Source organism: Drosophila pseudoobscura, chromosome X (genome assembly GCF_009870125.1).
Source record: "Drosophila pseudoobscura strain MV-25-SWS-2005 chromosome X, UCI_Dpse_MV25, whole genome shotgun sequence".
Taxonomy (NCBI): domain Eukaryota; kingdom Metazoa; phylum Arthropoda; class Insecta; order Diptera; family Drosophilidae; genus Drosophila; species Drosophila pseudoobscura.
Window position 1 is genome coordinate 35,095,836 of NC_046683.1, and position 128,781 is coordinate 35,224,616.

The 128,781-nt window shown below is 46.9% G+C and overlaps 2 protein-coding genes and 1 long non-coding RNA gene across 3 annotated transcripts; all 3 read right to left on the bottom strand.

Annotated features, from left to right (window-relative positions):
• Positions 1-12,291: 12,291 nt before the first annotated feature.
• Positions 12,292-79,778, bottom strand: LOC6899672 (nucleic acid dioxygenase ALKBH1-like). The gene is made up of 3 exons (XM_033382139.1): positions 79,556-79,778; positions 12,834-13,372; positions 12,292-12,769 (listed from the first exon to the last, which is right to left on the bottom strand). Exons 1-3 carry the CDS (start codon positions 79,685-79,687, stop codon positions 12,409-12,411), a joined length of 1,032 nt encoding a protein of 343 aa, XP_033238030.1. The 5' UTR covers positions 79,688-79,778; the 3' UTR covers positions 12,292-12,408.
• Positions 79,779-80,861: 1,083 nt separating this feature from the next.
• LOC117184460 (uncharacterized) lies at positions 80,862-81,496 on the bottom strand. Its single transcript, XR_004469828.1, has 3 exons — positions 81,403-81,496; positions 81,203-81,331; positions 80,862-81,143 (listed from the first exon to the last, which is right to left on the bottom strand). It is a non-coding gene; the product is annotated as an uncharacterized lncRNA (long non-coding RNA).
• A 5,606-nt stretch (positions 81,497-87,102) lies between these two features.
• On the bottom strand, positions 87,103-87,717 carry LOC117184459 (uncharacterized). The gene has a single exon (XM_033382140.1). It carries the CDS (start codon positions 87,619-87,621, stop codon positions 87,223-87,225), a length of 399 nt encoding a protein of 132 aa, XP_033238031.1. The 5' UTR covers positions 87,622-87,717; the 3' UTR covers positions 87,103-87,222.
• Positions 87,718-128,781: the final 41,064 nt, after the last annotated feature.

The following is a 128,781-nucleotide window of genomic DNA, read 5'->3' on the forward strand; positions in this document are numbered from 1 at the left end:
TTATGCTCGGATTATTATTCCCTCTACCATATTATATCCCCCACTAATTCTTTTCCTCTTATTAAATTACTAATCTTTACACACTTTTCTAGTAAATAGTAGTTGTAGTGGTATTTGTAAGTATATTTTGAATGCATGCTGTACAGTTGCAGAAATATGCTTAATTAATAGTTTATAATACCCGTCGGCATAACACAGTGACACCGTCAAACGTTTTTCTGCTTAACATGTAATATAATACCTCACGACAACATACTAGCCATTGCAGTGAGTTCTGCTGACAATGCACTCTCTCCGCAGAGGGCGAAGACAGCGGTGCAATTGCTGACCATCACAATGTCGCAATTGCCCACCAGACATTGAAATTAACCATAATACACAAACATATATTTTTACAGACTCATCACTTTTGTACCTTTTGTTACCTATAAATAAGATTCAATTTCATCAATAAAGTCAGTATCAGAAACAGTACCATAGCTGCCTGTCACTCATCTTCCATCGCAATCATCAGAGGCTGTCGCCGTGTCTTCAGACCCACCCAGAGTAGGATACCCACTCCGTAGTCCAACTGGTTCAAGTTCTAGTTGCGACGACCAAACTGTAGACGGTTTATGTAACGTATGCAACAGAGTTTCCTACATACACACATATTAGCACATGCTCAGTTTCTTAGTAAGTGTAGTGCTAACTTCCTCGAATATTAGTCTAACAACCATCTTTCCTGCATGTTCGCATTTGGTTCGGCTACGCGCCGTGCGTCATACGGCAGCGCCCCTAGGTCGGTTGGGCGGGAGGAGGGCTGCGTTTTGCCTGGAATCCGCGCGTAACAGCCTTCTGCTGGTGTCACACGGGACACTGGACGGTGCAGTAATTGCATCGCCTCTTGTAAGATGTGTTAGAGTGTCCCTTGTATGGGGGAACATTTTTTTTCCGAATTCAATCACACATACCCTCTTATTTTTTTTCTTTTTGCCTTAAAGTATATGTGTTTAAAATATTATTTGAAAATGTTGTCGTTAACCCATGCCGAATCACACTCAAAGTTTTACATATGTGAAAGGCTTTTGAGAAATTTTACTTAGTCCCCGATTTTTACAATAATACAATTTTAATCACGCAGTTCTAATATTTTATTGAGAATATTTTCTTTTTAAAGTCTCCTTTTTACAATACGGGTACACTTTTCTATATTCTATGTTCCACATCCACTGTTCGACGGCCGTGAATGTCTTGCATCAATTTCACAGCTCTTTCTGCTGTATCATTTACTGCCTTAAGTAATGAAAGACTCTTCTTGCTTTTTAAGTAAGATGGCTTACTGTTCCATGATAAAGGTCACAGGCTCAGAAAACTGTCATCAATTTTAAGGCGATCAAATGATGTCCTGCTTTTTATACCCGATACTCAAAATGAGTATTGGGGTATATTAGATTTGTGGTGAAAATGGATGTGTGTAACGTCCAGAAGGAATCGTTTCCGACCCCATAAAGTACATATATTCTTGATCAGCATCAATAGCCGAGTCAATTGAGCCATGTCTGTCTGTGCGTCTGTCCGTCCGTCTGTCCGTCCCCTTCAGCGCCTAACACTCAAACACTATGAGAGCTAGAGCAACGATGTTTTGGATCCAGACTTCTGTGATATGTCACTGCTACAAAAATATTTCAAAACTTTGCCCCGCTCACTTCCGCCCCACAAAGTGCGAAAATCTGTGGCATCCACAATTTTAAAGATACGATAAAACCAAAAACGCAGAATCGTAGAAGATGACTATATCTTCTAGAGTGCAGAACCAGATCGTATAATTACTATAGCCAGAATCACGAAAACAATTTCACTCTTTCTCTCTCTGTCTCACTCTAACACACAGGTTTTATGGTCGGTTTTGCCAATTGCAAAATATGAGTTCAAGGATCTCAGAGCCTACAAGAGCCAGAGCAACCAAATTCGGTATCCACACTCCTGTGACATCGGACCTTGACCGTTTCGTGTAGAAATTTCGCCACACCCCCTACCGCAACCGCAAAGGACGAAAATCTGGGGCAACCACAAATCTCAGCGACTATTAAGGCTAGAGTAACCAAATTTGGTATCCGCACTTCTGTTAGATCTCACTATAAAACGTATATCTCAGAATTTCGCCCCACCCCCTTCCGCCACCACAAAGGACGAGAATCTGTTGCATCCACAATATTGCAGATTCGAGAAAACTAAAAACGCAGAATCAACCTAGCATCTAATGATGTAATTGCTTTTATTCAAAGCAAAATAAAAGCCTTGGGTTTAAAGGCCGAGAAATTTAACTTCTCTTATGCCAGGGAGATAGCCTCGTTTAAGATAAGCATCTCCCCAACTCAATTTGACACCATTTGCTTCGCCAAATTTTGGCCAGAGCATTTGGTGGTGAAGGAGTTTAAGGCTAAGAAAAATAGAATAGGCCCCCCATATCCCTTTCAAATCTTTCCAGTGTGCCACCCTCAACCTCAACGTCCTCTTCCTCAACTTCCCGTCTTGCTTCCACCTTTCCAAAAAACTAACTTCTCTTTTAGTAACCTATCAGAATGTAAGAGGCTTGCGTAGTAAGCTCAGCATTCTTTTCCAGGATAGTGTTGCATTTGCTTCCCACGCTATTGTGTTTACTGAAACCTGGTTAAAGCCGGACATTCTTAGTTCCGAGGTTTTGGCAGGTCGGTACACAACTTTTAGAAAGGACCGTTCGTCTCGACGTGCAGGGGGGTTCTAATTGCAGTGGACTCTTACTTCACGTCGGAACACTTCACAGTCCAAGTTCAACAGGAACTGGAATTCCTGTGTGTAAACCTGATTCTTCCCGCTTTCGCTATAATCATTACTTGCTAGTATATCCCACCTTCTTCGGATATTTCAATTTATGAGCAGCACTTGTCCGCTTTAACCGCTGTTTCTTCTTCGCTATCTGATAAAGATCGTATGATGGTTCTTGGTGACTTCAACTTGCCAGGAACTGTTTGGTCTTCGGTAAACGAGTCTAGTATCCGAGTGCCCATGTCACGATATGACTTTGTTGACGGCTTGCTTAACCTGTCCCTGTCTCAAGTCAATGATGTGAAAAATTCCTTGGGTCGATTGCTTGATCTGTGCTTTGTATCGGATCCGACCATAGTGTTGTTAACCCGAGACCTTCCGCTCACTATACCTGAAGACGCCTACCACCCTACTTTCGAGGTGTCGCTAGATATAGGACCAACTGTATTGGATCGGTCGAGTAGACTACCTGCTTTCGTAAAGCCGAGTTTGCGAAGCTTAATAACCTCATTAGGGATTTTGATTGGTCCGCTTTGTACGTGTGCACTGATGTCACAAAAGGCACAAACCTTTTTTAGAATGCTCTTGACACATTTTTTGATTCTTGTGTCCCGCTTTCTTGTCCGATTAGATCTGGAAAACCCCTTTGGTTTACCAAAGAGTTATCCAGTCTAAAAAACTTAAAATCAAGACTTTATAAAAAATTTCAAGAAGTGGGCTCTCTTACTTCTTACTCTCGTTCTGTAATAGCTCGGTCAAACTTTTCAGTTCTTAATTCTCAATGCTATAAGAACTACCTATCTCGATGCAGGATACGTTTTCCTCAGGACACTAAACAGTTTTACTGCTTCGTAAGCAGTGTGACGCCCAGCGCCAGGAAAACCAAGCGCCGGCGCCACAAACACCAAACCAACCTCAATAGAATCAAGCCATGAAAATTAGAAAATAAGTATTAGTAGGATAAGTAGAACATAAGCGACAATACATGAAGACCTGCCACAGAATAAAAGAAATATAAATAAACAAACAATACAAACAAACAAACCACAGCTGAGCCCCACCAAGTGTGGCCATAGCCCACGCGCCAACGGGCACACTATCAGCCGGCCCGTGCAAACGCGTTAGGGCCCCGCAGCACAACGCGCTAGGGACAGACCGTAAGATCAGCCGCGTTTTGGGAATAAAAGGAGCTCCGCCAGAGCGATCATCATCAGTTCGGCTCCGGCCAGTGGAGAGGTAAGCATCAGCAGCAGCCACCAGCAGCCCCAGCGATCCCCCCATCCTCCTCGGAGTGCATTAAACCTCCGCCTCCCTTCTTCTCCTCGGAGCGCATTCACCCTCCGCAACCTTTCTTCTCCTCGGAGCGCATTCACCCTCCGCAACATTAATTCTCCTCGGAGCGCATTCACCCTCCGCAACATTTACTTCTCCTCGGAGCGCATTAACCCTCCGCAACATTTCTTCTCCTCGGAGCGCATTCACCCTCCGCAACATTTACTTCTCCTCGGAGCGCATTAACCCTCCGCAACATTTCTTCTCCTCGGAGCGCATTCACCCTCCGCAACATTAATTCTCCTCGGAGCGCATTAACCCTCCGCAACATTTCTTCTCCTCGGAGCGCATTCACCCTCCGCAACATTAATTCTCCTCGGAGCGCAGTAACCCTCCGCAACACCCTTCCCCGCGAAGCACAGACGACCTCCGTCGATCCGGCCAGACGACTCCCCGGCCCCGCACGCAACCATCCGCCACGTGCGGCCCAACCGAAGGACGACCCCGAAGGACGAGCCCGCCGCAAAAACACCCGCGCAACTACTAAACTTTGTACCATTAAGCACAATAAATCTAACTCTATCTCTTTTATTACCGATCCCAGCCTGCCTTATTCTTGAACCACGAGACTCTCTTTCAGCTACCACACCCAAAGATCAAACAAATTTCTGTGGAACCCGGCGCGACGAGCATACCCCGGCCGAAGCGTCGTCACAACAGTAAGCGAAGAACGTCCGCACACCCATCCTCGCTATCATTTTGTAATACGTCGGCAAATAATGATCAGGCAATTGCCGATCTTTTTGCCCAATTTTTCGAAACCACCTATTCTGAGGAAAGCTACTCTGGTTATCCGTACACATACGGTTTACCGAGGTCGAACGGCATTTTCAGTCCCTTGTTAAATGAATGTTCTTTACTTCATGATCTTCGACTAGTTAAGCCGGTGTTTTCACCGCCGAGGCTTTGTGTGGACCCTTGCTAAAACTATTCACCCTGTCCATCGATTCTTCTTGCTTCCCCCCATCTGGAAGGAATCGTTTATAATTCCTCTCAATAAAAAAGGTAGCAAGTCTGATGCAAAAAATTATAGAGGTAAAGCAAAGTTATCCGCTATTCCTAAAATGCAACTTGCAACATCTCTGCAAGTCACTTATATCTCCAACTCAGCATGGATTTACAAGGCGCCGATCAACCACCACGAACTTGTTAGAGTTTACCTCTTTCATTATTAAAGGCTTTCAAGGTAACTAACAGACGGATGTTATTTACACCGACTTTAGTAAAGCATTCGACTCTGTAAACCATTCCCTTTTAGCACATAAACTTGACCTTTTAGGGTTTCCGCCCAACCTCCTGAGATGGATTTCTAGCTATCTTTGTTCTAGGTCTCAAAGAGTCCTCTTCAAAAACTCCCTCTCTTTACCAGTAAAGGTTTCTTCGGGAGTACCACAGGGCAGCCATCTAGGCCCCTTACTCTTCACACTCTTTATTAATGACTTGCCTTCAGTATTAACATACTCTCGTGTACTAATGTATGCGGATGATGTTAAACTCTGTGTCCAGTATAAGGACATTTCATTTCAAAGTTATGACATTTCATCGTTCTAGCCCTTTGTTGGCTCCCTACACCCTATTTGGGGGCTCTCTTGAAAGAATTACCCTGGTGGATGATCTGGGTGTTATGTTAGACCCCAAGTTAAAGTTTTCCAAACACATTTCTACCATAGTAAATAAGGCCATGGGCGTGCTTTGGTTTATAAAGAGGTGGTCAAAGGAATTTGACGACCCCTATATAACAAAGACTCTCTATACCTCGCTTGTTCGTCCGATCTTAGAATACGGCTCCTGTGTATGGTGCCCTCAGTACAAAGTACTGCCCTCAGTAAAAATGGGAATATCTGGGCTTCTTGCTATTTCCGTCACTTTTACTTCAAGTACACTTTTCAGTAAAAGCTCGTGGATGTGATGGCGACAGGCAAAATATAGAATATCTATGCTGTTAAACCGACCTGTGTTTGAAGCTGTTGTATCAAAACAAAGAATTTGTACGCAATCTTCATTCCATATGAGAACCGCATTCCAAACAGCTTATGCTTACTCTTTACCTGTCGAATTTTGCAGATGTGGCACTGCAAGGCAGCCACGAGCTTCGGAGTGATTGCTACCACGTATTTTTATGTTTTGAGGCTGAATACGTTTGGTTATCATGGAGCTATGAGAGCTTTCAGCTATATCTTCCAAGCTTGACAGTAAATCATCCTACAAAGTTAAATAGTAAAGTTCTAAAAATCATTAAGAATAGTTTTATATAAATTACCTGTGTGTGCAGATTGAAATTCGAAGAAGGCGCACCCAATGAAGAATCATGCTTTTTTGCCGGGTTTCTTCTTTAAAGCGCCTTGTTCTTCCTTATTTTCCAATTCTTTATCCACTCCACCCAAGCAGCCGGGTCACCCTGTTTTTTTTTTTGCCACTGCAGAAACTTTTTATCGTCTTCAATTTTTGATTATTTCCATTGCTTCGGAATGGGCAATATCAAACAAATCCAAAGTTTTAACAAAATTCTCTCTACGGGATCTATATTTTTCTGATACTTTTTTAGCATCTTTTTGAAGGTCTCTCCAAGCTTGATGTAAGCATAGTAGCTTCTTTACACAGTTAGGCAAAGATTTTGTGGGTATTCTTGCTTTTTCCCAAAAGATTAGCACTTTCATTTGTTGTCATTTTTATTTCACGCGTATTGTAAAACAGAACTGTAAGCACTTGGCGATTCGACGGAAGTTTTGCGCCAAATATTCGATGATTTATATTACCACCTATAAAAATGTGCGGCTTGGAGGTGCGTAACACTTGAGATATTGTTAAAATTGTTTTATTACTTGTTACGCTTTGCCGCCAAAAACACAAAAGTAACGGAGTCTGCCATATGTTCATGGAACAGTGAACAGAGATGCCACATCGCTTTATAAAAACCCAAGTATTCATTGTGATTTAAATTTAACCTTTTTGTTATATATTTTATAGATATTTAAAACATATACTTTTAAATGTTTATATATATGTAAGATATTATTTAGAGTATTGTTTATTCGTATTATTATCGCGGTGGCCTGGTATGTGTGCTTACAAAAGCTCTTAATGTTACGGCTTATTTCTGCTGATTTTCTGCTGCTGCTTGAGTCGCGTCCGTATGCTGCTGTTCTCTCCTTTTCACTGCTTCGCTCTGTTCCTCTTCTTCTCTGTCCGCTGTTGATCTGCTGCTGTTACTACTGCTGTTGCTGCCGCTGTTACTACTGCTGTTGCTGCTCATCAGCTGTTCCTCTGCTGCTGTTATTACTGCTGTTGCTTATCCCCGCTGCCCCCTCAATAGGCCAGCTGGCCCACTCCTTCTTACACTCGGTCATCCTGATTAGTCATCAGTCCCTGATGACAATGCGTCCTCGTTTTCTACATAAAAGCTCCATAGTTTCATGTTATCATTGCTTGTGGTCGTGTTGCTTGGTCCTTCGACGTCTGCTGCCTTCCGAACATTATAGCGTCCGTCTCGTTTCACGTTGGTTATTTCGTATGGCCCTAAGAATTCGCTGGCCATCTTTGTTCCGGTTACAAATTGTGTTCTACGTATGGCTACGAGATCTCCGACCTTGTATCCGTATTCGCATTTCCGCTTTTTATCGAACTGTTCCTTGTATCTGTCCTGGGCCTGCTGAATATTTTCTTTTGCCTCTTGTCGCATCTTTTGCCTCTCGTTTTCAAAATTATCAACCATCTCTTTTTCTATTAGCTGAAGTATGTCGCTATCCGATCCACAACGCATTTTTACCCCGATCATCAGCTCAAATGGACAACGCTTTGTAGACACGTGAACAGTGCTGTTAATAGCCCTTTGAACTCGCGGTACGAACTTATACCATCTTCCAGGTTCCTCCGACGACGATTTGGAAATGATGCTCAGAATAGATCGGTTTACGCGTTCAATTTGTCCGTTTCCTCTTGGTACCCCTGTGGTGCTCCATATGTGTTCGATGTTCTTTTCCTTGACAAACTCCTCAAAGCTTGAAGATGTAAATGCTGCTCCACGATCGCTTACTATGCGTGCCGGATTACCAAATACATCAGACCACTCCCTTAACTTCTTGAGAACTTCGTCTGCTCCTGTTGTTTTTGTGGGATACATCCATACGAACTTACTAAAGCTATCAACCATTGCGAAGATGTACATGTACTGCTTTGAAGTGGCATCCATAGGCCCAAGGTGATCCACGTGTATAGTATACAGCGGCTGTGATCCTTTGTCAATTTGATGAAGAAATCCATATTTTTTGCCAATCTTTTTGTTGTAGATTATACATTTCATACAGTTTCCTATGATCTGAATTACTTTTCCTTCCAGATGTGGAATCCAATAGCTCTGCTGTACGGTATGCATTGTTTTTTGAGCGGCAAAGTGTCCTGCGTTGTGAGCGTCGGTTATTATTTCTTTTTCTAATGACTTCGGTATTGCCAGCAAGTCCGTGCCTTGCACCACTTTGTATGCGAGACCAGCTTTCAACTTAAAGTTGTCATATGGTTTACTTTTCAAAATTTCGGAAACTGCTTTGATCATCGTATCCTCCTGCTGGGCTTTCTTAATTCATGCTGTGACTTCCGAAGATACCATCATGACATCAATTGGGTACCTACTCAGGCAATCCACATGCTTCAGCCGTTCTCCTGGTCTGTGTTCCACTTCAAAGTCGTAGTCCTGCAAGTAGAGGACCCATTGGGCTACCTCCCGCGGAACGTCCTTCTTGCTTAACGTTTGCTTGAAAGCAGCGCAATCCATTACGAGCTTAAAGTTGGTTCCAAGTATGTACTGACGAAATTTTTTGCACGCTAGGAAAATTGCTTTGGCTTCCTGTATATAGCTATGCTGTCGTGCTTCAGACTCCGAGGTTTTCTTACTCCAGAATAAGATCGGATGCAATTGTCCTTCGTGCCATTGTAACAACGCCGCTGCAAACCCGTCCTTTGACGCATCAGTGTGTATCTCGGTTTTTGCATTCCTGCGATAAAGTTTCAAGACCGGCTCTTTCACCAATGCTTCCTTTAATGTAGCGAACGCCTGCTGCTTCTCCAGACTCATTTTAAATGGGACATCTTTTCGCAGCAGATTGGTCAGTGGTTTGGCGATTAGCGAATAGTTTCTTATGAATTTACGGAAAAACCCAGTTAATCCTAAAAACGACTGCACAGCCTTTATGTTTTTCGGCATCGGGAACTTGCTGACGGCTTTGGTTTTCTCCAATCCAGGCTTGATTTCACCTCCTCCAACTTGGTGGCCCAAAAATGTAATGGCCGACTGCAGAAATCGGCACTTCTTCCACTTCATCTTCAGCCCGTATTCAGCTGCAGCATCAAAAACCTTCTTCAGCTTTCCCAGGCATTCGTCGGCGGTTTCAGCGTGTATAACGATATCGTCCATGTACAGGTCAAGAATGTTTTCATTTAAAAGGTTTTGAAATACAAAACTTATAAAACGGATGAAAACTGCTGGCGAATTGCAAAAACCGAAAGGCGCACGGTTGAACTCAAAGAGGCCTTCCTTCGTTATAAACGCTGTATATTTTTTGCTGCTTTCTTCCACAGGAACGTGGAAAAACCCATTTTCTAGGTCCATGATGGTGAACACTTTAGCATTTTCCAGTTTTTCCAGCACCTCTTCAACGATTGGAACGGGAAAGCAATCTTTCAAGACCATCTTGTTCAACTGACGATAGTCCACGCAGACCCGGCTGCTCCCATCCTTTTTCTTGACAATTACAGTCCGACTGGCGAAATTTGATGATGAGCGTCGTTGTATCCCAGCGTTGGCCCATTCATCGATCTGCTGCTTGACAACGTCGGCTTCGCTGATGGCCACTCGACTTGGCGAATGTCGAAACGGCGCTATTTTCTCGTCCGGTACGATCTTCAGCATGATCGGGCACACTGCAGTCTGTTTCTTTTCAGTAAAGTCCTGAATCATTGATTGGACGGCATCTCTGAACTGCGATGGAATGTTTATGTCAGTATTTTCTTCGACCACGTTGTAATTTGTGTGCCAGTCGCATTCCGTCGATCTCCACTTCTGCCGTAAACTGCCCAGCGGAGCGTGTGATGTTGTTTCCAAGTCCCCTCAAAGTTGACGAACTGGCTTGCAGATGGATACCACTCATTTTGCCGAACACTGACATCTTTAATAGGGAAACATCTGCACCGGTGTCTATGAGCCCCTTGACTTGCACGTCGTTAATTTTTAAAGACTTCAGGCGTTTTTCCTCGTATGAAACGTTTATGGCAGCACAACTCGGGCAATCCTTAGACATGTGTCCAGTCTGATTGCAGCGGAAACACTTTAATGCAGCTCGGCAATCCTTGCGTAGATGCTCCAGGGATCCACAATTATAGCAGTGTTGCTTCCTTTCATATTTGTGAAATTGGACTTCTTTCCGAACGGCTGTGGATCTTTTTGTTTCGGGGCAAAACCCCCATCAACCGCGAGCGTTCTTTCGTAGATTTCGTACTTCTCTCGCAGCTGCTTGTATGAGCTGCATCCATACAAGGTGTACTTATAATCCGTTTTTAAATTCAGTCCGTCGACAATGTATCGAATCACCGACTCCGTGTCTGTTATCCCACGTGCAGCAATGCGTTTCATCTGTAGTATATATTCGTGAAAACTTTCGCCGGCAATCTTCCGTCGCATAGACAATTGATTGTGAATTTGCGCACTGCATAAACGCTCACACTCAAACTCCTGTAAAAGTTGGTGACGCAATTGGCCGTACTCATACACTGCTGTGGACTCGAGAAAAAGAGCGGCTGTACCTGTCATTTTTGCTCGGGCTTGCACGTATTTTTGTTTGTCATTTAGTCCGTATGCTTCAGCGTTTAGCTCGAAGTTAATAAACCACTGCTGTACCGACATATTTTCTCCGTTGAATTCTGGAATAATTTTGGCAAAATTTTCCACTACCAGTTTTGCATCATTTTTCTTGTCTATTTCATCAGCATTTATTTTCATCGAGAGCAGTTGAACCAGCTGTTGGAGCGTCTGTGTGTTTTCTTCTAGGAGTGTTGACCTCATCGCTTCCTCGTTCGCGTTTTGCTGGCGATTGATCCTGTTTTCTTCTGATCCACTTGGGCCTTCGTTTTTCTGCATATTCCCGGCTGGTGGTCCACTTGTATTTTCCATTATAATTCTACTGCGCAATACTCTTGTGGGCAGCCGGCTTGAAACAAGCCTTTTTTCTCGGTTCTTCTTTTCACCCACTCGCTGTCTCGCTTCCTCTGCTTGCGGCTTCCGAGAGTCAAATGCGCAGTTTTTTTGCACCGAATTTTTGCTTTTTCGTCTCGCTTCGTCTGCTGCCGGGTTCTGAGACATGAGACACACAATTTTTTTCCCATTTACATTTACATTTGCCCCCAAATGTAAGATATTATTTAGAGTATTGTTTATTCGTATTATTATCGCGGTGACCTGGTATGTGTGCTTACAAAAGTTCTTAATGTTACGGCTTATTTCTGCTGATTTTCTGCTGCTGCTTGAGTCGCGTCCGTATGCTGCTGTTCTCTCCTTTTCACTGCTTCGCTCTGTTCCTCTTCTTCTCTGTCCGCTGTTGATCTGCTGCTGTTACTACTGCTGTTGCTGCCGCTGTTACTACTGCTGTTGCTGCTCATCAGCTGTTCCTCTGCTGCTGTTATTACTGCTGTTGCTTATCCCCGCTGCCCCCTCAATAGGCCAGCTGGCCCACTCCTTCTTACATATATTATATATATTATATTTAGTCAAATAAGGAATACAAATTAAATTTGACGCGAGTAACAAGCAAGCTGCCAGAAACCTAAATGTATACGTGGTTAAAATCACAACGTCTAACACGATTCGGCACGGTTTAATGAAATTTAAAAAAGCCAAAACAATTTTTTTACCTGTTTGGATACAAAAGTAAAAAAAAATAGACGGTATGCGTCCTCAAATTGTACTTTTGAAAAATAAGGGACACTCTAATACATATACATATATGTTTTGACCTTTAGCCATAAACACGGCTAGAATCGTGTCGAAATCGTCGAGAATAAAGTAAATTGTTTAATTCTAAACAAATTCTCGTGGGAAATGCCCAGCTAACAACAATTATTATTGACAGATGTTGGTCATGTGCATTTTGTGGTCTGAGATGATTGCTTGTTTGCGTTGCTAAGATATAGTAAGAAGCATATGCAAGCGTTTAAGTTTATTATATTCAATTTATATTACAAGGTAGTATAATTTTGTGACAGGGTACTATCGCCTGGTTTGAGCACTTGTTGTACATTAATATATTACAAGGTAGTATTATTTTGTGACAGTGTACTATCGCCTGGTTTGAGCACTTGTCGTACATTAATATTAATTCGTGAATCATCTAGATAACGAGAAAACGGTTTCCAGAAATTCCACTCGCCCACTTTCTGATACAAGATATTATCCAATAAGTTTTTTCCGATTATTTCAGTTTCGATGTTTTCAATTGGCAGTTCCGAAGTCCAAGATACCTTTGTTTTGATAATACGTGGCACTGCATGATGGCAGAGACGGGATTTGTCTGACATTATTAAAACGTCACCACTGTGGATGTACAATGCGGTTGGTATTTCATCGTTAGTTTTTCCACCGATGAGAAATATTGCTGTCTGTCCAAAGCTGTGTGGTAAATATACAAATTAATTATATGATTTTTAATATATTATCGAGTTTGACACTTTACCTAAAAGAAAACAGTGGAGCAGAATGATTAGGTTCAGAATGATCTGTGTGACCAGATAAACTTGTGCCAATTGGGTAGTAATTGACAATAGCAGCTTCGGGCTTAAAATTATTGAAGCCCAAAATAGATGAAAAAAAAATACACATGCTTTTCAGATCAGTTGGAAATGGTGAACGCATAGACTCGTCGTAAATCTTGGTGTCCCAATTATGATGATAACCAAATGTTGTCCAACGCATCGCAAATTTTAGTCGTTGCATCTCAATGATATTGGCACATTGATGAAGCTCTTTCCACCAGTCAGATCTAGCTGAATCCGGGAACAGCCTTTCATTTAAATTAACCTTGTTTGGTGTTCTCGGATAGTCTCGCAGACAGCGAGCAATCCAATAACGCTGACCTCGTTCTGTAAACGGGTTTCGTATTAACAATAACCCCGGATGATTATCAAGAGTATAAGAACGCCAATCATTTAGCGGTTTTAGCCCAGCAACCATCAGAATATTGTTTTTGTTGGAGATATTTGAATGTTGTTCGAACTATTTACATGTATGGAAAGACATCGGAAAATCGTCACATGTAAATAGAAAGGGAAAAGGTTTGTCATGTAGTAACTATTTACAGTTTTATTTTCTATTTTTAAGAAACATTTTTTACTGATAACACAAGAACAAACGAGGGGGAACGTTGTGAGCTGCTGCGGAGACCGCAACTCTACATTTATACCCGATCCATAGTCAGTATGGCTATATTCAGCGACAATGTGTGCGTGCGGGAGAGACATAACGTGTCTGAACATGTCGTCGGGCGCTGCGTAGCCACTGCAAATTAATTTGTTCCTTTTGGCTATAAAAATGATCAGATCCAGATCAGCAATCTCATAGATACGGTCATTCTCTATGATTGTGCGTTTTTAGTTTTCTCGTATCTTCAATATTGTGGATGCCACAGGTTTTCGCCCTTTGTGGGGGCGGAAGTGGGCGGGCGGGATATAAAATGTCGTTGCTCGAGCTCTAGTCTTTGAGCACTAGGGGCTGATAGGGACGGACAGACAGACAGGTCTCAATCGACTCGGCTATTGATGCTGATCAAGAATATATATACTTTATGGGGTCGGAAACGATTCCTTCTGGACGTTACACACATCCATTTTCACCACAAATCTAATATACCCCAATACTTATTTTGAGTATCGAGTAACTGATTATGAGTAACTGACTTTTTATTATAGATTTGGGGCTTCCAAAGTTTTGCAATGTTTTTTTTCTACCAATTTGTAGACGGTTTATGTACCGTATGCAACCCAGGTTCCTACACAAACACACACACATTTACATTTGGTGACCCCGACCTTGGTCATCCTTTCAAGCTGTCAAAAAAGGTACAGCGTAAAGATTCAATCTGGATATTAGACTGAAAAAGTCAAAAGGACATTGTCCATAAAAATTGGCACCAGGCCACACACATACGGTATCATCTTCTACCAATAAGGACCAACTTGGAAAATCTTAAGTAAATTGATTTTTGTGCGCCCCTCTGTGCCAGCGATACTAGCTGCATCGACAATAGCAGCAGCGACATAAGCAGAGGCAACACCAGCAGCAGCGACAGCGACTTCAGCGGCATCATTAACAACAACAACAGCAAAAGCGGAATTCATCAGGTAAGTCGCATATCTCAAATTGTCTTTAAGCCGAATTAAGTAACAAATTAAAGTAAGATTTTGTCGGAATAAATAATTAAGCTATTAGAGGCTCAACCCGCGATAGCAAGGGAGATTAAGAGGATTGAAGCTGGTCATTTGACCAGCGATGTAATCCAAAGGTTAGGAGACCTTAAGAACAAAGTTACAGGCAATAATTATGTACTAGTAGCCGGTGGAGTAGCCGATCATGACAACTATAAGAGACAGCAGTACGAAAAAATGATTAAAAATATAGAGGACATACATAAAAAGTATGCAGAGTCAAAAAATAATAAAACCCTAACGAAAAGGAAGGCAGAAATTTCACAGTTACAATCAGTGGAGACTGTAACTTTGCAGGAAGACATAGAGCTCAAAATAAGTAGAAAACCTGAAGATGATTTTATAACAAGCCATACAGAAGTTTAATCAGGCTAAACTGGGAGAGTATAGAATGAGAAAGGGAAAAATTTAGTTCCTCAGCAAAAAACTGAGCTCAAAAATGACAAACGACAGCTTTGACGACCAGATTGGCGATTTGGAATTTGATATTCAAAGCTTTTAAGCAACCTGGAAGTTAGGATGCAAACCGTAGCTCAGGAAAACAGCGTGGATAGTAAAGTGGCATAAAAAGTGGCGATAAAAAAAGAAGATATCGATTTGTCTGATCTTCCAAAATTTTATGTGGGATTTGTAAAGAACCTTATCATACGATGCTCCATATTCCCTACGATAAGAGGGAAAATGTTAGCACTTGATTAACATAAGAACAAGCGTTCTTAGCCACAGCACTTATAAAAGTAAGGGCAAGGAATGGTGGCTGTAAAAACTTTAGAGCTCTAGTTGATTGTGGGTCGCAATGTACCATAATTTCAGAGGAAGCTGCGCAAATAATAAACTTAGTACGAAAAAGTGCGAACACCGAGGTAAGTGGAGTGTGACCTTCAGAATCTTGCACTGCAAAGTACAAAGTTACATTATCGCTAAAAATTCGTGATTATAATAAAGGTCCTCTGAATATTGAAGAAATTATTCTTCCAAAACTGATGAAAAAGTCTGATGGGAAATATTATTTGTCCCATCAAGGAGTCATAAGAGATTCCAGTCTAACCACAAAGCTGAGGGTGGTTTTCGATGCTTCAGCAAAAACCTCACCAAAAACTTCACCACAAACCATAAAAGCTAAAATAATATCATGTGGGTTGGACCAAGAATCCAAAAAGATATTTTCGATATTATGGCGAAATGGCGTAAATGACCATTTGTAATATCTGCGGACATTTAAAAAATGTACCGGCAAATTAATGTTGATAAAGAAGATCAACAATATTTGCATATAATTTGGAGAGATAATCCAAACGAAAAGTTAAAAGAGTACTTATAAACTCACAACGGTTACGTACGGTACAGCTTCAGCGCCATACTTAGCAACCAGGGTGCTTGTTGCAATAGCAGATAGTTGCAAAAATCAAGCAATTAGGGAAATTATAAAGAATGATTTTTATATGGACGACCTGATGACAGGTGCCGACTCGATACTGGATGCTAAAAAACATGTAAAGTAATTTAACCGGGAGTTTAATAAGGTTGGGTTTAACTTAAGAAAGTGGATAACAAATATCCCAGAAATTATAGAAGGCGTCAGAGATGACCAAGAAAATTAAGTATTAACCATTGAGGAGAATGAATCCGTTACAACAGGACTCCAATGGGAACCGGTTAAAGACGATTTTATGTTTAATTTCCACTATGAACCAATTAGTAAATAATAAGAAGAGAATAGTATAATCTACCTTAGCCAAGATGTTTAAGTTAAGAAATGTTAACCAAATTGGCCACTGGGCGGAGCGATTTCTGCAAGATCACTGAGTAGGCAAATTCGCTGACCGTGGGAGCGCGGCCGCCGACACCGCCGGATGCCAGCCTGCATCGGATACCAGACACGAGGCGCAATGTCAGCGTTTCCGATGAACTGCGACGGGCCCGGCGGACGATGAGTGAGGGCTCGAGAGTGGGAGTTTGGGTACATTAAAATTACTTTTATATTGATCCGCCGAGTGGCAATTACATTTTTCGGTGTTAGCCTTGTGGTTTATAACAACTCATAATTACGAATAAAGTGTTCATCATATTATTTCAAATAACCCGAAAACTTATTATTTACTGGCGCCCAACGCTAACGTGTAGTGTAGTGCGGAGACAACGCCCGCTATAGTGTAAATCGGCAAAGTACTGAGTGCGGAGACAACGCCCGCTCAAAAAGTTAAAGAAAATATTCGGCCCACAAATAAAACCGGAAAGAAAAGAAGTTAGAACGCAAAATCTGAAATCTGAAATAAAAGAGTGCGGAGCCAACGCCCGCTCAACAAAGTTAAAGACAAAATTCGGTCAACATGTAAAAACAAAGAAACAAGAATTCAAAACGAATAAAATCTGAAATCTGAAACAAAGGAGTGCGGAGACAACGCCCGCTCAAAAAAGTTAAAGAAAGCATTCGGTTAAAGTTTAAAAAAAACAAGGGAAGTTAAAACAAAATATCTAAATTCTAAAAAATATGAGTGCGGAGACAACGCCCGCTCAAAAAGTAGCACAAGAAATTACAAGAAGTGCGTGCCAAAAGTGCACCAAACAACTCGTAGCCCCGAGTATAAATCCAAAATTTGTTACACCAGAGCGGACGGCTTTGGGCAGCGGCGACGATAGACAGGAAGAAGCATACGAGACGGCCAGCTGAAGAACCACTACAATTTAAGAAGATACAATTGGGGAAACACGAAATAGAAAACATGTAAGTGGAAATTTTATAAAAATCGCCCACAAAGTAATCAGTAAGGGAAAAGTAAAATTAAAAAAGAAAACGAAGAAACTGAACTAGCTAATAAAAACTGTTTACATCCAAAATCATTCGGGCGTCATTTATCTCGAAATTTTATTTTTATACTCGCCATATGATTACTTTGTAGAGGGCGGGCAACATATCAGATTTCTCATAAGGGAATCCGAATTTAACGCCGACCTAAGGGGAAAACTGACCTACCACAAAGACAGAGCACATTAAGAAGCGGTCGGAAAAAAAGAATCCGCACATGAGTATTTATCATAACAATAACGATTTATTAGAACTGTTAGACGATCTTAGCCTAGATTTTCAACACGGCCCGGGCGAACGATCAGGGATAGTGGACGCTGCACAACTCCAAGCCATTGTGTCCGCGGCGGTCGGCTCTGCACTGGAGGTGCAAAGGGCTGACATTGAACAGCGTTTACAGATAGTAACCAGCCAGCTGCAGGCAGCGATAATTACGGCACCCGAGGCCAAGGCCTTCGAGCCGATTACTTTAGATGGAGCGGTGATCTGGGAGGAAGCTCTGGATGCGGTGAAAACACTTCCAGAGTTCCATTGTACCCAGGAGCAGTACGTTTCCTGGCGCCAAGCGGCAAAGCCTGCTGTACAAGGGGTACAAAGGCAGTTCAAAGCACTACCAAGCGGTTCTCATAATCAGAAATAAGATTTAGAGGCCCCGCTGACTCGCTCTTAGCATCGTTCAACACGGTGTTGAACTTCTATGCAATTATCAATCGCCTCGATTTCACGTATTCGGATAAACGTCCACTGCACAGGAAGAGGTTGAGAAAAAACTCAGCCTTCTTACAAACAAAATAATTTTGTCACAAGAGGCCACACAGGCACAGCATGTTAACGAAAAACATAGGCCCTCCGTGTCAACGGCTCAAGAAATTGAACTCCAACTACGAAAGAGCTTTAGAGGACAGAGGCCAAAAACGAATGGCTTTCAGACAGGATGGACAGAATAAGCCCAACCACTATAAAAGACAAGGAAAGAACCCGTTTTATGTGCGCGAGTCAGAGATTCTCTGACCAGTGAAGGCAGAGGGTTAATCAACCCGCTCAGGAAGACCCAGATCAATACGAGCAACAGTATGAGCAGCTAGCACAGGAGGCAGTGGCTGAAATTGACGAGGTCAGTTTTTTAAAGGAGAGTCCCTGCTCCCGTTCATCAAACGAACAGTAGCGGGGAGAACATTAAATTTCCTGATAGACAGCGGGGCTGCGAAGAACTACATCAAACCGCTAAGCGAACTTCACCGAATTGTTCCGGTAGATGCCCCATTCATCGTGAAATCACTGCACGGCTTTAATAAAGTCGAGCAAAAGTGCTTCCTTACATTTTTCGGCATAAAAAGCCCGTTTTTCATCTTGCCAGAACTTTCAACCTTCGATGGCATCATAGGACTTGACACATTAACCGAAGCTGGCGCCAATTATAACCTGGAGACATAAGATTTCACTTCGGAAATGTATCTGAAAAGATCCTGTACCACAAGTGCCCCAGCGTCAACTTCACAAAAGTGGACGACATCGAGGTTCCGCCAGCTGTAAGAGATGAATTTCTCAAAATGATGGCCTGTCGCATAAAGGCTTTTGCAGATCCAAAGGAAATGCGGCCCTTAAACACGGCTGTAGTAGCTACTATCAGATCCGAAGATGAAGAGCCAATTTACTCAAAAATTGCCCTTTCCAGTATGATCCACTGATTTCGTAAATGACGAAAAGAAGGACTTATTGCGAAAAGAAATTATTCGGACATCCAGATCTCCGTACGATAACCCCATATGGGTTACTGGAAAGAAAGGAACCGACGACTCAGGTTCAAACAAAAAACGGCTAGTCATACACTTCTGCAAGCTAAACACCAAAACCATACCAGACAAATACCCGATTCCTAGTATCTCCATGATACTTTCGAATTTGGTAAAAGCAAGATATTTTACAACCCTTGATTTAAAATCAGGGTACCAACGAATCACGCTAGCTGAACGCGATCGTGACAAGACCTCATTTTCGGTAAACGGAGGTAAATATGAATTTTGCCGTCTGTCATTTGGCCTAAAGAATGCTTCAAACATTTTCCAGCGGGCCATCGATGATGTGTTGCGGGAGCATATCGGTAAGATATGCTACGTGTTCGTCGATGACGTCATCGTATTTTCGAGGAGCAAGGCAGAGGCATGTCAAGGACATTGACACTGTACTCAGCAGCCTCCATGACGCCAACATGAGGGTGTCAAAAGAGACATCCCAATTCACCAAAGAAAAAGTCGAATTTCTAGGATAGGTCGTGTCAACCGAAGGCAAGGGTAGGTGAATTGCTTCACACTGCAGGAAAATATTTTCTCACTGCGGTCGACAAGTTCTCAAAGTTTGCAATTACACAGCAAATTGCTTCGCGCACGATCACTGACGTAAAAATACCAATTCTACAATTGGTAAACATCTTCTCAAATGCCAGAATCATTTATTGCGACAGGCAGCCTTTAATTCAGAGACTATTCGGTCCTTGTTAAAGAACCAATTCGACATTGATTTGGCAAATGCACCGCCGCTACACAGCACATCAAACGGACAGGTGGAACGCTTCCACAGTACCCTACTAGAAATTGACAGATGCCTAAAACTCCAACGCCATGTGGATGATACATTTAATGTAGTCGTTCTAGCGACTATAAACAAACTACCATAAATTCGAAAACCCAGGCACATATTAATGCCCTTACTGCAACCGTTGTTGCAGCAACCTATCACAATCACCCTAGCTCAGAGCTTTTGGTCTCAACCGCCGCGCTCTTGTACTGCTCTCTGAACATGTTACTGGAGTTGGAGTTATCGCTATCTCTGGCTGAGACCAGTTGAATAAATACCGTGAAGTCGAGCACTTGTTTGTTTTTTTTTGGTCAGACATTACCTGACAATTTAACGTAAAAAATCGCTCTAGAGCCCGCTGGACCGGGGTCATCTTAAAGACTAAATTGGAAAAATTCCTCCAAATTTTCATTGGCGCTCGAGCAGCGACTTCGGCATCCAGCATTTTCGTTGGAAATTCGCACGACAAACCTACAGTACATCTTCGTTGTCTCGGCATAAGTCATTGGTTTTATGTTCTGTTGCGAATAGAGCTCTAGCTGGCTGGTTTTGTGCGACAAATTGGATTCATCTTCAATCAACAAAAAAAGGCAAGTGTTCGGCTAATCTATGCCGAATTCACAGGTATTTAGTGCGAAAAAACTGAGTGCTAGAACCAAGCCACCATTTTGTGCGTTGTGTTTCTCTATTTGGCCACTAGTCTCAATTTTTGGCACCTCGTTGAATTGGAATACCAATTAAATAATACACAAAGCAATAAAATAAAGCAAAGTGAAAAGCCAAAAACATAAAATATTTATTATATGCGGAATATTGGTGAATTGAAGAAAAGTGCAAATTAATGAGGGTTTACGGTACTTGCCAATCAGACGCACCGGTCATTGCCGCTGTTTTCAATTCTTTTTTGCGAAGTACCGCTTATTGGTGCTGCCTTTACTTCGGTAACGCTATCGTTGCGCCAAATTGTGCATAATTTGGCTGCGTTTGGTCGTGTGCATTGGCAGCATAATTTGTGTTTGTTTCGCTGCGTTAACCCTTTGATGCCGTTTTCTCTTTCGTAGTGATTAGACGCGTTTTTGTTTTGCGCTCCGCATTTTTTTCCTTTTGTTTTGAATAAACAGCCAGTGTTTTCCTAAATAAATTCTAATTAAACTTCCTAACCAGACAACAATCTGGAAACCTATTCTATTACGCGAGTGCATGCCTTTTGATTTGTGTTAAAACATTTTTTAACTTTTTATTTTTCGGCGTCGGCTTGTGCTTTGTGTTGTTGCAGTGAGTGAGTACGCATTACATTGCATTGCAGTCCGCTCTCGTCTGGTAGCTTTTGTTGTGTTATCACTCTCTCCCTATCACCTAAACTTAAATAACTGTTCTTTCTCTCTCGCTCTCGTAACTTTCTGTTCAGTAGCTCTCTCTCCCTCATTAGCTGCTGCTGCAACTGTTCTCCTATCCTCCTATTAGCGTTTGTCTGGCACACTGGTTTGACAGCCATTTGTTTCAAAATATTATTTGATTTTAATTTAAATTTTGTTCAAATTTTTTAATATAGAGTTTTCTGTTGTATGTGCCAAAAAATCATGCAATAAGCAGATCACCCACGACCAGCCGATTATCCCCTGCTGGCTCTGCGACAGCGTAGTGCACGCAAAATGCTCTGGATTTTCTGGCCTTGTGAGTGATGCCATTTCGAAGCGTAATGGTTTGCACTACAGTTGCGAGGCTTGCCGTGCGGTGGAGAAAGACATGGTAGCTTTTATGAGGCAGACGCGGAGTGGCTTTAAGGAGCTGACCGTTGGTTTTGAAAAACCAATACGATCGGCTCCTAGCCATGGAGGCTCAGTTTAGCGGTTTAAAACTGCTGAATGAGTCTCCGAGGCGCAAAAAGGTCACTCCGCGGGATCTGCAAGTGCCATCACTCAGCCGTGCGCCGCCCTAAAACTGACTCCGACCACTCCAACTGTGCAGCAGTTGATCTCGTTTGCCACTCCAAGGGCAACGACAGCTGCTGGCGATGCAGATTCGGTAGCCGAATTCATCGCCTCGGAGAATGTGCAGCCAAGTACGTCTGCAGCGTCCGTGTCCGTGGTGTCCGCAAGTTCGCTAGTTTTCCCGTCTATCCTGATCCCAACAGTAAATAGACGTTCCGGACCTCCGGATATTGCCACCACAGGTACTAGGCCTGTGGTGACTAAACCACTGGTGGGAGTCCCACCAAAACGACAAGTTTTTGTTTCACCGCTGGCCCCTGACCTGACATGTAATGACGTAATTGCTTTTATTCAAAGCAAAATAAAAGCCGTGGGATTAAAGGTATAGAAGTTCAATATCTCTTATGCCAGGGAGATAGCCTCGTTTAAGATAAGCATCTCCCCAACTCAATTTGACACCATTTGGTGGTGAAGGAGTTTAAGGCTAAGAAGAAGAATACGCCCCACATATCCCTTCCAAATCTTTCCAGTGTGCCACCCCCAACCTCAACTTCCTCTTCCTCAACTTCCCGTCTTGCTTCCACCTTTCCAAAAAACTAACTTCTCTTTTAGTAACCTATCAGAATGTAAGAGGCTTGCGTAGTAAGCTCAGCATTCTTTTCCAGGATATTGTTGCATTTGCTTCCCACGTTATTGTGTTTACTGAAACCTGGTTAAAGCCGGACATTCTTAGTTCCGAGGTTTTGGCAGGTCGGTACACAACTTTTAGAAAGGACCGTTCGTCTCGACGTGCAGGGGGGTTCTAATTGCAGTGGACTCTTACTTCACGTCAGAACACTTCACAGTACAAGTTCAACAGGAACTGGAAATCCCGCTTTCGCTATATTCATTACTTGCTCGTATATCCCACCTTCTTCGGATATTTCAATTTATGAGCAGCACTTGTCCGCTTTAACCGCTGTTTCTTCTTCGCTATCTGATAAAGATCGTATGATGGTTCTTGGTGACTTCAACTTGCCAGGAACTGTTTGGTCTTCGGTAAACGAGTCTAGTATCCGAGTGCCCATGTCACGACATGACTTTGTTGATGGCTTGCTTGACCTGTCCCCGTCTCAAGTCAATCATATGAAAAATTCCTTGGGTCGATTGCTTGATCTGTGCTTTGTATCGGATCCGACCATTGTTGTTAACCCGAGACCTTCCGCTCACTATACCTGAAGACGCCTACCACCCTACTTTCGAGGTGTCGCTAGATATAGGACCAACTGTATTGGATCGGTCGAGTAGACTACCTGAACGTGTCCACTGCTTTCGTAAAGCCGAGTTTGCGAAGCTTAATAACCTCATTAGGGATTTTGATTGGTCCGGTTTGTACTTGTGCACTGATGTCACAAAAGGCACAAACCTTTTTTAGAATGCTCTTGACACATTTTTTGATTCTTGTGTCCCGCTTTCTTGTCCGATTAGATCTGGAAAACCCCTTTGGTTTACCAAAGAGTTATCCAGTCTAAAAAACTTAAAATCAAGACTTTATAAAAAATTTCAAGAAGTGGGCTCTCCTACTTCTTACTCTCGTTCTGTAATAGCTCGGTCAAACTTTTCAGTTCTTAATTCTCAATGCTATACGTTTTCCTCAGGACACTAAACAGTTTTACTGCTTCGTAAACAGTAAGCGAAGAACGTCCGCACACCCATCCTCGCTATCAATTTGTAACACGTCGGCAAATAATGATCAGGCAATTGCCGATCTTTTTGCCCAATTTTTCGAAACCACCTATTCTGAGGAAAGCTACTCTGGTTATCCGTACACATACGGTTTACCGAGGTCGAACGGCATTTTCAGTCCCTTGTTAAATGAATGTTCTTTACTTCATGATCTTCGACTAGTTAAGCCGGTGTTTTCACCGCCGAGGCTTTGTGTGGACCCTTGCTAAAAATATTCACCCTGTCCATCGATTCTTCCTGCTTCCCCCCATCTGGAAGGAATCGTTTATAATTCCTCCCAATAAAAAAGGTAGCAAGTCTGATGCAAAAAATTATAGAGGTAAAGCAAAGTTATCCGCTATTCCTAAAATGCAACTTGCAACATCTCTGCAAGTCACTTATATCTCCAACTCAGCATGGATTTACAAGGCGCCGATCAACCACCACGAACTTGTTAGAGTTTACCTCTTTCATTATTAAAGGCTTTCAAGGTAACTTACAGACGGATGTTATTTACACCGACTTTAGTAAAGCATTCGACTCTGTAAACCATTCCCTTTTAGCACATAAACTTGACCTTTTAGGGTTTCCGCCCAACCTCCTGAGATGGATTTCTAGCTATCTTTGTTCTAGGTCTCAAAGAGTCCTCTTCAAAAACTCCCTCTCTTTACCAGTAAAGGTTTCTTCGGGAGTACCACAGTACAGCCATCTAGGCCCCCTACTCTTCACACTCTTTATTAATGACTTGCCTTCAGTATTAACATACTCTCGTGTACTAATGTATGCGGATGATGTTAAACTCTGTGTCCATTTCATTTCATTCTCGCTTGCAATCCAATCTCAATAGCTTTCAGTCATGGTGTTGTGCAAACTTGTTACACCTTAATGCCTCGAAATGCAAAGTTATGACATTTCATCGTTCTAGCCCTTTGTTGGCTCCCTACACCCTATTTGGGGGTTCTCTTGAAAGAATTACCCTGGTGGATGATCTGGGTGTTATGTTAGACCCCAAGTTAAAGTTTTCCAAACACATTTCTACCATAGTAAATAAGGCCATGGGCGTGCTTTGGTTTATAAAGAGGTGGTCAAAGGAATTTGACGACCCCTATATAACAAAGACTCTCTATACCTCGCTTGTTCGTCCGATCTTAGAATACGGCTCCTGTGTATGGTGCCCTCAGTACAAAGTACACCAGGATCGTATAGAATCAGTACAGAAAAACTTTTTACTCTTTGCTCTGCGGGGCCTTAACTGGGATGAAGGTGTGAGACTCCCATCTTACTATAGTGGACTACTATTAGTAAACCTTACATCTTTAGTTAACCGTAGAAAAATACTTGTTGTGATTTTTGTGCACAACTGGATCAGGGGTGACATAGACAGCCCTGATCTGTTGAGCCGCATAAACTTCACGATTGCTATTAGACCTACTAGAAAATTTACACCGTTGTTCCTTCCACTTTGTAGATCGAATTATTCCTTGCATGAACCGTTTAGGGTCTTATGCTCGGATTATAATTCCCTCTACCATATTATATCCACCACTAATTCTCTTGCTCTTATTAAATTACTAATCCTTACACACCTTTCTAGTAATTAGTAATTGTAGTGGTATTTGTATTTTGATTGCATGCTTAGTTTCTAAGTAAGTTTAGTGCTCGAATATTAGTCTAATTGCTATCCTTCTTACATGTTCGCGTTCGGTTCGGCTACGCACCGTGCGTCATGCGGCAGCGCCCCTCGGTCGGTTGGACGGGAGGAGGGCTGCGTTTTGCCTGGGATCCGCGCGTAACAGCCTTCTGCTGGTGTCACACGGGCCACTTGACGGTGCAGTAACTGCATCGCCTCTTGAAAGATGCAATCATTGCATGTCAACGTCCAATGCCGATACACAGTTTTTTGGAAAACATTTTGATGTGTACATTGGCATGATAATTGTCAACTTTTCCGTTGCTGCCGTTGACCATTTATCTATTGAAGCCGATACAGAGTTTTTGTTTAAACTTCGCGTTCTTTCATAGTTTTTTGCATACCCTACAGTATTTCGGTTAACCATTGTCTAAGCCCAGTGCATTACTTTCCGACCCTCTTGAATTAAGAGAAAGCGTCAGAAAGAGTGAAAAGGAAAGGGAAATTACTACCAAAAGTCCAAAAATCCTGCAAAAGTTAGCAACAGCACTGCAAAAACACGATAGGGTGATGGGCGATCTAAGACGTGTGAGAACGTCCTTTGAGGAAAAAACTATTTTGTTCGACTCTCTTCAAATTAAATGCAGACTCAAGCTGATCGAAAATTATTGTGAAAAGTTTATGGACATATAGGCAGACGTGGTTTGTTTAAATCCCAACAACGATCTACGAGCATCGGTCCAGGATATGTGTGTTAGCACAAAGGCTCTGTACATGTCTGCACTTAAAGAACCCGAAACTCAGCGAATACAGAGGAAGGATAGGAGTAGCCAGCATCATTCATCACATCGGCCTAAAATGAATCTCCCCAAGTTTAGTGGAAAACATGCTAAATTGAAAAACTTTATAAGCCTTTTCGAGAGTTTGGTGCATAACGACCCAATATTAACAAATGTGGAAAAATTCAACCACTTACTGTCGTGTCTCGTTGACGATGCATTGGTAACAGTGAAGGCGTTTCAAATCTCTGCAGAAAATGATGAGAAGGCTCTTGATAGCTTGAAGGAGGTTTACGACAAAAAATAAATGATCTTTTCTGATACTGTTTCGCAGTTGTTTGACATTCCCAGCACAACAAAAGCTTCTGCTTCATGCCTTAGGTCCCTCACTGACACGGTATCAGCCGTCTATTCCTCTCTGCAGTCGTTAGGAAGTGAAAAAGACATAAATAGCGCGATGATAATTCATGCGCTGTCTAAAGTAGATCCCACAACGAAGTCTTGGTTCGAAGAGCAACTGGATTACGATAAACTACCGTCTTGGTCCGAGTGCGCAGCCCAGCTGACTCGGCGCTATCAGTCAACACGGAATAAGGGAAAAACTTAACAAGTAAAGAAGCCACTAAATCGTCAGGCGAGCTGATTCGAAATGTAGCTATTGCCACGCGGGGAATCATACCATAAGCAATTGTCAATCGTTTAGTGCTCTTCCTGTTCTTCAACGGTTCGACATTACCAAGCAACTCCGACTTTGCATAAATTGTTTGAAGCCAGGTTATACAGTGACGAGGTGCAAGACAGCAAAATGTCGAGTGTGCTCTAAGCCCCATAACACTCTGCTTCATCGATACGGGGCTGAGCCACAGCAAAATGGGCCTAGTTCTGTGCCAGTAGAACATTCGTCATCGTCTGAGCCTCAGACAGCTTATTCTAGTCCCGTTGCTAGTTATGACCAGGTTATTCTTGCTACCGCTGTTGTAAAGGTGCAAGATCGGTCCGGACAATTTCAGTATGCACGGGCACTTCTAGATTCCGGCTCCCAAATTAATTTTATATCCGAGGATCTAGCCCAGCGCTTACGATTGCGCCGTGATGATTCGTGGCTTAATATCACAACTGTTGGAAAAAACTCTTCCGTCATAAAGCAGAAGATTCATACTTCTGTCCAATCTCGTAACAACGCTCACAACTTTTATTCCGATTTTTGGGTGTTAAGATCGATTTCCACATACCAACCCGATCATGTTGTCAATTTCGCCCAATGGAAGATACCAGCAAACCTGCAGCTGGCAGACCCGCATTTTTACAAGCCTGCTAAGGTTGACTTATCGATAGGGGCAGAAACCTTTTTTGAGTTAATGTACAGGATGCTGTATGCAATATCGCTGGTGGTAGCGATCATTGTTCTCTCGACTCTCTTTCTTGTTTCTTGTTTGAGACGGCAAAACGCCGCTTTCTATCCCTAGAACGCAGACTTGCACGAGATCAGTATTTGCATGATCTGTATATGGAGTTTATGAAAGAGTATCTCATCCTTGGCCACATGTCATTGCTTCCAAGCAAAAGTCCTCCAGGACGCCATTACTACATTCGACATCAATGTGTCCTGACACCGGATAGTAAAACCACCAAGCTACGCGTCGTTTTCGATGCATCGAGCAAAACATCGACTTCAATCTCATTAAAAGAGACTTTGATGGTGGGTGCAACTATTCAGCGGGAGCTTTACGCAACTCTTTTCCGATTTCGATTAAATCGTTTTGCGCTCACAGCTGACATCTCCAAAATGTATAGGCAAGTTCAGGTCGCCGAAGAAGACCGAAATTTCCATTTGATTCTGTGGAGGGATAAGGCAAATAAATGTAGATGTTCAAACGTATCGCCTGAATACGATTACTAATGGGACAGCCTCAGCTCCATTTCTGGCTATCCGCTGTCTCGTCGAATTGGCAGACGTTTATGCTGAGTCCCATCCTGGAAGTGTGTGAGGTCTTAGAAACCGGGGGTTTCAAGATGGCCAAGTGGGCGTCAAATCATCCCCAGCTGCTGTCCGTTAGTGGCCAGGAGAAATCGCTGCAGTTTGATCCTTCGTCGTCTGTTAAAACGATCGGAATTAGATGGAAGCCGCAATATGATTTGTTCCATTATCATTTAGATGACTCATTTGATTCATTGACCCCTACAAAGCGAAACATCTTGTCAGTGGCGTCCCGATTGTTCGACCCATTATTGTTATTATGTCCTTTAATAACTAGGGCAAAAATATTGCTGCATCAATTGTGGCGGCAAAAGTTGGATTGGGACAAGTCGGTTGCCATGAGTTTGCACATGAGTTGAAACCAATTCAAGCAAAATTTGTTTGAATTAGACAAGATAACCATACCCCGCTACATTGGTCTTGCCACGCATAAAAACGTTCAGATTCACGGATTCGCAGACGCATCAGGTGAAGCGTACGGATGCTGCATTTACAGTGATGGTAAAAATGACGTGTCTAAGCTTCGTATCACAAAGTCTCGAGTAGCTCCTCTCAAAACAAAATCGATTCCATGACTCGAATTGTGCGCAGCATTCTTGTTATCCACTTAATGGGCTCAAGTAAAACCGCTCGTGGACAAATTCATGATCGAAAGTGTAAACTTTTGATCGGACTCCCAAGTCACCTTGTACTGGCTGGAAAGGGATCAAGCCACGCTAGCAACGTTTGTGTCCAATAGGGTTGCTGAAATCCAGGAATCTTCAAGCGGTGTGACTTGGCGGCACGTTCCTACTGAGCAAAACCCAGCCGATTTATTGTCACGTGTAGACGGTGTAACGTGCTCGTTGTGGACTGATGGTCCCCAGTTTCTGCTCAGGAATTCATCAGGTTGAGTTGTCCCCAGAAATGGAACGGTCGGAAAACAAGAAGTGTTTGGCAACACATTCAGTGGCAAAGTGTCAGGCCAATGAGTTCATCGAGTTGATTGAAAGATGCTCTTCTTTTGAGAAATTGCTTCGGATTATGGCATATGTAAACCGGTTAATACAAGGAAGCATGCGTAGTCGAGAGGTCGTTCTGTCAGCTAAAGAACTTAAGATCTAATTTCTAAGGCTGGTAGAAGTGGTCCAAAAACACGTCCCCACAATTCCGCAAGCTAGCGAGGTCGGAAATCCTGTCACCGCATCTCCAACGACTAAACCCGTTCATACATACGAGCGAACTCGACGGAGTAACGCTTCGACTGATTCGAGTGGGACTGATTCCTCTGCTGCTGTCGCAAAAGTCGCAATTCGTGACGCTTTATCTTCGCAATTTGCATCAGACTCACTACCATGCCGGCGCCAAAGTCATGGTTTCGTTACTAAGGCAGCAGATCTGGCTAATCAATGCTCGAGAAGCATGCACACGGATCCTGAGAAATTGTGTGCACTGCTTCCGATACAAGCCAGTCCTACAGGGACAAATCATGGGAAGCTCGGCCCTTTTTGATTTGTGGGGTAGATTTCTGCGGCCCATTCTACGTGTCTCTCAAGATTCGCGGCAGGCCCCCTATTAAGACATATGTAGCCGTCTTCGTCTGTTTTGTATCAAAAGCTGTTCACCTGGAGCTTGTAGCAGATTTGTCTACTGATAGTTTTTTATCTGTTTATCTTATCTATAAAGGTCCATCGAGAGAAGAGGCCTTCCGGAGAAGGTGTACAGCGACAACGCCAACAACTTCCTGGGCGCGAGCAAGGTGCTGAACGAGCTTCATCAAGCATACCAGAGGGACCAGGACCTGCTCAAGGCGTACGCAGCGCGCCAAGGCGTCGAGTGGTATTTCATACCACCGAGAGAACCGCACTTCGGCGGATTGTGGGAGGCAGCCACTAAATCAGCCAAGCAGAGTTTGGTATGCGGAGTGGGCAACGCCAAGCTCACCGCGGACGAGCTGTGCACCCACCTGGTAGAGGTAGAGACTCTTCGCAACTCCCGTCCAATAGCGTCCCCACGCCAGGGTACCTGCTGATCGTGCAGCCTCTTCTTTCGCTAACGCCCGAATCAGATCAGGACGACAGATGCAGCAGGCGAATGCTGTCAGCGCTTAAGCAGCAGTTTTGGCATTGCTGGTCCAAGGACTACCTGGTCAGCCTGCAGAAGCGTCACCAGTAGGCTAGCAAAGGACCAGACTTGGACATTGGCGGTCTGGTGCTCGTCCACGAGGACAACACACCGCCACAGTAGTGGACCACAGGACGAGTGGTTTCCGAAATCAAGGGAGAAGATGGGAGAGTGCGCGTCGCCGAGGTGCGAACACCCACAGGCGTAATTAAGCGCCCCATACACATACTGGCAAAACTGCCAATAGACGGTTGAAGCACCGGAGGTCTTCAACGGGTGCGAAATGTTTCAGCAGACTATCTTAATTACCCTAGCTTAGCGTGTGCGATGTTGTGAGCAGAGCTTTTGCTCTCACACGCCGCGCTCTTGTACTTGCATGCTCTTGCATGTTATTGGAGTTGGAATTATCGCTATCTCTGGCTGAGACCAGTTGAATAAATACCTGGAAGTCGAGCACTTGTTTGTTTTATTTGGTCAAACATTACCTGAAAATTTAACGTAAAAAATCGCTCTAGAGCCCGTTGGACCGGGGTCATCTTAAAGATTAAATTGGAAAAATTCTTCCAAATTTTCAACCGTCAACGAATTGTTGAGAGTTAGCAGGAAGGAAGAAATCTCCCCGTGAGGGCGGCTGAAAGACCATCCCTCTACTACAGCAGCTGGGAAACCAGTGCCCAAAACGACGGTTAAGGAGACTAAAACGGTCCACCGTCTCGAGGCAGGGGCCCGGGACCCCTTGACAACCCCTCGAAGGATAGGCCCAAGTTTCACGACAAGAGACGTGCGGCCTTCATCCTGGGCAACGACGACCCGGTGTTCCTCACGTCGGCCCAGGGAATCGAATCGCGGCGATGAGCCAAGACGGTCCTGCCCGACTGCCAGCCAGCCAAAGCTGGCAAGGCCGCAGCCATAGCCCCAAGCAAGCGTCAACGCTCGGCGGTGGACACCACCACGCAAGTCCAACAGGCCAAGAGGACGCTTACTCCAGGAGCTGGAGGAAAATGGAGGACCACCGCCTAAGTGTGAGGACGCCGGGTGGCACCAAGGCAGAGTGAAAGCCATCGCCTGTCAAGATGCTCGCTCGGCGGCCCTCTACACGAAGGCGGCAGCATCGCTGAAGGAGGTCTACCCAGAAGACAAGCTGGAGGCCGTGAAGTGGGAGGACATCCCCAGCAAGCCGAGGGCCAGAGCGTGGGTCTCGGCGCAGCCTGCAGAGCCGGATAAGATTCTCCGGATTCTGCATTTCTGCAACCCCCACCTTCCCACATCCGATTGGAAGGTAGCCAAGGAGGAGAGGAGGAGAGCAACGGACAGAGGCGCCAAATCATCCTCGTCCTGAACGAGGAGTCGGTTAGACTTCTCCACGACACGGAGGGCACTGTGGACTACGGCTACAAGAAGGTAGTCATAGTACCGTACAAGTCCGACTCTAAGGGCTTGCAACCGACGGTCGAGCCAGACCTGGAGCCCCCGGAGATCCCTGGCATGGAGATCAAGCCTGTGTCGGTGTCGGACGGGGCATCAGTGGTGTTGGACGACATCTTAGATGGGTACGTGTCAAACGTGAGCGATCTGGCTAGATATCTAAAGCACGTCAGGGAGGAGCTGGACTCTTCGGAGAGCGACCACGACAAGACAATGGTGGAGGTGAACCTCGGGAATGCTGACCATTGTAAGGCAGCATGCGCTGCTAACATAGTCCTCATTCAGGAGCCCTGGATCCTCAGAGACAGGGTCTCTGGTCTGAGGGCTCCTGAATATAAGCTATACGTAGCTGACACCGCAGGTAAAACCCGCACCTACATTCTTGCAAAAAGAGAAGTGCACTTATTTTTTCTCCCAAATTTCAGCAATGAAGACCAAACAGCAGTGAGCCTCGAGGGCCAGGGGTGCTCACTGAGAATCTGCTCCACGTACATGGGTCAGGACAACCAGACCCCCCTCCACAGGCGCTCAGGGCGCTAATCTCAGACTGCGAGGCCAAGGACACCGGCCTAATCGCAGGGTGCGACGCCAAATGCACACCACTGCCAGTGGGGAAGCACTGACACTAACGAAAGGCGTGAGTACCTTTTCAACTATTTACTGACCACCCAGATGGTCCTATTAAATAGGGGGAGTGATCCCACCTTCATTATTAAAAACCGCAAGGAGGTCCTGGACCTTACACTCATGAGATACATGGGACCATCGTATCCTGGAGGGTCCTGGAAGAGCACTCCTTCTCGGACCACAGGTAAGTGGAAACCGTATTCTCTTTTTCATAACCGAGACCAGCTCAATTCCGGAACCTCAGGCGGACAAATTGGACTCGGTACTCAGACCACCTCTGTCATGTTCTCCCTGAGACTCCACCTGAGGAGGAGATTTCCAGGGAGGCCACGACTCATCTTGTTAATATATTCACCGACGCCTGCAATGAGGCGCTCGATAAATCTTGCCCCTCTGGCAAGAGCAGAGGCCGGAACAAAACTTGAATGGTAGACTCCTAAACTGGGAGAACTCCGGAAAGCCTCCCGGAGACTCTTTAACACAGCTAAGGCTGAGATCGTTGAGCGGAACTGGGCCGAATACAAGGGCAGTCTGTCAACTTATAATAAAGAACTGAGGAAAGCCAAACGCGCCTCATGGCGTAAATTCTGTAGCTACATTGAGAATAACTCAGAAGCCTCGCGCTTGCGCAAAGTTCTTTCAAAGACTCCACCCATTCTGGGTTAACTTAAGAATGCCGACTAATCGTGGACAACGTCCAGCAATGAGTCGCTAAATCTTCTCCTTAACACCCACTTTCCCGGCTGCGATGAAAACAGACCACACTACATCGCGGCTCCTTCCGTTGCCTGAACTGATATCATGAACCTGCTAAGCCAGGAGAACATTTCCTGGGCAATCAAAAGCTTTAAAACATACAAGTCTGCGGGGCCAGATGGCACGCTGTGTGAGTGCCTGACAAGCACACTCATGAAGATGTCAAAATAGGCAGACAAATGCGGTCTAGGCGTCAACCCGTCTAAAACGGAACTGGTGCCCTTTACAAGGAAGTACAAAGTTCCGGCACTGATTCCCCCAGGACTATGTGGGGAAGCGCTAGTCTTCAGCAACAACGACAAGTATCTTGGCCTAATCCTCGATAGAAAGCTCGACTGAATATTGAGTATAGAGGATAGAGTAAAGAAGGCCACAGTAGCCCTCTATACTTGCAGGAAAGCCATCGGACTAACATGGGGAATGAACCCCTATATAGTTCGGTGGCTTTACACCGCCATCATACGACCGATCATGCTCTGTGGAGTGATGGTATGGTGGCCAGCCCTAGACAAAGGACATGCCTCAATAAACTCAGCAGAGTTCAACGCATGGCAGAGCTATGCATAACTGGCTGGCTACGCACTACTCCAGGGGAAGCCCTGGATACTGTGCTGGACCTCCTCCCCATAGATCTCATGGGAAAGAAAGTGGCAACACTTTCCGCACTCAGAATGAGAGAAGCCAGACTGTGGAAAGCGTCCGCGGTTGGGCGCTCGGGAATCCTGACGAGACACCCGCAATTACCAGAGAGGACAGATTATTGTGTCCCTAGTGATCACCTGTCGACGCCTTTCCAGGTATCAATCCCACTTAGGGAGGACTGAGAGATGGGCGAACCAGGACCCGCAAATGCGGTTCACTTCTACACTGATGGCTCAAAGTTAGACGGCCGCGTGGGAGGCGGAGTCTACTGCAGCGAACTGAACATCAGTTATTGCTTCAGGTTCCCGGACCACTGCAGTGTGTTCCAAGCGGAGGTTGTAGCCATCAAGGAGGCCATTTCTATAGTCTCCAAACTACGTCTAGACACGCACTTAGTGTGCGTCTTCTCGGACAGCCAAGCAGCTATTAAAGCTTTGGGCTCAATATCGTCGAACTCAGCGACTGTAAATGACTACCGCAGGTCTCTGCACGAGATCGCCGAGCAGTTAGATCTCTTCCTTATACGGGTGCCAGGCCACAGGGACAGGAACGACGCCGCCGACGAGCTGGCCAGGCAGGGTACTACGACTCCGCTCCTATCGGAGAGGAAGCTGGTAGCGATGCCTCTGGCAAAGTGCAGGCTCCTCACACACGAATTGTTCGAGCAAAATGCCAATAGGAGATGGCAGCAAACCGTCTAATGTATAGTCTCAAGATTGATATGGCCATATCGATCGAAGAAGCTCTCAGCAGAGCACAGTGCTCTGAAGTTACTCGAGCCATTACGGGACACTGGCAGATCGGCACTCATGCCTCTAGACTGTCAATCCCTCACAACAACTTCTGCAGGAGTTGTCGCGACGAGGAAGAGGAGGAATCGGTCCCCCATTTCTTCTGCCACTGCCCGGCCCTTGGAAATCGTCGTCTTCGTACTCTCGGGGCCGCTTTCCTCACGGACATTTCGGACCTGTTCGAAATCAAACCAAGGACCTTGTCCAAATTCATCCAAGCCTCCGGATGGGACTGCCCTTAATGTTTGCAACAGCTTGTTCTACACGGTTTTAAGGCATTGTGAAGGGGCCCACCCCCATACGGCATCACAGCGGACCTTTCTACAGGTCCAAGTGAGCTTAGGGGTGTTTTATCACTGCTCCAAGCTACCTCCTGAACTTAACCTAACCTAACCCGGCTATCATTGATAGCGATGATTTTGAGGCGATTTTGAATAAAAGTTCTACCGATAAACGTAACCCAATTAATGGGCGCTGCCAATGTGAGGGCCTTAGTTAACAAAGAATTAATAATATTCGTAATCGAAATGCCTAGACCTAATTACATTTGTAAGAAAATAACTATGTTTCCTGTCGACCATAGCGGGGTAATAATCCGAGTGCCAGAGAACATCGTAGCGGAGTGCGACAGCAAGCTCATTGCAGTCACGTCATGGAAAGGGCTCCCAAATCTTGCCTTTTGCAAGGCGGCACCGACAAACAACTGTGACCAAGAGCTGCACTCCGTCGCAGTAGCCCACTGCGACACACAACCCAACGATCTGCCCCGATCGTCGAAGTAGATGAGGGCGTGGTAATAATCAACGCCGCACATGCCATCGTGACCATTGACAATGGCCCGGAACGCCGAATTACGGGAACGTACCTGGTAACTTTTGACCAGGTCGCCTGCATCAATGGTTCTACGCACACCAACTTCAATAGCGTGCCGAAAAGGCTCCCAGGTGTGACAGTGGCCACGACAATCAACGTCACCCGGCACCAAACTCTACTGAGCCTGCCATACCTCCACAAACTCAGCGAGGAACATTTAGAACGCATCGCTGAAGTTCAGACGGGCCTTGTCACCGGACCCGTGATAGCCGTAGCCGTAGGCGTACTCATATGCGCCATCATAGCTGGAATCTTCTGAAGTGGAATCTTCCAAGTGCTGAAGAACTTGGGCTTGACCGAGGACGGCCAAGTCTTGAAGGAGGGAGTAGTTAACAAACCTTAACCAAATTGGCCACTGGTCGGAGCGATTTCTGCAAGATCACTGAGTAGGCAGATTCGCTGACCGTGGGAGCGCGGCCGCCGACACCGCCGGATGCCAGCCTGCATCGGACACCAGACACGAGGCGCAATGTCAGCGTTTCTGATGAACTGCAACGGGCACGGCGGACGATGAGCGAGGGCTCGAGACCGGGAGTTTGGGTACATTAAGTTTACTTTTATATTGATCCGCCGAGTGGCAATTACATTTTTCGGTGTTAGCCTTGTGGTTTATAACAACTCATAATTACGAATAAAGTGTTCGTCATATTATTCCAAATAACCCGAAAACATATTATTTACTTGTATGTATCTTCCAAATCTGCACGTCCTTCATCACTCGGATTAAGGTCTTCAATATTATTTGGACATTAAAAACATTCTTAAAATACGTTCTAAGATGTTCAACCGATGGCGAAGCTCATCATTGCATATCGGGGTTTCCGATTTAGCATCAACCACAGATTTGATCCGAGTTATATTGCGTTTTATATTGCTCCGTTGCCGTTTTAAATCTTCGAGCGTCGTCATTTTGTTGTGTAGTGTAATAACGCTGACACAGAACTAAAGCTTCCAAAAATAACACAGGAAACAACAAAAAAAAAACGCAGCAAAGCAGCAGCAACTAGAGCACAAATCCAACGGTGAGAGCGAGGGCGGCAAAGATGAGCACAGTTCCAAAGCGGAAAGTCAGCGAAAGTTCCAGCAGCGGCAACGAAAGCAAAACGAAAATGAAGCGGTGGAAATCCAATAGAAGGAATGCGTTGATCGATGGACCCAAGCAGGTAGATGCAAAGCGAACGAACCGAGAATGCAAGCGCCGTTGAATCCGTTGTGGGTGACAAGTAAATGATGAAATTAAGCAAGAACGGCAAAAGCAAAGCGAGGAAAATGAACCCGCGCTTGAGATTAACAATTCTGATACGGTTTTCGGAACTTTCGTTTGCAGCTGTGAGACGAGCGAATGTTGTAACTGTTGCCTTTGCAGATTGCGATTAGTTTAATTGTTCACAGAAGAATTTACACACATGCCCCACGTTGGGCGCCAAAATGTTTAAGCACGGAGCGTTTTCCGCATTAATGTTTATTCACGGATAGGGGTGTTAGTTTTTAGTAAACGAATTAAATTTGGTATATACGTTAGCCGTGCAAGAAAAGTCGATGGATGCGTTTGAACGTTAGGCAATAACTATTTATTACAAATCTTAGCGCTTGATCATTGGGCATAAGAGAGACTCTGTGGTGCTTTTTTTTGCAATGATTGTGAGAGTAAGTTCACAAAGTGAGCGTGGGCTATCTATTTTACAGGGGTCATTCGAGTAGTTTATTTCGTTAAAACAGATTGACCGAACACTACCAATTGGAGAGATGTCTGAGGAAGCCCAGGAGACAAGAAACAAAGATTACAAAAAATACAGAAGTATGAATACGTGCAAGACATCACGAATCAAGCAAAACCAAGACCTTTTCAACATGTTGGCAGCCTCTTCAGATCCATAAATTTCAACCATTAGATATGTTAGATAACAAAATAAATCGGCAAGCAGTTATTCTTCAGAAATGATACGTTTATTGGATATTCCTCCCACAAAACAGGAATTAAAGGATTATTTTACAGTAACAAAAAAATTCACCAACTTTCAGATTAAAAAAATTTGTTTCTTTTAATTTAGGTTAAGTTCAAAATTTAATTACGAAAATATTTTATATGCACCAGCAACAAAGTTCAACTTTAACCCATTATTGTGAAGCATTAAGACATTTTAGCACGTAAGCACATTGATTTTTCTTTCAAATGCAGTTTGTTTCATGGAGATATCTTTATTTGTTCAGAAGTTATCAATTAAGCAAGTTAAAAAGCGGAATGTCACACTGTGCGACGCCTTTTGCTTATAATAAAAGATGGTTATCCACAGGCTAATTTCTTGGTCTGAATAAAAATGTTTCTCCCTAATTGGATTCGAACATCGAAGAAACATGGCTATCCACAGTCGAAAACAGAAAGAACAAAAATTTAAATAATTTTTTCTAGCATCTCTTATTCAAATTCCTTTAAATTATCTATTGTCTATTACGCTCTCAATGCATAGACGCAAGCCTTTTCTTACTTCTTGCTGCTTATATTGCAGTATTTCGCTCGTTTCTTGGTAAGTAAAAATATCATCAAAGTCAGGGTAGAACGGAATTTTTCACAAACTTGTACAGTTTCACAGTTTTGCAAAATCGAAGTTCACAGCCACGGCCTCTAGACTTTGTAAAAAGAACTAGCAAACAATAAACCATTATATAAACATCTATGGCCGACGAAAATCCTCTAGCTGAACCCTCCACTAGGGTGCCGGCTGAGCAATGGACACTGCATTACCCCGGACAAGGGTAATGCACTGTCGCTTGCTCTGTCCGGGGTAATGCAGTGTCTAGCTAAGGCTATGGTCTATGGTCCGGCGTCTTCCCGATTCAAAGTCGGGGGAACCGAACCAGGGCCATGGCTAGAGGTGCCTGGCGGTCAGGCCTAAAACGCTAGGGGGTGGTCCCCCCGAAAAATATTAACCAGTATGGACCCTCGGGCCAACTATGGAGTCGAAGAAGGAGCAAGCACGGGTTGGGATGTCAACCCAAACGTCGGTGGAAAGCGTGACTGCTACCACCGGCGGGCACGGGGAGGAGCAGTCCTCTCTGCGTGTCGCCAGAGGTCACACCTCAGACTTGGCGGGAGCAGGCCAGGTCAGTTGTAAAGCCACACTGCCACAACAACAACAACAAAAACAACTCACTCCGTAGCCTGCAAGTTGAGCCGCACAGATGCCGTAGTCGATACAGACACGGATCTGGAGAGCGTGCTCTCTCTAAGCAGGACGGATGAAGAGAGCCTTCTCCGCTCGCCGGAACCAGGCACCAGCTCCCTGCGTAGGGAAGGGCCGAAGCGTTCCAAGGAGTGGATGAAGGCCAAAGCGCAATACAAAGCGGCCCTCAACATAAAAAGCCGGCTGCAAGGTAAAGAAGACATCTCCCAGCTGGAGGTTGTGGACCGGGAGCTTATCACGTCCAAGCCTAAGGCGAAGGTACTCTTCCCCATCACAATCACAACCCTCCTTCAGCGGCAAAACGAGGACGTGCCATCGGCCGATTGAAGGATCCTACACATTGGTAGCCCACTACCCAACAAGGGGGGCCAATGTGTGATCCTCCAAATAAACAAGGAAGCAGAGGATCTGCTATACCCCAAGTTCGGGAAGATGGCGTGGTGCATGGGTAGCGTCTACCTGCGCCTCAAAAAGCGCCACCCTGAGAAGAAGGACGCGCATACCCTGCAGGCAGGCGAGGTGGAAAAGGACCTAGGTCTCGAGTCCATCGTGGAGGCCGCCCAGGGTCTCACGCTTGAAGACGAAGAAGAGGAGGACGGTGATCTGACGCTGGTAGTCAACCCGTCAGGTGCAAGTGAGCCAGCCACCCATGCTGAGTGTGCTGCAGCTCAAGTCCTCAAATCATAATCTGATCTACTCAACATCGGTAAGCAGGAACAGAACCGTCGTACTCGTACGAAAGGGAATCCATGCTTACCTTATGTCTCATTACAGCACGGATGACCTGACGGTGGTGATGCTGGAGAGCGAGGAAAAGCGCCTAATGGCAGCTTCCTGCTACATGGCACACGACAGGCCCGCCCCACCGGAAGAACTTAGGAGTCTGGTGACAGAAGCCGTCTCCAAAAATCTGCAACTTCTCATCGGTGCAGACGCCAACGCCCATCACAATGTGTGGGGAAGCCCTGACACCAACGATAGAGGTGAGTCACTCCTAGACTTTATCTTAGGATAAAGTGGTTCCCACCTCGTCAAACATGCTAGACCTAACTCTTGTCACGGGAAAGAGTACCTTGGTATCTGACTGGAGAATCCTCGAAAGACCATCCTTCTCAGACCATAAGTACATTCAGTTCAAGGGCGAATTTAAACACTCTTCGAAGATAACAGTCTATAGAAACCCCCGAAACACAAACTGGGTAAAGTTTAAAATGACTGTTACTTCGAAGCTCGTGAATCCGGGCTCAGTGAAATCCGCGGAGGATATAGAGAAGTCCCTAAAGACCCTATCCAACGAGTTACTGAACGCCTACCATGCATCGTGCAACCCTCGAGAACGAAGAGGAGGTCCAAGCCACTCTGGTGGAACCGAGATCTCTCTCTCCAAAGGAACAACCTCAAGGAATTCTTCAAGATCGCCAAACAAGCGAACGAGGAGATTGTCAGTGAGGAATATAAAATCCTAATTAGGAGCTACAAGAAGGAAATACGTAAGGCACAAAGGAACTCGTGGAGAAACTTCTGCTCCAACATTGCGAAAGTGCCCCAAACCGCTAGGCTCCGGAAGCTGCTCTCAAAGAAGCACACAGTACAGAGCCAACTAAAACTAGACAATGGACAGTGGACAGAGGGCAGTCAAGAAGCCCTAACAGCACTAATGGAGGCGCACTTCCCTGGATGCACCGAGGTCACTGACGCCAAGGAGCATCAGGACCTAGCAACTGAGGAACAGCACCCCCCCAATAGGTATGTTAACCACTAAGAGAATGCACTGGGCCATAGATTCCTTCGCGGGCATAAAAGCACCAGGACGGGACGGGATATTCCCAGCCATGATGCAGTTGACCAAAGAGGTTATTACCCCATGGCTCTTCGCAATATACTCAGCATGCCCCATCTATATCCCCATCCAATGGAGAACCTCGAGGGTTGTCTTCCTCCCTAAGGCAGGAAAGTGCAGCCACGTGAGTCCCAAGGATTGCAGACCGATAAGCCTTACCTCCTTTCTACTAAAAACACTAGAAAAGCTGTTGGATTTACACATCAGGAATGAGGTAGGGGGACTGATGTCAACAAACCAACACGCCTACACCAAGGGGAAATCAGTGGAGACGGCACTACACTCGCTAGTAGCCACCATCGAGAGCGCCCTTCACAACAAAAAGTATGCTTTGGGAGCATTTGTGGACATCTCAGGAGCATTCAACAACGTGGCAACAATAACAAGTCGCCTAGAAGCGAATAACATACACCCTGCAATCAACGTCTGGATCAAAAACCTCCCAAGTTGTAGACGGGTGCAATCGGAGTGGGGCACCGCTTCCATGGTAAAGGGGGCACACAGAGGCACACCTCAAGGTGGAGTCCTGTCGCCACTACTGTGGAATTTGGTGGTCGACGACCTCATTAAGAGATTTGAAAGGAAGGCCCCAAAAATAACAGCCTATGCAGATGACATAAGCATACTTATTACGGGTGTATGTCCATCGACCCTCAGCTCCTTAATGGAACGTACACTCAGGGAGATACGTGAGTGGGCGGAAGAGGTAGGACTCAGTATCAACGCGGACAAGACGGACCTCATCCTCTTTACCAAGAGGTACAAGGTACCGATATGGACCCCCCCGAAAATTGACCAAACTAGGCTGACCCCAAAATCACAGGTGAAATACCTAGGCACAGTACTGGACAGCAAGCTGGCATGGAGGCCCAATGTAGTGGAAAGGGTGAAGAAGGACACCATTGCGCTTTATGCATCCAAGAAGATGCTCAGCAGCACATGGGGCCTGTCACCTGCTTTAATGCACTGGATCTACATCTCGGTGGTGCGACCAACTCTGCTGTATGGAGCCTTAGTGTGGTGGCAGGCTACTGAAAAGAAGACATACCATAAGCTTATGGAGAAGACTCAGCGACAGGCTCTGCTCTGTATTACAGGGCCGCTGAGGTCAACCCCAACAAAAGCACTCGAAACCATACTCGGAATCGACCCCCTGGACATTCAAGCTCGCCTGATTGCGGGAAAGGCAGCACAACGCCTCATAGCATCAGGAAATCTATCGCCACAAGGATACGGGCATAGTTCAATCGGCAGGGAAATGACCAGATCAACTGACTACATGACCCCCCAAACTTGCCTTGACGTCAAAACAACCACATCTATGGGACCTGAAGACTGGAAGATTGGAAGGGACCAAACTGAGCACCTCAATATATACACAGACGGCTCCAAGATGGACGGAGGAGTAGGAGCGGGCCTATACTGTACAGACCCTGAGATAAGGCTGTCGTATAAGCTACCGGACCAATGCAGCATATTCCAGGCAGAAGTTTTTGCCATCGGGAAAGCAGCGGAGGTCGCTCTCCTCACAGAACGAGCACACGATGCGGTCAACCTATTCGTCGACAGCCAAGCGGCGATAAGATCCATGCAGTCGTCCGCGGTCAGTTCCAGAAGTGTCTTGGCGAGCAGACATCCTAAGCACGACAAAGACAGTGCGGATCTATTGGGAAGGAAACGAAGCGGCGGACGTACTAGCTAAGGAAGGCGTCGGGCTGGAGAATAGGAGAACCGAGAACGTGCCTGTCTCCCTCAGAACGCTGCAAGGCGATCTAGAGAAGCAGGCTAGAGCACAGACTGATAGCAGGTGGAGGAGTACCACCACCTGCAGAACCTCGAAGATAATGTGCAAGGAGCGCAACGAGAAACTTAGCCACTACCTACTGCACCTACTACGAAAGGACTGTAGATTGATAGTGGGAATACTAACAGGTCACTGTCTGGCTGCTGCACATGCAGCAAAGCTAGGCATCACCAACAGAGACAGTTGTAGGAAATGTGAGGAACCTGGGGCTATCGAAACCCTGGAACATCTCATCTGCAAATGTCCGGCTCTCTCAAGGGCAAGGAGGAGATACCTGGGCGCCCCAGTGTTGGCATCACTGGAAGATGCCTCCAAAAGGACGCCACAGGAACTGCTGGCCTATGCTAAAAACACCTCGATTCTCGGGGACTTTTAAAACCATATTAACACTCCCGCGACGGTTCATACACCCCCCCATCCGGATAACTAAGGGCCATATTGGCCTATGCGTGACCCGCTGAGGGCCGTCCGGGTTAACCTAACCTAACCTATAAACATCTAGCAACGGAGAAATTTTTGTCGTAAATGTAGTGAATGTTGCCAAAAAAGCTCGGCAGCTTCCAACCTTAAGGCTGAAGAGGGCTTACATAACTCTTTTTTAGCCATATTTTTCAATTATGCTATGAAACGTAAGCCTGTACAAACTATTTTTGTGCAAAGAAAGCTTTCTTTGTCAGTTCATTTTTAATTGTAAACAAGAGTTAAAATATGGAGTATTTTTTTTTTAACCAATCTAAATATGGATCTTTAATATGAAATCAAATTGTCTCTTTTAACTAATAGGCTCTGCACACTGAGCTCATTCCGGGGGGTATGGTGGGATTTTTAGACAGATGTGAAACTCCGATTCACATTGGTACCATCCACCAGCCGTCAAAATCATCTGATGCCACTAACAAGTACATTCAATTCGAGCGGAAGATTTATTAATTTTTATACCCGACACTCAAAATGAGTATTGGGGTATATTAGATTTGTGGTGAAAATGGATGTGTGTAACGTCCAGAAGGAATCGTTTCCAACCCCATAAAGTATATATATTCTTGATCAGCATCAATAACCGAGTCGATTGAGCCCTGTCTGCCCGTCCCTATTAGCGCCTAGTTCTCAAAGACTATAAGAGCTAGATCAAAGATCAATAGATTACAAGTACATTTCAAAACTTTGCCCCGCCCATTTCAGCCCCCACAAAAGGCGAAAATCTGTGCCATCCACAAATTTAAAGATACGAGAAAACTGAAAACGCAGAATCGAAGAGGATGACTATATGTTCTAGAGTGTAAAATCTGAACAAGATCGTATAATTATTATAGCCAGAATCAAGAAAACAATTTCATTTTTTAAAGCCCTGTCTCTCTCTAACACACACGTAGGATAGCCGGCTTTGCTTAGCGTAAAACATTAGCGCCTAGATTTCAGAGACTATACAAGTTAGAGCAACCAAATTTGGTATCCACACACCTGAGATATCGGACCTTGACGAGTTTGCTTCAAAATTTTGCCACACTCCCTTTCGCCCCCGCAAAGGACAAAAATCTGGGAAATCCACAAATCTCAGACTATTAGACCTGACTGTAGAGCTCTCACTGTTACAAAACTATTTGTAATTTTTTCGTTTATTTTCGTGTTTATTTCGTTTTGCTCACTGTAGAGAGCTCACTGCTACAAGTGTGATTCAAAATTTCGCCCCATCCCCTTCCGCCCACACAAAAGACAAAAATCTGTGGCGACCACAATTTTGAATATAGGAGAAAATTAAAAACGCACAATCATAGGGAATGGCCTTATCTACCAGATTGCCGAATCCGAATCAGATCGGATTATTATTATAGGCAAAAGTAACAAATCAATTTGCAGTGGCTACGCAGCGCCCGTCGACACGTTCTGACTGATTTTCTGTCTCTCTCGCACGCACGTTTAATGTAGCCTTACTGACTGTGTATCGGGTATAAATGTAGAGTTGCGGTCTCTGCAGCAACTCACAACGTTCCCCCTCGTGTTGTCTTATAATGGACGATGAAGATATAGCAATTATTTCGGCGTATAGAATTAATCGGAAAAGGTCTTGACAGCCACCACAAAAATAATAGCGCCATATTTTTTTTTGTATTTTACAGAATCAGCCAGGCTCCGTTTTTCACATGTACAAAAGTTTTCCGATTTACTTTTGAAATCACATAAATTGGGGCTCTCTTTTTCCCATTCCGCAAGATTTCTTCGTTTTCAAAACGAAAACATTTTCGTTGACGAAATGAAAAGTAAACGGCTTTTTATACAACAAAACGAACCTTAATTGCAATAGGAACAAAATAGATGACTTATTGATGCATTAACATAAACTTGATACCTATATCAGGGTAATTTAACTTGTGCTTTCTTTATAAATAATTTTATTTTAACCCAACCTAAAATTTGGCTCGGAAAAAATTGGCACAGCAACAACAAATTTCGTTTTGGTGTAAGCAGCTGACGCATTCCGATTTGGTTATCGGAACGTTGGCAATTAATAAATTTTTGCGTATAACAGCACAAATGTGCATGTAACAGCTCAGACTGTGCTTGTAACATGCGCTTAACAGAACATCTGGGTGAGCACAGCTGTTTCCCGCCCAATATAATTCGGACTTCAAAATGTAACATATCGATAAAAAAATATGTGAAAAATGGAACACCTTAAAACGAAAACGAAACGTTTTGGCTGAAAACGTAATCCGCAAAAGTAAATGAAAAACGGAGCCTGCCTGAATAGTATATAAAATATGCACAACAGGGCGAATAATGAAAACTGGGAGCTTGCAACAAATAAGCGCAAACAGCCCGATAGCAGCATGAGTTCTAACTCTAAACAGTTAGAAGAACAGATACGATCTGCAATCGCAAAATATTGTGTACGCAGCAATACAAATTAATAAATTTTATTTTTTTGTTTTTATGTGCTGATTAAGTACACCATCTTCTCCTGAGTCATGTCGTGCTCTTCCTTCTTTCTATGGTGGCCCTTCTGTTCTTCGAACAGTCTGTGGTGATCTCTGACAGACAAGAAATTTAATCCTTTTTGGTTTTCTTTGCCAACACCCCCCCCCCCACCCTTTTTTTTAAATTTTTTCGCAATAATTTCTTACGTTTTTGCAGTGAATACCATTTTTTCGTTGTGAATAACAATTATTCAGAGTTGCATTTGAAAACCATCGACTAACTATCGCGTAGAAACGTCCGGTTTAGGAGCATCCAAAATGGATGGGAAACTAACTGGGAAATTTTCGGAAAACGGCAAAACCATGCGGACCATCCCCGAAATGAATGGTGGATGATTAATGGTCGTAAGTGTGAATAGCCTATAACTGCACAAGTTAAAGGGGGTTATCGTTTACAGTGGAAAATATTGCGGCAATCGACAAATTTGAATTTTTACACACTCTTTGGCACGCATCCAGCTTTTTTCATTTCTGCCATGCTTTCGGAGAGACTACCATCCTTCTTTTACTTTCGTTTAACTAACGACTAATATCGCTTAATTGGCCGGAGCTCTGGACAATTTGGTGGGTTCTCCTCGATACGAAATTTATGTATTTTGAGTCAAGTAACGTTAAAGTTGAGCGGGCATAGTGCGCGGACGCTAGATCTGATCACCATAGGTGGAAATGGCCTGCCGTATCAGCATTTTCTATCCAAATCTATCGACTCGAATTGTAGACACCGACTCGTCAATAGTCCCAGTTTTAACTTTGGAATAAAACTGAGGGCCGGGTAATGTTTTAGAGTCCAATTTAACTGTCATCGTCCATAAGATTCGGACGCCGACATTACAGTGGTAAGAAACTCGGCAGATATTCCTGAGACGCCTCACTATAAAGCAGCATCTGCTGCTCCAATACTCCGCTTGGACGAGAGCGGAGCAGACGTTGTCCCAGTCCAGGAACCTTGAATAGTGGGAGACAAGATTTGTAGACTATCGAAGAAGGAGTACAAGCTGATTGTAGCTTAAAATTAAGGTAAAACCCGCACCTGCATTCTTGCAAGAAAGCACTTAAATTTCTTTCTGATCCATAACCTTAGCAAATGGCGACAACACGGCGACAAGCCTAGAGCTAAAATGGACACATCTAAGACTGATGTCGTCCTACAGGGTTCACTAGGAAGGTGATCCTTCAAGTGATCTCGTTCGCCAACTTGCCAGAGATAGCGCGAGGTCGGACATAGGCTTATTAATAGGCTACGACGCCAACGGTCACCACATTAAATGGGGCATCTCACACACACAAATAATGGACAAGTCCCTCTTCTGTTTCATTTGGGCGAACAACCCTACATGCCTGGAAACTCAGGACGACATAATCGTCTAGTGAACAGGTTCACTGAAGCAAGCAACAAGTCCTTCACGGCAGTGTGCCTCTCACACAAACCGTCCACTGAAATTGAGGAAACGTCAGAGGCCGCAAAAACTACCCCCTCGGTGGGGTACCTTAAAAGAATCGACAGTACGCAGACTAACTTCAGTGAGGAGTCACTGCACAGTCACTGCACCATCGAACCGGCACACCTCCTTAGTGAAGTCTTGGTAACTTCGATGGCGCACATCCTTACTGTTGAGGAACAGCAAAAACGATATTGTTGGAAGCTGCCGAGCTTTTTCGGCAACTCTGACTCCACATTTACAAATTTAAAATTGCTCCGTTGTTAAGGAGAACGTGGCCTGAACTTAGATTTAGGTGTTAGGCGCTTCGACGATGAAGAGGTCTGACCGGTTGTCTTTAAGAGGACTGACCGAAAGCTTAAGAGCTATTAACGGCTGCTGCTCCGAACAGACATTAAAGAAGACTCGACAAACATACGAAGAAGCCGTACACAAAAGAGAAGAGAAGCCAAATTTTGCAATGGCGTCATATACTCATTTTTGCGCTGTTTGCTTCTCTCCCGTCAGTCGCGTTCACTTTTTCTAAGCACCGAGTGCGTGCAGTGAAAAAGTTAAAATAAACAAGAATAATAATATATAAATTAACAAAGCCTTATTATTTGGAACATTAGTTTGCCTACTGCGATAATATAATAGGTTACGGGCCCAGGCATATAAATAATACATACAAATTGTTACGGCAGAAACCGCAGCGGCAGCTCTAAATATCACTCCGCCTAACAGTCCTGAATATCACTGCGCCTAACAGCTCTGAATATCACTGCGTTTAACAGCACAAACATTAACAGCGCCGAGCAAAGGGTTAATCAGGGCGAACGGCAGATATAGGCAAGGAAAAGGAAGAACGAAAACAAAGGCAGCGGAAAAAGTTCACGGAAGCGGTACAAGTTTTTTAGCTCTAGCCCCGTAGTTTAACACCCGCCCGATATTGTAAATGAATAAATGAATGAAACAAACAAATGAATAAAACCGATTTGAATAACAAAACCACGGGAAGCCTACTGAACACGGGAGCCTTATCAAACGTACGGCCCCAGATTTGGAGCCGTTGCCCGGCGCGGCAATATTCTAAAAAACTTTTCCTGCGCAACGGAGAGCAAATCGAATAATTACGACCGACAGAAAGAAGATCGGCGTGCGACGCAGTCAGCTGCGTCACGAGGGATTCGACTTTGCAGGTGAGATATCCTCATACAGTTGGACAGAAAGGCTAATCTCTTACATTCGAGCGACACGTGGTTCGTGTATAACCACAAACCAGGACTGTACAAAAAAGAAACCGGAATAAAATGGACGGCGTCAAAGGTCAGCAGTCGGAATCTGGCGGTGAGACCCCGTGTGGATTAGGAGAAATAAATGTGCCGGAAAAGATGCTTGGTGCGTGTTCTGAGACTGAGGGAGGTGCAAGGGAAACTCATCGCGTTAGGGATACATATATAGATGTGATCTCGGCGGCAAAAACGGCCACACCTAACGTGTCCACCACAGCCCCAACGAGCCATCAAGCACCAGAGCATACCAACCAAGGAGGAGGGGTGGATCAAGCCTTTTCACCAAGAACGAGCCTTTTAGATAGCTGGGAAACGTTCGCTCAGCAGAGAGCGGATGCATTAGGAAGGCCGACGTACGCCACGGCCTTCGAGGGAATGCGCTCCATCCCGACGCATTCCAGACTGCCTCAAGCAGGAGGCCTCATGAGCTCCACGGTAATCAACGGAGGCTGGGACAGAGCAGTTCCCAACTGGACCGGAGTCCACATGTCAGGACCCACGGAAGCAACGCGGATTGGAATGCCTACTGGGCTGAATCCGAACGAGACAATGCCAGTCGGCGCTATGTGGCATCCAATGGCCGCACCGGCGCTGGGCACCAACCTGCATGGGCAAAACCCCTTCATTCGCGCCCCGACTGCACAGTATTACCCAAGTACGAGTCGAAATATTTCGGACCCGTACGCGTGCGGGAGTAATCAAGCGGTCGCGCCAGCGGGGGCAGAGAGATGCTTGACAGCATCCCAGATAGCCGCAAGACAAGTCATCAACAAGGATCTACCATGCTTTTCTGGAAACCCCGAGGAATGGCCCATGTTCATAGTAAACTTCGAGCAATCTACAGAACGCTGCGGACTCAGCGATCAAGAGAATCTCATGAGGATGCAAAGGTGCCTGAAAGGTGCTGCTTTGGAAGCAGTACGAGGAAAATTAATGATGCCCGCAACAGTCCGACTAGTCATCGAGACTCTTCGAATGCTATACGGCCGACCAGAGGCCATATATCACACCCTGCAGACGAAGCTAAGAATGGAGCCGTCCGTGAAATCGAGCAGCATCGAAAGCCTAGTGCGCCTGGCGCTGTCGGTGCAAAATTATCGCGCTACTGTTGACGCGATAGGACTGTCCGCCTATCTGAATGACCCAATGTTACTTCGCGACCTTGTGGAGAAACTCCCATTCGACTTGAAACTGGATTGGGCCAGACAAAGCGCTGGACTTCCGAGGGTAAATATCGCTGTTTTCGACGATTGGCTATTCCGAGTCGCATCGTGCGCAAGCACCGTGATGCCAGTAGCACCCGAGAAAGAAGTCTGCACGAAGGAGAAGAACCCAAGAATCCGGCTTATGGTGCACAATGATAGCACCGCACAACCGCCCTGCCGTAGGTGCAATGGGGCCCACAAATTGGAGGACTGTAAGCAGTTCCTGGAGCTAGAAGGGCCAGGTAGATGAAACTTCGTCAGAGAAAATAAGCTATGCTGGAGGTGCCTTGGCAAACACTTTATAAGGCACTGTAAGTCAACAAGAGTATGTTCCGTCGACGGATGCTCGAGAAAGCACCATTTCCTCCTCCACAACAGTAACCAGCAAAGCTCTACGGTAGAGAATAGGCCGAAGGAAAGCACTACGGTACTGCACACGATGCAGAACGAAGCTGCGTTGTTTAGATATGTCCCCTTAACATTGTATGGACCGAACGGCCAAATGCAAGTGTTCGCACTGATAGACGAAGGATCCGCCTGTACCCTAATCGAGACGGAGAAAACGGAAAAACTAGGTATCGATGGCCCCTCGGACGAGTTATGCCTACGCTGGACTGGAGACATCACGCAGAGAGAATCTCAATCCAAATGGATAAGCCTAGCGATCTCTCCAAGGGACAACGTGGCTCGCAGATTCACGCTTCAAAACGTGAGAACAGTAAAAAAACCTGGATCTGCCGAAGCAGACGCTGGACGACTCAATCGTAAAATCCCATTCGCACCTTGAAAAGCTACCGATACTCAGCTACAAGGACGTGATAGCGTCATTGATCATCGGATTGGACAACGTGAAACTTGGAGTGCCACTGACTGTCAAAGAACGCGAGAATTCCGAATTTATCGCCGCCAAGTCCAGGTTGGGGTGGTCTGTTTATGGCCGCAGAAAGGACGACGGGCCAGCGAGTCCGCGGGTAATGCAGTCCATGCGAATGTAATAAACACCCACAGCTGGACACTCTTGTAAAAGAGAGTTTCTCATTAGACTCGGTTGGCATAAACATGGCGAAGAGCACACTCAGGTCCAAAGAGGACGAAAGAGCAAAAAAAATACTGGAAAATTTCACGAGGTTTAGCAGCGAAATGAAGAGATGGGAGACAGGACTCCTCTGGCGGTACGACAACGTGGAACTTCCTTCCTCCAGAGAGATGGCAATGCGACGACTTCGGTGCCTAGAATCTCGTATGACACGCGATAAGGTGCTACGAGAGTTCGTAATCGAACAGATTAAGAGGTACGAAGACATCGGCTACGTCCGAAAACTGGAAAAAGATGAAATGGTCGAAGGCAAACGCTCCTGGTATCTGCCCGTATTCGTGACTAAGAACCCGAACAAAGGCAAATTAAGACTCGTATGGGATGCAGCAGCCAAAGTGGAAGGCATCGCTCTTAATTTAATGCTTCTAAAGGGCCCCGACCAATTGCCATCGCTGGTAGGAGTAATATCGCGCTTTCGAGAGAAGTCTATTGGCATCTGCGGAGATATTAGAGAAATGTTTCACCAGGTTAGGATACGTTCGGAGGATCAAAGCTCACAGCAGTTTCTCTGGAGATATGGTGACACCGGTCGAGAACCGGATAGGTACGTAATGAGCGTAATGACCTTTGGTGCTTCTTGTTCCCCAGCAGCAGCGACCTACGTGAGAGATAGGAACGCAGAAAGGTTCATCGAGGAACAAAGATGACTGGCTCCAAAGCTGTGACTCAGAAGACGAAATGGTCCGTCTAGCGCTGGCAGTGAGGAACATACACAAAGAAGGAGGCTTCGAGATGACAGGATGGATATCTAACTCGAGCACCGTGATGAGAGCGCTCTCAGGAGATGGAGATCATCAAGAACGACCCATCGAGATGACGGACTCGACAAGACGAGAACGAGTGCTTGGTATGTGGTGGCATCCAAGGAATGATTACTTCACCTTCGTCAATAAGTTTCCGAATGACATATACGACGAAACGAAAACTGTGACGAAGCGGTCAATTCTACGTACAGTCATGACCATCTTCGATCCCTTAGGACTATTGGGGTTCTATATTATACAGGCAATGATAATACTGCAGGACGTGTGGAGGTCGGCCGTAGGCTGGGATGAACAGGTCGAAGAAAGCGAACGTCAACGTGGGATGATATGGGCACGGCAACTACAAAACATCGAAGAATTAAGGGTTCCACGATATCTCGGTCTAACGAAAGAAACATCTAATATCCAATTACACATCTTTACAGACGCGAGCACAAACGCCTTTGCAGCCGTCGCCTACATAAGGATCGAACAAAGAGGAGAAGTCAGATGCACACTACTCGCATCAAAGACAAGAGTGGCACCATTGAAACCAATTTCGATTCCCAGGATGGAGCTTATGGCAGCGATCCTCGGGCTACGACTAGCTAAACTCATAACACAGGAGCTCTCCGTCAAGGTCAAGCGACGTGTTTTTTGGACCGACTCCAAGAACGTGTTGTATTGGATATGTTCAGACGCCCGAAAGTACCATCAGTTCGTCGCGCTCCGAATTGGAGAGATCTTGGAAACCTCGGACATATCAGAATGGAAATGGGTTCCATCCGCTCTGAACGTAGCAGACGATGGAACGAAGTGGACCAAAGAGTCGAGTTTCCAACCGGAAGCGAGATGGTTCTCCGGTCCGCCGTTCCTATTTGACGAGGAAGAACACTGGCCAACTACACAGCTCAACTCGAGTAACCTGGAACGGATACACGTACACGAATGGACAGATACGCCGAAACCTCCATCAAAGCTGAGTAGCATAATCCCAAATGTATGTCGCTTTAGCAAATGGGAAAAGTTCACGGGAGCCCTGAGATGCGTGATGAGATTTCTGGACAAAATACGCAAAAGAGATTTCGCATCAGAGGAGGCAAATTTAGCCGCACGCTTTCGCAACATGGAAGATGTCAACATCGTTATATACCGGATGGTCCAAGAAGAGGCTTACTCCGAAGAAATGGCTCTTCTACGACAAGGAAGACTACCGAACGAACTGGAAACCAAGTACCCGCAAATAGAATGGTCCTTCATACCCCCAGGAGCACCCCACATGGGAGGTGCGTGGGAAAGAATGATCAGATCGGTGAAATCCATACTAGCCGAAATATTAGAGGAGACGCACGTACAAGAACCAGTGCTGAGAACAGCACTAGCAAGGATAGAAAATATGCTAAATTCCCGACCCCTGACTTACGTGCCGTTGGAGTGTCCGGAAGCCGACGTACTTACACCGAATCACTTTCTGAGAGCAGAGACCAGCTCGATGGCAGCAAAGAGCGACAACAGCGCAATAGGAGCTATGCTTGGTAAGAGTTTTCGCATTGCAGGGCAGATCGTGGACAGCTTTAGAAAACGATGGCTGAAGGAGTACCTACCGTGCCTGACGACACGAACCAAATGGCATGGACCCCCAACCAACCCTATCCAACTCGGAGACGTCGTGGTTCTAGCGGACGAAACAAGCCCCAAGGTGCAGTGGAGGAAAGGCGTCATCATGGACCTTCGAGTAGCCAAGGACGGGATCGCCCGAAGCGCGGTGATCCGCACTGCATCTGGACTGCTAACTCGGCCAATAGTTAAACTGGCCAAATTAGACGTGAGGACAACGAACGCACTAATGGATCAAGGCGTAACCAGAAGTTTGGCAAACATCACGACAAGCGACGAAGTTTGCGAAGGGGGGAATGTTACGGCAGAAACCGCAGCGGCAGCTCTAAATATCACTGCGCCTAACAGTCCTGAATATCACTGCGCCTAACAGCCCTGAATATCACTGCGTTTAACAGCACAAACATTAACAGCGCCGAGCAAAGGGTTAATCAGGGCGAACGGCAGATATAGGCAAGGAAAAGGAAGAACGAAAACAAAGGCAGCGGAAAAAGTTCACGAAAGCGGTACAAGTTTTTTAGCTCTAGCCCCGTAGTTTAACACCCGCCCGACATTGTAAATGAATAAATGAATGAAACAAACAAATGAATAAAACCGATTTGAATAACAAAACCACGGGAGGCCTACTGAACACGGGAGGCTTATCAAACGTACGGCGAGCAAATCGAATAATTACGATCGACAGAAAGAAGATCGGCGTGCGACGCAGTCAGATGCGTCACGAGGGATTCGACTTTGCAGGTGAGATATCCTCATACAGTTGGACAGAAAGGCTAATCTCTTACATTCGAGCGACACGTGGTTCGTGTATAACCACAAACCAGGACTGTACAAAAAAGACACCGGAATAAAATGGACGGCGTCAAAGGTCAGCAGTCGGAATCTGGCGGTGAGATAGATAGATAGATAGATAGATAGCCGCAAGACAAGTCATCAACAAGGATCTACCATGCTTTTCTGGAAACCCCGAGGAATGGCCCATGTTCATAGTAAACTTCGAGCAATCTACAGAACGCTGCGGACTCAGCGATCAAGAGAATCTCATGAGGATGCAAAGGTGCCTGAAAGGTGCTGCTTTGGAAGCAGTACGAGGAAAATTAATGATGCCCGCAACAGTCCGACTAGTCATCGAGACTCTTCGAATGCTATACGGCCGACCAGAGGCCATATATCACACCCTGCAGACGAAGCTAAGAATGGAGCCGTCCGTGAAATCGAGCAGCATCGAAAGCCTAGTGCGCCTGGCGCTGTCGGTGCAAAATTATCGCGCTACTGTTGACGCGATAGGACTGTCCGCCTATCTGAATGACCCAATGTTACTTCGCGACCTTGTGGAGAAACTCCCATTCGACTTGAAACTGGATTGGGCCAGACAAAGCGCTGGACTTCCGAGGGTAAATATCGCTGTTTTCGACGATTGGCTATTCCGAGTCGCATCGTGCGCAAGCACCGTGATGCCAGTAGCACCCGAGAAAGAAGTCTGCACGAAGGAGAAGAACCCAAGAATCCGGCTTATGGTGCACAATGATAGCAGCGCACAACCGCCCTGCCGTAGGTGCAATGGGGCCCACAAATTGGAGGACTGTAAGCAGTTCCTGGAGCTAGAAGGGCCAGGTAGATGAAACTTCGTCAGAGAAAATAAGCTATGCTGGAGGTGCCTTGGCAAACACTTTATAAGGCACTGTAAGTCAACAAGAGTATGTTCCGTCGACGGATGCTCGAGAAAGCACCATTTCCTCCTCCACAACAGTAACCAGCAAAGCTCTAGGGTAGAGAATAGGCCGAAGGAAAGCACTACGGTACTGCACACGATGCAGAACGAAGCTGCGTTGTTTAGATATGTCCCCTTAACATTGTATGGACCGAACGGCCAAATGCAAGTGTTCGCACTGATAGACGAAGGATCCGCCTGTACCCTAATCGAGACGGAGAAAACGGAAAAACTAGGTATCGATGGCCCCTCGGACGAGTTATGCCTACGCTGGACTGGAGACATCACGCAGAGAGAATCTCAATCCAAATGGATAAGCCTAGCGATCTCTCCAAGGGACAACGTGGCTCGCAGATTCACGCTTCAAAACGTGAGAACAGTAAAAAACCTGGATCTGCCGAAGCAGACGCTGGACGACTCAATCGTAAAATCCCATTCGCACCTGGAAAAGCTACCGATACTCAGCTACAAGGACGTGATAGCGTCATTGATCATCGGATTAAACAACGTGAAACTTGGAGTGCCACTGACTGTCAAAGAACGCGAGAATTCCGAATTTATCGCCGCCAAGTCCAGGTTGGGGTGGTCTGTTTATGGCCGCAGAAAGGGCGACGGGCCAGCGAGTCCGCGGGCAGTCCATGCAGTCCATGCGAATGTAATAAACACCCACAGCTGGACACTCTTGTAAAAGAGAGTTTCTCATTAGACTCGGTTGGCATAAACATGGCGAAGAGCACACTCAGGTCCAAAGAGGACGAAAGAGCAAAAAAAATACTGGAAAATTTCACGAGGTTTAGCAGCGAAATGAAGAGATGGGAGACAGGACTCCTCTGGCGGTACGACAACGTGGAACTTCCTTCCTCCAGAGAGATGGCAATGCGACGACTTCGGTGCCTAGAATCTCGTATGACACGCGATAAGGTGCTACGAGAGTTCGTAATCGAACAGATTAAGAGGTACGAAGACATCGGCTACGTCCGAAAACTGGAAAAAGATGAAATGGTCGAAGGCAAACGCTCCTGGTATCTGCCCGTATTCGTGACTAAGAACCCGAACAAAGGCAAATTAAGACTCGTATGGGATGCAGCAGCCAAAGTGGAAGGCATCGCTCTTAATTTAATGCTTCTAAAGGGCCCCGACCAATTGCCATCGCTGGTAGGAGTAATATCGCGCTTTCGAGAGAAGTCTATTGGCATCTGCGGAGATATTAGAGAAATGTTTCACCAGGTTAGGATACGTTCGGAGGATCAAAGCTCACAGCAGTTTCTCTGGAGATATGGTGACACCGGTCGAGAACCGGATAGGTACGTAATGAGCGTAATGACCTTTGGTGCTTCTTGTTCCCCAGCAGCAGCGACCTACGTGAGAGATAGGAACGCAGAAAGGTTCATCGAGGAACAAAGATGACTGGCTCCAAAGCTGTGACTCAGAAGACGAAATGGTCCGTCTAGCGCTGGCAGTGAGGAACATACACAAAGAAGGAGGCTTCGAGATGACAGGATGGATATCTAACTCGAGCACCGTGATGAGAGCGCTCTCAGGAGATGGAGATCATCAAGAACGACCCATCGAGATGACGGACTCGACAAGACGAGAACGAGTGCTTGGTATGTGGTGGCATCCAAGGAATGATTACTTCACCTTCGTCAATAAGTTTCCGAATGACATATACGACGAAACGAAAACTGTGACGAAGCGGTCAATTCTACGTACAGTCATGACCATCTTCGATCCCTTAGGACTATTGGGGTTCTATATTATACAGGCAATGATAATACTGCAGGACGTGTGGAGGTCGGCCGTAGGCTGGGATGAACAGGTCGAAGAAAGCGAACGTCAACGTGGGATGATATGGGCACGGCAACTACAAAACATCGAAGAATTAAGGGTTCCACGATATCTCGGTCTAACGAAAGAAACATCTAATATCCAATTACACATCTTTACAGACGCGAGCACAAACGCCTTTGCAGCCGTCGCCTACATAAGGATCGAACAAAGAGGAGAAGTCAGATGCACACTACTCGCATCAAAGACAAGAGTGGCACCATTGAAACCAATTTCGATTCCCAGGATGGAGCTTATGGCAGCGATCCTCGGGCTACGACTAGCTAAACTCATAACACAGGAGCTCTCCGTCAAGGTCAAGCGACGTGTTTTTTGGACCGACTCCAAGAACGTGTTGTATTGGATATGTTCAGACGCCCGAAAGTACCATCAGTTCGTCGCGCTCCGAATTGGAGAGATCTTGGAAACCTCGGACATATCAGAATGGAAATGGGTTCCATCCGCTCTGAACGTAGCAGACGATGGAACGAAGTGGACCAAAGAGTCGAGTTTCCAACCGGAAGCGAGATGGTTCTCCGGTCCGCCGTTCCTATTTGACGAGGAAGAACACTGGCCAACTACACAGCTCAACTCGAGTAACCTGGAACGGATACACGTACACGAATGGACAGATACGCCGAAACCTCCATCAAAGCTGAGTAGCATAATCCCAAATGTATGTCGCTTTAGCAAATGGGAAAAGTTCACGGGAGCCCTGAGATGCGTGATGAGATTTCTGGACAAAATACGCAAAAGAGATTTCGCATCAGAGGAGGCAAATTTAGCCGCACGCTTTCGCAACATGGAAGATGTCAACATCGTTATATACCGGATGGTCCAAGAAGAGGCTTACTCCGAAGAAATGGCTCTTCTACGACAAGGAAGACTACCGAACGAACTGGAAACCAAGTACCCGCAAATAGAATGGTCCTTCATACCCCCAGGAGCACCCCACATGGGAGGTGCGTGGGAAAGAATGATCAGATCGGTGAAATCCATACTAGCCGAAATATTAGAGGAGACGCACGTACAAGAACCAGTGCTGAGAACAGCACTAGCAAGGATAGAAAATATGCTAAATTCCCGACCCCTGACTTACGTGCCGTTGGAGTGTCCGGAAGCCGACGTACTTACACCGAATCACTTTCTGAGAGCAGAGACCAGCTCGATGGCAGCAAAGAGCGACAACAGCGCAATAGGAGCTATGCTTGGTAAGAGTTTTCGCATTGCAGGGCAGATCGTGGACAGCTTTAGAAAACGATGGCTGAAGGAGTACCTACCGTGCCTGACGACACGAACCAAATGGCATGGACCCCCAACCAACCCTATCCAACTCGGAGACGTCGTGGTTCTAGCGGACGAAACAAGCCCCAAGGTGCAGTGGAGGAAAGGCGTCATCATGGACCTTCGAGTAGCCAAGGACGGGATCGCCCGAAGCGCGGTGATCCGCACTGCATCTGGACTGCTAACTCGGCCAATAGTTAAACTGGCCAAATTAGACGTGAGGACAACGAACGCACTAATGGATCAAGGCGTAACCAGAAGTTTGGCAAACATCACGACAAGCGACGAAGTTTGCGAAGGGGGGAATGTTACGGCAGAAACCGCAGCGGCAGCTCTAAATATCACTGCGCCTAACAGTCCTGAATATCACTGCGCCTAACAGCCCTGAATATCACTGCGTTTAACAGCACAAACATTAACAGCGCCGAGCAAAGGGTTAATCAGGGCGAACAGCAGATATAGGCAAGGAAAAGGAAGAACGAAAACAAAGGCAGCGGAAGAAGTTCACGGAAGCGGTACAAGTTTTTTAGCTCTAGCCCCGTAGTTTAACACCCGCCCGACATTGTAAATGAATAAATGAATGAAACAAACAAATGAATAAAACCGATTTGAATAACAAAACCACGGGAGGCCTACTGAACACGGGAGGCTTATCAAACGTACGGCGAGCAAATCGAATAATTACGACCGACAGAAAGAAGATCGGCGTGCGACGCAGTCAGCTGCGTCACGAGGGATTCGACTTTGCAGGTGAGATATCCTCATACAGTTGGACAGAAAGGCTAATCTCTTACATTCGAGCGACACGTGGTTCGTGTATAACCACAAACCAGGACTGTACAAAAAAGAAACCGGAATAAAATGGACGGCGTCAAAGGTCAGCAGTCGGAATCTGGCGGTGAGACCCCGTGTGGATTAGGAGAAATAAATGTGCCGGAAAAGATGCTTGGTGCGTGTTCTGAGACTGAGGGAGGTGCAAGGGAAACTCATCGCGTTAGGGATACATATATAGATGTGATCTCGGCGGCAAAAACGGCCACACCTAACGTGTCCACCACAGCCCCAACGAGCCATCAAGCACCAGAGCATACCAACCAAGGAGGAGGGGTGGATCAAGCCTTTTCACCAAGAACGAGCCTTTTAGATAGCTGGGAAACGTTCGCTCAGCAGAGAGCGGATGCATTAGGAAGGCCGACGTACGCCACGGCCTTCGAGGAAATGCGCTCCATCCCGACGCATTCCAGACTGCCTCAAGCAGGAGGCCTCATGAGCTCCACGGTAATCAACGGAGGCTGGGACAGAGCAGTTCCCAACTGGACCGGAGTCCACATGTCAGGACCCACGGAAGCAACGCGGATTGGAATGCCTACTGGGCTGAATCCGAACGAGACAATGCCAGTCGGCGCTATGTGGCATCCAATGGCCGCACCGGCGCTGGGCACCAACCTGCATGGGCAAAACCCCTTCATTCGCGCCCCGACTGCACAGTATTACCCAAGTACGAGTCGAAATATTTCGGACCCGTACGCGTGCGGGAGTAATCAAGCGGTCGCGCCAGCGGGGGCAGAGAGATGCTTGACAGCATCCCAGATAGCCGCAAGACAAGTCATCAACAAGGATCTACCATGCTTTTCTGGAAACCCCGAGGAATGGCCCATGTTCATAGTAAACTTCGAGCAATCTACAGAACGCTGCGGACTCAGCGATCAAGAGAATCTCATGAGGATGCAAAGGTGCCTGAAAGGTGCTGCTTTGGAAGCAGTACGAGGAAAATTAATGATGCCCGCAACAGTCCGACTAGTCATCGAGACTCTTCGAATGCTATACGGCCGACCAGAGGCCATATATCACACCCTGCAGACGAAGCTAAGAATGGAGCCGTCCGTGAAATCGAGCAGCATCGAAAGCCTAGTGCGCCTGGCGCTGTCGGTGCAAAATTATCGCGCTACTGTTGACGCGATAGGACTGTCCGCCTATCTGAATGACCCAATGTTACTTCGCGACCTTGTGGAGAAACTCCCATTCGACTTGAAACTGGATTGGGCCAGACAAAGCGCTGGACTTCCGAGGGTAAATATCGCTGTTTTCGACGATTGGCTATTCCGAGTCGCATCGTGCGCAAGCACCGTGATGCCAGTAGCACCCGAGAAAGAAGTCTGCACGAAGGAGAAGAACCCAAGAATCCGGCTTATGGTGCACAATGATAGCAGCGCACAACCGCCCTGCCGTAGGTGCAATGGGGCCCACAAATTGGAGGACTGTAAGCAGTTCCTGGAGCTAGAAGGGCCAGGTAGATGAAACTTCGTCAGAGAAAATAAGCTATGCTGGAGGTGCCTTGGCAAACACTTTATAAAGCACTGTAAGTCAACAAGAGTATGTTCCGTCGACGGATGCTCGAGAAAGCACCATTTCCTCCTCCACAACAGTAACCAGCAAAGCTCTAGGGTAGAGAATAGGCCGAAGGAAAGCACTACGGTACTGCACACGATGCAGAACGAAGCTGCGTTGTTTAGATATGTCCCCTTAACATTGTATGGACCGAACGGCCAAATGCAAGTGTTCGCACTGATAGACGAAGGATCCGCCTGTACCCTAATCGAGACGGAGAAAACGGAAAAACTAGGTATCGATGGCCCCTCGGACGAGTTATGCCTACGCTGGACTGGAGACATCACGCAGAGAGAATCTCAATCCAAATGGATAAGCCTAGCGATCTCTCCAAGGGACAACGTGGCTCGCAGACCTGGATCTGCCGAAGCAGACGCTGGACGACTCAATCGTAAAATCCCATTCGCACCTGGAAAAGCTACCGATACTCAGCTACAAGGACGTGATAGCGTCATTGATCATCGGATTGGACAACGTGAAACTTGGAGTGCCACTGACTGTCAAAGAACGCGAGAATTCCGAATTTATCGCCGCCAAGTCCAGGTTGGGGTGGTCTGTTTATGGCCGCAGAAAGGGCGACGGGCCAGCGAGTCCGCGGGTAATGCAGTCCATGCGAATGTAATAAACACCCACAGCTGGACACTCTTGTAAAAGAGAGTTTCTCATTAGACTCGGTTGGCATAAACATGGCGAAGAGCACACTCAGGTCCAAAGAGGACGAAAGAGCAAAAAAAATACTGGAAAATTTCACGAGGCTTAGCAGCGAAATGAAGAGATGGGAGACAGGACTCCTCTGGCGGTACGACAACGTGGAACTTCCTTCCTCCAGAGAGATGGCAATGCGACGACTTCGGTGCCTAGAATCTCGTATGACACGCGATAAGGTGCTACGAGAGTTCGTAATCGAACAGATTAAGAGGTACGAAGACATCGGCTACGTCCGAAAACTGGAAAAAGATGAAATGGTCGAAGGCAAACGCTCCTGGTATCTGCCCGTATTCGTGACTAAGAACCCGAACAAAGGCAAATTAAGACTCGTATGGGATGCAGCAGCCAAAGTGGAAGGCATCGCTCTTAATTTAATGCTTCTAAAGGGCCCCGACCAATTGCCATCGCTGGTAGGAGTAATATCGCGCTTTCGAGAGAAGTCTATTGGCATCTGCGGAGATATTAGAGAAATGTTTCACCAGGTTAGGATACGTTCGGAGGATCAAAGCTCACAGCAGTTTCTCTGGAGATATGGTGACACCGGTCGAGAACCGGATAGGTACGTAATGAGCGTAATGACCTTTGGTGCTTCTTGTTCCCCAGCAGCAGCGACCTACGTGAGAGATAGGAACGCAGAAAGGTTCATCGAGGAACAAAGATGACTGGCTCCAAAGCTGTGACTCAGAAGACGAAATGGTCCGTCTAGCGCTGGCAGTGAGGAACATACACAAAGAAGGAGGCTTCGAGATGAGAGGATGGATATCTAACTCGAGCACCGTGATGAGAGCGCTCTCAGGAGATGGAGATCATCAAGAACGACCCATCGAGATGACGGACTCGACAAGACGAGAACGAGTGCTTGGTATGTGGTGGCATCCAAGGAATGATTACTTCACCTTCGTCAATAAGTTTCCGAATAACATATACGACGAAACGAAAACTGTGACGAAGCGGTCAATTCTACGTACAGTCATGACCATCTTCGATCCCTTAGGACTTTTGGGGTTCTATATTATACAGGCAAAGATAATACTGCAGGACGTGTGGAGGTCGGCCGTAGGCTGGGATGAACAGGTCGAAGAAAGCGAACGTCAACGTGGGATGATATGGGCACGGCAACTACAAAACATCGAAGAATTAAGGGTTCCACGATATCTCGGTCTAACGAAAGAAACATCTAATATCCAATTACACATCTTTACAGACGCGAGCACAAACGCCTTTGCAGCCGTCGCCTACATAAGGATCGAACAAAGAGGAGAAGTCAGATGCACACTACTCGCATCAAAGACAAGAGTGGCACCATTGAAACCAATTTCGATTCCCAGGATGGAGCTTATGGCAGCGATCCTCGGGCTACGACTAGCTAAACTCATAACACAGGAGCTCTCCGTCGAGGTCAAGCGACGTGTTTTTTGGACCGACTCCAAGAACGTGTTGTATTGGATATGTTCAGACGCCCGAAAGTACCATCAGTTCGTCGCGCTCCGAATTGGAGAGATCTTGGAAACCTCGGACATATCAGAATGGAAATGGGTTCCATCCGCTCTGAACGTAGCAGACGATGGAACGAAGTGGACCAAAGAGTCGAGTTTCCAACAGGAAGCGAGATGGTTCTCCGGTCCGCCGTTCCTATTTGACGAGGAAGAACACTGGCCAACTACACAGCTCAACTCGAGTAACCTGGAACGGATACACGTACACGAATGGACAGATACGCCGAAACCTCCATCAAAGCTGAGTAGCATATTCCCAAATGTATGTCGCTTTAGCAAATGGGAAAAGTTCACGGGAGCCCTGAGATGCGTGATGAGATTTCTGGACAAAATACGCAAAAGAGATTTCGCATCAGAGGAGGCAAATTTAGCCGCACGCTTTCGCAACATGGAAGATGTCAACATCGTTATATACCGGATGGTCCAAGAAGAGGCTTACTCCGAAGAAATGGCTCTTCTACGACAAGGAAGACTACCGAACGAACTGGAAACCAAGTACCCGCAAATAGAATGGTCCTTCATACCCCCAGGAGCACCCCACATGGGAGGTGCGTGGGAAAGAATGATCAGATCGGTGAAATCCATACTAGCCGAAATATTAGAGGAGACGCACGTACAAGAACCAGTGCTGAGAACAGCACTAGCAAGGATAGAAAATATGCTAAATTCCCGACCCCTGACTTACGTGCCGTTGGAGTGTCCGGAAGCCGACGTACTTACACCGAATCACTTTCTGAGAGCAGAGACTAGCTCGATGGCAGCAAAGAGCGACAGCAGCGCAATAGGAGCTATGCTTGGTAAGAGTTTTCGCATTGCAGGGCAGATCGTGGACAGCTTTAGAAAACGATGGCTGAAGGAGTACCTACCGTGCCTGACGACACGAACCAAATGGCATGGACCCCCAACCAACCCTATCCAACTCGGAGACGTCGTGGTTCTAGCGGACGAAACAAGCCCCAAGGTGCAGTGGAGGAAAGGCGTCATCATGGACCTTCGAGTAGCCAAGGACGGGATCGCCCGAAGCGCGGTGATCCGCACTGCATCTGGACTGCTAACTCGGCCAATAGTTAAACTGGCCAAATTAGACGTGAGGACAACGAACGCACTAATGGATCAAGGCGTAACCAGAAGTTTGGCAAACATCACGACAAGCGACGAAGTTTGCGAAGGGGGGAATGTTACGGCAGAAACCGCAGCGGCAGCTCTAAATATCACTGCGCCTAACAGTCCTGAATATCACTGCGCCTAACAGCCCTGAATATCACTGCGTTTAACAGCACAAACATTAACAGCGCCGAGCAAAGGGTTAATCAGGGCGAACGGCAGATATAGGCAAGGAAAAGGAAGAACGAAAACAAAGGCAGCGGAAAAAGTTCACGGAAGCGGTACAAGTTTTTTAGCTCTAGCCCCGTAGTTTAACACCCGCCCGACATTGTAAATGAATAAATGAATGAAACAAACAAATGAATAAAACCGATTTGAATAACAAAACCACGGGAGGCCTACTGAACACGGGAGGCTTATCAAACGTACGGCCCCAGATTTGGAGGCGTTGCCCGGCGCGGCAATAAAAATAATAAACATAATAAATTTAAAACGAGGGGGAACGTTGTGAGTTGCTGCGGGCACCGCAACTCTAGAGTTATACCCGATAATAAGTCAGTATGGCTCTCCTCCGGCAGAGGCCGCTAATATTAAACGACACGATAAAGAGTGCGTGCGAGAGAGACAGAAAATCAGTCTGAGCGTGACGTCACGCGCTGCGTAGCCACTGCAAATTGATTTGTTTCCTTTGGCTATAAAAATGATCTGATCTGATTCAGACTCAGCAATCTGATAGATATGGTCGGAAGGGGGTGTGGCGAAATTTTGAAACAAACTCGTCTCGGTCTGATATAATAGGAGTGTGGATACCAAATTTGGTTGCTCTAGCTTTTATAGTCTCTGAGATCTAGGCGCTAATGTTTTACTCTAAGCAAAGCCGCCTATGCTACCTGTGTGTTAGAGAGAGACAGGGCGAGAAAGAATGAAATTGTTTTCTTGATGGTGGCTATAATAGTAATACGATCCAATTCAGATTCTGCAGTCTAAAAGATATGGTCATTCTCTACAATTCGTTTTTTGTTTTCTCGTATCTTTAAAATTGTGGATGCCACAGATTTTCGCCCTTTGTGGGGGCGGAAGTGGGCGGGGCGAAGTTTTGAAATATTTTTGTAGCCGTGACATATCACAGAAGTCTGGATCCAAAACATCGTTGCTCTAGCTCTTATAGTCTTTGAGCATTAGGCGCTGAAGGGGACGGACAGACGGACAGACGGACGGACAGACGGACAGACAGACATGGCTCAATCGACTCGGCTATTGATGCTGATCAAGAATATATATACTTTATGGGGTCGGAAACGATTCCTTCTGGACGTTACACACATCCACTTTTACCACAAATCTAATATACCCCAATACTCATTTTGAGTATCGGGTATAAAAATTAATAAAATACAAATAAAGAGCTGCGATCATCCGGCAACAGAGAGCGCCAGGCGTGGACAGAGTGTCGAGCGACCGTGGCGAGAGCAAGAGTACAATTCGAGAAGCGAAGGAAGACGGAACATCGTGGCAAATCCGCGGGTGAGCTGGCCGATGGCCAAGATAGGAGAGGGAGTAGGTGGGACCGCGGGAAAAGCCAGGATAATAAATTTGGACTGTCCAACTGAACATTCAACCCCTAGACCACCCGCGAACAACCTCACCCGCGTCCACGCCTTTTAAAGTTACAGAGCCCAATCGTTCGCCGTATCATTAGCTCTGGTAGGCGGGTCCACGTTGTTCGATTCCTCGGGTGCCGCCCTTGACATTTGATCATAGATCACGTGCAGCAGCAGTTACCCGGGCCAACTCAACATGGGAGTCAACTGCATTCCGATCAGGCGCAAGAACGAGTTGGAGATGATTACCGCGGAGCTTGGGTAAGACTGTGCTGGAACGGTCGAAGAGTTGAGACGTCGACTCGCGACCTTCGCAAACTCGGCCGATTTACCGGGTACGGTATGCTCTCGGTTGAAGGAATTGGAGGCCCAGTACAGAGTCGCCGTGACTCCAGAGGTTAAACCACTAACTCCTCTTAGAGAGCCTGCTCCACGGTATCAACGTCGGTGCCACGCAGAGAAACCTGCACAGTAGCAAGGACCCATCAATGAATGGACCCACCTGGTCCAAATGGTTCGCTGGAGAATCGTGTTTGACGTGTCCGGCGATCCGCTAAGATTCCTTGAGCATGTGCAAGAGAGGGCAGCCACTTATAGGATAGATCTGCGGCAGTTATCGTAAGGAATCCTGGTGTTGTTAACCGGTCGAGCCGAGAGTTGGTTTCGAACGAAACGCCTCTGTGGACAACCATGAGACCATTTCCGCAAAGAGTTTTCAGAGTTTTGGCCGCCCCGGTATTTTCATCGGCTATACGACGAAATCTGAACCCATGTTCAACGACCAAAAGAGGTATTTAAGACGTATCTCGTGGACATACGCCTAATGATTTCCCTCCGAACTGACGCAACTAGGTGACGCGTGACACCGTACCATCGGAACTGACAGGATACGCAAACCAAGCGCACGACACCCGTCGCCGGGAAACTCCAGCACCAACGGCTGGAGAGAAGACGAATTCGGGCGAGAGTAACCATGGAAGGAGAGGATCTGCTCGCTGCTCTGGACACAGGCGTTACACGAAGCGCTGGGATTTGACTCAGGCGCTGATGGCAGACATACGACTAGCGGATCAACAAGTAAAGATGCCGGTGCTGAAAATGAAAGACGTGCTGGACGACGTCCTCCTCGGAACAGATTTTCTATGCGGGATAGACGCGACCCTGCAGTGTGAGGGAGTCCCCTCGCGCCTGAAATTTATGCACGGCCATGACAACAGTACCCAAGACATAGGAGCCACATCGAGGAACGACGTACCAAACGAGGAGTACGTGGCCGACCCCCGGGATCCATGATGGTGAGGTGGGAAAAACTTACGAGGGACGACGCACGGTACGAGATGCGCGTGGCTGTTCCTTCAAGGGATTCTAAGAATTCGTACAAGGCCTCGATCCCGGCAGGGCACCAACCCGGGTGGACATCAGCACTCCCCAGCCTCGAGCCATGCAGAAAAACCCCTTCCGGATACACGGGATACAGCAGCGATCCAAGAAACGAGTGCGATTCGAACCCGACACTGACGACAACGGAACTCAGCGGAGGAGCACCGGTGAAGGGCAACGAAGGCAAGGATCAACAGTGGCCACCGTGAGTATACCCCAATTATTCGATACTTCGACCCCTGGATCTGAGCCCGAAGACGACAAACCCCTGTAACCCTGGATCACTGAATGGTTGCAACCAGAACTGAAGCAATTCGACGGCCTCAGCGGGATATCCCACATTGCAGAGCACACCATCGTGATGCGTGACAACAAGCCTATACAACAACGTTAGCAAATTGAACCTTCGAAGAGCCCACATAGCGCCCCAATCCTCCTCGTGGGCCAGAAGACAGGCGAAATCACGATGTGCAGACTTCCGACAATTCAACGCGCGATCAATCCCGCGTATCCCCTCCCTAGGATTCAACACATATTGGAGCACCTGAGAGATGCCGAGTACATATCGACCCTGGATCTGAAGAACGGCTACTGGCAAATCCCGCTTGCCCCAGCTAGCCCCGACTGCACAGCCACTGGAAGGTGAAGCCCTTTGGCCTTCTGGCACTGGATAGCTTGATTGGCCCCGACATGAAACCACATGACTATCTTGATGATATTATCGTTATCGGGCCTACGGTGGAGGACCTTGTGAGGACAGCATCTCAGGACAGTTTTACAGCGGCTGCGCAAAGCCAATCTTCGACTCAACAAGGACAAATGCAGCTTCTTCAGACGCAGCCAGCTGGGTGCCGATGCATCGGTATGGCCTCCTGGTACCGTCGATTTGTAACCAACCTTTCCGAAATAGTGGAACCCATGACTGCGCTATTAAGGAAGGATCATCAATAGAAATGGTCGAAAGAACAGGAAAAAGCCTCGAAGGGGTTGAAGATCAGGTTAACCGAAGCGCCGGCTCTCGCTTGCCCTGATTTTCACGAAATATTCTCGTTGCAAACCGACATTAGCAAACAAGGATTGGGAGCCGTTCTTACACAAAAGATACGCGACGAGGAACGAGTAATTAATTGGACGTTGACATGCAATGACTGCATCTATCAAGAGGCGATGCAATTACTGCACCGTCAAGTGGCCCGTGTGACACCAGCAGAAGGCTGTTACGCGCGGATCCCAGGCAAAACGCAGCCCTCCTCCCGCCCAACCGACCGAGGGGCGCTGCCGCATGACGCGCGGTGCGTAGCCGAACCAAACGCGAGCATGCAAGAAAGATAGATATTAGACTAACATTCGAGGAAAATTAGCACTAAACTTATTAAGAAATTAAGCATGCAATAAAATACAAAATACAAATACCACTACAATTACTAATTACTAGAAAGGTGTGTAAGGATTAGTAATTTAATTAAGTAAGTAAATTAAGTAAATTTAATTTCAATTAAGTAAATAAGTTTCTAGTCCGTCTAATAGGAATCGTGAAGTTTATGCGGCTCAACAGATCAGGGCTGTCTATGTCACCCCTGATCAAGTTGTGCATAAATATCACACCAAGCATTTTTCTACGGTTAACTAAGGATGGGAGGATTACTAATAATAGTCTACTAGAGTAAGATGGGAGTCTTACACCCGCATCCCAGTTAAGGCCCCGCAGAGCAAAGAGTAAAAAGTTTTTCTGTACTGATTCTATGCGGTCCTGGTGTACTTTGTACTGAGGGCACCATACACAGGAACCGTATTCTAAGATCGGACGAACAAGCGAGGTATAGAGAGTCTTTGTTATATAGGGGTCGTCAAATTCCTTTGACCACCTCTTTATGAACCCAAGCACGCCCACGGACTTATTTACCATGGTAGAAATGTGTTCGGAAAACTTTAACTTGGGGTCTAACATAACACCCAGATCATTTCCCAGGTTATTTCTCTCAAGAGAACCCCCAAATAGGTTGTAGGGAGCCAACAAAGGGCTAGAACGATGAAATGTCATAACTTTGCATTTCGAGGCATTAAGGTGTAACAAGTTTGCACAACACCATGACTGAAAGCTATTGAGATCGGATTGCAAGCGAGAATGAAATGAAATGACCTTGTACTGGACACAGAGTTTAACATCATCCGCATACATAAGTACTCGAGAGTATGTTATTACTGAAGGCAAGTCATTAATAAAGAGTGTGAAGAGTAAGGGGCCTAGATGGCTGCCCTGTGGTACTCCCGAAGAAACCTTTACTGGTAAAGAGAGGGAGTTTTTGAAGAGGACTCTTTGAGACCTAGAACAAAGATAGCTAGAAATCCATCTCAGGAGGTTGGGCGGAAACCCTAAAAGGTCAAGTTTATGTGCTAAAAGGGAATGGTTTACAGAGTCGAATGCTTTACTAAAGTCGGTGTAAATAACATCCGTCTGTAAGTTACCTTGAAAGCCTTTAATAATGAAAAAGGTAAACTCTAACAAGTTCGTGGTGGTTGATCGCCGCCTTATAAATCCATGCTGAGTTGGAGATATAAGTGACTTGCAGAGATGTTGCAAGTGCGGAGTTAAAACCTTCTCAAACAATTTGGGAATAGCGGATAACTTTGCTATACCTCTATAATTTTTTGCATCAGACTTGCTACCTTTTTTATGGAGAGGAATTATAAACGATTCCTTCCAGATTGGGGGGGAAGCAAGAGGAATCAATGGACAGGGTTAATAGTTTAAGCAATGGTCCACACAGAGCCTCGGCGCAGTACTTGAGTACACAACCTGGAACCCCGTCTGGACCCGGTGAAAACACCGGCTTAACTAGTCGAAGATCTTGAAGTAGGGAATATTCATTTAACAAGGGACTGAAGATGCCGTTCAACCTCGGTAATCCGTATGGGTACGGTTGACCAGAGTAGCGTTCCTCAGAATAGGTGGTTTGGAAAAACTGGGCAAAAAGATCGGCAATTGCCTGATCATTATTTGCCGACGTATTACAAAATGATAGCGAGGATGGGTGTGCGGACGTTCTTCGCTTACTGTTTACGAAGCAGTAAAACTGTTTAGGGTCCTGAGAAAAACGTATCCTGCAACGAGATAGGTAGTTCTTATAGCATTGAGCATTAAGAACTGAAAAGTTTGACCGAGCTATTACATAACGAGAGTGAGAAGTAGGAGAACCCACTTCTTGAAATTTTTTATAAAGTCTTGATTTTAAGTTTTTTAGACTGGATAACTCTTTGGTAAACCAAGGGGGTTTTCCAGATCTAATCGGACAAGAAAGCGGGACACAAGAATCAAAAAATGTGCCAAGAGCATTGTAAAAAATGTTTGTGCCTTTTGTGACATCAGTGCACAAGTACAAAGCGGACCAATCAAAATCCCTAATTAGGTTATTAAGCTTCGCAAACTCGGCTTTACGAAAGCAGCGGACACGTTCAGGTAGTCTACTCGACCGATCCAATACAGTTGGTCCTATGTCTAGCGACACCTCGAAAGTAGGGTGGTAGGCGTCTTCAGGTATAGTGAGCGGAAGGGCTCGGGTTAACAACACTATGGTCGGATCCGATACAAAGCATAGATCAAGCAATCGACCCAAGGAATTTTTCACATGATTGACTTGAGACAGGGACAGGTCAAGCAAGCCGTCAACAAAGTCATGTCGTGACATGGGCACTAGGATACTAGACTCGTTTACCGAAGACCAAACAGTTCCTGGCAAGTTGAAGTCACCAAGAACTATCATACGATCTTTATCAGATAGCAAGGAAGCAACAGCGGTTAAAGCGGACAAGTGCTGCTCATAAATTGAAATATCCGAAGAAGGTGGGATATACGAGCAAGTAATGAATATAGCGAAAGCGGGAAGAATCAGTTTTACACACAGGAATTCCAGTTCCTGTTGAACTTGGACTGTGAAGTGTTCTGACGTGAAGTAAGAGTCCACTGCAATTAGAACCCCTCCTGCACGTCAAGACGAACGGTCCTTTCTAAAAGTTGTGTACCGACCTGCCAAAACCTCGGAACTAAGAATGTCCGGCTTTAACCAGGTTTCAGTAAACACAATAACGTGGGAAGCAAATGCAACACTATCCCGGAAAATAATGCTGAGCTTACTACGCAAGCCTCTTACATTCTGATAGGTTACTAAAAGAGAAGTTAGTTTTTTGGAAAGGTTGGAGCAAGACGGGAAGTTGAGGAAGAGGAAGTTGAGGTTGAGGGTGGCACGCTGGAAAGATTTGGAAGCGATATGAGGGGCCTATTCTTCTTCTTAGCCTTAAACTCCTTCACCACCAAATGCTCCGGCCAAAATTTGGTGGAGAAAATAGTGTCAAATTGAGTTGGGGAGATGCTTATCTTAAACGAGGCTATCTCCCTGGCATAAGAGAAGTTGAACTTCTATACCTTTAAACCCACGGCTTTTATTTTGCTTTGAATAAAAGCAATTACATCATTACACGTGAGGTCAGGGGCCAGCCGTGAAACAAAAACTTGTCGTTTTGGTGGGACTCCCACCAGTGGTTTAGTCACCACAGGCCTAGTACCTGTGGTGGCAATATCCGGAGGTCCGGAACGTCTATTTACTGGTGGGATTAGGATAGACGGGACAACTAGTGAACTTGCGGACACCACGGACACGGACGCAGCAGACGTACTTGGCTGCACATTCTCCGAGGCGATGAATTCGGCTACCGAATCTGCATCGCCAGCAGCTTTCGTTGCCTTTGGAGTGGCAAACGAGATCAACTGCTGCACACTTGGAGTGGTCGAAGTCAGTTTTTCGGCGGCGCACGGCTGAGTGACGGTTGGCACTTGCAGGTCCCGCGGAGTGACCTTTTTGCGCCTCGGAGACTCATTCAGCAGTTTTAAAGCGCTAAACTGAGCCTCCATGGCTCCATGGGGTCTAACATAACACCCAGATCATTTCCCAGGTTATTTCTCTCAAGAGAACCCCCAAATAGGTTGTAGGGAGCCAACAAAGGGCTAGAACGATGAAATGTCATAACTTTGCATTTCGAGGCATTAAGGTGTAACAAGTTTGCACAACACCATGACTGAAAGCTATTGAGATCGGATTGCAAGCGAGAATGAAATGAAATGACCTTGTACTGGACACAGAGTTTAACATCATCCGCATACATATGTACTCGAGAGTATGTTATTACTGAAGGCAAGTCATTAATAAAGAGTGTGAAGAGTAAGGGGCCTAGATGGCTGCCCTGTGGTACTCCCGAAGAAACCTTTACTGGTAAAGAGAGGGAGTTTTTGAAGAGGACTCTTTGAGACCTAGAACAAAGATAGCTAGAAATCCATCTCAGGAGGTTGGGCGGAAACCCTAAAAGGTCAAGTTTATGTGCTAAAAGGGAATGGTTTACAGAGTCGAATGCTTTACTAAAGTCGGTGTAAATAACATCCGTCTGTAAGTTACCTTGAAAGCCTTTAATAATGAAAAAGGTAAACTCTAACAAGTTCGTGGTGGTTGATCGCCGCCTTATAAATCCATGCTGAGTTGGAGATATAAGTGACTTGCAGAGATGTTGCAAGTGCGGAGTTAAAACCTTCTCAAACAATTTGGGAATAGCGGATAACTTTGCTATACCTCTATAATTTTTTGCATCAGACTTGCTACCTTTTTTATGGAGAGGAATTATAAACGATTCCTTCCAGATTGGGGGGGAAGCAAGAGGAATCAATGGACAGGGTTAATAGTTTAAGCAATGGTCCACACAGAGCCTCGGCGCAGTACTTGAGTACACAACCTGGAACCCCGTCTGGACCCGGTGAAAACACCGGCTTAACTAGTCGAAGATCTTGAAGTAGGGAATATTCATTTAACAAGGGACTGAAGATGCCGTTCAACCTCGGTAATCCGTATGGGTACGGTTGACCAGAGTAGCGTTCCTCAGAATAGGTGGTTTGGAAAAACTGGGCAAAAAGATCGGCAATTGCCTGATCATTATTTGCCGACGTATTACAAAATGATAGCGAGGATGGGTGTGCGGACGTTCTTCGCTTACTGTTTACGAAGCAGTAAAACTGTTTAGGGTCCTGAGAAAAACGTATCCTGCAACGAGATAGGTAGTTCTTATAGCATTGAGCATTAAGAACTGAAAAGTTTGACCGAGCTATTACATAACGAGAGTGAGAAGTAGGAGAACCCACTTCTTGAAATTTTTTATAAAGTCTTGATTTTAAGTTTTTTAGACTGGATAACTCTTTGGTAAACCAAGGGGGTTTTCCAGATCTAATCGGACAAGAAAGCGGGACACAAGAATCAAAAAATGTGCCAAGAGCATTGTAAAAAATGTTTGTGCCTTTTGTGACATCAGTGCACAAGTACAAAGCGGACCAATCAAAATCCCTAATTAGGTTATTAAGCTTCGCAAACTCGGCTTTACGAAAGCAGCGGACACGTTCAGGTAGTCTACTCGACCGATCCAATACAGTTGGTCCTATGTCTAGCGACACCTCGAAAGTAGGGTGGTAGGCGTCTTCAGGTATAGTGAGCGGAAGGGCTCGGGTTAACAACACTATGGTCGGATCCGATACAAAGCATAGATCAAGCAATCGACCCAAGGAATTTTTCACATGATTGACTTGAGACAGGGACAGGTCAAGCAAGCCGTCAACAAAGTCATGTCGTGACATGGGCACTAGGATACTAGACTCGTTTACCGAAGACCAAACAGTTCCTGGCAAGTTGAAGTCACCAAGAACTATCATACGATCTTTATCAGATAGCAAGGAAGCAACAGCGGTTAAAGCGGACAAGTGCTGCTCATAAATTGAAATATCCGAAGAAGGTGGGATATACGAGCAAGTAATGAATATAGCGAAAGCGGGAAGAATCAGTTTTACACACAGGAATTCCAGTTCCTGTTGAACTTGGACTGTGAAGTGTTCTGACGTGAAGTAAGAGTCCACTGCAATTAGAACCCCTCCTGCACGTCAAGACGAACGGTCCTTTCTAAAAGTTGTGTACCGACCTGCCAAAACCTCGGAACTAAGAATGTCCGGCTTTAACCAGGTTTCAGTAAACACAATAACGTGGGAAGCAAATGCAACACTATCCCGGAAAAGAATGCTGAGCTTACTACGCAAGCCTCTTACATTCTGATAGGTTACTAAAAGAGAAGTTAGTTTTTTGGAAAGGTTGGAGCAAGACGGGAAGTTGAGGAAGAGGAAGTTGAGGTTGAGGGTGGCACGCTGGAAAGATTTGGAAGCGATATGAGGGGCCTATTCTTCTTCTTAGCCTTAAACTCCTTCACCACCAAATGCTCCGGCCAAAATTTGGTGGAGAAAATAGTGTCAAATTGAGTTGGGGAGATGCTTATCTTAAACGAGGCTATCTCCCTGGCATAAGAGAAGTTGAACTTCTATACCTTTAAACCCACGGCTTTTATTTTGCTTTGAATAAAAGCAATTACATCATTACACGTGAGGTCAGGGGCCAGCCGTGAAACAAAAACTTGTCGTTTTGGTGGGACTCCCACCAGTGGTTTAGTCACCACAGGCCTAGTACCTGTGGTGGCAATATCCGGAGGTCCGGAACGTCTATTTACTGGTGGGATTAGGATAGACGGGACAACTAGTGAACTTGCGGACACCACGGACACGGACGCAGCAGACGTACTTGGCTGCACATTCTCCGAGGCGATGAATTCGGCTACCGAATCTGCATCGCCAGCAGCTTTCGTTGCCTTTGGAGTGGCAAACGAGATCAACTGCTGCACACTTGGAGTGGTCGAAGTCAGTTTTTCGGCGGCGCACGGCTGAGTGACGGTTGGCACTTGCAGGTCCCGCGGAGTGACCTTTTTGCGCCTCGGAGACTCATTCAGCAGTTTTAAAGCGCTAAACTGAGCCTCCATGGCTAGGAGCCGATCGTATTGGTTTTTGAAACCAACAGGCAGCTCCTTAAAGCCACTCCGCGTCTGCCTCATAAAAGCTACCATGTCTTTCTCCACCACACGGCATGCCTCGCAACTGTAGTGCAAGCCATTACGCTTTGAAATGGCATCACTCACAAGGCCAGAAAATCCAGCGCATTTTGCGTGCACTACGCTGACGCAGACCCAGCAGGGGATAATCGGTTAATCGTGAGTGATCTGCTTCTTGCAGGTTTTTTTGGCGCAGACCACAGCGAATTCCATTTTATTTTTATTATTTAAATATTTTCTTAAGAAAATTTGCAAAGAAAAATTAAAATCAAAAAAAAAATTAAAAATTTCCAAAACAAATTGGTATCAGACCAATGTGCCAGACAACGCTCAAAGCGGAATTGGTAAGAAAAAAAAGAGAGCAGAGTGGAGAGCGGTTATAGCGAGAGCTACTAGACAGAGAGCGCTATTGCTCAGAAAGTTGAAAGAGCGAGAGAGAAAGAACAGTTATTGAGGTTGAGGTGATAGCGAGAGAGTGATAAGACAACAAAAGCTACCAGACGTGAGCGGACTGCAATGCAATACTCACTCACTGCAACAACACAACACAACACAACACAAGCCGACGCCGAAAAATAAAAAGTTAAATAATATTTTAACACAAATCAAAAGGCATGCACTCGCGTAAATGAATAGGTTTCCAGATTGTTGTCTGGTTAGAAAGTATAATTAGAATTTAGTTAGGAAAACACCGGCTGTTTATTCAAAACAAAAGGAAAAAATGCGGAGCGCAAAACAAAAACACGTCTGATCACTACGAAAGAGAACGAACGATTAAGTCTAATATGCAATTTTTTGTTTTCTTTCCAGGAGAACTACTCCGTTACTGAGAAGGAATGCTTGGCAATAGTGTGGGCAATCCGCAAGCTGCGCTGTTACTTGGAAGGATACCGATTTGACGTGATCACGGACCATCTCGCCCTCAAATGGATCAACTCGATCGACAACCCCACTGGACGGATAGCACGTTGGGCTTTGGAGCTTCAACAGTACCAATTCGATATCCACTATCGTCGAGGGAAGAAAAACGTGGTAGCAGACGCACTTTCCTTCCAAACATTGAAGTTACTACATCAAGCTCTGGAGGAAGAGTCACAGTGTCAGTGGATCAGGAAAATGTTGGTGAGAATCAGGCAGCAGCCGGCAAATATGAAGACTACCGAAGCAAGAGTGGACAACTGTATCGACGCCTGCGCACCATGCCTTTTCACCCCATGAAAACTCTGCGTCGCTACAGAACACAGACGACGCGTGCTGAAAGAATGCTATGATTCATTTAGGAATCCGAAAAACAAGCACACGAGTCGCTCAAAAGTACTTCTGGTCAGGCCTGTTCCGAGAAGTCGCCAGATACGTTCGCCAGTGCGTAGTGTGCCAAAAATACAAAGCGAGCCAGTTCAAGCCGGGGGGAAAATATTCACCAGACAAGTTGACGAACCCTTCAGCGTGCTATGCGCCGACTTTGTTGGGCCATTACCCGGCTCCAAGCACGGAAACGACGTCCTCCTCGTTTTCTTCGACGCATTTAGTAAGTGGGTTGAGCTGGTGCCTTTTCGTATGGCAACTACGCCACACCTGGAAAGATCATTCCGAGAAAGATTCCTCAGCCGCTTTAGTACCCCTCGTACCATCGTTTGCAACAATGGGACACAGTTCACCAGCTGATTCTTTAAAGGATTCCCGCAATAGACTAGGAATGAAGCTTCAGAACACTGCCCCGTACACTCCCCTACGAAACCCAAAGGAACGCGCGAACCGAGCAATACATCGACGGAAAGCAGAACACTTGGAACGAGCTCTTGCCAGAAATCACGCTTGCGATTAACTCTAGCGTGTCCGATTCAACGCGATTCAGACCCGCGTTTTTGATCTAAGGTCGCGAACCAAGACTACCAGGCACCTTGGATGACGAGCTTACGCCAAGAACAGGAACAACAGATAAGAGAGGTGTTCCAGATAGTAACGAGGGGGAACGTTGTGAGTTGCTGCGGAGACCGAAACTCTACAGTTATACCAGATACTAAGTCAGTATGGCTATATTCAGCGACAATGTGTGCGTGCGGGAGAGACATAACGTGTCTGAACATGTCGTCGGGCGCTGCGTAGCCACTGCAAATTAATTTGTTCCTTTTGGCTATAAAAATGATCAGATCCAGATCAGCAATCTCATAGATACGGTCATTCTCTATGATTGTGCGTTTTTAGTTTTCTCGTATCTTCAATATTGTGGATGCCACAGGTTTTCGCCCTTTGTGGGGGCGGAAGTGGGCGGGCGGGATATAAAATGTCGTTGCTCGAGCTCTAGTCTTTGAGCACTAGGGGCTGATAGGGACGGACAGACAGACAGGTCTCAATCGACTCGGCTATTGATGCTGATCAAGAATATATATACTTTATGGGGTCGGAAACGATTCCTTTTGGACGTTACACACATCCACTTTTACCACAAATCTAATATACCCCAATACCCATTTTGAGTATCGGGTATAAAAACCACCTGGGACAAAGCATCAGAGTAGCAAAAGCGACAAGAGAAACTCTGCCGTAGGGAGTGCAAGCCGGCTATCGGATCCCAAGTACTCTTACGACGCCACAATCTGTCCAAAACATCCGAAGGCTTCACATCCAAATTGTCCTCGAAATTCGAGGGACCCTACCGGGCAAACAAGTTTCTCTCTCTGAATCTCGTTCAATTGCAGGTTTTAAACAGACGTAAACAGCGTTCAGCCAGTTTGAAAGACCTGAGGGCATTCTACCCGACCACCGACGAAGACGTAACGGACGAAGAAGCTAACCAGATCAGGACAGACAGTGTCGACGACCCTGACCGATCCACAATCCTGACTACAATGCGTATTTACTCTACTGACCACAACGATGTTTACACCCCGGAACACTAACATCCCCGTATGTGACACAGAGACGACGACCACGACACTTGCACCCAGGGCGACGAGTGACCCCGTGCGAAACCCCATCGCGACCATAGTGCAACAGGGGGACGACAACAAACCCGGGCACCAAACCAGCAGAAGTAACCAGCGAGGAACGACACATCGAACGAGACATGCGTGTCCGCTTCTCCTGGAGGCATCCGCTTCAGGGACCAGGATATCTTGCGAGGAACGACGCACCGAAAGAGGCGTCCGTGGCTGCTCCTCCAAGGTCGACCCGCGATCACACTGATTGTACCAAGAGGACCACGCCAGAAGTAGAGTGTCGACACCAGGCCTATAAGTGCGCGGGGGCCACTTGCTAGTAGGCTCGCCCACTCAACGTCCCCCAACGGCGAGCCCAACCCCAACTGTCGATTGGGTAACCGGAGAGGCGGAATGGAGAGTACGAACGCCCGAAAGCCCGGCTCCTGACACAACTCGACAACCCGCAGCGTAAAGATGTCCAATTATAGCCAGAGGCGGCCGACACCTTCTTCCAGGTCCACATCAGCAAGACGAACAAAGTGACAATTCGCTTACGGGCCCCCTGAAGCAGGGAGAGGGTGTGAGGGTCCATACTAGGATAGGCATAGGTATCAACTTTATCTCAATCAGTCAGTTGAAATAAATGTTTTAAGAAAATTGAATATGGAAAATTGTAGTCCAGTACACCACACCAAGACAACTAAACTATGAAGCCTTAGCTCTTGAACCCTGCCATAAAATCGTAGGCGACTTTCGAACCAATTGCCATTTAAAATTCACTCGAGAACATATTGAAAAGAAACTAATTTCAAACTAATTTCTAGAAAATATGATCAGTTGGCTGATGTTTTGACGAAACCGATACCAGTGGCTAGATTCCTCACTTTAAGACGCCAATTGGGACTCACAGAATAAAACCACCTCGTAACAACTTCATTAAAAATTAACTTAATTTGCTCAATTTAAATTATTGAAATGAATTAACTTAAAATAAATTTCTTATAAAGATTTATTAATTACTGAACTTAAAAATGTTATTTCGATACATTCAGCCAGGCTCCGTTTTTCACATTCACAAAAGTTTTCCGATTTACTTTTGAATACACATAAATTGGGGCTTCCGTTTTCACATTCCGCAATATTTATTCGTTGTTAAAACGAAAACATTTTCGTTGACGAAATGAAAAGTCAACGGAATTAATTGCAAAAGGAAAAAAATAGATGACTTATTGATGCACTAACATAAACTTGACACCTATATCCTATATCAGGGTAATTTAACTTTTGCTTTCTTTATAAATAATTTTATTTTAACCCAACCTCAAATGTGGCTCGGAAAAAATTGGCCAGGGCAACAACAATTTTCGTTTTGGTGCAAACAGCAAAAATATTTAAAAGCTGGAGATCCTTAAAACGAAAACGAAAGGTTTTGGCTGAAAACGTAATCCGCAAAAGTAAATGAAAATCGGAGCTTGCTTGAATAAGTGAATTTTATAATTTTGATTGGTCGAAACCCAGAAAAATTCCTAAAAAAAATGCTGGACTACAATCGTTGTATTCCCCAGTATACGACATAATATTTTGTATTTAAATTTAAATTCATTGATGTACCTTTTGAGGAGGTGTTTTGAGAATCAGCAAACGCGATATTGAAGAAGACTCGACAAAAAAAAGACAAGAATGGCAGAAATACGTCTGAGAGACTCCGACTAATGGGTACCACAGCACACAGGTCACTCATCCATACTAAACAATAGCAATATAGTCCCAAAAATGGAATGCCGAGATATACCCCGATACTCCTTTAAACTTAATAATCCCTCACAGAGACGAATGGCTCGAGGGACTTCCAGGTCCAGATGGGGCCATAAACATCTTCACAGATGAATCGCAGCAGACAAGGTTTCCAGATCACTGACTAAAATCCCAATTCCCCAAGACTAGGAGAATGATCGAATGCAAATGGCCACCTGTTAGCTCATTATAAAAAAGCAATTCAAGCGACTAATTGACTAATGGGTGGCCAATAGTGACACTTTTTCGCATAACTCGGCAAACATGGCCGAAACATCACAAAGAGGCGCACCACTTCACAGTGGGCGGAACGGCCTCTCTGGCGGAATTAAAGCCGCAACACTACATTTATACCCGATACATAGTCAGTATGGCTACCTTGAACAACAAAAAGTGCGAGCGGAAGAGACAGAAAACGTGTCTGAACATGTCGTCGGGCGCTGCGTAACCATTGCAAATTGATTTGTTCCTTTTGGTCCGATCTGATCCAGATTCGGCAATCTGGTAGATATGGTCATTCTTTTTGATTGTGCGTTTTTAATTTTCTCGTATCTTCAATATTGTGGATGCCACAGATTTTCGTCCTTTGTGGGGGCGGAAGTAGGCGGGGCGAAGTTTTGAACTATTCTTGTAGCAGTGACATATCACAGAAGTGTGTATACAAAATGTTTATCTAGCTCTTATAGTCTTTGAGCACTTGGCGCTCGGCTCGGACAGCCGTATTCCTACACAACTGAGAGACAATGTATGCTCAATATTAGAAAAAGATATCTTGAAAACTGAGCGACTAAGTTTTTTCATTAAAAAAACAGGATGGTTTACCGACTAGGCTAGTCAACCTAATCTAGAATAACTGCACATCAATCATAAAATATAGATTCCGAGATGCTTTCTTAAGGTCATTGCAACCATCTGAGAATATAGGGAGAATTAACTGTTAATACATTGCTAAACATATGCGGCAAAACCATATGGACCGACACATGTACCAACATACGAATATGTAGATGTACGTACACGCATACTATTTTGTAATATCCGTTGTTCTGTAACCGTAACCTCATTGCTACAGCAATCAAAATCAATAACATTGTTTAGATCTGGTGTAGTACATTTCGCTTTATAATATTTAAAAGACCGTTGGAACATTATAAAATATGAGTAACAAATTAATGTGCCGACCGAATAAGGATTGATAATGAGATATACAACTTCTTAGCATGCGTATGCATATGTCAGTATTTTTTTATAAGTGCAGAGTCCAAATAATAGTGGTATTCTAACAACTAGTATTAATTTGTTTTTTTTTTTAAAATTAGTTTTTACAACATTTAACTTTTTAACACATACATATAGCGCTATATAGTGCTCTCTTATTTGCCGTTGTAACTTTAAGTTACACCAGATCGATTTGATTTTCTTTAAGTATAGTGTAAGATAGTCTAGGGCGAAGCGGCAGCATATTAAAGCTATCTCTCGTTCTTGGCGAACTCGCCCCACTTCGCCACCGTGGGTAAGTAAGACCAAAGAGCTATTTATACGAAGAAAAAAATAATCGTTAAATGTGACGTACTTTAACGTTAAATTAGGCCATTGAACAAAATATGTAAAAACACCAACACCTTTCACGAACCTAAATCTGCGATCAGCTGTTCCAGCAAATTAACCTTTAGTGGATGACGCGGGGGTCCCGACAGTCCACCGTCTTTGGTCGAGCGATTTGTGGAAAAATATTGTTTATTGTTTATGTCCCGGGGACCCTTAACAAGAGCTCTTGGTAGGTTAAGTCTCCGTAGGGGCCCGAGTTAAATTAACTCCCGTAAAACTGGATCCACTCATCTACACATATTCCATTACGTATGGGTGAGGGTATCACTGTTGGTTGAACGAAATTTCAGCAGTTATTTCCTTGTTTGCCTTTGTGTCGAACGTTTTGGTGTTTCTTTTTGGTTAGTGATAATTTTGAGTGTATCTATTTATTAATGAGAAAGATGAAATTGTCAATTTATAATTATTAAAGTTTGGATATATATTGAAGCATGATGCAGTAAATTAAAACAGAGGGAGGACGCGTGGCGTAAGCCATGGATTAGGCCAGCCGTTACCGTTCCAGCAGAGGGTGGCCAAAATGAACGTTGTGTTTGGTCACAGATGGGGCAGGCACGCGAAATGATAACACCCAAGCTTCACCCACTTAATAGCCGTCTGTTTATGATTTTCTTTGTCTTTAGGTTGTTGTTAGTTTTGATGTCCCGAGACGTTAGATGTCTTCTTTTTTTGTCTACATTCGACGGGCAAGGGGAACTACGCAGCCCTGGGGTCGACAGCTAGCCGGCATTGCCCCCTGGGAAACAAGCCAAGTGTAACAAATGGCGCCCAATTTATTTTCGAATCCGCATGCATCTGGACTGACGCAGGTTCGGGTGGTATTACAACAAAAGTCACTCGGGCTGGTAAAGGCAGATGCGGGGAATGAAAAAAATAAATAAATTTTGTGGAGAAGACGACAGCTTGCGAAGTGCAGTTTAGCTGTCCCGGCAGAAGTCGCTGCTGCAGGCTTAAGGTGAGCGTAAAGCTGGTCCTTAATGGCGCGGGGTGATTGATGCTAGGGATGGATAGACGGAGGCAGTTAACGGAAATATAAAATATGTGATAGGGACTTACGAATTACAGTTGAACATTTTGTCGCTATTCGATGTCGCAAGTGAACGTAAGTCACTGCCGTTCAACAAAAAAATGGACAGGGAGTTTGCGACGGACACTTTGCCTGGTGGACTGTGATATCGAATAAATCTGTGATGGAATGTGATATTTGAATAAGTTAGAGTAAGTCATGTAGGTAAATGTTCATTTTAGTTTCGCACCTGTTTGTTTAAAACAAAGCCGCTTTCGTGTTTTGAACCTGTTGTCTGTCTGCCGAGATGTGTTGAGGAGTAGGTGGCCCGGGAGCCGTAAAGACAACCCTCGATACATCTGTTGTCATGGCAGATCGGTATTATGGATGACAGGAACAAATCACAAGCAAAGTGAGGTCATGCACCGTGAGGCTTCTCGTTTATTGGCCATCGCTTAGAGCGATGACTAGAGTAGATGACACAAAGGTGGTGTTCGTAATTGTAGGATATCCGTAGGGCGATTGTCAAGTGGAGCGCAGAAACTGGAGCAGTTACTGGTCCCGGCTAGTTACGTGTCCCCCTCTTAATGAGTCTTGTAAGAAGAAGAACTGTTAGGAATTTTTGTTGTTAGGTTTTGTGTTGTGTTGAATGTGCTTGAAGTTTGAGTGTCTTATGTTATTATTTATTTATTCAAATATTTAATTGCATATATCTCGTTAACGGCGCTAGTTGGCGCAATATTTATATCGGTATTTATTTATTTATTTATCGGAGTTGTTTGGATGGTGGCGGATCGAGGTTCAATTTCCAACGGCGAGGTGTAGGTTCCAGTTTATTCTCTGGGTATTCGCGCGGTATGTACCGGTTGCAGTGGGGGTGAAAACGTAACTACTACTTATGGTGCTTTTTCTGCCGTGAGCGCCGTGTGGATCGTACATTGTGGATCCGAGCGCCCCTCCGAGCGCGCGAGAGCGAGCCGGGCCCGAGGCGCGCGGAGCCGGCACAGTGCGCGGAAACTGTATAATGCTGGCCTGAACATCCTCCCCCCCCCCCCCTTGCAGGATTGCAAAGTATCATGCAAACGACACGATCCATCCAAAAACGGTGCTCTGGGCCACCGGCAGGCCGTACTCACGCGCAAGGAACCCGGGCTGGATCACCTTCGGGTAGACATCTGCTCCCAAGATGAGCGAGATTGTGGGCGGTCGATGGAACTGTTCATCGGCAAGCCTCAGGTCACCGAAACGCGCCCGGACGGAATCGCTCAGCTGTCGGGTAGGCGTGTGGATGCGCAAACGGGGCTGGACCTTGAGCATCGTATCCAACTGGAAGTCGCCCATTTTGGCGCGGATCACCGCCGTACACACTTTCTCGTCCCCCACACAAGTGGTGGGCAACTTGAAGGCGCTGACCAAGGATTCGTCAATACAGCTCACCGGCGTGCATGGGTCGATGAGCGCCGCCGTCTCGAAGTTTTTGGAACCCGTATCCAAGACCATCAGCGCCGTCGGGAGGATGATGAGGCTTCGATGTTGTAGAAGTGAGTCGACGGATGGTGCCGGGGTCCCTGCCACGGGGCGGCTCACACCCGGCACAGCCCGCCACTGCGACAATCCTGGCCGGAGTGTTGGAGGGCCAGGCAGTTCCCGCAATATTTGTTAACGAGGACAGCTCGGAGTCTCTTCTCAGGGCTCAGGCGAGGGAAATGGTGACAGGTCCGCAGCGGATGAACTCCTCGGCAGACCCGGCAACGGTACGAGTTGATCCCTCGATCACGACGGCTCTCCATGGTGCGGCTGGCGCGGATCCGTGGGGCCATGTCTGGATGAGGATGGAACTAGGATGGAATAGAGAAGTCGAAGAAGTATTAGTGCGGAGCTGTGAATGGGACAAGTGCAAATTCACGTTATTGTTGGATGGAACTACGGGGTTCTACTGGCAGGAGAACGACCTTTACAACCGGTCTGTTGAGGGTACCACGGGCAGTAAGGATATCCACCACACGGACCCTGTCGTCGGCACCGGGATACACGGAAGTTATCCTTCCGAGCCGCCATTCGTTGGACGGCAGGTTATCCACTTTGATGACCACCATATCGCCAACCTGCAGATTTGGCGTCAGCGTATGCCACTTAGTCCGCTTGTGGAGCTCCTTGAGGTATTCCTCCTTCCACCTTTGACAGAACTGTTAGTTGAGGGCCTTCAAGTGCTGCCACCGATTGATGATCGAATTAAGGTTCCCCTTTATTTCGGGCTCAGCCGTACTCATTAAGGGTCCCCCAATAAGGAAGTGCCCGGGAGTGAGGGCTAGCAGCTCCGTCGGTTCATCGGACATCGGTGAGAGCGGCCTGGAATTGAGGCACGCTTCAATCTTCGCGAGCAGCGTAGTAAGCTCTTCAAAGCTCCTCCTTGTAGAAGAGAGTTTTGAAATTCTTCACTCCGGCTTCCCATAGACCTCCCATATGTGGAGCTCCTGGTGGGATGAAGCGCCACGAAACCCGCTGATGGCTATACGCATCAGTCACCGCGTCAAGGAAGTCACTGGAAAGCAGGGTTGCTGCACCAACGAAAGTTTTTCCATTATCTGAATGGATACGCTGTGGACATCCGCCTTGCGACGAACCGAGCGAAGGCGGCGAGAAATTTTTCGGTGGTGAGGTTGGAAGTGGGTTCTAAATGTATCGCCTTTGTGGAAAAGCACACGAATACGCATACATACCCCTTCGTGATCGTGCAGAGCTCGCACGCCACGCGAAGTGGCAAGTGCTGAGTGCTTACACCCATAGCGACCACTTAGCCGTAATGACGGGAACCCTTGCACCCAGGAACACAACAAGGATACAGCGGGCGCTCCAGGCCGGGTACAAGGAGGAAAGCCTGAGCAGATCCGCGCTCCTCTCGGCAGCAGAAAACCTAAGCGCCGCCGGGGATGCTGAAGCATCCGCGCTTGCCGTGTACAGGACCGTCAAAGCGGCCTGTGATGCAGCCATGAAAAAAAGAAAGATCGGAGGAAGCAGGCACCGGCCAGTACCGTGGTGGAATGAGCACATTGCCAAGGCCAGGAGGGAGTGCTGCGCAGCTCGGCGTGCCTACCAGCTAGTCATGGGGAGATTAAACAGACAGCCTATGCCCAAGGATCCGGTGCATATGAGAGATATAGTCGGCACCCTTTTCCCTAGACAACCACCCTTACAAGAGGAAGCTAGGGTAGAAGGAGCTAGCCTGAGGGACACCACCACCATCATCACTGCCAGAGAAGTACTGGAGGCCACGGGTAAGCTGAAGATCGGGAAAGCGGCAGGTCCAGATGGAGTCCCTAATGCAGCACTAAAATGCATAATTAGAGCCCACCCGGAAGCATTCGCCACCATGTACACCCAGTGCCTAGCGGAGCGGACAGTCCCACGAGCATGGAAACGTCAAAGGCTGGTTCTGATACCCAAGCCAGGCAAAGAGCTCAACGACCCATCGTCATACCGGCCGCTGTGCATGCTGGATACCATGGGCAAGATTTTCGAGAGGATGGTATGCAACCGACTGGAGGCGGAACTGGCTGAGCGTCGCGGACTTTCCGACCTCCAATTCGAGTTCCGCAAGCAGAAGAGCACCACTGACGCCATCGAGATGGTGACAAACCTTGCCAGGGAAGCCATGGCAGGAACGCGATGGGCTAGAGGCGACAAAAAGTACTGCCTAGTATGTACACTAGACGTACGAAACGCCTTCAACTCTGCCAGCTGGAAGAGCATCCTAGAGGCCCTGACCAGGAGGGGCATATCTGAGCAAATCACACGGACTCTGCGAAGCTATTTTACGGACCGCGTCCTGATCTACGACACGGAAGAAGGATCAGAATATCACCAAATCACCGGAGGCGTCCCACAGGGCTCGGTCCTAGGGCCGATACTGTGGAACGTGATGTACGACGATATCCTGCGGCTTACATTACCGGAAGGGTGCACCCTGGTAGGCTTCGCCGACGACATAGCACTGGTGACAGTGTCGAAACACGTAAGAGACGCAGAGGAGAAAGCCAACGTAGCAGTCGGGATGATAGTGGCCTGGCTCGCAGCCAACGGGCTAGCATTGGCGGAGAAGAAGACGGAGGCTGTGCTAATGAGCAGCAGGAAAAAGGTCGAGCAGGCAAGCGTTAGAGTCGGCAGCACGATCATCAGGACCAAGCCTGCGCTAAAATACCTAGGGGTAATGATGGACCAGAGGCTGAACTTCAAGGCCCACCTGGAATATGCCAGCGCAAAAGCGACTGCAGCAACGGCGGCCATAAGCAGGATGATGGCCAATACAGGGGGACCACGGCAGCGTAGCAGGCAGCTCATCGCTGGGGTGGTCACCTCCATAATCTTATATGGATCAGCAGTGTGGGCACCAGCAATGATGGTTTCCACATACAGCAGAGACTGCAGAAGCGCATACCGACGCTGTGCCCTGAGGGTTACATGCTGCTTCCGGACGGTGTCTGAAGACGCCGCACTTATTGTGGCAGGCATGTTCCCGCTGGATCTCCTGGCAGCAGAGCGACAGAGCGGAGTGGAGGTAGCCAGCGAGCGGCGAGAGCGCACTATAGCCCAGTGGCAACGGCGCTGGGACCAAGCGGCAAAAGGGAGGTGGACCAGACGTCTCCTTCCCCAGCTTAGCCCATGGCTGCGAAGAAGGCACGGCCAAATGGACCATTATTTGGGCCAACTGCTAACGGGGCATGGCTGCTTCAAGCAGTACCTGTACCGCTTTAGGCGTGCTGACGACCCGTATTGCAGCTGCTGCGGGCCTGGAGTCGACGAGGATGCAGAGCACGTCTTCTTTGTGTGCCCCCGCTTCTCGCAAGAACGATCGAGGCTAGGGGAGACCCTTGCAGAGGTGAGTGTGGACACCCTCACCGACCAGATGCTAGCCGATGAGCAATCTTGGAACGCGGTCGCCTACATGGCAGCAAGCGTGATCAAGGAGCTGCGCAGGCTGGAGCGAAGACGGACAAACTAAGCCAGAAAGATGACCCCACAGCCCGCACCGCGAAGTAATGCCTAGCGGCAGTCCCGCGGGAGCGGACCCACCCCCCTCACTAGCCATAATTGTTATTTTATAAATATAAATTGTTTTCCCAATAAAAAAAAAAAAAACCCCTTCGTGATCAGACATGCTCTCCCTGTATAGTTCCGTATTTCGAAAGGACCCGCGTAATCAAACACTGTATGCGTAAACGGTCTGGAAAAGGACGACCGCTCGGTTGGAAGATCTCCCATCATTTGGGTTTGCAACCTCCTTTTGTGAATAACGCAGACCTTGCAGGAATTCACAACCCCCTTCATAAGCCTTTGAACCTTTGGAATCCAATACTTTGATCGAATGAGGCGCACCATCAATTGGTTGCCGCCATGAAGAGTTTCCGGTGTGTAAATTGCCCGAGAAGGCGAGACAATCGACAATTATATGGGAGAATGATTGGATGTCGTTCGTCGTATCTTAGCACTTCAGAGCCTGCGACACGGCCGCATGCTCTGATCACCCCATGGCGGTCTAGGAAAGGGTTCATGTTCAGGATAGAACTTGACCTTGGCGTTGGCCGCTTACCGCTTAGGCAGTGGTACTCCTCGGGGTATTTTCTACGCTGCGTCTCTAGGATAAGAGTTTTTTCAGCTTCGGTAATTTCGCCGCTCGTAAGATGGCCCTTTTGCGCGGTGGCTAACTTCCGGCAGCGCTTGGTAAAGCGCAGGATATATGCTCGGACTCGTAGAGCTCTCTCCAGATTGGAGAATCGTTCGAGGAAGGTTGGGCTGGGTCGAGTGCGAAATGGGCCTTTACAGTTCGCTGCTCTAAGGTCATAACGGGGGAGTTACTAACTGGTGCCGGCCACCGGTTGGTAGATAACCAACCACCAGAGTTGGTTATCTACCAACTCCTGTAACGGCACGCCTCTGTTGGCTAAATCCGCGGGGTTCTGTTCGGATGGAACGTGGCACCACTTCTCAATATCGGTCGCTTGAGATATCCTAGTCACTCGGTTGGCCACAAACTTGGTCCAGTGACACGCGGGCTTTGCCAGCCAGGCGAGGACTATGGTGGAATCGGTCCAGCAATAGCAGCTCGTACTTGCGGTTGCATATTCGGCAGGATAGCCGCCGCCATTTCGGACAAAAGCACTGCCCCGCAAAGCTCTAACCGGGGGAGCGACACGGTTTTCACGGGTGCGACTCGCGTTTTCGCTGTGAGAAGCTGCACCTCGACCAAACGGTCAACCTCAATGCGCACGTAGATGGCGGCACCGTAAGCCTTCTCGGATGCATCGCAGAACCCATGATGTTCGACTTTTACCGCTGGCCGGGAGCCGACCCATCTTGGAATATGGATTTGGTCGAGAGCGGAGTAGCTCCGCAGGAAACTTTGCCAGCGCTGGCGCATCTCGCTTGGAAGCTCATCGTCCCATCCCAGGTCCTGCAACCAGATTTCTTGCATGAAGATCTTGGGCCGGACAATGAATGGGGCCAACCACCCCGCGGGGTCGAACAGCCTTGCGATCTGGGACAGAACTGCTCGCTTGGTGTATGACGACTCAGGTACTAACTCGGGAGGGACAAAAAAATCTCGTTTGAAGTCGCTTTCCAGCGAATCCCGAGAGTCTTAGCCGTGCCCTCTTCCTCCATCTCCAGAAAATCGGTGTGGAGATGATGAGCATTCGGAAATCCTGCTAGGATAGCTATGTGGTTTGAAGTCCACTTCCGCAGCGGAAACCCTGCAGAGCTGCAAGTGCGGCCTGCAATTCGCGGATCGTTAGTCGAGCCTCCTCGGTAGAATCCGCTCCGGCTAGGACATCGTCGACATACATGAATGACCGGATAATGCGACTTGCTTTCGGAAATCTGGACTGGACATCGCTTGCTAGCTGTTGCAACACTCGGATGGCAAGAAAAGGAGCGCAATTGACTCCGAAGGTTACGGTCTTAAGTTCATAGTCGCGGATATGTCCCTCCTTGTTTCGAAATAATATTCGCTGGAAAGGGGTTTGTTTCGGGTCAACCCAAATTTGGCGATACATTTTGGTGATGTCTGCGTGGAAAACGTACCGGAAATAACGCCACTTTAGGATCTGGAGGGTCAAGTGCGATTGGAGGACCGGGCCGGCGTGCAGAAGATCATTCAAACGCACACCGTTGGTCGACGGGCTGGATGCGTTAAATACCACGCGGACCTTCGTGGTAGTGCTCTCAGGCTTGAAGACAGCGTGGTGCGGAAGGTAGTAGGTTGAGGACCCATGAGTCGGAGGAACTTCTGTCATGTGTTCAAGCTCTAGGTATTCTTGGATCACGGTGTCGTACTGCTCTTGTAGGGGACTGTTTCTTTTCAAGCGATTTTCGTTTCTTTGGAACTGGGACAGCGCGGTTGCTCTTGAATACCCCAGATCTGATCAGAGATGATCTGGGTCGCGAAACGGTAACTTGACGACGTATTTCCCGCTTGGCGTTCTTGACGTAGTTCGGAGGAAATTTCTTTCGCAATACGAATCCGACTCGCTTTCTATTTTAGTAGGAATATCCTCCACCTCCCAAAACTTTGTGAGGAGTTTGTCTAACGGAGTCTCTAGCTCGGTGGAAATTTGCGTGGAGAAGGATGCGACCCTGCCTTGTACCGTGTTTGGCATTGGGCCTGTAAGAACACATCCGAGAATGGTTTCCTGTCCGAGGAGAGATCCACAGATGTTCGTCTGTGAGCCGCTCAAGAGGATGGATGGAAGGATATCGGCACCAATCAGGACATCTATTTGTGAGCTTTCGTAAAATGTAGGGTCTGCCCATGGCAGGTTGGGCAAGTCTCGCAACAAGTGTTGCGGGATCGGATGGGAGGGAAGGCTGCCTGATAGTTCCGGCAGGACATAGGCTGTGGCGTCCAAGTGTAAGCCCGGCTTAGTCGGAGAGCGGATAGAAAGAGCTTCTTGGACTGAGCGGATATTGTCTGATTGAGGCCCGAGACCTGTGCCTAGGCGAGTCGGAATGGCAACTTAATGATCTGGAAGAGACGTTCCGTAATGAACGTCGCCTCGGAGCCCGGGTCGATTAGAGCGCGGGCGCGAAAATGTGTCCCCAAGTGGCAAATATTAATAATGCCCATTAATGTGCCCAGGAGTACCGCCCTTTTGCCGGAGGCAAAATAGTTCTGAACGCTTGGCTGAGCTTCGGCAGGAGTCGGAAGTGGTACGGAGTTGGGCACGGATTGGCTGGAAACTGGAGTGCCACGGTGCAGCAGCGTATGATGCCGGTCTCCACACGTGTTGCAGTTGTGGGCGCTTTGGCATTCACGAATCTGGTGACCTCTTGCGAAACAGTTTAAGCAAAGCATTTTTTGCTTAATATAGCTGGAGCGAGCATCAGGTCTCATCTGAAGGAATTGAGGGCATACCCGGATCGGATGGTTATCTTTGAAGCAAAGATCACACGTTCTCCGCTTCGGATCCACAGTTGTTCCGAACGAGTGAACCCGCCTTGCAACAGGGCTCCCTTGGGAACGGAATGGGTTGGGATTGCCCTTTGAACTCTCTGACATGGGTAGACTCGCCCTGGAGTGGGCCTGAGTCTCCATGCCTGGATGGCCGTCCTCGGTCACCTCGAGAGACAGGTACCGCTCCGCCAGGAACTGGTCCATAGCGTGCTAGCTGGGAATTTCGAACTTGTGTGTCATGGACTGCTCCCAAAGCTCCAAAGTCGCTTTCGGCAACTTCGCGGATATAAGGTTCACTAACACTCCGTCAGCGAAAATGCTGTCTGTGGAGATCTCGGAGTGGTTGAGTGTCGTAAGGCACTTGTGGACGGCCCTCTGAAGCTCTTTTAGCGCTGCAGCTGACTCGGTGCGGATTTGGGGCAGACTGAAAAGGATCTTCAGCTGGGCTTTGAGTATCAGCCTTTTGTTCTGGAAACGCTCACGGAGGGCGCTCCATGCTGACGCGAACCCTTCGTTCGTGAGTGGAGCCTGTGCCACTATGTCGTGGGCCTCACCGCTTGTTTTTTTGTTGAGGTGGAACAGTTTTTCTACTGAAGCCAACATCGGGTTCTCTATATATATGGCGGTGTATACATGTGCTTGTATGCATGTGCATATGTCAGCAACCAAAGCTCAGCGGGTAGCTGGGAGGGGTAGGAATATATATACTGGATCGGAGGTTGACCGCAGGAGCTTGCTCGGATCAAATTAAACATTTGGAGAAGTAGGTGGCCACAACCGTTGGCAGAACGAAGTATGGTTTAATTTGGAACTAGAGCGAGAAATGAATACATATGTATGTACATATGCCACGGGAACTCAGACCGGGATGGAAAACTCGCACAAAATCACTTCACTGGTGTTGGGCTTACTTATCTTGAATTTGGAGTGATCCGCCGATGCTGGCTGGGGGGCTTCTCCTTATGGGGAAGGCGAAGATCCGGCGCGAAGGACCAATGTTTGGAGGGGGGTGGAGAGCGCCAGAGCGAGCCGGGCCCGAGGCGCGCGGAGCCGGCACAGTGCGCGGAAACTGTATACTGCTGGCCTGAACAGGAGTATTTATTGGTCCGAAGCGTGGTGTTATTTATTCTTGCTAGTTATTTCTTTGGGTATTCCCTTTTTTTTTGTAGTATTGGTGTTGCTCGGTGCAGACGCCACAAGAAGGGGGTAGTCGACAGTATCATACGCGATCACGCGTAAACAAAACAGTGGACCAGATAGGAGAAGTGTCAGGGGCGATGTTTGATCAAGATCGGGAGGAACTTGGAGCTGTGGGTGGGTTGCCGAGAACACCGGTCCAGGCCAGGTCAGAAGAATGGCCAATGTCCGATCCTACACCCACGCTTGCTTCCGAACTGGCATCAGCAGTCAACGTATCGTTGGCTCATGCGACACACAGGGCAGCGAACACTGACTCGATTAGTCGGGTGTTGCAGGAGTAGTCCGTGGAGCAACCGTACCACCGTGGTGCGAAGGCCGGGCAAAAATCGTTTCTATCTCGATGCCCGAAAGCTCAACAAAGTAACCATCAAGGACGCTTACCCATTTCCTAGCATCGAGGGGATATTGTAGCGTCTCGATCAGACGATATATATCTCCAGCGTCGACTTAAAATTCGCTTTTTGGCAAATCGAGCTGGACTAGCAGAGTCGAGGATATACGGCGTTCACGGTGCCGGGACGGCCTCTGTACCAGTTCCGTATGATGCCCTTTGGTCTCTGCAACGCCGCACAACGCCTATGTAGACTGGTCGATAAGGTGATTCCGGTTGAGATGCGTTCAAACGTCTATGCGTATCTCGACGACTTGCTGATGATAGCTGAGGACTTCCAAACGCACGTGAAGATTCTGCGACAGGTTGCCGAGCGTCTACGAGAAGCAAATTTAACGATAGGGCTGAGCAAATCTCATTTTTGCTATAAAGACATTAAATACCTGGGATTTATAGTGGGAGGAGGAGCGCTGAAGATGGATCCGGATCGTGTGTCGGCCATTTTACGCCTTCCCGAGCCGCGATCTGTTCGAGAATTGCGTAGTTTCCTGGGAACTGCGGGCTGGTACCGGCGCTTTATGAAAAACTATGCTGAGATGGCCGGTCTGCTCACAGACGCCCTGAAAAAGTCAGGAAATGGAAAGTTTAAATTGACGGAGGAGGCAAAACGAGCCATGGGGGAGCTAAAAGCTGCACTCACCTCGGCACCAGTCCTGGTACCCGCGGATTTCTAGCGGCACTTCTACATACAGTGCGACGCCTCACATTATGAGGTTGAAACCGTACTCTTCCAACTGGATGACGAGCAGAACGAGAGGCCCATAGCGTTTTTCTCTGCCAAACTGAATTGCCACCAAAAAAACTACTCGGTGACAGAAAAGGAGTGTCTGGCAGCCCTCATGGCGATTCTAAAGTTCCGTCCGTACGTAGAGCTTATGCCGTTTACAGTCATAACTGACCACGCCAGTCTCAAATGGCTCATGACCATGAAGAACTTGGATGGTCGCTTAGCTCGTTGGTCCCTTCAACTGCAGGCCTTCGATTTCGGCATTGAACTCCGGAAAGGAGCGGACAATGTAGTGGCAGATACATTGTCGCGCAGTATTGAAGAGCTGGAAGTGGATCCGAGTAATATCCTGGGTTTTGAAACGGTGAAGTTTGAATCTGGGGAATATCAGGAGTTTAGGAAGGAAATCACAGAGAATCAAGACCGCTTACCTGATCTCCAGATTGTTGATGGCATGATATTCAAGCGCATGCGCTGTGAACGATTTGACGATCAACTGGAGGGCTCCGTCTGGAAATTGTGGGTTCCGAGTTCGTTGACGGCCGCGTTGATAGACAAAGCACATTCGGAAGAGAAGACAGCGCACGGAGAAATCGCGAAAACCTTGCACGTATTACGGTGCACCGTGTGCAAGGAGTCGAAAGCGTCGAATTATCGGATGCAGGCCGGGATCCCATTCCAAAAACTTTATATGGATTTTTTGGGCAAATATCCGCGGTCAAAGAACGGTCAGGCGTGGATATTTATTGTAGTTGACCAGTTCTCTAAGTTCACATTCCTAAAGACCATGACCAAGGCCACAGCAAAGAAAGTTGTAAGATTCCTCGTTCACGAGGTGTTTTAAAAGTTTGGAGTGCCGGAGATGATTCACTCGGACAATGGGGCTCAGTTCGTCTCAAAAACTTTTAAGGAGATGACCGATGCATTCGGAGTCACTCATATGAGGACGCCAGTGTATTCTTCGCAGAGTAACGCAGCCGAACGCGTAAATCGCACAGTACTCAGCGCGATTCGGGCGTATATGGAGGACGATCACCGGGATTGGGATGCGCATCTGCCGGAGATAGAACTGGCTATTAGGAACTCGGTTCACGAGGTGACAGGCGTAACACCAATCTTTGCAGTCTTCGGGCAGCAAATGTATTTGCATGGGTCATGCTACAAGCTGGCAAAGCGACTGCGGTCAATCGGTGAGCATGACATATCGCTGCTGGAGGGTCAGGACAAGCGACAACTCATCCAAGAGAGGATTCGCGATAGTTTACATCAGGCATATGAGCGTAGTAGGGTAAGGTATAACCAGCGAGCTCGGGTGTTCTACGCGAGGCCGGGACAAGAGGTATTCCGCCGAAATTTTGTCCTTAGTGACTTCGGCAAAGGCTTTAATGCCAAGTTCGCGCGCAAATTCATCCGATGCCGGGTAGTGAAGCCAGTAGGAGAGAACGCGTATGCTCTGGAGGACCTTAACGGCCGTCCCATAGGAGTGTACCATGCCAAAGACCTGAGAATGTAGTTAGGTGTGGGTGTGGCCTACGTTGGGCGTGGCAGAAGAATGCAGGGCACGCCGGCGTGTTTGAAATTTTGTGCTTAAAACAGAAAGTTTGAAGTGAATACAGAAAAAGGCGGTCGTGCAAATAGGTTGTAATGCAGGAAATTTTACTCACAGCCGGCAAGGAATACAGCCACCAGAACCGGGCCAGAAGGTTTCCTGGAGAGAAACACTGGAGTTCGAGAAATTCGACGACAGAGAAGAAGACTGTCCAACGTGAACCTGAGTGAGTTCGCTCCAGTTGCGCGTGTGTGAGCCAAGAAGCGCGCGACGTGTGAAGGGGGGGGGGGGGGGGGGGGGGGTGAAAGAGGACAATTTAGCTGCCAGGGCGATCCTAGCCACATTGCACGATCGTTGCATCGCATCATGCACCACGTAGAAGCCCCGAAACCCTATTTACACACATGCACGCGCACACGTATACACGGGCCTATATACATTTAGGGCTGACCGGCCACGGCCGGTCTTTTGAACCTACAAAAAACATAATCCACACTCCAAACACCGTTCCACATTAAATGATATTTTGTTCCGTGTGTTGTCCTTTATATATTTATTATTTAGTATTTATTATTAGCTTAAACCGTTTAACGTAGAAGACAGAAGAGAAGATAGAAGAAGATAGAAGAGAAGACAGCGCACGGAGGAATCGCGAAAACCTTGCACTTATTGCGTAGGCAGTTTTACTGGTCGAACATGGCGATAGAGGTGCGGGATTATATCCGACGGTGCACCGTGTGCAAGGAGTCGAAAGCGTCGAATTATCGGATGCAGGCCGGGATCCCGTTCCAAAAACTTTATATGGATTTTTTGGGCAAATATCCGCGGTCAAAGAACGGTCAGGCGTGGATATTTATTGTAGTTGACCAGTTCTCTAAGTTCACATTCCTAAAGACCATGACCAAGGCCACAGCAAAGAAAGTTGTAAGATTCCTCGTTCACGAGGTGTTTTAAAAGTTTGGAGTGCCGGAGATGATTCACTCGGACAATGGGGCTCAGTTCGTCTCAAAAACTTTTAAGGAGATGACCGATGCATTCGGAGTCACTCATATGAGGACGCCAGTGTATTCTCCGCAGAGTAACGCAGCCGAACGCGTAAATCGCACAGTACTCAGCGCGATTCGGGCGTATATGGAGGACGATCACCGGGATTGGGATGCGCATCTGCCGGAGATAGAACTGGCTATTAGGAACTCGGTTCACGAGGTGACAGGCGTAACACCAATCTTTGCAGTCTTCGGGCAGCAAATGTATTTGCATGGGTCATACTACAAGCTGGCAAAGCGACTGCGGTCAATCGGTGAGCATGACATATCGCTGCTGGAGGGTCAGGACAAGCGACAACTCATCCAAGAGAGGATTCGCGATAGTTTACATCAGGCATATGAGCGTAGTAGGGTAAGGTATAACCAGCGAGCTCGGGTGTTCTACGCGAGGCCGGGACGAGAGGTATTCCGCCGAAATTTTGTCCTTAGTGACTTCGGCAAAGGCTTTAATGCCAAGTTCGCGCGCAAATTCATCCGATGCCGGGTAGTGAAGCCAGTAGGAGAGAACGCGTATGCTCTGGAGGACCTTAACGGCCGTCCCATAGGAGTGTACCATGCCAAAGACCTGAGAATGTAGTTAGGTGTGGGTGTGGCCTACGTTGGGCGTGGCAGAAGAATGCAGGGCACGCCGGCGTGTTTGAAATTTTGTGCTTAAAACAGAAAGTTTGAAGTGAATACAGAAAAAGGCGGTCGTGCAAATAGGTTGTAATGCAGGAAATTTTACTCACAGCCGGCAAGGAATACAGCCACCAGAACCGGGCCAGAAGGTTTCCTGGAGAGAAACACTGGAGTTCGAGAAATTCGACGACAGAGAAGAAGACTGTCCAACGTGAACCTGAGTGAGTGGGGGGGGGGGGGGGGGTGAAAGAGGACAATTTAGCTGCCAGGGCGATCCTAGCCACATTGCACGATCGTTGCATCGCATCATGCACCACGTAGAAGCCCCGAAACCCTATTTACACACATGCACGCGCACACGTATACACGGGCCTATATACATTTAGGGCTGACCGGCCACGGCCGGTCTTTTGAACCTACAAAAAACATAATCCACACTCCAAACACCGTTCCACATTAAATGATATTTTGTTCCGTGTGTTGTCCTTTATATATTTATTATTTAGTATTTATTATTAGCTTAAACCGTTTAACGTAACATCTTGGCCATTGAACTAAATATGTAAAAACACCAACACCGTTCACGAACAGAAATCTGCAATCAGCTGTTCAGTTCCAGAAGATTAACCCTTAGTGGGTGACGCGGGGATCCCGACAGTCCACCGTCTTTGGTCGAGCGATTTGTGGAAATCTCATTATTGCTTATTGTTTATGTAACGGGGACCCTTAACAAGAGCTCTTGGTAGGTTAAGTTTCCGTAAAGGCCCTAGTTAAATTAACTCACATAAAACTGGATCCACTCGTCTACACATGTTCCATTACGTATGGGTGAGGGTATCCCTGTTGGTTGAACGAAATTTCAGCAGTTATTTCCTTGTTTGCCTGTGTGTCGAACGTTTTGGTGTTTCTTTTTCGTTAGTGATAATTTTGCGTATATCTATTTATTTATGAGAAAGATGAAATGGATATATATTGAAACATGATGCAGTAAATTAAAATAGACGGAGGACGCGTGGCGTAAGCCGTGGATTAGGCCAGCCGCAGCCGTTCCAGTAGGGGGTGGCCAAAATGAACGTTGTGTTTGGTCACAGGTAGGGCAGGCGCGCGAAGCGATAACACCCAAGCTTCACCCAATTGATAGCCGTCTGTTTATGATTTTCTTTGTCTTTAGGTTGTTGTTAGTTTTGATGTCCCGAGAAGTAGTATGTCTCCATATTTGTCTACATTTGGCGGGCAAGGGGAACTACCCAGCTCTGGGGTCGACAGCTAGCCGGCGTTGCCCTCTGGGAAACAAGCCAAGTGTAACAAATGGCGCCCAATTTATTTTCGAATCCGCATGCATCTGGACTGACGCAGGTTCGGGTGGTATTACAACAAAAGTCACTCGGGCTGGTAAAGGCAGATGCGGGGAATGAAAAAAAAAAATAAATTTTGTGGAGAAGACGACAGCTTGCGAATTGCAGTATAGCTGTCCCGGCAGAAGTCGCTGCTGCAGGCTTAAGGTGAGCGTAAATCTGGTCCTTAATGGCGCGGGGTGATTGATGCTAGGGATGGATAGACGGAGGCAGTTAACGAAAATATAAAATATGTGATAGGGACTTACGAATTACAGTTAAACATTTTGTCGCTTTACGATGTCGCAAGTGAACGTAAGTCACTGCCGTTCAAAAAAAAAAAATGGACAGGGAGTTTGCGACGGACACTTTGCCTACTGGACTGTGATATCGAATAAATCTGTGATGGAATGTGATATTGGAATAAGTTAGAGTAAGTCATGTAGGTAAATGTTCATTTTAGTTTCGCACCTGTTTGTTTAAAACAAAGCCGCTTTCGTGTTTTGAACCTGTTGTCTGTCTGCCGAGATGTGGTGAGGAGTAGGTGGCCCGAGAGTCGTTAAGACAACCCGCGATGCATCTGTTGTCATGGCAGATCGGTATTATGGATGACAGGAACAAATCACAAGCAAAGTGAGCTCATGCACCGTGAGGCTTCTCGTTTATCGGCCATCGCTTAGAGCGATGACTAGAGTAGATGACAGGCCACACAAAGGTGGTGTTCGTAATTGTAGGATATCCGTAGGGCGATTGTCAAGTGGAGCGCAGAAACTGGAGCAGTTACTGGTCCCGGCTAGTCACGTGTCCCCCTCTTAATGGGTCTTGTAAGAAGAAGAAGAACTGTTAGGAATTTTTGTTGTTAGGTTTTGTGTTGTGTTGAATGTGCTTGAAGTTTGAGTGTCGTATGTTATTATTTATTTATTCAAATATTTAATTGCATATATGTATCTCGTTAACGGCGCTAGTTGGCGCAATATTTATATCGGTATTTATTTATTTATTTATCGGAGTATTTATTGGTCCGAAGCGTGGTGTTATTTATTTTTGCTAGTTATTTCTTTGGGTATTTATTTGTTTATTTATATATATTATCTTAGTTTAGGAGTTTGCTTTTTTGTAGGATTGGTGTTGCTCGGTGCAGATGCCACAAGAAGGGGGTAGTCGACAGTATCATACGCGATCACGCGTAAACAAAACAGTGGACCAGACAGGAGAAGTGTCAGGGGCGTTGTTTGATCAAGATCGGGAGGAACTTGGAGCTGTGGGTGGGTTGCCGAGAACACCGGTCCAGGCCAGTTCAGAAGAATGGCCAATGTCCGATCCTACACCCACGCTTGCTTCCGAACTGGCATCAGCAGTCAACGTATCGTTGGCTCAGGCTCATGCGACACACAGGGCAGCGAACACTGACTCGATTAGTCGGGTGTTGCAGGAGGAGTTGCGAAAGAGGTATATCGAGATGATGCACCAACTCAACGAGGTACTCCAGCCGGTTAGACAGCTGCAGCAGCAGAATGAACCGCAGCGGGAGGAGGTTCACCGCGAGCAGGAGTATCGAGGAGCAATCCCGAAAAGGAAGCCGTCTAGCACGACTGATGCGCCGATTCCGCCACCAAAACCACTTTTGCCTCGCTCGGGGCGAGGTGGTATTGGTCCGGAACCGTCTTCAGGAGTAGGACCGACCGCATCCAGTGAGCAGCATCAACGGGGTGCGCATCAAGCGCGAAATTGGCGAAACCCGATAGCACTCAGACACTCGGGTCAGGGTCGTGGCGAGAGTAGGAGAGCTGGTGGGATTTCTCGAGAAGATCCGCATCCAAATCCCCCGGGTTATAGACCTTGGCCACGGTGAGGCCGAGTCGAAAAATGGGACGTGAGGTTCGACGGAGACAGCAACAAAATGACGGTCGAGGATTTTGTGTTCCGAATTGAATTCCTACAAGCCCAATGTCGCTGTCCGTGGGATGAAGTTCTTAAGGGGTTTCATCACCTGGTAACAGGAAACACGTGGGAATGGTACTGGCGGTACATCCGCGACCAGAGCGGTGGTGCTTGGCAGGAACTAAGGGGCGCAGTTTCCGAGGCACGGCGTCCGAGTTCGACCGCATGAGAGAACTGCGAGAGAGAATGCAGCGGTCAAACGAGAGTGGGGAAGACTTCTTCCATGTCATGAGAAAGCTCGCTTCGAGCTTGGAGATGCCACCACCTGAAAAGAAGATGGTAAAAATCGTCAAAAAGGCACTCACAGATAAGATAGCGAGTTTCGTCTACGGCGCACGGGTTTATTCCTTAGACCAACTGCGGGATGAGTGCATGGAAATAGAGGCACATCTGAAGAGGAAGGCTCGATCTTCGTGGCGAGGAGCACCCAAAGCCACAAACTATGGCCGCGGGGCGAATGCGAACGTCAGCGAGGTCGCGCAGGATCGGTCGATTAGCGATGAAGAGGCAGAAGTCATTGAGGAAGCCCAAGTGAAACAGCGTGTTCCACAGAAGTCGATTTGCTGGAAATGCGGGCAGACCGATCATGGCTTTAGGGACTGTATGGCATCGGAGAGGCGAATTTTCTGCTACCGGTGTGGAAAGCCCGATGCATATTGTCCGACCTGTCCGAATTGCGCGGGAAACGTGAAGAGGAGTGCGATCCAAGCAGGCGAATCACGCTCACAGAAGGGGCCTGCGGAGAGAAAGTAGAAGAGAATAAAAATTAATTAGATGGACGTAATTTGCATGCTAGGTTAAGGAACTTATCATATGAATAGCGCTTAAGAAATTATTTAGAAACCCGAAATAAAATATTTTCTGAACTACGAGTGGATTGCTTCAGTAAAGCGTTGTTGCAAGAAAGACCCGAGAGTTTTCGCAGAAATCTCTAAAATGGGCGAGTCCGTGCGAGGTCTGCTGGATTCAGGCGCTACACACAGCATGCTAGGGTGTAATGGTCAGGAATTCCTGGAGAAGCTGGGCGTGGAGGCTCGATATTCTTCTATAGTGAAGGTAGCGAATGGGGAAGATCGCGCAATCGTTGGCCGAGTAGAATTACCGTTTTTCGTATGCCCTTTCTTGGAAAAGGAAATTTACTTGGGGGTAGACTTTTGGCGGGTATTCTCATTGGCTCCTGAGGTGATGGGAGAAGGTCTAGTAGGGCCATCTCACAGATTAGTGGAAGAAGTGCTGGCTGATCAAGTCGCTCACTATGTGGAAGGCCCGGAGAAGGAGATAGTGCAGGAAGAATGGGAGTTGTCAGAAGAGCAAAAGGCAGCCATGGATCAGGTGAAGGCAGAGTTTCTGACTTTCGAAACCGTAGGCCTGGGGAGGACGTCGAGAGAGACTCATAAAATTCAGTTGGTGGAGAAGGCCGAGCCTGTGAAGGATCGATATTACCCGCTGTCGCCAGCGATGCAGGAAGTGGTGTGTGGGGATGTGGACAAAATGTTGGCTTTGGGAGTCATCGAGTGCAGTGATAGTCCGTGGAGCAACCGTACCACCGTGGTGCGAAGGCCGGGCAAAAATCGTTTCTGTCTCGATGCCCGAAAGCTCAACAAAGTAACCATCAAGGACGATTACCCACTTCCTAGCATCGAGGGGATTTTGTCGCGTCTCGATCAGACGATATATATCTCCAGCGTCGACTTAAAATTCGCTTTTTGGCAAATCGAGCTGGACCAGCAGAGTCGAGCATATACGGCGTTCACGGTGCCGGGACGGCCTCTGTACCAGTTCCGTATGATGCCCTTTGGTATCTGCAACGCCGCACAACGCCTATGTAGACTGGTCGATAAGGTGATTCCGGTTGAGATGCGTTCAAACGTCTATGCGTATCTCGACGACTTGCTGATGATAGCTGAGGACTTCCAAACGCACGTGAAGATTCTGCGACAGGTTGCCGAGCGTCTACGAGAAGCAAATTTAACGATAGGGCTGAGCAAATCTCATTTTTGGTATAAAAACATTAAATACCTGGGATTTATAGTGGGAGGAGGAGCGCTGAAGATGGATCCGGATCGTGTGTCGGCCATTTTACGCCTTCCCTAGCCGCGATCTGTTCGAGAATTGCGTAGTTTCCTGGGAACTGCGGGCTGGTACCGGCGCTTTATGAAAAACTATGCTGAGATGGCCGGTCCGCTCACAGACGCCCTGAAAAAGTCAGGAAATGGAAAGTTTAAATTGACGGAGGAGGCAAAACGAGCCATGGGGGAGCTAAAAGCTGCACTCACCTTCGCACTTCTACATACAGTGCGACGCCTCACATTATGGGGTTGAAACCGTACTCTTCCAACTGGATGACGAGCAGAACGAGAGGCCCATAGCGTTTTTCTCTGCCAAACTGAATTGCCACCAAAAAAACTACTCATTGACAGAGAAGGATGGCAGCCCTCATGGCGATCCTAAAGTTCCGTCCGTACGTTGAGCTTATGCCGTTTACAGTCATAACTGACCACGCCAGTCTCAAATGGCTCATGACCATGAAGAACTTGGGTGGTCGCTTAGCTCGTTGGTCCCTTCAACTGCAGGCCTTCGATTTCGGCATTGAACTCCGGAAACGAGCGGACAATGTAGTGGCAGATACATTGTCGCGCAGTATTGAAGAGCTGGAAGTGGATCCGAGTAATATCCTGGGTTTTGAAACGGTGGAGTTTGAATCTGGGGAATATCAGCAAATGTATTTGCATGGGTCATGCTACAAGTTGGCAAAGCGACTGCGGTCAATCGGTGAGCATGACATATCGCTGCTGGAGGGTCAGGACAAGCGACAACTCATCCAAGAGAGGATTCGCGATAGTTTACATCAGGCATATGAGCGTAGTTGGGTAAGGTATAACCAGCGAGCTCGGGTGTTCTACGCGAGGCCGGGACAAGAGGTATTCCGCCGAAATTTTGTCCTTAGAGACTTCGGCAAAGGCTTTAATGCCAAGTTCGCGCGCAAATTCATCCGATGCCGGGTAGTGAAGCCAGTAGGAGAGAACGCGTATGCTCTGGAGAACCTTAACGGCCGTCCCATAGGAGTGTACCACGCCAAAGACCTGAGACAGTAGTGGGGTGTGGGTGTGGCGTTGGGCGCGGCAGAAGAATGCAGGGCACGCCGACGTGTGCTCACTAGTGTTCCTGAATCCGGAATAGGATAGGATTAGTTATATGTATTAGTAAAAGGATATAAGGAATAGAATAGGATTAGTTATATGTATTAGTAAGGGAAAAAGGGATAAATAGGAGTGAAAATATTAAAAAACGTGGAGTGGATTATGGAAATCGTAGATCGTGGACGGAAGAGTAACGTCGAATCAGCCCCTCTGAAATTTTGTGCTTAAAACAGAAAATTTGAAGTGAGAACAGAAAAAAGGCGGGCTAGCAAATAGGTTGTAGTGCAGGTAATATTACTCACAGCCGGCAAGGAATACAGCCACCAGAACCGAACCAGAAGGTTTCCTGGAGAGGAACACTGGAGTTCGAGATAGTCGACTGCAGCGAAGAAGAATGTCCAACGTGAACCTGAGTGATTTCATTCCAGTTGCGCGTGTGTGAGCCAAGAAGCGCGCGACGTGTGAAGGGGGGGGGTGAAAGAGGACGATTTAGCTGCCAGGGCGATCCTAGCCACATCGCACGATCGTTGCATCGCCTTCCAGTGCGTGCCATACGTTTGGTCTAATGCGCCACGTAGAAACCCCGAAACCCTATTTACACAAACACACGCAAACACGTATACACGGACCTGTATAAATTTAGGGCTGACCGGCCACGGCCGGTCTTTTGAACTTACAAAAAACATAATCCATAATCCATAAACACCGTTCCACATTAAATGTTATTTTGTTCCGTGTGTTGTCCTTTTTATATTTATTATTTAGTATTTATTATTAGCTTAAACCGTTTAACGTAACATCTTGGCCATTGAACTAAATATGTAAAAACACCAACACCGTTCACGAACACAAATCTGCAATCAGCTGTTCAGTTCCAGAAGATTAACCCTTAGTGGGTGACGCGGGGATCCCGACAGTCCACCGTCTTTGGTCGAGCGATTTGTGGAAATCTCCTTATTGCTTATTGTTTATGTCACGGGGACCCTTAACAAGAGCTCTTGGTAGGTTAAGTCTCCGTAAAGGCCCGAGTTAAATTAACTCACGTAAAACTGGATCCACTCGTCTACACATGTTCCATTACGTATGGGTGAGGGTATCCCTGTTGGTTGAACGAAATTTCAGCAGTTATTTCCTTGTTTGCCTTTGTGTCGAACGTTTTGGTGTTTCTTTTTGGTTAGTGATAATTTTGCGTATATCTATTTCTTTATGAGAAAGATGAAATGGATATATATTGAAACATGATGCAGTAAATTTAAATAGACGGAGGACGCGTGGCGTAAGCCGTGGATTAGGCCAGCCGCAGCCGTTCCAGTAGGGGGTGGCCAAAATGAACGTTGTGTTTGGTCACAGGTAGGGCAGGCGCGCGAAGCGATAACACCCAAGCTTCACCCACTTGATAACCGTATGTTTATGATTTTCTTTGTCTTTAGGTTGTTGTTAGTTTTGATGTCCCGAGAAGTAGTATGTCTCCATATTTGTCTACATTTGGCGGGCAAGGGGAACTACCCAGCTCTGGGGTCGACAGCTAGCCGGCGTTGCCCTCTGGGAAACAAGCCAAGTGTAACAAATGGCGCCCAATTTATTTTCGAATCCGCATGCATCTGGACTGACGCAGGTTCGGGTGGTATTACAACAAAAGTCACTCGGGCTGGTAAAGGCAGATGCGGGGAAGAAAAAAAAAAATAAATTTGTGGAGAAGACGACAGCTTGCGAAGTGCAGTTTAGCTGTCCCGGCAGAAGTCGCTGCTGCAGGCTTAAGGTGAGCGTAAATCTGGTCCTTAATGGCGCGGGGTGATTGATGCTAGGGATGGATAGACGGAGGCAGTTAACGGAAATATAAAATATGTGATAGGGACTTACGAATTACAGTTGAACATTTTGTCGCTATTCGATGTCGCAAGTGAACGTAAGTCACTGCCGTTCAACAAAAAAATGGACAGGGAGTTTTCGGCGGACACATTGCCTGGTGGACTGTGATATCGAATAAATCTGTGATGGAATGTGATATTGGAATAAGTTAGAGTAAGTCATGTAGGTAAATGTTCATTTTAGTTTCGCACCTGTTTGTTTAAAACAAAGCCGCTTTCGTGTTTTGAACCTGTTGTCCTGTTCCGATCCTACATCCACGCTGGCTTCCGAACTGGCATCAGCAGTCAACGTATCGTTGGCTCAGGCTCATGCGACACACAGGGCAGCGAACACTGACTCGATTAGTCGGGTGTTGCAGGAGGAGTTGCGAAAGAGGTTTATCGAGATGATGCACCAACTCAACGAGGTACTCCAGCCGGTTAGACAGCTGCAGCAGCAGAATGAACCGCAGCGGGAGGAGGTTCACCGCGAGCAGGAGTATCGAGGAGCAATCCCGAAAAGGAAGCCGTCTAGCACGACTGATGCGCCGATTCCGCCACCAAAACCACTTTTGCCTCGCTCGGGGCGAGGTGGTATTGGTCCGGAACCGTCTTCAGGAGTAGGACCGACCGCATCCAGTGAGCAGCATCAACGGGGTGCGCATCAAGCGCGAAATTGGCGAAACCCGATAGCACTCAGACACTCGGGTCAGGGTCGTGGCGAGAGTAGGAGAGCTGGTGGGATTCCTCGAGAAGATCCGCATCCAAATCCTCCGGGTTATAGACCTTGGCCACGGTGGGGCCGAGTCGAAAAATGGGACGTGAGGTTCGACGGAGACAGCAACAAAATGACGGTCGAGGATTTTGTGTTCCGAATTGAATTCCTACAAGCCCAATGCCGCTGTCCGTGGGATGAAGTTCTTAAGGGGTTTCATCACCTGGTTACAGGAAACACGCGGGAATGGTACTGGCGGTACATCCGTGACCAGAGCGGTGGTGTTTCGCAGGAACTAAAGGGCGAAGTTTCCGAGGCACGGCGTCCGAGTTCGACCGCATGAGAGAACTGCGAGAGAGAATGCAGCGGTCAAACGAGAGTGGGGAAGACTTCTTCCATGTCATGAGAAAGCTCGCTTCGAGCTTGGAGATGCCACCACCTGAAAAGAAGATGGTAAAAATCGTCAAAAAGGCACTCACAGATAAGATAGCGAGTTTCGTCTACGGCGCACGGGTTTATTCCTTAGACCAACTGCGGGATGAGTGCATGGAAATAGAGGCACATCTGAAGAGGAAGGCTCGATCTTCGTGGCGAGGAGCACCCAAAGCCACAAACTATGGCCGCGGGGCGAATGCGAACGTCAGCGAGGTCGCGCAGGATCGGTCGATTAGCGATGAAGAGGCAGAAGTCATTGAGGAAGCCCAAGTGAAACAGCGTGTTCCACAGAAGTCGATTTGCTGGAAATGCGGGCAGACCGATCATGGCTTTAGGGACTGTATGACATCGGAGAGGCGAATTTTCTGCTACCGGTGTGGAAAGCCCGATGCATATTGTCCGACCTGTCCGAATTGCGCGGGAAACGTGAAGAGGAGTGCGATCCAAGCAGGCGAATCACGCTCACAGAAGGGGCCTGCGGAGAGAAAGTAGAAGAGAATAAAAATTAATTAGATAGACGTAATTTGCATGCTAGGTTAAGGAACTTATCATATGAACAGCGCTTAAGAAATTATTTAGAAACCCGAAATAAAATATTTTCTGAACTACGAGTGGATGGTATGCGAGCACTATCGGTGCGGGTGAGAAAGGCGAGATCCCGGTTTAAGCAAAGGCGAGCTATGAGGAGGCAGGTGATTGCTTCAGTAAAGCGTTGTTGAAAGAAAGACCCGAGAGTTTTCGCAGAAATCTCTAAAATGGGCGAGTCCGTGCGAGGCCTGTTGGATTCAGGCGCTACACCCAGCATGCTAGGGTGTAATGGTCAGAAATTCCTGGAGAAGCTGGGCGTGGAGGCTCGATATTCTTCTATAGTGAAGGTAGCGAATGGGGAAGATCGCGCAATCGTTGGCCGAGTAGAATTACCGTTTTTCGTATGCACTTTCTTGGAACAGGAAATTTACTTGGGGGTAGACTTTTGGCGGGTATTCTCATTGGCTCCTGAGTTGATGGGAGAAGGTCCAGTAGGGGCATCTCACAGATTAGTGGAAGAAGTGCTGGCTGATCAAGTCGCTCACTATGTGGAAGGCCCGGAGAAGGAGATAGTGCAGGAAGAATGGGAGTTGTCAGAAGAGCAAAAGGCAGCCTTGGATCAGGGGAAGGCAGAGTTTCTGACTTTCGAAGCCGTAGGCCTGGGGAGGACGTCGAGAGAGACTCACAAAATTCAGTTGGTGGAGAAGGCCGAGCCTGTGAAGGATCGACATTACCCGCTGTCGCCAGCGATGCAGGAAGTGATGTGTGGGGATGTATACAAAATGTTGGCTTTGGGAGTCATCGAGTACAGTGATAGTCCGTGGAGCAACCGTACCACCGTGGTGCGAAGGCCGGGCAAAAATCGTTTCTGTCTCGATGCCCGAAAGCTCAACAAAGTAACCATCAAGGACGCTTACCCATTTCCTAGCATCGAGGGGATTTTGTCGCGTTTCGATCAGACGATATATATCTCCAGCGTCGACTTAAAATTCGCTTTTTGGCAAATCGAGCTGGACTAGCAGAGTCGAGCATATACGGCGTTCACGGTGCCGGGACGGCCTCTGTACCAGTTCCGTATGATGCCCTTTGGTCTCTGCAACGCCGCACAACGCCTATGTAGACTGGTCGATAAGGTGATTCCGGTTGAGATGCGTTCAAACGTCTATGCGTATCTCGACGACTTGCTGATGATAGCTGAGGACTTCCAAACGCACGTGAAGATTCTGCGACAGGTTGCCGAGCGTCTACGAGAAGCAAATTTAACGATAGGGCTGAGCAAATCTCATTTTTGCTATAAAGACATTAAATACCTGGGATTTATAGTGGGAGGAGGAGCGCTGAAGATGGATCCGGATCGTGTGTCGGCCATTTTACGCCTTCCCGAGCCGCGATCTGTTCGAGAATTGCGTAGTTTCCTGGGAACTGCGGGCTGGTACCGGCGCTTTATGAAAAACTATGCTGAGATGGCCGGTCTGCTCACAGACGCCCTGAAAAAGTCAGGAAATGGAAAGTTTAAATTGACGGAGGAGGCAAAACGAGCCATGGGGGAGCTAAAAGCTGCACTCACCTCGGCACCAGTCCTGGTACACGCGGATTTCTAGCGGCACTTCTACATACAGTGCGACGCCTCACATTATGAGGTTGAAACCGTACTCTTCCAACTGGATGACGAGCAGAACGAGAGGCCCATAGCGTTTTTCTCTGCCAAACTGAATTGCCACCAAAAAAACTACTCGGTGACAGAAAAGGAGTGTCTGGCAGCCCTCATGGCGATTCTAAAGTTCCGTCCGTACGTAGAGCTTATGCCGTTTACAGTCATAACTGACCACGCCAGTCTCAAATGGCTCATGACCATGAAGAACTTGGATGGTCGCTTAGCTCGTTGGTCCCTTCAACTGCAGGCCTTCGATTTCGGCATTGAACTCCGGAAAGGAGCGGACAATGTAGTGGCAGATACATTGTCGCGCAGTATTGAAGAGCTGGAAGTGGATCCGAGTAATATCCTGGGTTTTGAAACGGTGAAGTTTGAATCTGGGGAATATCAGGAGTTTAGGAAGGAAATCACAGAGAATCAAGACCGCTTACCTGATCTCCAGATTGTTGATGGCATGATATTCAAGCGCATGCGCTGTGAACGATTTGACGATCAACTGGAGGGCTCCGTCTGGAAATTGTGGGTTCCGAGTTCGTTGACGGCCGCGTTGATAGACAAAGCACATTCGGAAGAGAAGACAGCGCACGGAGAAATCGCGAAAACCTTGCACGTATTACGGTGCACCGTGTGCAAGGAGTCGAAAGCGTCGAATTATCGGATGCAGGCCGGGATCCCATTCCAAAAACTTTATATGGATTTTTTGGGCAAATATCCGCGGTCAAAGAACGGTCAGGCGTGGATATTTATTGTAGTTGACCAGTTCTCTAAGTTCACATTCCTAAAGACCATGACCAAGGCCACAGCAAAGAAAGTTGTAAGATTCCTCGTTCACGAGGTGTTTTAAAAGTTTGGAGTGCCGGAGATGATTCACTCGGACAATGGGGCTCAGTTCGTCTCAAAAACTTTTAAGGAGATGACCGATGCATTCGGAGTCACTCATATGAGGACGCCAGTGTATTCTCCGCAGAGTAACGCAGCCGAACGCGTAAATCGCACAGTACTCAGCGCGATTCGGGCGTATCTGGAGGACGATCACCGGGATTGGGATGCGCATCTGCCGGAGATAGAACTGGCTATTAGGAACTCGGTTCACGAGGCGACAGGCGTAACACCAATCTTTGCAGTCTTCGGGCAGCAAATGTATTTGCATGGGTCATGCTACAAGCTGGCAAAGCGACTGCGGTCAATCGGTGAGCATGACATATCGCTGCTGGAGGGTCAGGACAAGCGACAACTCATCCAAGAGAGGATTCGCGATAGTTTACATCAGGCATACGAGCGTAGTAGGGTAAGGTATAACCAGCGAGCTCGGGTGTTCTACGCGAGGCCGGGACAAGAGGTATTCCGCCGAAATTTTGTCCTTAGTGACTTCGGCAAAGGCTTTAATGCCAAGTTCGCGCTTAAATTCATCCGATGACGGGTAGTGAAGCCAGTAGGAGAGAACGCGTATGCTCTGGAGGACCTTAACGGCCGTCCCATAGGAGTGTACCATGCCAAAGACCTGAGAATGTAGTTAGGTGTGGGTGTGGCCTACGTTGGGCGTGGCAGAAGAATGCAGGGCACGCCGGCGTGTTTGAAATTTTGTGCTTAAAACAGAAAGTTTGAAGTGAATACAGAAAAAGGTGGTCGTGCAAATAGGTTGTAATGCAGGAAATTTTACTCACAGCCGGCAAGGAATACAGCCACCAGAACCGGGCCAGAAGGTTTCCTGGAGAGAAACACTGGAGTTCGAGAAAGTCGACGACAGAGAAGAAGACTGTCCAACGTGAACCTGAGTGAGTTCGCTCCAGTTGCGCGTGTGTGAGCCACGAAGCGCGCGACGTGTGAAGGAGGGGGTGAAAGAGGACGATTTAGCTGCCAGGGCGATCCTAGCCACATCGCACGATCGTTGCATCGCCTTCCAGTGCGTGCCACACGTTTGCACACGTTATGCACCACGTAGAAGCCCCGAAACCCTATTTACACACATGCACGCGCACACATATACACGGGCCTATATACATTTAGGGCTGACCGGCCACGGCCGGTCTTTTGAACTTACAAAAAACATAATCCACACTCCAAACACCGTTCCACATTAAATGTTATTTTGTTTTTTATTATTTAGTATTTATTATTAGCTTAAACCGTTTAACGTAACATCTTGGCCGAACAGAAATCTGCAATCAGCTGTTCAGTTCCAGAAGATTAACCCTTAGTGGGTGACGCGGGGATCCCGACAGTCCACCGTCTTTGGTCGAGCGATTTGTGGAAATCTCCTTATTGCTTATTGTTTATGTCACGGGGACCCTTAACAAGAGCTCTTGGTAGGTTAAGTCTCCGTAAAGGCCCGAGTTAAATTAACTCTCGTAAAACTGGATCCACTCGTCTACACATGTTCCATTACGTATGGGTGAGGGTATCCCTGTTGGTTGAACGAAATTTCAGCAGTTATTTCCTTGTTTGCCTTTGTGTCGAACGTTTGGTGTTTCTTTTTGGTTAGTGATAATTTTGCGTATATCTATTTATTTATGAGAAAGATGAAATGGATATATATTGAAACATGATGCAGTAAATTAAAATAGACGGAGGACGCGTGGCGTAAGCCGTGGATTAGGCCAGCCGCAGCCGTTCCATTAGGGGGTGGCCAAAATGAACGTTGTGTTTGGTCACAGGTAGGGCAGGAGCGCGAAGCGATAACACCCAAGCTTCACCCAATTGATAGCCGTCTGTTTATGATTTTCTTTGTCTTTAGGTTGTTGTTAGTTTTGATGTCCCGAGACGTTAGATGTCTCCTTTTTTTGTCTACATTTGGCGGGTAAGGGGAACTACCCAGCCCTGGGGTCGACAGCTAGCCGGCATTGCCCCCTGGGAAACAAGCCAAGTGTAACATTATGCGAACACCAAACAACACATAAGATTCATGTATTATATATATTCATGTAGAAGATCACATATATATTGACTGAGTACCAGGTATAAGAGTAGAGGTCTGCCTAGTAGTAGGCTTTCGCCGCGGCTCACAACGCTTCCCACCGTTCGTCGTTAAGATATATGTATATTATTTTTCAGCCACCAAACACTCGGTATTTGGCGTCCCGGTTGGACTTGCAAGTTAAATGTATATATAGTTGAGCAAAATTGATAATTGATAGTGACACAGGTGAGAAATTTCACTTCTCACCAAAAATATATACGCATCCATATGTCTACATACATATGTACAACAAATTGCCAAAGTGCCGCATCTCGTGGGTGTGTGCAAAACTTTCTGCAGTTCTTTGGAAAAGCACATGGTCAGACGACAAAATTAAAGAGAAAGATAAATTTGGAATACCTGGAAATTCGTTCCAAAACAATGGTATTTGTATGCAAATCGAAAGCTCGAGTAAAGACGAGACGATTAAAAAGCTCACAATTATTCACTTATTCTCACTTGCACAAAATTTTCCGGCTATTGAAACACACAAAAATTGGTGCCCCCGTTTTTACCTGAAAAGATTGGAATAGAAGTAGATTCCCATTAGATTCCCCTGCAATTGTTAGTTTTTGCATATAAATATTGTTGTGCGTTGTAAATATTGTTACGAGAGTGGGGAAGACTTCTTCCATGTCATGAGAAAGCTCGCTTCGAGCTTGGAGATGCCACCACCTGAAAAGAAGATGGTAAAAATCGTCAAAAAGGCACTCACAGATAAGATAGCAAGTTTCGTCTACCGCTTACGGGTTTATTCCTTAGACCAACTGCGGGATGAGTGCATGGAAATAGAGGCACATCTGAAGAGGAAGGCTAGATCTTCTTGGCGAGGAGCACCCAAAGCCACAAACTATGGCCGCGGGGCGAATGCGAACGTCAGCGAGGTCGCGCAGGATCGGTCGATTAGCGATGAAGAGGCAGAAGTCATTGAGGAAGCCCAAGTGAAACAGCGTGTTCCACAGAAGTCGATTTGCTGGAAATGCGGGCAGACCGATCATGGCTTTAGGGACTGTATGACATCGGAGAGGCGAATTTTCTGCTACCGGTGTGGAAAGCCCGATGCATATTGTCCGACCTGTCCGAATTGCGCGGGAAACGTGAAGAGGAGTGCGATCCAAGCAGGCGAATCACGCTCACAGAAGGGGCCTGCGGAGAGAAAGTAGAAGAGAATAAAAATTAATTAGATAGACGTAATTTGCATGCTAGGTTAAGGAACTTATCATATGAACAGCGCTTAAGAAATTATTTAGAAACCCGAAATAAAATATTTTCTGAACTACGAGTGGATGGTATGCGAGCACTATCGGTGCGGGTGAGAAAGGCGAGATCCCGGTTTAAGCAAAGGCGAGCTATGAGGAGGCAGGTGATTGCTTCAGTAAAGCGTTGTTGAAAGAAAGACCCGAGAGTTTTCGCAGAAATCTCTAAAATGGGCGAGTCCGTGCGAGGCCTGTTGGATTCAGGCGCTACACCCAGCATGCTAGGGTGTAATGGTCAGAAATTCCTGGAGAAGCTGGGCGTGGAGGCTCGATATTCTTCTATAGTGAAGGTAGCGAATGGGGAAGATCGCGCAATCGTTGGCCGAGTAGAATTACCGTTTTTCGTATGCACTTTCTTGGAACAGGAAATTTACTTGGGGGTAGACTTTTGGCGGGTATTCTCATTGGCTCCTGAGGTGATGGGAGAAGGTCCAGTAGGGGCATCTCACAGATTAGTGGAAGAAGTGCTGGCTGATCAAGTCGCTCACTATGTGGAAGGCCCGGAGAAGGAGATAGTGCAGGAAGAATGGGAGTTGTCAGAAGAGCAAAAGGCAGCCTTGGATCAGGTGAAGGCAGAGTTTCTGACTTTCGAAGCCGTAGGCCTGGGGAGGACGTCGAGAGAGACTCACAAAATTCAGTTGGTGGAGAAGGCCGAGCCTGTGAAGGATCGACATTACCCGCTGTCGCCAGCGATGCAGGAAGTGGTGTGTGGGGATGTGGACAAAATGTTGGCTTTGGGAGTCATCGAGTACAGTGATAGTCCGTGGAGCAACCGTACCACCGTGGTGCGAAGGCCGGGCAAAAATCGTTTCTGTCTCGATGCCCGAAAGCTCAACAAAGTAACCATCAAGGACGCTTACCCATTTCCTAGCATCGAGGGGATTTTGTCGCGTCTCGATCAGACGATATATATCTCCAGCGTCTCCTAAAAAAGTCGGGAAATGGAAAGTTTAAATTGACGGAGGAGGCAAAACGAGCCATGGGGGAGCTAAAAGCTGCACTCACCTTCGCACTTCTACATACAGTGCGACGCCTCACATTATGGGGTTGAAACCGTACTCTTCCAACTGGATGACGAGCAGAACGAGAGGCCCATAGCGTTTTTCTCTGCCAAACTGAATTGCCACCAAAAAAACTACTCATTGACAGAGAAGGATGGCAGCCCTCATGGCGATCCTAAAGTTCCGTCCGTACGTTGAGCTTATGCCGTTTACAGTCATAACTGACCACGCCAGTCTCAAATGGCTCATGACCATGAAGAACTTGGGTGGTCGCTTAGCTCGTTGGTCCCTTCAACTGCAGGCCTTCGATTTCGGCATTGAACTCCGGAAAGGAGCGGACAATATAGTGGCAGATACATTGTCGCGCAGTATTGAAGAGCTGGAAGTGGATCCGAGTAATATCCTGGGTTTTGAAACGGTGGAGTTTGAATCTGGGGAATATCAGGAGTTTAGCAAGGAAATCACAGGAAATCAACTGATTGGGCAGTTTTACTGGCCGAACATGGCGATAGAGGTGCGGGATTATATCCGACGGTGCACCGTGTGCAAGGAGTCGAAAGCGTCGAATTATCGGATGCAGGCCGGGATCCCGTTCCAAAAACTTTATATGGATTTTTTGGGCAAATATCCGCGGTCAAAGAACGGTCAGGCGTGGATATTTATTGTAGTTGACCAGTTCTCTAAGTTCACATTCCTAAAGACCATGACCAAGGCCACAGCAAAAAAAGTTGTAAGATTCCTCGTTCACGAGGTGTTTTACAAGTTTGAAGTGCCGGAGATGATTCACTCGGACAATGGGGCTCAGTTCGTCTCAAAAACTTTTAAGGAGATGACCGATGCATTCGGAGTCACTCATATGAGGACGCCAGTGTATTCTCCGCAGAGTAACGCAGCCGAACGCGTAAATCGCACAGTACTCAGCGCGATTCGGGCGTATCTGGAGGACGATCACCGGGATTGGGATGCGCATCTGCCGGAGATAGAACTGGCTATTAGGAACTCGGTTCACGAGGCGACAGGCGTAACACCAATCTTTGCAGTCTTCGGGCAGCAAATGTATTTGCATGGGTCATGCTACAAGCTGGCAAAGCGACTGCGGTCAATCGGTGAGCATGACATATCGCTGCTGGAGGGTCAGGACAAGCGACAACTCATCCAAGAGAGGATTCGCGATAGTTTACATCAGGCATACGAGCGTAGTAGGGTAAGGTATAACCAGCGAGCTCGAGTGTTCTACGCGAGGCCGGGACAAGAGGTATTCCGCCGAAATTTTGTCCTTAGTGACTTCGGCAAAGGAATGCCAAGTTCGCGCGCAAATTCATCGGATGCCGGGTAGTGAAGCCAGTAGGAGAGAACGCGTATGCTCTGGAGGACCTTAACCGCCGTCTGTAGTGGGGTGTGGGTGTGGCGTTGGGCGCGGCAGAAGAATGCAGGGCACGCCGACGTGTGCTCACTAGTGTTCCTGAATCCGGAATAGGATAGGATTAGTTATATGTATTAGTAAAAGGATGTAAGGAATAGAATAGGATTAGTTATATGTATTAGTAAGGGAAAAAGGGATAAATAGGAGTGAAAATATTAAAAAACGTGGAGTGGATTATGGAAATCGTAGATCGTGGACGGAAGAGTAACGTCGAATCAGCCCCTCTGAAATTTTGTGCTTAAAACAGAAAATTTGAAGTGAGAACAGAAAAAGGCGGGCTAGCAAATAGCTTGTAGTGCAGGTAATATTACTCACAGCCGGCAAGGAATACAGCCACCAGAACCGAACCAGAAGGTTTCCTGGAGAGGAACACTGGAGTTCGAGATAGTCGACTGCAGTGAAGAAGACTGTCCAACGTGAACCTGAGTGATTTCATTCCAGTTGCGCGTGTGTGAGCCAAGAAGCGCGCGACGTATGAAGGGGGGGTGGAAGAGGACGATTTAGCTTCCAGGGCGATCCTAGCCACATCGCACGATCGTTGCATCGCCTTCCAGTGCGTGAAACACGTTTGGTCTCATGCACCACGTAGAAGCCCCGAAATTCTATTTACACACATGCACGCGCACACGTATACACGGGCCTATATACATTTAGGGCTGACCGGCTACGGCCGGTCTTTTGAACTTACAAAAAACATAATCCACACTCCAAACACCGTTCCACATTAAATGTTATTTTGTTCCGTGTGTTGTCCTTTATATATTTATTATTTAGTATTTATTATTAGCTTAAACCGTTTAACGTAACATCTTGGCCATTGAACTAAATATGTAAAAACACCAACACCGTTCACGAACAGAAATCTGCAATCAGCTGTTCAGTTCCAGAAGATTAACCCTTAGTGGGTGACGCGGGAATCCTTAACAAGAGCTGTTGGTAGGTTAAGTCTCCGTAAAGGCCCGAGTTAAATTAACTCACGTAAAACTGGATCCACTCGTCTACACATGTTCCATTACGTATGGGTGAGGGTATCCCTGTTAGTTGAACGAAATTTCAGCAGTTATTTCCTTGTTTGCCTTTGTGTCGAACGTTTTGGTGTTTCTTTTTCGTTAGTGATAATTTTGCGTATATCTATTTATTTATGAGAAAGATGAAATGGATATATATTGAAACATGATGCAGTAAATTAAAATAGACGGAGGAAGCGTGGCGTAAGCCGTGGATTAGGCCAGCCGCAGCCGTTCCATTAGGGGGTGGCCAAAATGAACGTTGTGTTTGGTCACAGGTAGGGCAGGCGCGCGAAGCGATAACACCTAAGCTTCACCCAATTGATAGCCGTCTGTTTATGATTTTCTTTGTCTTTAGGTTGTTGTTAGTTTTGATGTCCCGAGACGTTAGATGTCTCCTTTTTTTGTCTACATTTGGCGGGTAAGGGGAACTACCCAGCCCTGGGGTCGACAGCTAGCCGGCATTGCCCCCTGGGAAACAAGCCAAGTGTAACATTATGCGAACACCAAACAACACATAAGATTCATGTATTATATATATTCATGTAGAAGATCACATATATATTGACTGAGTACCAGGTATAAGAGTAGAGGTCTGCCTAGTAGTAGGCTTTCGCCGCGGCTCACAACGCTTCCCACCGTTCGTCGTTAAGATATATGTATATTATTTTTCAGCCACCAAACACTCGGTATTTGGCGTCCCGGTTGGACTTGCAAGTTAAATGTATATATAGTTGAGCAAAATTGATAATTGATAGTGACACAGGTGTGAAATTTCACTTCTCACCAAAAATATATACGCATCCATATGTCTACATACATATGTACAACAAATTGCCAAAGTGCCGCATCTCGTGGGTGTGTGCAAAACTTTCTGCAGTTCTTTGGAAAAGCACATGGTCAGACGACAAAATTAAAGAGAAAGATAAATTTGGAATACCTGGAAATTCGTTCCAAAACAATGGTATTTGTATGCAAATCGAAAACTCGAGTGAAGACGAGACGATTATAAAGCTCACAATTATTCACTTATTCTCACTTGCACAAAATTTTCCGGCTATTGAAACACACAAAAATTGGTGCCCCCGTTTTTACCTGAAAAGATTGGAATAGAAGTAGATTCCCATTAGATTCCCCTGCAATTGTTAGTTTTTGCATATAAATATTGTTGTGCGTTGTAAATATTGTTACGAGAGTGGGGAAGACTTCTTCCATGTCATGAGAAAGCTCGCTTCGAGCTTGGAGATGCCACCACCTGAAAAGAAGATGGTAAAAATCGTCAAAAAGGCACTCACAGATAAGATAGCAAGTTTCGTCTACGGCTTACGGGTTTATTCCTTAGACCAACTGCGGGATGAGTGCATGGAAATAGAGGCACATCTGAAGAGGAAGGCTAGATCTTCTTGGCGAGGAGCACCCAAAGCCACAAACTATGGCCGCGGGGCGAATGCGAACGTCAGCGAGGTCGCGCAGGATCGGTCGATTGGCGATGAAGAGGGAGAAGTCATTGAGGAAGCCCAAGTGAAACAGCGTGTTCCACTGAAGTCGATTTGCTGGAAATGCGGGCAGACCGATCATGGCTTTAGGGACTGTATGGCATCGGAGAGGCGACTTTTCTGCTACCGGTGTGGAAAGCCCGATGCATATTGTCCGACCTGTCCGAATTGCGCGGGAAACGTGAAGAGGAGTGCGATCCAAGCAGGCGAATCACGCTCACAGAAGGGGCCTGCGGAGTGAAAGTAGAAGAGAATAAAAATTAATTAGATAGACGTAATTTGCATGCTAGGTTAAGGAACTTATCATATGAAGAGCGCTTAAGAAATTATCTAGAAACCCGAAATAAAATATTTTCTGAACTACGAGTGGATGGTATGCGAGCACTATCGGTGCGGGTGAGAAAGGCGAGATCCCGGTTTAAGCAAAGGCGAGCTATGAGGAGGCAGGTGATTGCTTCAGTAAAGCGTTGTTGAAAGAAAGACCCGAGAGTTTTCGCAGAAATCTCTAAAATGGGCGAGTCCGTGCGAGGCCTGTTGGATTCAGGCGCTACACACAGCATGCTAGGGTGTAATGGTCAGAAATTCCTGGAGAAGCTGGGCGTGGAGGCTCGATATTCTTCTATAGTGAAGGTAGCGAATGGGGAAGATCGCGCAATCGTTGGCCGAGTAGAATTACCGTTTTTCGTATGCACTTTCTTGGAACAGGAAATTTACTTGGGGGTAGACTTTTGGCGGGTATTCTCATTGGCTCCTGAGGTGATGGGAGAAGGTCCAGTAGGGCCATCTCACAGATTAGTGGAAGAAGTGCTGGCTGATCAAGTCGCTCACTATGTGGAAGGCCCGGAGAAGGAGATAGTGCAGGAAGAATGGGAGTTGTCAGAAGAGCAAAAGGCAGCCTTGGATCAGGTGAAGGCAGAGTTTCTGACTTTCGAAGCCGTAGGCCTGGGGAGGCGTCGAGAGAGACTCACAAAATTCAGTTGGTGGAGAAGGCCGAGCCTGTGAAGGATCGACATTACCCGCTGTCGCCAGCGATGCAGGAAGTGGTGTGTGGGGATGTGGACAAAATGTTGGCTTTGGGAGTCATCGAGTACAGTGATAGTCCGTGGAGCAACCGTACCACCGTGGTGCGAAGGCCGGGCAAAAATCGTTTCTGTCTCGATGCCCGAAAGCTCAACAAAGTAACCATCAAGGACGCTTACCCATTTCCTAGCATCGAGGGGATTTTGTCGCGTCTCGATCAGACGATATATATCTCCAGCGTCGACTTAAAATTCGCTTTTTGGCAAATCGAGCTGGACTAGCAGAGTCGAGGATATACGGCGTTCACGGTGCCGGGACGGCCTCTGTACCAGTTCCGTATGATGCCCTTTGGTCTCTGCAACGCCGCACAACGCCTATGTAGACTGGTCGATAAGGTGATTCCGGTTGAGATGCGTTCAAACGTCTATGCGTATCTCGACGACTTGCTGATGATAGCTGAGGACTTCCAAACGCACGTGAAGATTCTGCGACAGGTTGCCGAGCGTCTACGAGAAGCAAATTTAACGATAGGGCTGAGCAAATCTCATTTTTGCTATAAAGACATTAAATACCTGGGATTTATAGTGGGAGGAGGAGCGCTGAAGATGGATCCGGATCGTGTGTCGGCCATTTTACGCCTTCCCGAGCCGCGATCTGTTCGAGAATTGCGTAGTTTCCTGGGAACTGCGGGCTGGTACCGGCGCTTTATGAAAAACTATGCTGAGATGGCCGGTCCGCTCACAGACGCCCTGAAAAAGTCAGGAAATGGAAAGTTTAAATTGACGGATTAGGCAAAACGAGCCATGGGGGAGCTAAAAGCTGCACTCACCTTCGCACTTCTACATACAGTGCGACGCCTCACATTATGGGGTTGAAACCGTACTCTTCCAACTGGATGACGAGCAGAACGAGAGGCCCATAGCGTTTTTCTCTGCCAAACTGAATTGCCACCAAAAAAACTACTCGATGACAGAGAAGGAGTGTCTCAGGCAGCCCTAATGGCGATGCTAAAGTTCCGTCCACACGTAGAGATTATGCCGTTTACAGTCATTGCTGACCACGCCAGTCTAAAATGGCTCATGACCATGAAAAACCTGGATGGTCGCTTAACTCGTTGGTCCCTTCAACTGCAGGCCTTCGATTTCGGCATTGAACTCCGGAAAGGAGCGGACAATGTAGTGGCAGATACATTGTCGCGCAGTATTGAAGAGCTGGAAGTGGATCCGAGTAATATCCTGGGTTTTGAAACGGTGGAGTTTGAATCTGGGGAATATCAGGAGTTTAGCAAGGAAATCACAGGAAATCAACTGCGTGGGCAGTTTTACTGGCCGAACATGGCGATAGAGGTGCGGGATTATATCCGACGGTGCACCGTGTGCAAGGAGTCGAAAGCGTCGAATTATCGGATGCAGGCCGGGATCCCGTTCCAAAAACTTTATATGGATTTTTTGGGCAAATATCCGCGGTCAAAGAACGGTCAGGCGTGGATATTTATTGTAGTTGACCAGTTCTCTAAGATCACATTCCTAAAGACCATGACCAAGGCCACAGCAAAGAAAGTTGTAAGATTCCTCGTTCACGAGGTGTTTTACAAGTTTGAAGTGCCGGAGATGATTCACTCGGACAATGGGGCTCAGTTCGTCTCAAAAACTTTTAAGGAGATGACCGATGCATTCGGAGTCACTCATATGAGGACGCCAGTGTATTCTCCGCAGAGTAACGCAGCCGAACGCGTAAATCGCACAGTACTCAGCGCGATTCGGGCGTATCTGGAGGACGATCACCGGGATTGGGATGCGTATCTGCCGGAGATAGAACTGGCTATTAGGAACTCGGTTCACGAGGCGACAGGCGTAACACCAATCTTTGCAGTCTTCGGGCAGCAAATGTATTTGCATGGGTCATGCTACAAGCTGGCAAAGCGACTGCGGTCAATCGGTGAGCATGACATATCGCTGCTGGAGGGTCAGGACAAGCGACAACTCATCCAAGAGAGGATTCGCGATAGTTTACATCAGGCATATGAGCGTAGTAGGGTAAGGTATAACCAGCGAGCTCGGGTGTTCTACGCGAGGCCGGGACAAGAGGTATTCCGCCGAAATTTTGTCCTTAGTGACTTCGGCAAAGGCTTTAATGCCAAGTTCGCGCGCAAATTCATCCGATGCCGGGTAGTGAAGCCAGTAGGAGAGAACGCGTATGCTCTGGAGAACCTTAACGGCCGTCCCATAGGAGTGTACCACGCCAAAGACCTGAGACAGTAGTGGGGTGTGGGTGTGGCGTTGGGCGCGGCAGAAGAATGCAGGGCACGCCGACGTGTGCTCACTAGTGTTCCTGAATCCGGAATAGGATAGGATTAGTTATATGTATTAGTAAAAGGATATAAGGAATAGAATAGGATTAGTTATATGTATTAGTAAGGGAAAAAGGGATAAATAGGAGTGAAAATATTAAAAAACGTGGTAATGCAGTAGTGCAGGTAATATTACTCACAGCCGGCAAGGAATACAGCCACCAGAACCGAACCAGAAGGTTTCCTGGAGAGGAACACTGGAGTTCGAGATAGTCGACTGCAGTGAAGAAGACTGTCCAACGTGAACCTGAGTGATTTCATTCCAGTTGCGCGTGTGTGAGCCAAGAAGCGCGCGACGTATGAAGGGGGGGTGGAAGAGGACGATTTAGCTGCCAGGGCGATCCTAGCCACATCGCACGATCGTTGCATCGCCTTCCAGTGCGTGAAACACGTTTGGTCTCATGCACCACGTAGAAGCCCCGAAATTCTTTTTACACACATGCACGCGCACACGTATACACGGGCCTATATACATTTAGGGCTGACCGGCTACGGCCGGTCTTTTGAACTTACAAAAAACATAATCCACACTCCAAACACCGTTCCACATTAAATGTTATTTTGTTCCGTGTGTTTTCCTTTATATATTTATTATTTAGTATTTATTATTAGCTTAAACCGTTTAACGTAACATCTTGGCCATTGAACTAAATATGTAAAAACACCAACACCGTTCACGAACAGAAATCTGCAATCAGCTGTTCAGTTCCAGAAGATTAACCCTTAGTGGGTGACGCGGGGATCCCGACAGTCCACCGTCTTTGGTCGAGCGATTTGTGGAAATCTCATTATTGCTTATTGTTTATGTCACGGGGACCCTTAACAAGAGCTCTTGGTAGGTTAAGTCTCCGTAAAGGCCCGAGTTAAATTAACTCACGTAAAACTGGATCCACTCGTCTACACATGTTCCATTACGTACGGGTGAGGGTATCCCTGTTGGTTGAACGAAATTTCAGCAGTTATTTCCTTGTTTGCCTTTGTGTCGAACGATTTGGTGTTTCTTTTTTGTTAGTGATAATTTTGCGTATATCTATTTATTTATGAGAGAGATGAAATGGATATATATTAAAACATGATGCAGTAAATTAAAATAGACGGAGGACGCGTGGCGTAAGCCGTGGATTAGGCCAGCCGCAGCCGTTCCAGTAGGGGGTGGCCAAAATGAACGTTGTGTTTGGTCACAGGTAGGGCAGGCGCGCGAAGCGATAACACCCAAGCTTGGCTTGTTTCCCAAAGGGCAACGCCGGCTAGCTGTCGACCCCAGGGCTGGGTAGTTCCCCTTGCCCGCCAAATGTAGACAAAAAAAGGAGACATCTAACATCTCGGGACATCAAAACTAACAAACAACCTAAAGACAAAGAAAATCATAAACAGACGGCTATCAAGTGGGTGAAGCTCTCCTACTGGCTTCACTACCCGGCATCGGATGAATTTGCGCGCGAACTTGGCATTAAAGCCTTTGCCGAAGTCACTAAGGACAAAATTTCGGCGGAATACCTCTTGTCCCGGCCTCGCGTAGAACACCCGAGCTCGCTGGTTATACCTTACCCTACTACGCTCATATGCCTGATGTAAACTATCGCGAATCCTCTCTTGGATGAGTTGTCGCTTGTCCTGACCCTCCAGCAGCGATATGTCATGCTCACCGATTGACCGCAGTCGCTTTGCCAGCTTGTATCATGACCCATGCAAATACATTTGCTGCCCGAAGACTGCAAAGATTGGTGTTACGCCTGTCGCCTCGTGAACCGAGTTCCTAATAGCCAGTTCTATCTCCGGCAGATGCGCATCCCAATCCCGGTGATCGTCCTCCAGATACGCCCGAATCGCGCTGAGTACTGTGCGATTTACGCGTTCGGCTGCGTTACTCTGCGGAGAATACACTGGCGTCCTCATATGAGTGACTCCGAATGCATCGGTCATCTCCTTAAAAGTTTTTGAGACGAACTGAGCCCCATTGTCCGAGTGAATCATCTCCGGCACTTCAAACTTGTAAAACACCTCGTGAACGAGGAATCTTACAACTTTCTTTGCTGTGGCCTTGGTCATGGTCTTTAGGAATGTGAACTTAGAGAACTGGTCAACTACAATAAATATCCACGCCTGACCGTTCTTTGACCGCGGATATTTGCCCAAAAAATCCATATAAAGTTTTTGGAACGGGATCCCGGCCTGCATCCGATAATTCGACGCTTTCGACTCCTTGCACACTATTTTGCACCTCTATCGCCATGTTCGGCCAGTAAAACTGTCTACGCAATAAGTGCAAGGTTTTCGCGATTCCTCCGTGCGCTGTCTTCTCTTCCGAATGTGCTTTGTCTATCAACGCGGCCGTCAACGAACTCGGAACCCACAATTTCCAGACGGAGCCCTCCAGTTGATCGTCAAATCGTTCACAGCGCATGCGCTTGAATATCATGCCATCAACAATCTGGAGATCAGGTAAGCGGTCTTGATTCTCTGTGATTTCCTTCCTTAACTCCTGATATTCCCCAGATTCAAACTCCATCGTTTTAAAACCCAGGATATTACTCGGATCCACTTTAAACTCTTCAATACTGCGCGACAATGTATCTGCCACTACATTGTCCACTCCTTTTCGGTGTTCTATGCCGAAATCGAAGGCCTGCAGTTGAAGGGACCAACGAGTTAAGCGACCATCCAGGTTTTTCATGGTCATGAGCCATTTTAGACTGGCGTGGTCAGCAATGACTGTAAACGGCATAATCTCTACGTGTGGACGGAACTTTAGCATCGCCATTAGGGCTGCCTGAGACACTCCTTCTCTGTCATCGAGTAGTTTTTTTTGCTAACAATTTAGTTTGGCAGAGAAAAACGCTATGGGCCTCTCGTTCTGCTCGTCATCCAGTTGGAAGAGTACGGTTTCAACCCCATAATGTGAGGCGTCGCACTGTATGTAGAAGTGCGAAGGTGAGTGCAGCTTTTAGCTCCCCCATGGCTTGTTTTGCCTAATCCGTCAATTTAAACTTTCCATTTCCTGACTTTTTCAGGGCGTCTGTGAGCGGACCGGCCATCTCAGCATAGTTTTTCATAAAGCGCCGGTACCAGCCCGCAGTTCCCAGGAAACTACGCAATTCTCGTAAAGGCGTAAAATGGCCGACACACGATCCGGATCAGTCTACATAGGCGTTGTGCGGCGTTGCAGAGACCAAAGGGCATCATACGGAACTGGTACAGAGGCCGTCCCGGCACCGTGAACGCCGTATATCCTCGACTCTGCTAGTCCAGCTCGATTTGCCAAAAAGCGAATTTTAAGTCGACGCCGGAGATATATATCGTCTGATCGAGACGCGACAAAATCCCCTCGATGTTAGGATGCTCGATGGGTAAGCGTCCTTGATGGTTACTTTGACTTTCGGGCAACGAGACAGAAACGATTTTTGCCCGGCCTTCGCACCACGGTGGTACGGTTGCTCCACGGACTATCACTGTACTTGATGACTCCCAAAGCCAACATTTTGTCCACATCCCCACACACCACTTCCTGCATCGCTGGCGACAGCGGGTAATGTCGATCCTTCACAGGCTCGGCCTTCTCCACCAACTGAATTTTGTGAGTCTCTCTCGACGTCCTCCCCAGGCCTACGGCTTCGAAAGTCAGAAACTCTGCCTTCACCTGATCCAAGGCTGTCTTTTGCTCTTCTGACAACTCCCATTCTTCCTGCACTATCTCCTTCTCCGGGCCTTCCACATAGTGAGCGACTTGATCAGCCAGCACTTCTTCCACTAATCTGTGAGATGCCCCTACTGGACCTTCTCCCATCACCTCAGGAGCCAATGAGAATACCCGCCAAAAGTCTACCCCCAAGTAAATTTCCTTTTCCAAGAAAGTGCATACGAAAAACGGTAATTCTACTCGGCCAACGATTGCGCGATCTTCCCCATTCGCTACCTTCACTATAGAAGAATATCGAGCCTCCACGCCCAGCTTCTCCAGGAATTTCTGACCATTACACCCTAGCATGCTGTGTGTAGCGCCTGAATCCAACAGGCCTCGCACGGACTCGCCCATTTTAGAGATTTCTGCGAAAACTCTCGGGTCTTTCTTGCAACAATGCTTTACTGAAGCAATCACCTGCCTCCTCATAGCTCGCCTTTGCTTAAACCGGGATCTCGCCTTTCTCACCCGAACCGACAGAAAATATTCTATTTCGGGTTTCTAAATAATTTCTTAAGCGCTCTTCATATGATAAGTTCCTTAACCTAGCATGCAAATTACGTCTATCTAATTAATTTTTATTCTCTTCTACTTTCTCTCCGCAGGCCCCTTCTGTGAGCGTGATTCGCCTGCTTGGATCGCACTCCTCTTCATGTTTCCCGCGCAATTCGGACAGGTCGGACAATATGCATCGGGCTTTCCACACCGGTAGCAGAAAATTCGCCTTTCCGATGCCATACAGTCCCTAAAGCCATGATCGGTCTGCCCGCATTTCCAGCAAATCGACTTCTGTGGAACACGCTGTTTCACTTGGGCTTCCTCAATGACTTCTGCCTCTTCATCGCTAATCGACCGATCCTGCGCGACCTCGCTGACGTTCGCATTCGCCCCGCGGCCATAGTTTGTGGCTTTGGGTGCTCCTCGCCACCAAGATCGAGCCTTCCTCTTCAGATGTGCCTCTATTTCCACGCATCCCGCATCCCGCAGTTGGTCTAAGGAATAAACACGTGCGCCGTAGACGAAACTCGCTATCTTATCTGTGAGTGCCATTTTGACGATTTTTACCATCTTCTTTTCAGGTGGTGGCATCTCCAAGCTCGAAGCGATCTCTCGTTTGACCGCTGCATTCTCTCTCGCAGTTCTCTCATGCGGTCGAACTCGGACGCCGTGCCTCGGAAACTTCGCCCCTTAGTTCCTGCCAAACACCACCGCTCTGGTCGCGGATGTACAGCCAGTACCATTCCCACGTGTTTCCTGTAACCAGGTGATGAAACCCCTTAAGAACTTCATCCCACGGACAGCGGCACTGGGCTTGTAGGAATTCAATTCGTAACACAAAATTCTCGACCGTCATTTTGTTGCTGTCTCCGTCGAACCTCACGTCCCATTTTTCGACTCGGCCCCACCGTGGCCAAGGTCTATAACCCGGGGGATTTGGATGCGGATCTTCTCGAGGAATCCCACCAGCTCTCCTACTCTCGCCACGACCCTGACCCGAGTGTCTGAGTGCTATCGGGTTTCGCCAATTTCGCGCTTGATGCCCACCCCGTTGATGCTGCTCACTGGATGCGGTCGGTCCTACTCCTGAATACGGTTCCGGACCAATACCACCTCGCCCCGAGCGAGCCAAAAGTGGTTTTGGTGGCGGAATCGGCGCATCAGTCGTGCTAGACGGCTTCCTTTTCGGGATTGCTCCTCGATACTCCTGCTCGCGGTGAACCTCCTCCCGCTGCGGTTCATTCTGCTGCTGCAGCTGTCTAACCGGCTGGAGTACCTCGTTGAGTTGGTGCATCATCTCGATAAACCTCTTTCGCAACTCCTCCTGCAACACCCGACTAATCGATTCAGTGTTCGCTGCCCTGTGTGTCGCATGAGCCTGAGCCAACGATACGTTGACTGCTGATGCCAGTTCGGAAGCTAGCGTGGGTGTAGGATCGGACATTGGCCATTCTTCTGACCTGGCCTGGACCGGTGTTCTCGGCAACCCACCCACAGTTCCAAGTTCCTCCCGATCTTGATCAAACATCGCCCCTGACACTTCTCCTATCTGGTCCACTGTTTTGTTTACGCGTGATCGCGTATGATACTGTCGACTACCCCCTTCTTGTGGCATCTGCACCGAGCAACACCAATCCTAAAAAAAAAGCAAACTCCTAAACTAAGATAGTATATATAAATAAACGATTAAATACCCAAAGAAATAACTAGCAAAAATAAATAACACCACGCTTCGGACCAATAAATACTCCGATAAATAAATAAATAAATACCGATATAAATATTGCGCCAACTAGCGCCGTTAACGAGATATATGCAATTAAATATTTGAATAAATAAATAATAACATACGACACTCAAACTTCAAGCACATTCAACACAACACAAAACCTAACAACAAAAATTCCTAACAGTTCTTCTTCTTCTTACAAGACTCATTAAGAGGGGGACACGTAACCAGTAACTGCTCCAGTTTCTGCGCTCCACTTGACAATCGCCCTACGGATATCCTACAATTACGAACACCACCTGTCATCTACTATAGTCATCGCTCTAAGCGATGGCCGATAAACGAGAAGCCTCACGGTGCATGAGCTCACTTTGCTTGTGATTTGTTCCTGTCATCCATCATACCGATCTGCCATGACAACAGATGCATCGCGGGTTGTCTTTACGACTCCCGGGCCACCTACTCCTCACCACATCTCGGCAGACAGACAACAGGTTCGAAACACGAAAGCGGCTTTGTTTTAAACAAACAGGTGCGAAACTAAAATGAACATTTACCTACATGACTTACTCTAACTTATTCCAATATCACATTCCATCACAGATTTATTCGATATCACAGTCCACCAGGCAATGTGTCCGCCGCAAACTCCCTGTCCATTTTTTTGTTGAACGGCAGTGACTTACGTTCACTTGCGACATCGAATAGCGACAAAATGTTCAACTGTAATTCGTAAGTCCCTATCACATATTTTATATTTCCGTTAACTGCCTCCGTCTATCCATCCCTAGCATCAATCACCCCGCGCCATTAAGGACCAGCTTTACGCTTACCTTAAGCCTGCAGCAGCGACTCCTGCCGGGACAGCTAAACTGCACTTCGCAAGCTGTCGTCTTCTCCAAAAAATTTATTTATTTTTTTCATTCCCCGCATCTGCCTTTACCAGCCCGAGTGACTTTTGTTGTAATACCACCCGAACCTGCGTCAGTCCAGATGCATGCGGATTCGAAAATAAATTGGGCGCCATTTGTTACACTTGGCTTGTTTCCCAGAGGGCAACGCCGGCTAGCTGTCGACCCCAGAGCTGGGTAGTTCCCCTTGCCCGCCAAATGTAGACAAATATGGAGACATACTACTTCTCGGGACATCAAAACTAACAACAACCTAAAGACAAAGAAAATCATAAACAGACGGCTATCAATTGGGTGAAGCTTGGGTGTTATCGCTTCGCGCGCCTGCCCTACCTGTGACCAAACACAACGTTCATTTTGGCCACCCCCTACTGGAACGGCTGCGGCTGGCCTAATCCACGGCTTACGCCACGCGTCCTCCGTCTATTTTAATTTACTGCATCATGTTTCAATATATATCCATTTCATCTTTCTCATAAATAAATAGATATACGCAAAATTATCACTAACGAAAAAGAAACACCAAAACGTTCGCACACAGGCAAACAAGGAAATAACTGCTGAAATTTCGTTCAACCAACAGGGATACCCTCACCCATACGTAATGGAACATGTGTAGACGAGTGGATCCAGTTTTATGTGAGTTAATTTAACTAGGGCCTTTACGGAGACTTAACCTACCAAGAGCTCTTGTTAAGGGTCCCCGTGACATAAACAATAAGCAATAATGAGATTTCCACAAATCGCTCGACCAAAGACGGTGGACTGTCGGGATCCCCGCGTCACCCACTAAGGGTTAATCTTCTGGAACTGAACAGCTGATTGCAGATTTCTGTTCGTGAACGGTGTTAGTGTTTTTACATATTTAGTTCAATGGCCAAGATGTTACGTTAAACGGTTTAAGCTAATAATAAATACTAAATAATAAATATATAAAGGACAACACACGGAACAAAATAACATTTAATGTGGAACGGTGTTTGGAGTGTGGATTATGTTTTTTGTAGGTTCAAAAGACCGGCCGTGGCCGGTCAGCCCTAAATGTATTCTATTGGACGTTGACATGCAATGACTGCATCTAACAAGAGGCGATGCAATTACTGCACCGTCAAGTGGCCCGTGTGACACCAGCAGAAGGCTGTTACGCGCGGATCCCAGGCAAAACGCAGCCCTCCTCCCGCCCAACCGACCGAGGGGCGCTGCCGCATGACGCGCGGTGCGTAGCCGAACCAAACGCGAGCATGCAAGAAAGATAGATATTAGACTAACCTTCGGGGAAAATTAGCACTAAACTTATTAAGAAATTAAGCATGCAATAAAATACAAAATACAAATACCACTACAATTACTAATTACTAGAAAGATGTGTAAGGATTAGTAATTTAATAAGAGGAAGAGAATTAGTGGAGGATATAATATGGTAGAGGGAATTATAATCCGAGCATAAGACCCTAAACGGTTCATGCAAGGAATAATTCGATCTACAAAGTGGAAGGAACAACGGTATAAAGTTTCTAGTCAGTCTAATAGGAATCGTGAAGTTTATGCGGCTCAACAGATCAGGGCTGTCTATGTCACCCCTGATCAAGTTGTGCATAAATATCACACCAAGAATTTTTCTACGGTTAACTAAGGATGGGTGGTTTACTAATAATAGTCTACTAGAGTAAGATGGGAGTCTTACACCCGCATCCCAGTTAAGGCCCCGCAGAGCAAAGAGTAAAAAGTTTTTCTGTACTGATTCTATACGGTCCTGGTGTACTTTGTACTGAGGGCACCATACACAGGAGCCGTATTCTAAGATCGGACGAACAAGCGAGGTATAGAGAGTCTTTGTTATATAGGGGTCGTCAAATTCCTTTGACCACCTCTTTATAAACCCAAGCACGCCCATGGCCTTATTTACCATGGTAGAAATGTGTTCGGAAAACTTTAACTTGGGATCTAACATAACACCCAGATCATCCACCAGGGTAATTCTCTCAAGAGAACCCCCAAATAGGGTGTAGGGAGCCAACAAAGGGTTAGAACGATGAAATGTCATAACTTTGCATTTCGAGGCATTAATGTGTAACAAGTTTGCACAACACCATGACTGAAAGCTATTGAGATCGGATTGCAAGCGAGAATGAAATGAAATGACCTTGTACTGGACACAGAGTTTAACATCATCCGCATACATAAGTACTCGAGAGTATGTTATTACTGAAGGCAAGTCATTAATAAAGAGTGTGAAGAGTAAGGGGCCTAGATGGCTGCCCTGTGGTACTCCCGAAGAAACCTTTACTGGTAAAGAGAGGGAGTTTTTGAAGAGGACTCTTTGAGACCTAGAACAAAGATAGCTAGAAATCCATCTCAGGAGGTTGGGCGGAAACCCTAAAAGGTCAAGTTTATGTGCTAAAAGGGAATGGTTTACAGAGTCGAATGCTTTACTAAAGTCGGTGTAAATAACATCCGTCTGTAAGTTACCTTGAAAGCCTTTAATAATGAAAGAGGTAAACTCTAACAAGTTCGTGGTGGTTGATCGCCGCCTTATAAATCCATGCTGAGTTGGAGATATAAGTGACTTTCAGAGATGTTGCAAGTGCGGAGTTAAAACCTTCTCAAACAATTTGGGAATAGCGGATAACTTTGCTATACCTCTTTAATTTTTTGCTTCAGACTTGCTACCTTTTTTATGGAGAGGAATTATAAACGATTCCTTCCAGATTGGGGGGAAGCAAGAGGAATCA

What these genes read in the sequence shown, in the direction of transcription:
- LOC6899672 (XM_033382139.1), bottom strand. Translation starts at nt 79,687, where the DNA reads ATGTTCCAACGGTCTTTTAAATATTATAAAGCGAAATGTACTACACCA. An exon ending in TATTACAAAATAGTATGCGT is followed by an intron (nt 13,373 to 79,555) that starts GTACGTACATCT and finishes ACATGTAAATAG; the next exon opens with TTCGAACAACATTCAAATAT. An exon ending in GCTCCACTGTTTTCTTTTAG is followed by an intron (nt 12,770 to 12,833) that starts GTAAAGTGTCAA and finishes TTTACCACACAG; the next exon opens with CTTTGGACAGACAGCAATAT.
- LOC117184459 (XM_033382140.1), bottom strand. Translation starts at nt 87,621, where the DNA reads ATGCAAGAAATCTGGTTGCAGGACCTGGGATGGGACGATGAGCTTCCA.